This window comes from Panicum virgatum, chromosome 2N, assembly GCF_016808335.1.
Source record: "Panicum virgatum strain AP13 chromosome 2N, P.virgatum_v5, whole genome shotgun sequence".
NCBI lineage: Eukaryota > Viridiplantae > Streptophyta > Magnoliopsida > Poales > Poaceae > Panicum > Panicum virgatum.
This window is the reverse complement of record NC_053146.1, coordinates 66,663,228-66,785,123: the sequence shown is the minus strand read 5'-3', so window position 1 is coordinate 66,785,123 and position 121,896 is coordinate 66,663,228. Positions and strand designations below refer to the sequence as shown.

Here is a 121,896-nt window from a genome sequence, read left to right as displayed (position 1 = left end):
GCATAACGGAGCAACGTCCTGCCAGGAACTGGGCTTCTCTCCGTTGCCTAGCTACTGTTATGAGAGAAATCCTACAATTTTAGGAGTCATCAGCCACAAATGGATTCATCAGCTCCACCTTTTTTCTGAATCTAAAAGGTGGAGCTGATTTTATGAAGCGGAGCCCTTCCGCAAGCAAGTCCCATCTTCATCTCCATGCACGCGTCTATTTATACCTAGCTAGCTAGTATGGGGCTTATTAGCTAGATAGGATCGGATCGAGCTGGTAGGATTGGATCGGTCGGTCGGATGCATAGCATGTAGGATTTGCCACCGACCGCGACCCGGCAAGCCATGTGGATGTGGATGTTGGTGCACCTGCCCATCACTAGCTAGCTAGCTAGCTGTTCATCAACTAACACCTTGCTTACTACGGAGTAGTACACTAGTACTGATCAAGCTGTCTGTGAGAGCAATTCCAGCCGGCTGAACAAATATAAACCCCTATTTTGTATTTTTGGGTTGCCCCATAAAATTTAGAGTCTTAAAATCCTCTCCGGACTCCAGCCAGCCTGACCAAATGATGACCCCTAAATCAATTTAGGAGCCTTGCCTTTCGTTTTAATATCTTGGCACCATTCCTCTGCACTTTGCTAGACTTGGATTGGAAGAGAAGATATGCAGCATGTGGTTGTAAGGGCACCAGTAGTGTGTGCAGAAAGGGGGTCTTAAGAAAGCTTGAGGTCGACCTCGCACACTACAGAGCCGGCCTCAAGCAGGTCTTAAGCCAAAAAAGGTTGAGGACCGCCCTCAAACTTAAGGCTCGGTCCTAAGTAATAAAATACTATTATTTTGTTACGGCGGTGAGGAACGGAGCAGAGAAACTTTCACTCCTGACGCACGATCTGGGTGAGATAGGATTTGTTTTTGTTACAACGAGCCCACCACCAAAGGACTGGCCTCGACCTTAAACATAACAAGCTGCGACCTTATCCTTGGTGGGACCCAGCATAAGGGCGATGTGGTATTATACACTAAGATGCCCTAAGAAGATTATTGGGTAGCGAGGGAAGATTCTTTCCTGTGGAGGTCCACTGACCCTTTTGAAATCTTATCTATAGCATTCCAATCTGCTTGCTTTCTGTAATTGAGTTCCCTAGCTAAGGCCCCGGATAGTTCCCAAAAATTTTCACACCCTACAGTAACTTTGAATGTTTGACCACTAATTAGGAGTATTAAATGTGAATGACTGACAAAACTCATTCCATAACCCCCGGATGAAATCGTGTGACGAATCTAATGAACCTAATTATGCAACGATTAAACAATGTCGTGGTACAGTAAACAATCTCTAATGATGAATTAATTAGGCTTAATAGATTCACCCCGCGATTTTTCCGTCCATCCGTGTAATTAGTTTAATAACTAATATATATTTAATACTCATAATTAGTGTTGGAAAAGGTGCCAAAAATTTTTGCCCAAAAAATTTTCCTAACTAAACGGGGCCAGCACCATCTATATGAGGATGTAAAATGGAGGAAAGTAGTGGATAGCAAATATAGGACTTAAAAATCCCAACCTATTATGTTGTCCTGAGCAAGATACATCCCCTTCTTGGAAAGGAATGATGTGGGCTAGTAAATAAAGCAGCTCAACTTGGGTACTCCTGGAAAAGTGAAAATAGTAAGATGATAAGATTCTAGGAAGACTAATATAATGATTTGGCAATTCCAAGTTTGGCCACTACTTTAGAAAAAAAGTCTGAAAGTCTGACAGTGGCTGAAGCTTGTGATGGAAGTTTCAAAACTCTTCTAGTCTCTATTATGTGCAATCCCTATATGTTGTTGTCAGCTTCAGGCCCTGTTTAGTTCTCACCCCATAAACCCCGTAAACACAAAAAAAAAACATCACATCGAATGTTTCGACACATGCATAGAGTACTAAATGAAGTCTATTTATAAAGCTTTTTGCATGAATGGGCTGTAAATCGCGAGACGAATCTAATGAGCCTACTTAATCCATGATTTGCAACAGTAATGCTACAGTAACCATCCACTAATTATGAATTAATTAGCATCATTAGATTCGTCTCGCGATTTACAACCCATCTGTGCAAAAAGTTTTGTAAATAGACTTTATTTAGTACTTCAAATTAGCAAGATTCCGTTGCAAAAAAAATTGCGCTCTATCTAAACACGGCCTCAGCGGTGTTAAACCTATGCACTCTTCTGCTGTGTGGATGTTTGGTACCCCATGTGTGGTTGTCAGCTTCAGCGGTGTTAAACCTATGCACTCTCTACAAAACATGCTGATTTTTTGAGTGTGGCAAGATGGTGGTTGAGCAGGAAAAACATGCATGCATAAAATGTGGTTAATTCTGCAACTTTATGGAGTGTCCGGAAACTAAGGAACTCTCTATGATCTTTCGTAGTCTGGTCGATCGGATGGGAAGATGGTGCTGCGCAAGATGCTGAACATGTTGAGAAACTGGATATGTGCCAAGACAAATTAAGGAGCCACTGCTGATAGGATGGCCTTGGTTCAACTAACAATCAACAACAAACTCGAATGCAGGCCTAGCCTGGGAGATCCGATCCTTCGTCGAGGTCTGGCGCAAGCAACACCCCAGCAGTGATGTGAGCTCCGAGAGTGCTCTTGTCTTATGAGCGAGAACCAAAGTGTAATTAATGAACAGCGGGCACGCTCAGAACTTGTGACATTTTACTTCTTGGCAGTAAAACAGCGGGCGCATGTTGGTACGACGCCGAGCTACAATAATTGAGAAATGCGCACACATGACACCGAAATCATACCTAACACGCATATTTACGCAAAGTACCAAAATCAAACACTGATGTGACGGCACCAACCGTGCACATATATATTCGTCTAAAATTATGACTTTCCATCCATTAATTCCCAACACTTCACCTGAATGTTTCATCCAAAAAAAAAATAAACCCTCCACCTGAATATATATATATATATTATAGTGGGACCAACTTCACATCAGAGTACTCCCCATTCATTCTCAGGAACGTATCTAGTGCAAACCACAGTCTTCATGAAAACTCGTGCAAACCACAGCAAAAAAGTCGTATAAATTCACCAAAAAAATCACACATGTAGATGATATGATGATACACAATCTTGTAAAATATCTTGTCCAAACTCAACTTCGTTTTTGAGATATAAAAATAACAAATTTCTAACAAATCATTTGGACAGTTTTCTGGCTTGAAATTTGTTATTTTTATATCTCACAAACAAAGCCGAATTTGGACAAGATATTTTACAAGATTGTATAGCATCATATAATCTACATGTGTAATTTTTTTGTGAATTTATACGACTTTTTTGCCGTGGTTTGCACGGGTTTTCACAAAATTCTTATTTGCACCAGATATCTTCATTCTCTTCTATAAATAGGCGTAGGCGCATTCTCTTAAGAGTCAAGTCAACAAGAACACAAGAGCTAGCTAGCTGCGCTCAACGTGTAGCTCGATCAGCAGCTATACTAGCTAGCTCTTATCGACCAAAAGATCTAGTCGTCGTTGCATTATATTCATCGATCGATCGATCGATTGAGCTAACAATGCAGGGCCTCAGTATGAATCCATCTTCCAAGCAGCTCAGCAGCTTGTCGGTCGTCGTTGCTGCTGTCTTGCTGCTAGGGCTCGCCGGAGTCGCGCACGGCGGCAGGAGGCTCATCGTCTCCCGCAGCGAGGACGAGCCGTGCAAGAAGATGACGGTGTACTACCACGACATCCTGTACAGCGGCAACAACACCGCCAACGCGACGTCGGCGGCGGTGACCAAGCCGGCGGCGGCGCTGAGCACGTCGCACTGGGCGAACGGCACCTTCTTCGGCCTGCTGGTGGTGTTCGACGACCTGGTGACGGAGGAGCAGGCGCTGTCGTCGGAGCCGGTGGCGCGCGCGCAGGGCTTCTACTTCTACGACAAGAAGGAGCAGTACAACGCGTGGATGGCCTTCTCCCTCGTGTTCAACTCCACGGCGTACACGGGCACCCTCAACCTCATGGGTGCCGATCTCATGTACGAGAAGACGAGGGACATCTCCGTCGTCGGCGGCACCGGGGACTTCTTCATGTCGCGCGGCATCGCCACGCTAAGCCTCGTCGCCTACGAGGGTACCGTCTACTTCCGCCTCAAGATGGACATCAAGCTCTACGAGTGCTACGTCAAAGACCACTGACCACGCACACATACTGCCGCTTCACAATCACATGCATGCACGTCTCGATCGTATCTATATATTCTATATAGATGCAACTCACTAAGTGTCATACTTGTATTTCTCTCAATCCTCGTGCTGCCACGTCATCAATCCACTAAGTGCCGTGTTGCTATGTCATAAACCCACTAAGTGTCATAATTTCTATTTCTCTCAGTCATGTTTTTCAATATGTTGCGGTTCATCAAAAGTATAAATAAAGAAGAAGCCCAACAGCCAAATTTTTTATTTATCAATTAAATATTACTATATGCAACATACATATGTTAAATCCCCTCCCTTTATTTTCTTTTATTATTGTCTCATGAACATTATTTTCATTTATCAATTAAATATTAGTCTATCTAATATTAATAAATAAATCCACATTTGTTTCAAAAAGAAAAACAATTAGTCTCCTATGATATTTCTGTCTTCTAAAATTGATGCATCCCACTAGAAAACGTTAATAAAAAGAAAAACAATTAGTCTCCTATTGTATTTTTGTCTTCTAAGATTGATGCATCCCATTAGAAAATGTTAATTTATATTTCTCTCAATCCCCATTGAGCCACCAACAATGGAAGAAGCACTCTTGCATCCACCTTACTATGTCTTTTCATTTCTCTCATGTTTGTAACTTGATCATCCAAGTTGTCATTTCCTTAAGTCTCTCTATCTAACAATACACTACCACCACCACCCCTTCCACTTCTCATGATCTGTAGAACCCAACGCTCTATATATTTTGCTTAGTCGAAGCCATCGTAGCATTACACACACTCTCGACTCCATTATTCCATTCGGTTCTGGTAGCTCCTTGCCTTCCCCAGCTGTTTTGCTACTCTTAAATTTTGTTTTGCATCACTGTGGCATGCAGGAAGAGCACCGTGAAGGATTGTTCCAGGTCTCTTCTCTTCAATGTTACACATTCATTCATTATGTTCTGATATTGACACTACGTTTGGTTCCTCCTTAATATTTTACTGTTTGATACAACTATATTTGTACAACTATATTTCCAATTATCAACATTTCACACACAACTGCATTCCTCACATTTCATTTTAAAAAATATTTGCATAAATTTCGCTTAGCCAAAGAGTCGATACAAAGTCGAATCACTTCACAAAATAATGCAGACTTTTTCCATTTTCTCCTAGAATAAAATTAAAGCGATCTTACCATACCAATTACGATTCCTCTTTTTATCAGTTTCATCAACTTGAATTTTTTTATATGTACTTCAATTTTTTTTTATATCTACCCATACCACAGGTTAAATCTTCATGTTGAGAGGTTGCTTCCTCCCACCCCTCTTTACATTTTTGCAGTTCATACTTGCAATTTGTGTGTCTTTATTTTCTTAGAGTAGCTTCAAGTTAGGACTGGCTATAGGTTGCAATACTCTTTTGGGATGAGGTTTTAACACTAGAAAAACTATAGTTGCACATTTAGATAGCATATTTTAGTTTAAATATTATGCAAACTAGTTGGAGCCTTAGGTTAAGGCTACGAGCACATGATTTCTTTCACCAAGACTAGTTCTTAGCTCTAGTCTTTTTTTTTGTGCTTTGTTGCTAAAGTGAGAGATAGATAGGGGGAGCAGGGAGGTTTGTGGCATGTTTTCGCTCTTCCATAGCTTTTGTTGTATAGACATGTCATTTGGATCTTTTGTATACTCTTGCGTTGATATATATTTACATGTGCTCTCTTGATTAGGCTTATATCTTGATAGTGTGATCTTAATTAGGAAAAATGAGTATGTTAGTGTGGTTATCCATCTAGGATTTTATTGTTATCATGTTCTGGTTGTTAGATTTTTGAATTTTTAGATTGGACAACACTAGTGCTAGATTAAGGACTTGGTTGATCTAATTTATCCCCTCCTTTGTGTCACGATCCATTCAGAGAGCTTCTCCGGCAACCAGTCTTTTCTTCCCCAAGCAACACACGTCCCCATCACCCGAACGTGTGGACGATATCATGGCGCCATCGGGGCCGCGCTCCATGATGGTCTCTGCCTGATCGACACCATGGAGCCGACCACCAGCAGGGGATGCATGGGGGTCGGAGCTGTATCGAGCACACACCATGCTCGATCGTCATCAGTGATTGTAACTAAAACTACCACTTGTGAAGTACTCTTACTCTTATACGCCATGGAAAGGGAGGGCTAGGAGTGCCCGGACGTTGTGGGCGTGACACATGTCTTGGAGAGAGAGGAAGCCCGACGAGGAGCATGGATTTGGCCCATACGCAGCAATCAGCTCATTCGTGTCCTGAGAGAGGAAGCCCAACGCCGGATATGGATTTGGCCCATACGCAACAATCAACCAATTCCCGCCCTCCAGTGTACTTCTGTTTCTGCTCTATACGCATACTAACCATCAACACATCAACCATTTTACTTTATATTTTCAAGTAGGCGCAGCGTAGCGCGCAATTTACCTAGTATAAACAAATGCGCACTGCTAGTCTTTGCTTCCCCAAGCAAACACACGCTAGCTACAGTCATTCAGAAATGCCCACGCATGACACCGAGATCACACCTAACACGCATATACGCGCAAAGCAATCAAAACAAACACCATTGTCACGGCACCAACCGTGCTTATATTCGTCTAAAATAACGACTTTTTTGAATTAAAAAAATAATGACTTTCCATCCATCCATGTCCGAACCCTTTACCTGAATGTTTCCTAAAAAAAATTCACCTGAATATTCGGACAATTTCACATCAGGCTGTACTACTCTCCGTATCATTCTCTTCTATAAATAGGCATAGGCGGCGCATGCTGCTCTAAGTCAACAAGAACAGAAGATCGACCTACTAGCTGTTCAACGCGTGTAGCTCTCCAGCCAGCAGCTACTAGCTCAGTAGCTCCCATAAAAAAAACATCTACTAGCTGCTAGCTCTTATCGACTAAAAGAGTCGTTGTTGTATTATATAGATCGATCGATTTAATTAACTAACATTAATGCAGGGCCTCACTATTATTAAGCCATCTTCCAAGCAGCTCAGCAGCTTGTTGGTCGCCGTTGCTGCTGTCATGCTGGTATTGCTCGCCGGAGTCGCCCACGGCGGTAGGCGGCTCGTCGCCTCCGGCAGCGAGGACGAGCCGTGCAAGAAGATGACGGTCTACTACCACGACATCCTCTACAGCGGCAACAACACCGCCAACGCGACGTCGGCGGCGGTGACCAAGCCGGCGGCGGCGCTGAGCACGGCGCACTCGGCGAATGGCACCTTCTTCGGCATGCTGGTGGTGTTCGACGATCTGGTCACGGAGGAGCAGGCGCTGTCGTCGGAGCCGGTGGCGCGCGCGCAGGGCTTCTACTTCTACGACAAGAAGGAGCAGTACAACGCGTGGATGGCCTTCTCCCTCGTGTTCAACTCCACGGCGTACACGGGCACCCTCAACCTCATGGGCGCTGACCTCATCGCGGAGAGGACGAGGGACATCTCCGTCGTCGGCGGCACCGGGGACTTCTTTATGGCGCGTGGCGTCGCCACGCTGCGGACCGACTCCTTCGAGGGCCTCTACTACTTCAGGCTCCAGATGGACATCAAGCTCTACGAGTGCTACGTGTAATAAGCTAAGTGGATGTTTGGATTAGAAGTGTTAATTGGTGGGGTGCTCCTCCAACTTTTTTAGTTTTACTATCTTTTTAAAATAAAGGTCTCGTTTGGTTCGCGCGCTAGGATTCTAACGCGCCTCTTCTAGTCTCTGCATGAAAGACCAAATAAAGTCTATTTGCAAAACTTTTTCAGGGATGGGTGTAACTTTTCGCGACGAATCTAATGATAGTAATTAATCGATGATTTGCTACAATGATGCTACAGTAGCTATCTTCAAATCGCGCGGTCAAAGGCCTCGTTAGATTCTTCAGGGTCACTAGCGCGGTGGTTCTGAAGTTGGTTTTGTAAACTGATTTTGTTTGACACTGTAATTAGCTGTCAAAGTGTCACTATTCACTAGCACGCTGCAAACTAAATGGGGTAAAAATATCATATTGAAGAAATAGTACAAAATTTTTTAAACTAAAAAGAATTAGAGGTGCACCTAAGAGTTACTAATTGACACTCCTTGTTTGGATCCAATTGCTAATATATGAAAGTAAAACTAGTCTATCAAAATAAGAGTATTAACGGAGTGGGCTAAACTTTAGTCTAGATTTGAAAACTTTAGCAGAAGTATTGAGTGCAAATATATGCTAAAGATTAGCATTTAATTTTAGCTCATCCCATAAGCGAATGCAGCAAAAAAAATGGCCAAAAATGGAGACTTGTCTTTCCCATCGCATGATGGGATCTTTACCTTTAAAAAACAGTAACGAACAGTGACCCCGACGGTCATAAGAGCAACTCCAACGTATAATGCAGATTGATAAGCTATCCTTTGACACGTCAGGTGATGCTAGCTTTTCATATTTTACTCCAACGTTTAGCAAAATCTAGCACTGCTCTGAACCCATATTAGAAAATACTCCTCCAATGAATGATTTTTTAACGTTAGCACCGGTGCCAAGAATTTTTAGGACCAGCGTGTCAAGATGTCATAGCTTTCTCTCACCTGCTAGCACCTCCTTGGCCACGTTGGAGCTGCCCTAAGGCTGCCTGCACTGGACACTCTATCGCGTCCGCTGCGCTAGCATCCAGTACGCGATAGCGTGCCGATCCCCTGCAGCGGGTACTGAAAAGAAGAACGGCATCATCCCGGACGGCCGCTCGGACGGCATATCCAGCGCAGTATGCACAGGACGGTATCCTGACAAAGGCGGCCCCCTTCGTCGTTCCCGCGGCCGTCCCCAACCGCCGTGCGCGCTGCAGCTCCACTGGCCCTGCGCCTCCATGGGCGGCGAGGAGGAGGGAGGCGTGGGACCAGCGGCCGGCGCTCGCCCGCGGCGGCGCTGCTCACCCGCGGCGGCGCGGAGCTCGCACGCCCGCGGCGGCAAGGAGGGAGGCCGGAGGGAGGAGGCCAGGCAGTGGAGGGAGGCCGGAGGGAGGGAGGCCGAGCTCCCGCGGCGGAGCTCGAGGAGGCCCGCCATGGAGCGGAGGGCCATGGGAGGGGGAGGGGGAGAGGGCGGATGGCCATGGCGCCATGGCCTCCACCGCCGCGCGGGCCTTCGCACCGCCATGCCCTCAGCTAGCACCACCGCCATGGGAGGGGGAGGGACGGGGAGGTGGACGCCGTGGCGCGGACGGTGACCGTGGATGCCGTGCCCACCGTGGCCGCTCCCCGCGCGCGCCGCCGCAGCTTGAGGGAGGGCGCGGACGGCACGAGGAAGGCCGGAGAGGGAGGGGCCGGATGGGAGGGAGGAGCCGCCGTGCCCCACGCCAGCGCCCATGCTCCTCGGCCGCGCGCACGCCTTTGCCGCGCGCGCGCCATCGCCCTCTGCATCCGCATCCACACGCTCACTCTGCCAGCCGAGGCGGCCGGGCTCACGGGTGGCCACGAGAGCGCCGACAACCTCCCCAACTGCGAGCTCGCCGGGCGCTTGGCCACACGCCGTAGATGGGGGCCCGGACGGGGGCGGCGAGGACGACGGGCTTGGGGACGAGCGGCGGGGAGCCGTGGGCCAGATCCGCCACCACGCCGGCCCGTGGAGCCATGGAGGAGGAGCGCACGGCCCGCTCCGCCGCTGCCACCCGCCGCCCCTCGCCTCGCCGTCCATGCGCAGAGGGAGGGCTGCTACGCCGAAGAGCGCCGCCGGCCGAGGGGAGGAGCGGGAGGAAGAGGGGTGCGGGGTCAGCAGAGGAGAGCTCGCGTCGCCGCCCCGCCACGGCCGAACGCGCTTGCCCGCGCCGCGCGCCCGTGACGCCGCCCCGCCGTGGCCGCACTCCTGCCCGCGCCGCCGCTAGAGAGACAGAGGAGGAGGAGAGCCGCGCGGCCCACCGCTCACCGTCGAGCTCCAAGGGCGAGCGGCGAGGGCGGCGGCCGCGCGCACGCCGTCGATGGTGGCGAGCTGGCACGGGCGCGACCCCGCCGCGAGCTTGCTCGGGTCGCCGGTGAGGTCGCAGGAGCCGTTCCCGGCGAGGAGCGACCGCGACACGAGGCCGCCGGCGAGGAGCATGGAGGCAAAGGCGTCAAGCTCCAGGGGCGGCCGTCGCGCGAGAGGGAGGAGGCCTCCGCCGCGCGCAGGGGCCGGGGCCGAGGCGAGGCGTGCTAGGGCCAGGGCAAGGAGGTCAGTGGAGCTCGCCGGTGCCACCACTGCGGTCGTCCCTGCCGTGCCGCCATGGGAGGGAGCATGGAGCAGGGCCATCTTGGCCGACGAGGGAGGGAGCTTGGAGGAGGGCCGCCATGGCCGCCTTGGAGCAGCGGAGGACGGAGGAGCGGGGCCGCCATGGCAGAGGGGGCAGGGAAGGAAAGCCGCGGGTGGGGGTGGAGAGAGAGAGGAGGGAGGAGAGAGTGACGGGGTGGGAGGGTAGAAAAGAAAAAAAAATGACATGTGGGTCCCATAGTTTGTTAGTTGATATAGAGGATGAATATAGAGTATGAACGAGTGCAGAGAAACTGGACGTAGCGGAGAGAATATTGATGATCAGGATGGAATATTCTTTTTAGAGGATGGATTTAGAGTATGACGAGTGCCGATAGCCTAAGGCTATCCGCACTGGGGGACGGTAAACCGTCCTCCAGTGCGCGATAGCGTAAGAAACGCCTGCAGCGGGGCACGGTAACAAGCACGCTATCGTTCCGTAAAGCTTTGTGCACGGCAAATCAAAAGAGTAGGTAGCGGGGGACGGTATCGCACCGACGTGGCATGGGGTCCACGCACCCGCGCGTCATCCCAACGGCCGGCCGGCGAGCAGAGGGAAAGAGATGGCCGCGGCCTGGAGGAACATGGCAGCGCGCAGGCCCGGCGGTGCTGCCCCCTGCACGCACCCTCTGCCGGGGGAGAGGGAGGTTGGCCTCCACGGGGCGAGAGAGGAAGGAAGGAAAGGTGGCATGCCATTGGTCACCGGCGAAGAGGGAGAGCTCGGCGCCGCCCAGATCTCGTGGCGGAGCGAGAAGGGAGAGGTCGGCGCCGCCCAGATCTAGCCGGCCGCCTCGGGCCCGCAGCGCGTGCCGGCCGCCTCCACCCCGCCACGCGCTCGCCGGCGAGCAGAGGAGAGAGGAGGAGGCCCGCCCGCCCGCCGCGCCGCTGCCATGCGTTGCCGCCATGGCCTCCGCCGATGCCGTCGCGCGCCGGTCGCTTCTCCCATGCGCTGCTGGGCCGCCTCGCCGTGGCCAGCCTCGCGTGCGCACCACCACCGCTACGCTCCGCCTCCCCTGCCGCCGCCGCTACACCGCGCCGCCGTGTGCCTCCCTCCGCGCGCCACCGCTGCCATGCCCCGCCCGCGCGCGCGCCGCATCGCCCTCACGCGCATTGCCGCTGCCATGTCCCGCCCGCGCGCGCGCCACCGCGGCCGCCGCACACCGCCGATGCCAGGCCACATCAGCTGCAGAGGGGCGCGGCGAGGTCCCGCGCGGATTTGCGGCTAGGGGGCGGCGGCGTGCTCCAGGTCGAGGTGGCTGCTGCTGTCGGCGCGAGGAGGAGGCCCGCCGCCGGGTACAGGAAGGCCGGCGCGGGGAGGAGGCGAGCTCGCCGTTGCCGCGGACGAATCGAGCCATGGCGGAGGGAAGCGAGGACCGCGCAAAGCCCGCCGCAGAACTCTGACGCCCCCACCGCGGAGTTGGAGAGGGAGGTTGTGCACGGAGCGCCGGAGGTCGCGCACGACGCGGACGCGAGCCGGGCGGGAGGACGCGAGCCGCACCTCCGCACCGCCGCTAGTCCGAAGCCGCCGCCGCACCGCCACTCGCTGTAATTGCAAGGAGGCCGAGGGCGGCAGGAGCAGCGGTGAGCGCGCTAGAGCATGGCCGCAGGCGAGGGGCGACGCGGCTGGTAGAGAGAGAGAGAGGAGGGAGGAAGAGAGAGAGAGAGTGGGGAGGGAGTGGGGTAAAAAAAGGTTAAAATACTGTGACATGTGGGTCCCGTCTCTGGTAGTTGATATAGAGTAAAAATATAGAGGATAGATGAGTGTGGAGAAACTGAATGTAAAGTAGAGAATCTCGATGACTAGGCAGGAATATTCTTTTTAGAGGATGAATTTAGAGTACGACGAGTGCGGATAGCCTAAGGCTGCCTGCAGTGGCTCCTGTAAACTCATCGCTAAACGATTTTGCAGAATCGTTCCTCTGCACCGGGGCCCTGCAAGCGGTACGCTACGCTTGCGTAGTGCCGCTGCCCCGCTATTCTAAGCGAACAGTCAAGATGCACCCTATCCGCTTCCCAAGGCCAATAAATGTTAAAGAAGAGAGGAAAAAAGGTAAAGAAGAGGAGGGAAGAAGGAAAAAATGATGATAATTGGAGATGGTTGAATAAAATATAGGATAGTTGGTATAGAGTAGAGATATAGATGATGCATGGGTGCGGGAGAACTGGATATATATGAGAGAATATCGATGACTATGATAGAATAGTCCTTTTAGAGGATGAATTTAGAGTATGATGAGTGCGGATAGCCTAAGGCTGTGCGCACTAGATACTCCAAATGAAACGCTATGCTATCTTTCAGTTCCACTTTAACGGAAACAACCCCGCAGCGGTACTGCAAGTTCATCCGCTACCATTAAGGACGAGCCGCCGTCCGCCATTCCCAGAGTCGTACAGCACATCCGCTACCGCTCGCGCCGGTCCCTCCTCGCCTCTGCTCGTGTGTGCCGCAACTGCCTAGCCTCTGCCATCGCCATGCAAGTTCACCTCCGCATCGCTGCGCAGGTCCGCCGCAGGCCGTGCTCGAGCTCGCACAGATCGATGCCGGCGAAGCAGGGGAGGGCCGAGGAGCCACCGCCGTGAGGAGACGAAGCCTGGGAGGAGCGCGACGAGGGTGGGTCGAACCGCCGCCGCAGCCATGGTGGGAGGAGGGAGGAGCCAGGTTGCCCTGCAGGAGCGGCACCCCCGTGGGCCGGCTCGTGATGCTCGTTCCCATTGGCGGCGGTGCAGGCCAGGCCGCGGCATCGTTGAGGGTTGCGGCAGCGTGGACGAGGCCGAGCTTGGCGGCAACGGCCTGCACGAGGAGGGGCGTCGCATCGGAGGAGGGGCACCGGGGAGGTGCTCGGCTCTCTCGTCCTCAGCAGCGCCTGCGTCTCGGGTCCGGCCGCCGCAATGGCCAGTGTGCCGGCCTCCGGTGCGGTGCTGGCCACCGGCCAAAAGAGAAGGGGAGGGAAGCGCCGCTCATGGCCACCCGCAGGGGGCTGCGCGCCGGCGCCGCGAGGAGCCGTTACCGCCCTGCGCTGGCCGCCGCGCCGAGCTCATGCAGGCCAGCCGCGCGCAGGGCGTGCCTCCGCGCCGCGTGCTGGAGCCGCACCGGCCGCGCCGCGCGTAGGCGGACATGGCCAGAGCCGCTGCTCTTCACCCGGGAAGGGGAGGGAGGCGCCTGGGAGGGGAAAGGAGTAGAGGGAGGTGCCGCGATGGAGAATGCGCGTCGGTGAGGGAGGGGGAGGGAGGACGCGCGCGCCGCGCCGCGCCGACGAGCTGAGCAGAGCCGCCGCAGCCGGAGGGAGCAGGGGCCGTGGCCGGCCGGCCCCGCTGCCCCGCGGCCCCCCACCGCCACGCGCCGGCCAGCCCGTGCGGTGCTGAGGTCGCCCGTGCGGCCGCCATGGCCCCGCGGCGGAGCTCGAGGAGACCGCGCCGGCCAGGGAAGGGGGAGGGAGGAGAGTCGGCAGATCTCGGGGACCTCGAGCACTCGGAAGCGGACTGTGGAGAGGGGGAGTCGGCATGCGCGCGGGGGCTCCCGTAGGTGCGGCTCCGGCGCGGCCGCCGGCCGAGGGAGGTGGCATCGCCGCCGCGCCATGGCCATGGCACCGCCGGTGGAGGGGCGCAGGGAGGAGCGGCCGCGACCTGCTCCGTCCCAGCAAAGGGGCGGCGCCGGGGACCGCCGGTGGATGGGCGGCGAGTGCGCAGTAGCGGCGGGGAGGGGACATGGAGGTAAAAAAAAGAAGAAGAAATATTTGATGTGTAGGTCTCCCAATGGTAGTTGGTATAGAGGAAGATATAGGGTATGAATGGGTGTAGAGAAACTGAATTTAGATGAGAGAATTTCGATGACTAGATAGAAATATTTCTTTTAGAGGATAAATATAAAGTGTGAGAGGTGCAGACAGCCTAAATACCTCCGCCCTGCCCCCTGACTCTAAGATCACGTACTGCTACTTCACAAGTGCATGGGAATGCTTCGACTGGGACGTACGTCACGCCAATAAGAAATCGGACGCGAGTCCTACATGTACATGCGCCTTCTGGTGGCTTCTCCGTTAAGAAAGAAAATAGCCATATATATCTTATCTAATCCTCCCCACCGCTCATTCTTGACATATGAAAGCTGTCGCCGAAGCCCCGGCTCAGCGCCGCCCCTCCGTGTCCAGCTCTCCTAGGCGAGGCCCGCGGCGCATCAGCCCGTGGCCAGCGACGGCAAACCAGGCGCAACGCAGAACGCGGCGGGGGCGGAGACCAGGGAGGAGCTCTGTGGAGGCGGCGGGAGTTCGGGGGCGGCAGCGCACGAGGGCGCGGTGGGAGCTCCGGGGCGGCGGCACACGACTACACGAGGCTGGGGTGAGTCCCGCGCCAGGGCCGCCTCCTCGCCGACACATGCACGCTCGCCTTCACCACCGAGGAGCGCCCGCCTTAGCTTATGTGAGCGTCTGGACAAGTGGAAGTTGCTAGAGGACCGCTTAGTTAAAAAAGTGGAATATGAAATTAAAGAATAAAATAAAAAATAAATAATGGAAAAAATCATATTTAAAAATATATCAATTATTAGTACATTAACAATAAAGAAATAAAATAGATTATAAAATAAAATAAATGAGAAGAAAAGGAAGACAGGTTATATACTAGTGACGAAATATATACTGCAGTATTAAAAATAAGAAGAAAAGAAAATAGGAAGAAAGTTCATAAATAATAAAGCAAAGAGAAGATAAGGTATAGTATACCATAACTCAGGCTTTCTTTATAGGGCTCTCACACAAGTAGCTAGCTGGCTGGTATTGCCAAAGCCAAACACATTGCTGCATTCGGAAAAGCAAACCGCGCGGATCCGACTTCTTCCTTTTATTCTGATATTAGCCGCCAGGGAAAGAGCTCGGAGGAGTAAAAAAACAACTAGAAACTATTGGGCTATTACTGCTACAGCGCCTTGCAAGCATGCGGAAGAAAATGAATAAATAATAAAATAAAGAGAAAAATAAGAAACAACTAGAAGCGGACCGTGACAAAAAAAATTGAGGGCAAATTGCCAAAATGCATGTTTATCAAGAGGTAATCAACTGCAAAAATGCTAGATTTCTTATAACACATTGTTGATTGGCCATTAAACCTTCATAACTTGCATTAGGGAAGGGTGGGGGGGCGTCGAAACCCAGTTTGGCCTCCACTGGGTCCGCCCCCTCGTACAACCCTTTGTATGCACGCGGAAAAAATAATTAAATTATAGAATAAAGAGAAGATAAGAAATGAAAAGAAAGAGGAAAAAAATATTTTGTTACGAACCGAGCTAGTCTCGTCCCAATATTATTCGGCCAAATCCAGCCAGCAGTTGCAAATAGAAAAGACAAATTAGGCGAAATAGATCACGAAGCGCAGTGGTGGGCCGGTTTATATGTTCTGGTGTGCGTAGACGACAAAATTTATAGCTGCAGCGAAGCACCCACGGCCCATACCATAGCCAGGTGCCAGCCCACGCGGGACGGGAAGCGGCAGAAGCCACGGGCAGGAAATGAATGGTTTCCGGCCCACGTGCAGTGGCCTCAAAAAGTCCATTTTGCCTCATCAACTTTGGGCTGAATCTGTTTTCCTCCCTGAACAATAAAATCGTCCGTCTCCTCACACTCAAGAAACCATTCAAGTAACCTCTCTCGGCGGTTTGAGGCTAAGGTAACAGCGATTTTCCTCTCTTTTTTCACTAATCTATGAAAACTTATAGTAAATCACAAAAAAATCATAAAATATAAAATCCAATTTTATATTACTCATAGTGAAATTTTTATGGTGCACTAATCATTATGTGATTGAGCTGTAATAAAATTTTTATAATTATTGAATCATGTTTGACTGAGCTATAGATTTATCTATATAAACATAGATAAATCTATTGATAATCTAGACAAATCTATAGATAAACCTAGATAAAATAATAACGCAGTCATACGCGATCCACTAATTATAATTTTTTTACTACTCCCTCTGTCCCTCAATAAGAGCCGTTTTTGGTTTTCGTGCCACAAGTTTGACTAAATTTGTAGAAAATATGTGTAATATTTAAATCTCCAAATAAATTTTATAAAAAACTAGATTCAAATATCTATCTAATGATATTTAATTTGTACAATAAATATTAATATATTTATATATATATTTGGTCAAAGTTATTTCCCGGGAAGCGAAAGCGACAATTATTTAGGGACGGAGGGAGTACATCTCAATCCTGTAATGATTAGCTCATCATAAAATTTTCATCATAATTGGATGGTGGAGACTGTAGCTATAAATTAATTACAGAAAATATATATCTAAAGCTACAGCAAAATATTTGTACTAAAGTATATCATATAATATATTCACTGTGTAGATCTACTTATGTGGAGTTCAATAAAATTAGATTTTCTATTTTATGATTTTTTGGTAATTTATTGTGATTTTTCAAAGATATAGTCAAAATAAAAATAAAAGAAAAGGAGAAAAACCGCTGTCACCTCAGCCTCAAACCGCTCAGGGAGGTTATGTGAACGGTTTCATGAGTCTGAGGAGGCTGGACGGACGGTTTCGTTGTCCAGAAAGAAAAAAAAAAAGATTCAGCCCAAATTAAGGGAGGCAAAAAAAAAGACTTTTTCCGATTGAGAATGCCTCTTATTCCTGAAATTTTTCATGAGGCTTCGACCCGTTTAGTTTCCAAATTTTTCATGCGCTACAATAACTTCGAACATTTAATCACTAATTAAAAGTATTAAATATAAATAACTAACAAAATTCATTCCATAACCCCTAGGTGAAATCGCGAGACGAATCTAATAAACCTAATTAAGCAATGATTAGATAATGTTATGCTACAGTAAACAACCTCTAATGACGAATTAATTAGGCTTAATAGATTCATCTCGCGATTTCCCGTACATCCATATAATTAGTTTTATAATTAGTCTATATTTAATACTCTTAACTAGTATTGTAAAAGTGCCCTAAAATTTTCAGTAACTAAACGGAGCCTCCTTTTCTTTTCCTACTTGTGTTATCTTCAAAGGACCTCGTGCCACTCGTATAGACTTCGCTTGCAAGTTGGAAATGTATTTAAATGTATTTAATTCTCTTCTTTTCAAAAGTGAGCATGCCTTATCGTTGACGCTGAGCTTACTCTCGCCCCTACACAAAGCAGTGCATTTTCTCATCCGCACAGGAGATTAGTCCCACCGAAACTGTTTTGGTGCACGCACGCATATCACACCATGCATATTTTTCTGCAAAAAGTAAGGTGACGTCTTCGTTTTGTCAATTTTTCTTTTTTTAAAAAAAATATGCAAAACATAGGCAAAAGTAAGGTAACATCTCCAATCAATTCGTCAGTATTGTGTGTGGTTAATTATCCAAAGTTTCTCACCTGGCAACTGGCATTTTTAAGACTAAACTGTACATGCTGGTGAACAATGTAAGTGATATCTATCTACAGAAGATTAATTACTCCCGCCAAATTGGTTTTGGTGCATGAACGCATATCATAGTACCATGCATATTCGTTCTACGAAAGGATAAGAGACTGTTGTAGTTCGTCGAAAAATGGAAATGAAATGTGGAGCCGCCTTTGCTTGCTCCTCACTCAAATTATTTTTGCGCCTCACAATGTTATCCAGAGGTGCCTCACGACAGCTCCACGTCTGGTGCAGTACAGCATACTCTATGTAATCATTGTAGCAGTTTTTGTGAAGTGTTTAATGATAACAAATAAGAGCAACTCCAACAATAATAGCTTATAACTCAGATTCTCTAAATGCTAGATGGGTTGCCTCTATTTTCTAGTGGCTTATAAATTTCATTTAGCTCCAGCAATAGCCCTCAATTCTAACATATAATAGATGGCTCTCTAAAGACCCGCAGGGTGAAGGAGGGACTTTTGAGGCCTTCCTAAAGTAGAGGTTCTGTTCAAGTACATCTTTTTTGTTTAACCCTTCAAATTTGAGATAGAGAGTTGTTTAGAGGGTCTGCTAGAATTGCTCTAATATAACTAGTTGTTGTAGGGTGGTAAATTTGCACCAAGATTTATTCTGATATATAGCCATTATTGGTCTAAATAGTTGTTCAGCATGTTTGAACGCCTTTTTTATCCCTTTTAAACAAATTATTTTGTCAGTTTCATGTGTAATTTGAGCAGCATATAGCATATACAATAAACCTAGAAATAATGGATCGATCCATGGTCGTATATGTACGGAGTGGTTGTGTGGTTGGTATGACACCTTACACCTATCTAAAATAAGAAATGGACATTGAGATCATACCAAACATATCTAATCTAATTGGACGAAATGTGCCAAATGATACTGTGCACAGCGCCAACCATGCATATAATTTCACAACCTGAATCAAACTAACTCTAGGCTCTCTCTCTCTCTCTCTCTCTCTCTCTCTCTCTCTCTCTCTCTCTCGAGAGTAAAATGCACTAGAGGTCCATCAACTTATAGGTCCATCGATTTTAAAATTGCATTTTTGGACCCATAAATTTGTAATTTGTGTCATTTAGGTCCACAAACTGTGAAGTCTATTCCTATATTCATGAACTTGTAATCTGTGTCACCTAGGTTCATACCCCTCCACCTAGCCTTCATGACCTGACATCGCAACAACATGAATCTACAAAGTGCTTGTACGTTGCTAGAGTTTCGCCAGAAGGGTGCAATTTGAGCACCGATTGCGAATCTCTAGTGTATAGGCAGAGGTGAGAAGAGGGATGAAAGACTTAGTTTGGAAGTTATTAACATTAGGGTTCAAAGGGGGGCTTACGGACTGACATTGGTGAGTTCTAGAACTTAGATCTATATATGATCTCATAATATAGGCGGGGAGGAGGGGTGATGGCTTGGGAAGGATGGCGGAGGTCATAGAGGGACTCAACAATATGTGTATTGTGGTAGAGGATATTATCTCCTTTGTGGTTCCGGTGATCCGAAATGGTGGCGCCAAGTGTTGTGGCAAAAAATCTTGTGACGACGTTAGATTGGGGTCAATCCAGAGTGGCTCTCGATAAGGTGTTGAAAGATATTCATGGGCAGAGATATTGAGGTGACCTTTGCGATTCGTCTGTAGCCACAATTTATCATGAATGATGTTTATGGACCTAAAAAAATGCATTTTTGGAGTTTATGGTCTTGAGTGATATAAATTACAAGTTTATGGATCTAAAAATACACTTTTAAAATTTAAGGACCTATGTTTTCAAAACTTATGGACCTAACTGATACAAGTTACAAGTTGATGGACCTAAAATGTATTTTTGGAGTCCGTGAACCTAAATGACACGTCCTTGCATTTTTACTCCTCTCTCTATATATAGGCATGCACAACTCAGAGCGCTCTCAACACAACAAACTTTCAGTGCCCTATAGTAGCTGCTTAAGTTTAAGTATCTTTCAGTGATTAACAATGCAAGGCCTCGCTCCATATTCCAAGTTCATCAGCTTGATCACTGCGATGCTCCTGCTTGCGCTGGCTGGCGTCGCCAGTGGCGAGCGGCAGAGGAACGCGCCGTGCAAGGAGATGACCATGTACTACCACAACATCCTCTACGACGGCGCCAACACGGCGAACGCGACGGCGGCGTTCGCGACGCAGCCGACACTGTTGAGCCGGTCGGCGTCCGTCAACGACACCTACTTCGGCGAGATCGTGGTGTTCGACGACCTGGTGACGGCGGGGCCGGCACTGTCGTCGGAGCCGGTGGCGCGCGCGCAGGGCTTCTTCTTCTACGACAAGAAGGAGGCGCCCAACGCGTGGTTCGCCTTCTCCCTCGTCTTCAACTCGACGGCGTACAGGGGCACCCTCAACCTCATGGGCGCCGACCTCATCGCGGAGAAGACGCGGGACATCTCCGTCGTCGGCGGCACCGGCGACTTCCTCATGGCGCGCGGCGTCGCCACGCTGCGGACCGACTCCTTTGAGGGCCTCTACTACTTGAGGCTCCAGATGGACATCAAGCTCTACGAGTGCTACCACGTCTAAGACCATATACATACACATGCATCGTCGTAAGGATATACTACTACAGTACTATATATGAGATAAAATGCATGCTCCATTTTTACATGTCTTGCGTGTTGTGATGTTGTGTTAAACTGGCGTCTTGTTGTTGTACCTGTGGGAGTTTGGGCTGTGTGTACCACAATGTTGTAAGACGACATGGATAAGATGTGTCTGCATACGTTCAATATAACGAGTCGATTCTCTGAGTTTGTGATACGTACATATATATAATCTCCAACATCTGATTCGTCCAGCCAGCCTCATATGCATCTTTGTAAGGCATACACTACCAGAAAAATGACCTTTCGTTCCTGCATGTTAGCACCGGTTATCATTTGGTCCGGTACTAAAGTTGGCATGGAGCCATTTTAGTACCGTGTCTAAATTTGTAAGCCACCGGAGCCATTTTAGTACTAACTCATAACACCACCCAGTACTAAAAGTCACATTTTAGTACCGGTTGGTGTTTCGGCCCGGTACTAAAATGGCGCAACCATTTAGTACCGGTCAATGGCACCAACCGGTACTAAAGGGTGACATTTATTACCGGTCGGCATCTTTGGCCCGGTACTAAATAGACCTCTATGGTTACTTAAAAAAGAAAGCATCTCGTACCTAGTCATATGTGGTGCATAGGTGGGATGGTAAGAAATAAGCTGCACATGGGGTTGGAGGTTGTGGGTTCGAATCCTCACAACCACATGCATATTTTTCTTCTCTGATGGTGCATGATTCAACCGGTACTCTTCTCTGATGGCGCATTTAATACAGGTTCTGATAGTGCATTTAATACAGATTGATTCAACCGGTACTCTTGCATTTAATACAGATTGATTCAACCGGTACTCTTCTCTGATGGTGCATTTAATACAGGTTGATTCAACCGGTACTACCATGGCACTCATTTAGTACCAGATAGGCTGTACGGGTGTCAATTTAATACAAGTTGATTCAACCGATACTAACAAGACACTCATTTAGTACCGGAGATGCTGTATCGGTTGGGACACCCGGTACTAAAGAGGTCTCCCAACCGGTACTAAAGCCCCTTTTTCTAGTGGTGATAGTTTGATGCCCAATGCAAGTTTTGACACTTTGACGTACTGATGATTAGTCAAATAATATGCGATTTATGCATGTGAAATGAAATTGCTGTAACATGAGCTTCTAACAGGAGATGCGATGTCCTGTTGTTGCAGGCAAAAGACATGCCTCTCGGATCGGAGACCATGTGGGCTGGATTAGCTCGCCCTGCTGATGACTTCTCTTCCGACTGCATACTGCGCACTCTAATCATACCATCTGCTTCCAGCCCGGTGACTCCATCGCGCAGCAAGGTTGAAGAAGGCACCACGGAGCCCGAGTGCCTGACGTCGTGCGTGTGTGTTTTGTAACCAAACTCCTGTTCTCCGGAAAAAAATGATGTTCCTGCTATGCCCCTCGGCACTGATGCAATTCAGCGGTCAGTTAGCCAGTCATGCGTCGGCTTCTCCATCAGGGCTGGAGCTTCCGGATCAGGAGACGCGTCCAAGGAAAGAGATGCTTCTGCTTCGGAGTGCGGAGCGCGTGGGCGTTGCGTTTCGCCGCCGGCCGGCCGGCCGTGGGCGATGGTGGGCAGCGCCGCCCGGGCGCCCGGCAGGCAGTTGTTCCAGACGCGTCTTCCGCGTGGAGGAGCAAACCTCGACCCTGACCCGCGCCTCGCGCTCCCACCGCCGGCGGTGGAGCGGTCAGCGGAGGGAGCGGCGGTGATGACTGATGACTACGGCGACAAGGTGGTCGGTGGCGGTTCGTTCCCGACCAGGGGTGGACGGTATTTCATTTACCCGTCCACCCCTGGGGTCCGTCGGATGAGCAATAGGCGGCCAGATTCGAGTGGAGGAAGGCGAGCTGGTACGTCGTATGGGCTTCGAAAGCCCAACAACAAAGCAGCACAGTGAGCTTGGGCCCAGAAGAACGAGGTTCCTGCTCCTCTGATGACGGACAGCTCGCCCGGGATCGGTGATATGCTCTCCACGCTCTGCAGATGCATGATTACAGCTCGCTTCACTGGCATTTGATGATAAATGGATGCGTTATCTTGGGATCAAGTCCGGTGGTCATGGGGAACTCGTGGAGACGAACCTCATCTCGTGATGTGGCTCACTGATTGGCCGGCTTGCTGCCGATCCAAACGGAGGAACGCTGTAGAATGTATCAGACAAGACAGAACAGCATCGATTGTCCTCATCTCGTTTTGGGGGAAGCTTAGCTCTGTCTGGAATTTCCGGTAAACGTCGGTCTTCTTCACATAGCTCGATCAGGTTTCAGTCAGTCAGCGCAGAGCGTTCATCTGCGGGACGACGACGGCGGCGGCGGCTTGCGAACCAAACTTATTTCGAGAGATATTGGTGCAATGCCTGAAACCAGCTGATGATGGCATATCGGCATTTCTCTGATAATTAAACACTCAGCTGCTACTGTACCAAATGTGTTGCACACTTGCACTTCATATGTATTGTTCACTGGTTCGACCGACGACGTCCGTCCTGTTGACGCAGCTCGATCAGCGACTCAGCGGACCATCAGTCAGTGCACGCGTCGGCTTCACCCTCCACGTCTGGATCTTCCGGATCAGGAGACACGTCCGAGGAAACATGAGCTTCTGCTCAAGAGTCCGAAGCGCGCGCGTGGCCGGCCGTCGCGCACTCGCGCTCCACCGCCATGGCGCAGGCAGATGCGCGGCGCGATGATCCGCGGAGCGCCCGTCCGTGCGTGGGTGGGCGGCGCCGGGCGCAAGACAGGATGCCGTCCGCACGGCATCCTCCAACCCGCTTCGCGCTTCAACTCCAAACATCCGGCAAGCGGCAACAGGAGCGGCGGTGACCGCGGCGAGGGGGTGGTTGGTGCCTCGTTCCCCGACCTGCCCGACCAGGCGGGGTGGACGGTATTCCATTTACCGTCCGCCCTTAGGGTCGTGGCAGCCGTTGGATCGGCAACGAGCGGTAGGATTCGAGCGGAGGTCGAGCTGCGGCGTCGCATGGGCTTGAAAGGCCTAGTAGCAGCCCAATTGTCACCGTGGGCCGTGGCTGGTGAGCTCAATGATGCTTGCGGGCCGGGCAACGGGCGGCGCGCGGCTGCTGGACTGCCGGAGGACAAGGGCTAGGTTGTCGCCTCGCCCTCGCCGGCGGACTCCACCGTCGGCGGCCTCGACGACAACGGCAGCGGCGACAACAGCTTCAACTGGGTTCCTCTCCACCATCGAGGCCGCTGCGCCTCTCCGTTTCGTGTTCACGCTGCTGTTTATACTGGGACAAATCTTTAAGCCTCTGACGCCTGTTGCTGCTCTGCGTCCAGGCAGGCACGCGTGCTTGAACCCTGAAATAGATCAAACCAGGAGGTTAGGGAGTCATGCATGATGCATCACTGGCCTAATGCCATGCTTGTGTTAAGTATCCACCTCTCCATGTGTGGATAAATATTGTCACTGCATCTGATTTTCAGCAACATATCTGATTGCATGGCAATTGTGATGTAATCAACTGCAGGGGTCCACTGAAAAATGAAATGTTACAAACATATATCCAGGTTATGAAGATATCTTTTACATTGACAGGGCAATCATTCAATATTTTTAATTTATTACCATACTCATCAGTTATGACAGCATTGTGATCAGTTACATTTTTTCTGAATTCACTGATGCAGTAGGACCCAAGAAAGCACTTGGACTTGGGCAGCCATTTAAATCGCCGAGGCCAAGGAAAGGGAAAGTCATTGATTAGAGGTAAACGATTAAATGCCATGTGGTCACAAAATGTTGCACATCTGTTTATCATAGAAAACTTGCATCACATATCTGACAAGAAGTGCAGATTAGTTTTTTTTTTTTGAAAAAAAAAAGTATGAATCGGTTGATTTCAGAAAATACAGTACTGAGATGTGGATTTTCTATTTTTACATTAACATAACTCTATTACAGGGCAAACAACACTAGGCTCAACCTTTAACTGACGCTGTATCAGAAACAGTTATGGCGCATTGCTTAAAATTAAATTGACCTCTCTGCTGTCGTGCTATCGCCTGATAGTCAATAGTACGTACCGATGGATTGCTTAGTGCTTACCGATGGATTACTTAGTGCTTATTAGTACATAGTGATCAATTATAGTGAAAAAGACATTGGTTTACATCATCAGTGGTGGTGTCATTCTTGATAGCTCCTGCCAAGCAAGGCTGTGGTTGTGTGAGTTTCATGACTGCTTCGTTGTTGAGTTCTGATGGAGATTACGTTGTGGTGCTTGCAGATTTTTAGTGACGCCGAGGGTCTGTACCTTGCTAGCGATTCAGATGAGCCGCTGCTGATCTACATCCCCTTCATGCAGTCGCTGATCTTATCTTTTCTAATGCATTTGCTACATGCTAATTATTTCTCTTCTTATATACTCACTATATAGTTTTTTTTTATCAACTTGGTGTTATTTTATTTGAACATGATGTAAGCCCGTAGCAAAGCACGGGCACAAACCTGATCAACAACAATACTTGTGTTTTTTTAAAAAAAAAAAAACTAAACGACAGTACTGGTATAGCAGAGGCGGTTCATGTAAGGTAACTTTAATGTTTTAATGTGTGTTCCAAAGAGGTGCTTTAAGGAGAGAGAGAATGCGATGCACTGGTGCCAAACGTTGGAGCAGTGGTGCCAAGCTAGAAATTCATATAGCTAAATTTAGCACATTGAGCTAAGATTAGACAAATATTCCGTTCTCACATCGTAACTATAGATGGCCAAATGGACGACCCGACACGACCTGACATGGATCCACCAAGACACGGCCTATTTAAGCACAGTTATTAAACGGGGCGTGCCGTGCTCACCCATGGGCTGACCTGCCGGCCCAAGCACGTCACGATGGTGTTTTTTCGTGTAGGGCCGACCCATTTTGCCCGACGGTGTCGCTGCGCCTTACATCCCCGTCCGGCGCGTCTCGCTGCTACTTGCTCGGCGGCACTGCCACACCACGCCCCCGTCCGTGGGGTTTACCCGCATATTCCACGAGGCCCAGCTCGCCTGCCTACGCCGCTGTTCGTGCGGCGTCGCCTCGCTGCCGCGCGACCGGCTTGCGTGGCCGTCCGCCCAACCCCATCTCCCCGCTCCTTGCTCGCTCGTGCTGCCACGGCTCGGCACCATCCGCTCACTCACGCCGTCACGCCGTCGAGGAGAGAGGGAAGGGAGCAGCAGCCAATGTGGGAAAGGGATATGGTAGATTTTATACCTAGGGTTTGACAGGAATGGGTTGGTGAGGAGTGATGGGCTGCATTCTTAATGGGTTTTGTTTGGTGGAGCTAAAATCGTGCTGAGCCGAACTAACCCACGTGCCAAGGCGTCAGTCCAGCCTGATTAACCTCGTGCCGTTCGGGTTCATGGGCTTGCCCATGGATCTCGAGCTGGATGGCTATCTATAATAGTAACCTCCCAGTGGACAAAGCACGAGAAAAAGCTAGCTGACGCATGATTTTTCTTTGCGGTCTTAGTTCCACGGGAGGTGCTAGGCTTTGCTAAACGCTGGAGCAAAATAGACCAAGCTAGCACCATTTGATCTATGTAGCATAGTTCATCCTTCACGATTATATATACATTAAAGTTTCCCTAAGCAGCGGTGCCCTCATCCGAAGCACCAAAATATGTATGGCCTAATACCGGGCCCAAATATGGCGCGCGGGGACAAATATGAAGCACCAAAATCCTTTCTGTACTCGACATGACTATTAGTCGTAAGTACGGACGGACGGACGTGTCAAGCATATATATGATCCCATGGAAAATATGTCAATCATCATCGTCCATTCGTCCTAGCTAGCTTTTCTTTGGCGGGCAGATAGATAGAGATGTCCATCGATCGGTTCTGGTTGTTTGGATTACGAGCTCCGATCCACGTACGCACGCAGCATTAATTCGGTCCGTTTTGCGCGGGCCAGGGTACTTATTTTATCGCACCATACGACTCGTACAGGCTACATCCCCGCCGCCACCGCCGTCGTCGCTCTCCCTCTCCACCACATCTCTGCCCGCGCGCCGTCGTCACCATTAGTTTCGTCGTACGTGCAGCACCCACGATGGCCGTCAGGCTCCCTGCCATCCTCCTTTCATCGATCTACCTCCTCGTCTCGCTAAATGGTGATTTCTTCATCGTTTATCGTCTCCTGTTTCTACCGCCGACATTTGCTTTTGCAACAGCCTCTCACGTCGAGTCCGCTCGGACCTCGGGCAGCTTCCACTGGTACAATGGGTTGTTCGTGTTTGGAGATTCCTTCGCCGACACCGGAAACTTCCCCAAGGCAGATTTGAGCCAAGTTACTTGCCAGTGGTACAAACCCTACGGCTGCTCCCATGGGCTTCTCCAGGATCCAACCGGGCGCTTCTCCAACGGCTTCGTTCATTCGGATTTCATCGGTAATTAATTAATACAATGTACATTAATTATATTGTTGATAAGATCGATCAATCTCACTTGCATTTGGATTGTATTGTCGATCTATCCTATCCTAACTAGTGAGTGTTTGTATGACTGGATTCGCCGTCATAGTGTTGCAGCAAAGATTCTGGGGCGCACCATGGCCCCCGAGACGTACAGGGACACGAAAGAGAATAATGGCGACAAGTTCGGCGTGAACTTCGCCGTGGGTGGCGCCGGCGTGTTCGAGGTGCCGCGCAAGGCGCCGACCCTGGCCAAGCAGATCGACTCCTTCTAGAAGATTCTTGATGGCGGCGACATCGGGAAATGGCAGCTCCAGGAGTCGGTCGCGCTCGTGGCCATCTCCGGCAACAACTACGCGCGCGTCGCCAACATGAGCGGCGAGAGCGAGATCCTCGACTTCATCGGGAACGTGACGGACGAGATCGCCGGCGGCGTGGAGCGGCTGCGGAAGCTGGGCGTGACCAGGGTCCTCATCAACAACCTGCACCCGTTGGCCTGCACGCCGTGGCAGACCAGGCCGTCCAACTACACCGAATGCATGGGCCGCGGCAACGTGGCCGCATTGTTCCACAACGGCGACCTCGAGAAGAAGCTGAATGCTTCGAGCAGCGACAGTGTCTACCTCATTGACCTTCATCGGGCTTTCACCAACATCGTCGATCCATCCGATCCCCAGGACAGTACGTGCTGCAGTCATATGAAGATTTCATCCTTAATACTTATTAGCTGTATTTCAACACACAAGCAGTAGGCAGGCATCATATATATATAAATATGTATATGTTTGGTGTGCAGTCCCGCAGGTGGCAAAGCAGTTCATCAAGAACAAGCTGAAGCTGTGCTGCTACAGCTTTGACCCGAACGGCTATTGCGGGCAGGCGGACGAGGATGGAGGCGTCCTGTACAACATTTGTTCCCACCCTGAGAAGCACTTCTTCTGGGACGACGTGCACCCCACTCAGGCTGGATGGGAGGCCGTCATGGGGCAGCTGGAAAAGGACATCAAGGATTTCCTCCACATTACCTATTAGCTAGTTATGAAGGCATGCATGGGTTTGCCTCTTCCGGTGGTCTTCGAGTCTGTTCTAGGTTAAGGTATTTTATCAATTAGTTGTAATGTGTTAGCAAGGTAGTTTCTTTCCGTCGATAGTGAGTCATCTGTTGGATTGGATCGATCAGGTTGTTATATTGGAATGAATTGATAGACATCGTGTTCATCGGTTATTATTGAGTTTTCAATATGATGCATAGCCGAACCGGAGATCTCGGATTGCTTCCGTGCAACAAGGGTTCCGCGGGGTTAGTTCAAACCAGGGTCCATCAAATCCATATCAGCAATCATGTGGCAGTGGAAACAACTCCTAGTGTGTTTAGATATCAATAATTAAAATTAATTTTGAAGAAAACAAGTATTGAGATGATATTTAGGGAAAAAAACTGGTTTTAGGTTTTTAGGAAACAAGTATCAATAATTTAAAATTCAGTTGTAGGTTTGCTAGCTAGTCGGTTAGCATGTATATTGAGAAATCTCTGTGAGAATTGCTAAATGACACCGAGGTGTTTCTGCCCAACCCTATTTGCGCCCGCACGCAAACCAACTCCCGGTCAATTCCACCGCTCGCAGTCCGCAAAGGCGCACAGCTGATTGCACGTGGGTCAGCCTTTTCTTTTATCTGATTCCTTTCATCTCCCTCGCTCTCTATTCTCTTTGCTGCGGCCAACTTTATCCTTCTCTTTTATCCGATTCCTTTTCATCTCCCTCTCTCTTCTATTTGGTGTTGACTCCCAAGCTTCCAGCGACAATCCTTTTGCGGGGAGCGAGTAGGCGCAGAGCTCCGCAAGTATGAAGCACCAAAATCCTTTCTGTACTCGACATGACTATTAGTCGTAGCTACGGACGGACGTACGTGCCGTCCAATGCGTGCAACGACGCCTGATCGATAACACGGCGAACGCGACGGCGGCGATCGAGGCGTGCAGCCAGGGGCGAAGCCACGTTCAAGTAGCCTGGTGCCCATGCACCAGGGTAGCGGAAAACATTACCACTAATTTGACTTAAATTTATCATGGATTGCTGCAAAAGTTTACAGATTTCTTTAGAAGTGCACCACGGTAATCTTAGCGCTAGCTTCGCCACTGCGTGCAGCCGAAGCTGCTGAGCACGTCGGCGTCCGTCAACGACACCTTCTTCGGTGAGATCGTGGTGGTGGCAGAGGAGTTCAACGACGCGGAGTCGGCGTGGCAGAGGCGTTCAACGACGCGGAGACGGCGGGGGCTGGCAGTCGGCGCCGGTACGGTGGCGCGCGCCGAGGAGTTCTACTTCTACGGCAGGAAGGAGTGGGCGCCGACATCATCGCCGAGAGGACGCGCGGGGCATCTCCGTCGTCGGTGGCACCGGCGACTTCTGCATGGCGCGTGGCGTCGCCAGGCCACACGCTGCGCAACGACAGCTTCGACGAGGGCCTACACTACATTTCAGAGTTCAGGCTGCAGATGGACATCAAGCTCCACGTACGAGTGCTACCTAGCTCTAAGCCCATGCTTTTCTGCCTGCATGGGTTGGTGAAATGAAGAGATGCTTGGCGTGTTACACTATTGTTGCCAAAGCCTTGTTTTGGGATGGGTTAGTATACTTGTATGCATGAGCATCTGACATATATATGGTTGTACTCCTGTGTATTGTGCGTGTGAACACGCATGCCTAACCCTAAGTCCTCAAGTCCTCGCTACAAGGGCCAGTATTTCTGTTTCTCTCTTCTTATTCTGGCAATGATTAGTCAAGCCGTCAAAGTTGCGTATCTACAAGTCTTGTTCAAAGTGACATATTCTTGACATGTGTAATATCGAGTTCGAACTGATTGCTTGAATACTTCATGGGTGGTTCAACTTAAAACAGATGTTTGTGGATGAAGAAAAAAAGACAACTACAACAAAATGAACAGGTGCTGTGGTGTCTCAAACACATTAAACATTCAAACTTACAATTATGCCAGCATTACTTTCACATCATCTATTGTTGGTAACAGAGAAAAACATAGGCGACAATCCAAGATCAGATCACAATGGGAATGCTATGCACAAATATCTTTGCAATCCATTCAAACAGAGTTGTACGCCTATTCCCCTTGGGTATTGGTAGAAAGGGTTCTCCGAGTATCGGTGTAAGAAAATTGATCTTGCCACGATCTGGTAGAACCGTATACCCCCTTCTAAAGCTTCTTCTCTCTATGTCAGATGTTAACCCATCTCTCAGATGCTCTGGAACTGTTGCATGCCCAGGAGTTCAAACGTTTTTATCCATCATTTTGCTGCTCCCAGAGATAATTTTATGGTTCATTGCTTATTACAATCCAAGACCTCGTCGATAGTCTTGTTGACCACGCTGTCTCCAGCCTAACATTCATTTGAACACCAGTCTCATGAATACTTGCTAGACAGTAAAGCATATTGGAATCAATCAGAAAAGAAAACAAGCTGACCTTTACTCCAATGGCAAGTGCTGTTCTGATATTCACCACATGACCCAACCTCACTGAGCCTCCTTTGTTGTCCTTGATGCACAGTACGGGAACCTGCCTTGTAGATGCCAGGGTTGGTATATGTTTTGTTAACCACTTGGGATTGCAATCGGCAGCTACAAGGACAGCCTGCATTGTTGCATTATAAAATGAGACATATTTGTCAGATTCAGGGTTCCTCATTAAATCTTTGTCAAAGATGTATGTACACTTGAAATTGTCCATATCTTTGTACTTGACTGAATCACTGAACATGTTCACCAATATCCTTGACTCATTTAATTGTTGCCCACAGAGTGAAAGAGAATAAGCTAATGATGTAGAAATAAAACAGTACAGATGAAAATGTGTGCACTTCGCAGAAGACGGCATATATTTGATGCTATAATTTACTATTAAGGCTTAAAATCACAGTATGCAACAAAAAAAAAGTTCAAAGTGGCGAAAATCAAGGAAAATTTCCTAAGGAAGCAGAAAGGCACTGATGTCTTTGTCTTCACTAAAAGAACAGAGCAAAAAATAATGGTATTAGACACAAATATGCTGCAATTTCACATCTCTTTGCACCTAATATATAAGCATAAGAAATCAAGAGGCTCCAATTTCATAGGTAGGTTTCTTATGAAGGCAAAATACGAAATAAAACTAACCTGCAGTGGCACCAAAGGAGCTCTACGACGACCTGAGACAGTTTGTGCTTCAGTAGAACTATAAGTAGAATTAGTGGCAGTAGCTGGAGGCATTCGCTCAAGAACCCTTGTCACATCATTGACCCCGATAGCAAATTGTTTCTGCAGCAGCAAAATGGCATAAATGCAAAAGGAAAAACAGAATCTACCTACTGAGCTTGCTCAGGAGACAGGAGAACAGAACAGACTGCCATTAACGATGGCAAAATGTAGTGAAGCCAAGATAACAATACCTTCATCCATATCTTTTCTGGTAAACCTCCCCTAGAAGCCTTTGCAACCTCCACACTCCTAGAGAAGAATACCTTTTAGGCCTTTCTGAATCTAACTAGTGAAGCAGCAGGGAAGGTGGGAAAACAAGTGTTACCTACTTACCTGACAAGTTTCGACAGTAGGTCATCAAGAACGTCTCCTGCAATGTAATCTGAAGTTAGTCTGCATAATGAAAGTGCACAAGTGAATTAGCACCGTGAGAATCAGACGAAAGCATCACAGATCATAACCAAGAGAAAAGTTAATAATATGATGATGAGGCAAAGCGCGTACACTTCTTCAGCATCTCTCAACGATTTGGCTAGTTTCAGGGACTTCCTCTTCTTGCTCATCGCCACCAAACAGAGACTGCCAATAGCCCAATACCCAGAAGAGCGGAACGCTAGCGCTACTGCAAACGACAGAACAGGAACGCTAAAGAAACTGAACACTGAAAAACTGAGACTTGCAACATCGGAGTGCAATGACTAAAAATAAAATCAGGAAATCTTGGCGGCGCGGGCTCACAAGCTAAGGCCACGAAACTCGAACTGGGAACCTCAAATCCTCAGCGGTTTACCTGAGTAGAAGCCGCCGGCCGCCGGGTTGAGGATAGCCGTCGGTAGGTCGCCTAATGAAGTCCCCTCGAGCCGTCAAAGGGGCCGTCAGCGTCGAGGTCACCGCCCGATGTATTTGGTCGGCGGAAATCAGCAAGCGTAGGAAGGCGGCGCAAGTCCGGCGCGGGAGGCGGCGAGCGCGGCGTTGAGGGGAGTCGGCGTTGGTTGGAAAACCAGCAAGCAAACCTCTCGTGTTGCCTAGGTTTTCATTTTTTATGGGCCAAGATTTGAGAGGCCCTTTATCCATTAAAAGTTCAGGCCCATCATACGCCTCCATGAGCATCCATTCTCTCGACAGCAAAATGTTGCCGGCCCATTTATGACCCTGGTATCATCCGACAGGCCTCAGTACGCCCTCATGACTTGTCAGTTAAAACCTCGAGACTTTCTACGATTGAATCCGGACAGTAAAAATAGATACATGCAGATTACAAGCAAAGACACTGGATTTGAATCAACGGGCAGCAACTGACAAGTGGGTCAGCGATATGAACTCCCATCACAAATCCGAATTAGTAAGGATTTTACAACCAACCATGAGCCAAAATACAACGCTACCACCGTGGACCGATCCAGCTGGAGCGAGCTTCGACCAGGTCCATACAAAACCTGCAAACAATGCCATGAGGTTGGCAGGGATCTTGGTACTTCACAAAGACACCTTGATCAGCCGCTGTCACTCTGAAGTCAGAAGTCAGAACCGAGGGTGCTTAGTGCTGGGCTGACCCTCAGTGGAGGTGCTGCCCCGCTTCAGGAAGCCGTCGAGCGTCTTCTGCTGCTTGGAGGGGCTTGGTCTGCTGTCAATCTGGGAAACGTCCAGTGTCTTCTCCTGCCCGTCCAGCATCTGAGAACATAACAAAAGAAGAGGGTTGTTGATTTCTCAATCAGACTCGTGTGGGTCGCTGAGTTGTCATCGTGGAAAAAATGATTTAGGGGTAGCGAGATAGTACCTGTCCCAGATTCTCAAGTTTGCCTTGAACAGCGCCCCTGGGAAGCAAAACCAGGGTGAACAGGACAATGAGTACATGGAATAAATTACAACATGCTATAGGTAATCAAAGTCCAGGGCATACCAGATAAGGTCATCGATTGTGCCATGCGAGAGAAGGTAATATACATTTACTGATGAAACCTGGAGTTGTAAAGAAAATTATGGAGCTACTGTTAAAGGTGGAACAACAAATTATCAACTGAAAACATTGTGGTCCCATCAAATCAATGAATCGTACACTTTCACAGCAAAAAGAAAAGGACTCTGCTGCTCACAAAACAATGAGTGTCTCATGCTCACCTGGCCAATCCGGTGGGCGCGATCTTCAGCTTGAATAATGTCGCCAGGAGTCCATGATAACTCAGCAAAGATTACTGTACTCGCTGCTGTCAAAGTTAACCCGTAGCCCCCAGATTTGATAGACAACTACAGTATTACAATCTCATTAGGTTGTACGCGATAATACTACACTAAATTTGATCAAACCTGCCCAGAGTTTGAACATCACAATTGTGATTGCTAATTACAGATTTAAAAACAAACTAGACCAATCTAAGAGTAACTAAGCGGCTTAGAAAATATGTACCCAAAATCGCCTCGGCGAGAACTCAAAACTAGGGTAGTCGTACCACAGTTCCTTAACTACACATGTTCTCAAATCTTTAGGAGAACACTTCATTATCTAAGGAGTCAAATTTCCTATCATTGCGAAAAAATCGTGGCAAGTGCCCTCTTAGTTCAACCTTTCTGCCAGGGTTAAAGAAAGGTTATACTCAATGACAGTTTAGCCAACTATGCAAAAGCCAAGATCATTGAGTAGGGACGTGAGCAAATTTCAAAAATCAAAACACCAAGATAATTTCTGGATCTTGAAATATGAATGTCCCAGCTGATGTATTCAATACATGTTAATAGTGGTCAGCTTACATGCAGTTTCCTTTTTTTCTAATTTACATGCAAAAGGTAATTTCAGCGACTTTAAGCTGGATTTAAGAAAAATGCAAGATAGAATATGAAGCACTAAAGTAAAAACGTACCACTGCTGCCTTGATGTCATCCTTGTTTTGGAAATCTGCGACTAATGTTTGCCTTGTAGTCACAGGTGTCTGGCCATCAATTCTGATACACTTTACTTTCTTTTTCTGAAACATGGTTGTTAGAAGTAGGTTACTTTCATTTTCTGAAACGTGGTTGTTATAAGTAGGTCCAGATGCATCATAAACAAGTAACACTAAATACATTATTAGATTCTTACCACGAGATATTGTTCAATAGCATCAATCAAGGGTTGGTGATGAGCAAATATTAAGAACTTGCAATCTGCCTGGATATAGATTGGTAAAGCAAAGAATTTAGTTATTGCCTATGAGGACGAGGTACCTTTGTAAGCTTCATACCATAATTCAAATGAGAATAACGGGCTAACAGACCATTCTCACTAGATGGGATAAAAAGGGAATGAGAGAGCCAGTTCATAAAACGGGCCCATTCCTGGCAATACAACAACATTGTCGTAACCTCCCAAAACAGTTTTTATACCTAACTAAAGTTCAATCAAGCTGGTTTCAGTAAAACACAATTGAAAATGAGGAGGATTCCTTCCTTTTCCAGTTATACACTAATGTGGTCCCAAATGAAAGAAAATGGAATGGAAGAGAATTATAATTGGTGAAAACTCAACAGGATATCTGCTTCAGCAAGTGAAAGTGTAGAATCCTCAAATGGAATCATGAAATTGGCAGTGACTAGAAAGTTCCATCATGGGGGTAGAATAAAAGGAAAATCTAATAAATTTATAGAATCAAAATATCATGTGATCACCTCAATTACAGTGCCCAGGAAATCCAACACAGCTGGAGTTTTGGCCACTGCTGAATCGGTGTAGAGCTGTGATTACAAAAAACAGAATCATACTTTGAATACAAACAAATCATAATAAGCTAAATGGCAGATAAAAATGCAAAAATGATGCCAAATGCAGATAAAAAAATTGGATACAATTTTATAATATGGACAAGAAACATGCTCCTGAATTCAATACTAGCTTCCCCATGTAAAAGATTGGAAATGAAAGATGAAATTTATGTGGGTGTTCCAATGAACAGATAACCTATCCAAAGATTTCATAACTACAATTTGCAGCACTACCAAATTGGCCAATTCAGATGACATAATCCAACACGCAACAAAAGAACCTTGGAACAGCAATTTACAGAATTTGTAACTTTTAACTAAAAGTCACTATGCATGCCAACATACCTTGGAAATGGTAAAAAAAGGAAGAGACAATGAAGGCTTGAAGCTAAAACTAATCAAGCATTTATCTATGGTCCAATAATATTATCTTCAAGGGGACTTGGCTTGTTTCAAAAAAAAAATGATTCAAAAAGAAATGGTAAAAAAATAAATTTCAGCTTTAGCGGAGTTATATAGATTGGTTTGTACTAGCTAGAAAAGTAGGATACTTGCTAAGAAAATAATAGCGAACAACTTCATAAGAGCATAAAGGGGTGCACTTTCAGATTACCTTAGTGATAAGATTCTTTTGTGTAAATTTGAGGGAGTCAATCATCTCCTTGGAGTCAGCAGACTCGATTTTGATCTTCAGTGTCTCCAACTAGACATAAATACACACCACTTTAGCATTTTTTGAAGTAAAAATGTAACTTTAATGGTTGCACTGATGCAGAGACGGAATATGAAAACTAAGGGCAATGCATAATTTCCCTTTATTTCTGTGTTAAAATTTGAAGCCTAAATTGTTGTGCCAGCCTCCAGGTACTCCCTCCTCCCCCTCCCTCTAGCACAAGGTAGGAGAAGGGGAGAACAGGGAACACCACGAACTTGGCGCTTCTGAACTACAGCAGTAGCTGCTCCTATCTCTTCCTTATATCAAGAAATGCACAAGTCAAAAGTACAGTACATGATGTCACAACCAATTACTATTACTGCTGGGACAAACTCCCACTACTTGTTACTGTTGGGGGCATACTCCCAGAATTGTTGCCTACTACTTGCTATTGCCTGCTGCAGTCCAACATCAGCATGGCCAAAAGGAAGGGGAGCACTACCTACTCCTGAAGCATATGAGCTGCGAGAACATATCTATTATAGACATTTCAAAAGTGAAATACAACATGCAAAAAAAAATACAACAAGAACTTTACTTTCTAGAACTGATTTTGTGTTCTCGTATGCTACGATATATCATTTGCAGGTAAAGGATAGAAGCAAATAATACCTCTTGAAATATAGGACGGACATGTTTCACATCTTTCTCACTTAAATCAAGGAAGACCTGTTGATGAGACATGGAACCATTAAGCGTAAAACTTCATATAGTCAAGAAAAATACCGGCGTAATGGGAACTAAGATCACATAGAAGCTACATCCCTGAAAGGTTATCTTACTCGCTGTGTAAGGTCAACGTAAACTTCTTAACGTTAGTTTTGAGCATTGCAAAGAAATAAGAAGCGCCAACATAGAGAAAGGGCCAGAAATAATCAGGCAACGAGGCACATCCAAAAGGTTGTGCTAGAGATCAAAGGTCTGAGTAGCTGTCAATTCAGACGGATTTCACTTTTTTTCTTAAATGCACAGGATCGCTACGTATCATTTCATTACAGATGAAAATGGAATTTAGATTTAATACACAAAAATCTTGGATTTGAGTAAAATGGAATAACTTTCATTTACATATTACTCCATATTTCTTATGTTGATGAAAACCCTCCAAGAGGTTACCTGTTGCCTACGTTTAACAGGCAACTGCGAAAGGACATCTTTCTTCAACCTACGGATCATGACAGTTGCTTTCATCAAATTATGCAGCTCTTCATGATTGCTAGCACCTTGAAACATTCCAAAAAAGCCCTGAAAAATCATATGGTAATCAGTCACAGATTCACCATTGGTAACAGAAATTGAAGCAAATTGATAAGTCTAGTACTTACACCCTTGCAATATCTATTGCCATACTCATTAACACTCTTGTACACAGTAGGATACAACGCCTGGAGCTGGACACGCAGCAGAAGTAGCTGTCACTCTACTTTTAAGCATTAAACATGTGCATATAAATACAGAAACAACATTTACCTGAGGAAACAGCTCAATTGGGCGAGACAGAGCAGGAGTTCCACTAAGCAAAACAGCATATTTAGCTTTCTGCAATTGCAAGTCACAATTAGTGTTCTGGAAATTTTTGCATCAATTCAACAGAAAATCTTACAGGTCCCTTAATCAGGTAAAACAACATTTCCTAAAGCAAGAATAATGGATTAGAAAAGACTTTGGCGGAAGAATATATAAGAACCGGGCAAGTATCACTCTCAGGTGCTGTAGTATCACTCTCAGGTTAGTTGGTTATCGTTTATTGAACAGATAAGGTGCTACAGAAGTGTTTGTTAGGGATAAGAGATAAAGACACGATCTGGTTTAGAGATTTTGTTAGGCATCAACCATATCTACAAATGAGGGGTGATCATGTCTTATATACAAAGAATGAGTTAGTCTTTTCTCAACCTAAAGCTTCTACACCACCCCCATCTGGTATAATCCATCCTAAAGTCCATCTTCAATTGTCGCCACTCAGGTATTCAGCCCACTTCAGGTCAGTGTCTACACCTAATGATCGATCAGGACATTGTGATTGGTTGTGATGAAGTGTAGTGCATTACAAATATCCACTCGTCAAAATTAAGCCATATACATATTTTCCTCATAAGAAATAACAAACCTGCAGAACCGGAAGTGAAGCAATCGTTCTCTTCGCTTGGCCATTCTTCATAAAATGTGATTCATCAGCTATAACAATCTGGATGAAAACCATTTAAAAGAGGTTATAGATAAAGCATGCATAAAACTATTTATAGTTCAAATTGCAACCAGAGGACAATAGTGGCGCTAGTTCTACTGTTCTAGGCTTCTAGCTGTTACATGCATGCAAAATGGAAGGTGTCAACATCATAAAATCCAAATCCAGAAGTGTGCTTTGTACCTAGTTGTTACATACATGCATGGTACCTATGAAAAGATAGTTATTTGGGGTATATTTCATTCTGCTCAAATGAAATGAAGTATAAGACAAAAATTTATACCTTGAAATCCGAATCCAGAAGTGTGCTTTGTATCTTGGGAACTACATCATAAGATATCACATTGAATACCCCATCCAAACGAATATCTCCTTTAGTGTTTGAGTAAACTAGTCTGAATCCTGCCTTGTGTGATCCTCCAGTTTGTGGCAATACCACCTGAAAAGACAGTAATCCATACCCATCAGCATAATGAATGAAATAAACTTGTATATTATATGCTTAGGAGTTAGGACTTGTCAAACTATGCAGTTTACTTCATATCAAGTTTTCCTGTACACATAAGATAGTAACTGCTACATCAGATTCTATTCGAACAAAATTTATCCAGGTTAGGTCCATTGCAACATTTTCCAATGGCTTCGTTCTTTCTTCGTTATGTTGTATCTCACTATATGATCATCATTATAAATAAAAAATAAAAAAAAACTCAACCAGCATGAGAAAGACTGCCCCCACAGCATTGCATTGAGAGGAAGCTTCTCATGTGCATGCCGAGAAACACCCCAAAGGCCGACTGCCCTGGACATCCCACCGAGTGCTCAGGACACATGCCTGCAGCCACGTACATCTTGCTGAAAGCAACTCAGGCGGTTACACGTATACCTCAGGACCACAGCCGACGAGAGGTGCTTTTTAACCCAAGCCTATTTAAATTTACTCCCACAGGGAGTCGAACCCAGGACCTGGGGTGCTTGAGCTCTGCTAACCAGTCAGGTAGCATGCCCGTATACTATATGATCATGATACTAGTAAATAAAGGGATAATTTACTTCTGGGAAAAGACTTCACAGATATATGTGCTTTTAACTAGACTAGATCACTAGCAGAATGAAACTTTCTAAGGGAAAACTAGTGCACGAAAAAGTTTAGGCTATACCAATATATCTTCCATGGGGATGTTGAGCCAATTCTGAATCGTCTGTTATAAAAGTAAATTATCAAGTTTAGATCTCCCTTGTACATAAAGAAACTATTGCTAAAATAAAAAAAAAAATGGAAGGTAGAAGAAATAAGAGGTGCTCACAGATGCCCAATGTAATCGCAAGGAAGATGGAGAGATCACAAGAACTGGCCAGAAATCGTGAAGGCAAGAAGCAACAGCAATTGCCTGCATAGGCATTAGGAAACAAAATTAGTCCCTGAAAGAACTAATGGGCTCTACATCCATCAAATTAAATAAGTCGTCAACGATCAGTCTCAAGAATCATGATTTGAGTCGATTACACAAACCAATACCATTATGTGAGTCTGTTCAGCATTAAATGCTAAAGGTAAATCTATCAAACATATAATACTTGATTTTAGGTTGGTAGATCTGAAGCGTAAGAATTGGAATCAAGTGCATAGTTCCATTCCAATGCGGGGCAAGGATGTCATGAATCCAGGCAATATGGAAATTCATGATGATGGATTGATGGTTCAGAATATGATGCTTTACCTGTAATGTCTTTCCAAGACCCATTTCATCCGCAATTAGGGCTCTGCCACCATGCTGTAAAACAAACCTGCAACCATGCAAAACATACAGTTATTTATGGATCTACATCAATAAACAACAATCGAAGCACATACTTAGGCTACTGGCTTATGGTTACCATACTACAAAGCTCAAGATATGGTGAGTAGTTGGGTACCGATCCGAACAAGCAAGAATAACACAATGTTCATTTGCTTATAGTACGAGTACGAGTCAGCAAGTCATTCCTTAAGTACAGCACAGAAATGTAATGCATTGAACATAAGTTGAGCAGGAATGAGGATATTTGACCAACTGTGTTCTAACTTTTCATTGAAAAATGATCTCAGCATAATTAATCATTAAACTCAAAATTATGCACAAAATGCCAATCTTGGAATCAATTTTTCACCAACATGCACTAAATAGATTTAAAGAATGTTAAATCACCACACCTGATGCCTTCTCGCTGAAACGGCATAAGCTTCGACTCAACATCAGTGGGAATCCTGTCATACAAATCTTCCCCAAGAAAAATGAGGTCAGCCCTTGCAAAAAAATCACGTTTAAAATTTAAACGAAAAAAAAAACTATTCCAAATTGATCATTTTGATTTACATTCTGCAGCATACAGCTTTTTTGGATTTTCAACATTTTCATTGTATACTTCAAGCAAATAGTAAAGAAACAAAGAGAGTTTATATCTGAAAGCACCTTGGTAACAAGTAGGTTTGCAAAATTGGCCCTGTTTGGTTCCATTCTAGGAACCCTAGAATACGTCTTCTAGGATCTGCATGAAGGGCTAAATGAAGTCTATTTGCAAAACCTCTTCAGGGATGGGTGTAACTTTTCGCGACAAATCTAATGACGGTAATTAATCAATGATTATCTATAGTGATGCTACAGTAACCATCCTCTAATCACGCGGTCAACGGCTTCATTAGATTCGTCAGGGTTCTGAAGTTGGTTTTGTAAACTGCCTTTATTTAATACAGTAATTAGCGATCAAAATGTTACTATTCCTAGAATTCTAGGAAACCAAACAAGGCCATTATCTATGTATATCCAGTAACTAAACATCAGGTGAACATGGATTCTATAAGCGCACATGGTAAATTTAGATACCTCGAAGATCTTTGGTGCTTGAAGCCGCAAGTAAAGCACGATGAACTAGGGGATCCAATTTGTGAACCTGCTAGGGAAGAACACTGCGTGACCAAAATGAATATATGCTCAAAAGTCAAATTTCCTCTGTGCATGATATAAATTTCTAGATACGTTATGTTTGAATTCTTGAAAAAATTCATATGATATGAGGCGGCATAATGAAGCTTATACTGTGTCTCTTGAATTTTTGTTCCAAGATGAAAATAAAAGCTTTGCAACATCCGCACAAAAAAATAGAAAGAAAGAGAGAACCCCTACACACACATACATACACAAAAAATAAAAAACTGAACTATTCTTCCTCTTCATGCGTCCACGCTCATATATTTTAAGTGTTACATTGAATTTGTTTGAGTTCAACAAGCTAAATGATGCAGAATTCACTAATCGAGTAGGAACCGCATATAGGTTTAATCAACCAAGCAAGAAGGCAATAAAATAAAATGATCAAAAGAATGCTACTGCAATAAACAGCTTCTTTTTTTTTATTACAGATGATACCTCCACAGTTAATCCTGGTACGGAACAAAGAACCTCCTCTGCTGTTGATAAAGATGAGGGAGGGAACATCCATACCCTAAGGTTTTGGATTAAATAAAAAACAATCAGAATAAACAGTGAATTTTTCACAGGCACCAACTTTTTCCAGATCATAGAAAACATCTGATGAACCTGGAAATAAAACAAGTGGGGAAAGGATACCTTTCTTTCGCATTCCAGCCGGCTTTCGGGATCTTGTGAAATGCATCCACAAGTAACTGAGAAATAAACCGAAGCAAGCAAATTATAGTTTCATATAATTCTGAGACAGTTGAATTGTTGGGGAGAAAGTACCTGATTGTACGGAAACTTCGCTGCAATCACACCGCTAGAATGGAGGAAAAGATTTACAGATACCTTAGGTGAACTTCCCTGACTATTATTCACTTCAATGACAAGTGAAAAGAAGAGGGGGGTAAACTTAAGCAACAGTTCATATAGAACAAACAGGAAACATCAATTATGTCGTGTACCTGCATTTCTCGATGTGTTTGAGTCACATGGCCGCAAAGGAGAAACCGCTTCAACCTGAGAAACAGTTTATATGTGAAATTGAAAAGTATACGGATCACAATTATCAGCAATCGAAGCTAGGGAATATAAAAAACTAAGAATTGCAGAAATTAAATCCCTCTATCACTAACAGATTGACTTCTGCTAAAACAGTGATCCTCTCAACACCAAAGCTATCAATTATCCAGCTAGAACAATATATTTTGTTTCGACAAAGAAAAGTTCTTAATTTTGTGTTTCATTTTTGCACACTGCAACACAGAACAGATTTAAAAAAAACTCTAACACACATAAACAAAGAAAACGAATCAGAAACAATCCTAAATTCGTCACCGACACGATGGTACTTGAACTATAAACCTCCCAGCGTTCCATAAAATTGGCCATAACGAGAAATAGACCCGTTGCATTGATGCTGTGCACGAAACAATAAGCTTAGAAATCACATCAAGATTCACCATTTCTTCAAACAGAAAATCCCAGTTTCCCAAAGAACTCAATTACAGAGATGAGTCAATGAGGAGGCTGACAAGTTTACCATGGCATATATATGCATTGACTGAAACTCGTGTCTAATATCGAAAATCTATGAACCGACGAGTTCTTGGACAGGAAACCTTAAATTCTTGAAAACGGAAAAATCACTACAGAGTATAAAGACTGATAAAACGAACTTTTTCCGAAAGTAATAACCATCTTCAGAGCAAAGATACCATTCGATGTGACTAACCACTGGGATCTACTAATTGGACCATCGAGCCAATCCGCAATGCGCCAATAAGAAAACCCCCTAACCAGCAAAAGGGCGAAGAAACCCTAACCTTGCCGAAGCGGGCCTCCAAAGAGGCCCTAGCAGCGGGGTGGTTACCCCCGAGCGGCGACGAGGCGGCCACCGCCTGCGCGGTGGCGCGGGAGGGGAGCGGCGAGACGGCCCCGAGAGCGGGGGCAGGGACGGGAGCGGTGGAGGCCGCTGAGGAGGAGGCCTTCCGCTCGGCGAGCTGGCGGATGGCGTCCCGCTCTATCTGGTCCAGCTGTTCCGCGCTGAAGTCCCAATCGTCGTCGTTGTAGTAGCCGCCCCAGCCGCCGCCGCCGCCGCCGTCGAGGCCCGCCATTTTTTGCGGGCAGTTCGAGGCGAGTTTTTTTAGAGCGTTTTGGGTGAGGTGCTTTGCCGCGGCGGCGTTTCCGCGTTTTGTGTCAGCCTGTTAGCCGTTAGGCTAACGAGGAGAAACTGCAGGACTGATTGTGCACTGGTGCTGATTCATGTTTAATCATTCCCATAAAATTCTAGCGTTGCAAATATGTAACTTCCCGATGATAACTTTTCAGCATAACTTCCATGAGAATGTTGTTAGGAAAGATTCTTCAAACAACTTCTATGCAAAACTTCTCCGGATAATTTCTTAGGGCACGTTTAGTTGGCGAAATTTTTTGAGTTTGGGTACGGTATCACTTTCATTGTTATTTGATAACTAATGTAAAATCATAGACTAACTAAGTTTAAAAGATTCGTCTCATCATTTACCGTTGAACTGTACAGTTAGTTATTTTTTCAACTGCATTTAATGTTCCATACATATTTTTAGAACTAAACAGGACCTTAGTACAGCTTTTGAATGGTATTTTTTAGCATAACATTTACGATAATTTTTTTATTAGATAGCTTTGTCGATGGGAATTTTTTGTTAAACTTTTCTAGACGCTTTATACACACAAGTTTGTTGTAAATTTTGTTCGAAGTAAATCTGTAGATTAAGTTGGTCAGCAGTGTTTTCTATGAAAGGAACACTGAATCAACTTTTTTTGTGCAAAAACTTGCTAAGGGCGTGCCTAGCTCGCGATTTTTTTGGGTTTGGTTACTGTAGCATTTTCGTTTTTATTTGATAATTAGTGTCCAATCATGAACTAATTAGACTCAAAAGATTCATCTCATCATTTACAGCTAAACTGTGCAATTGGTTATTTTTTTAAAACTACATTTAATGCTCCATGCATGTGTCCAAAAATTCGATGTGATGGGAAATCTTAAAAAAAATTGGAAACTAAACATAGCCTAAAAAGATCTAGAAACAAGAGGCGAAGTTTGATAGAGAGATCCATATGAGTAGATCAATTTTTAGTACGCATGATGAGATACGTGGTATGCTTAGGGGTAGTAAAAAGCCTCAAAATTTAACCTAGATAATCTAAGGGATCGTCTTTTATCTTTATACAAGAGACCAGTAAAGCCACGTTGGATTGTAATAAAAAAGAAAGGAAAAAGAAAAGATAGAAGAAAAGAAAGGGAAGAGAGTGAGAGATGACGGGTGAATTATCAAATCAAACAACTTAACCAGGGTATTTGATGGTTCGATTTAGGCGAGGAGTATGCAAAAGTTATTTGTGAACTTACTAGTGGTGATGCACGTGCCATAAGCACGTGTTAAAAAATAATTATATTTAAAAATAGTATGTGTTTATAGAATAATTATATCTAAAAATAATTGGATTGCATCTAGACTACTAAACATTTAATTCATTTAGCAATCCAATATAATATAATATAATCTAATAGATAGTAAATATTTTATTTTATTCAACCAGCAACAAGTGCAAACCAAAACTATGCTCCGGATTAAAAAACTATTCTACTCTAGCTTAAGAACTAATAAATTGTAATGGAACAAATCCATATGCTGAGTTAAGTTGTTAGAAATGGATATCAAGATGCCCTGTATATATGCATCTTTATCACAAGAGTGATGCTTGCCTCGATGTGGAATGATACGATTGGAACCTCCTGAGGCAATGGATAAAGGAAAGCTTCAAATTCTTGCACGGACAGAATCAGACGGTACATGGAGAGATGAGTATTGCAAGAATTCATGAAAGATGGAAATATCTTGACAAACCATTCTGAGGGTCTCAAATAAATTAATTTTCCATGCACAATGCTCAGGCGGTAAAGAGAGCAAAGCAGCATGATAAACTGATAACGCTGGTGTCAAGCCAAACAAAAATCCCTTGGAAAAATAACTTATGCTACAAAAATGATTGGCAGCATAGAAGTAGCAGACTATCTTTGATAATGTTTGGCAGACGAATAACATGGTCGTCAGATTATTACAAGTGTGAAGCATCTATCGAGATACAAAATTAGGGTGCAGCTCTTTGAACTTCGAAAGAAACTAAAATGAATCAGTAGTCCGGCACAGACATATCTATATCATAAACACAGCATTCGCTGCGCGCACAGCAGCTCTGCACTTTGCAGGGTGCCATTTCCCTGTTTCCACCAGATCATCCAAAAAGTTGCTGAGCTAGCTCATCGTCATCAAAATTGATAATCATAGCTCATAATCTGCAAGTCGAGGCATAATCGGGTGCCCTCATTGGATCAGAAATTCTACCAGCAGTCAACAGACCTGGTTTATCCAAGCTCCAGCTGACTAATCAAATTTCTGGCAAATGCCCTCATGCCAGCATTGCACTTTAGTGCTCAGATCAGCACAAAATCATACATTATTCCTTTAGACAAATTACACAGTCAAGATTCAGGAGATCAGAGCCAAAGGAGCTTGGACAAATGCTAAAAAAAGAAAAGGAAATCACCATGTAGGAATTTTGAAGCATTTCCAGGAATGCTGTAGATAGATGGGTGAAGAAACAGAGTACCATAACGGGGAGTCAATGTGATGTAAAATACACTCACACCCTGTTCAAGCACTCCTTTTCACAACTCTAACTTGGAGAATTAGATGGACATTTCTCTTGAATATGGATCTCAATTCTTCATTGGCTTCAATACCAATTCTCTTGAAATATTTGTCCGAATTCAATGGTGCAAACACAGTAGTATCGATAATACGCACAAATCATTCAAATAATACATCTTATTGGACATGTTAATTGACAAAGCTCTTCTCACCAAATACACTATCAGCCATTCTAGCGTAGGACTATAGGAGCTAGTTTTCCATATGAGAATGGCTGAATGACATCTTTGAGCCATTTTTCCCAACAAGAATCTGACGTTGGCTTTGTTTTGGTGTCATGGAGTGCTGCTCCACCCTAAGAGAACCATCTTTTAGATCCTTCCAGTCCATCAAACGATGCTCAATTACATAGTGAATTTCCTGCAACAGGTCATACATGAGCAAACAAATTCCTTTTCAATTCAAATTTAATGGTAGAATTCCTGCAGAAAGTCATTCATTGGCAACAGGTTCCATCCAAATTAAAGAGTACCAAGATTCCAGTTGGAATGTAAAGGAATTACTCGGTGGATGTGATGCAGCATCTTCTCCCACAGAACCTCCAAAGATATGGTTTTCATTACTTCAGTCATTACAGTTGGTTCTTCATCCCAAAGGTTTTCTTACAGCCTACAAAAAATATATACATAAATAGAACATATAATTATGGATAGCACTGAATAATTAGTAAACAAGCTCGGAATTGTAAAGTATTCAGGGCTCAGTTTCAAAGGGAAATAAGAGTAAATTACTCCTTGGTGTCAAAATGACGATTTGTGTAGCTCGCCATCTGGGCAGTCGCTTCTCGTCGATATCCGGGCACCAACATTCCCTTTTGCTCCCCTCCTGTACCCATCCCAGCAGTGCAGGATCAACAGATAAGCCAGGCTTAGAAAAACAACACAAAAGGTGAAGATCAAAGGAATTGAATATTTAATATAATCCAAACATAGATAGAGGTGAGACAGGGATTTAGTCTGCATAATAAGGGGGTTGATCTCCTGGCGATGACACAGCAAAATTTATAAGATAAACTTCCAATTTTTAGTGGAGATGCACGTGCCTAGGCACGAATATTGATCCGGACTCAAATGGATCAATAAAGATCGAGGAGGTGGTAATAATTCGATAGGTTCAATTCAAAATGACTAAATCTCTTATTATATTAGATTCTCTCATAGCTGAATGGATTATTAAAGAAGCTGTGAAATAATTGATCGAAAGAGGATATATGTTTAGCAAAGCTTAACAAGTCTAGATAGCAAGATTATTAGATGAGCGAGAGCCTGGTTAATTAAAACCCAATAATTTCCAAGAAAACAGTTCATTTGTGTTGCAAAATATGCAACTTGCATTAAAATCAACTCTAAAAAATTTCGAAAATAGGGAATGAAAGACTATGAAACGATATTTGAAAAAAAAAATGACATCGTACGTGCTCCCGAAGATGGAGATCATGATAAGATGCAAGCTAGGATTACAGTCTAATAATCGGAGGAAGCAGTATCACATACGTGAGGCAGCAGTGATGATCGGTTGTTCATGAGATCAGGATGTTGATGCTAACGTGGGGGGTGCTGCGTGACCTGGAGAAGCTGTTGGTACAGCGTGCCATAGTTCCGGGTGAGCTCCTGCAGGATGCCCCGAAGCCGCCGGTTCTCGTCCACCACCCGCCTGAGCTCTGCATCCATCGCTGATGCCTCCATCTACGCACGGTATAGCAGCAGGAATGCAAGAGATCCAATAATCAAGCAGCAGCCAAATCAAGAACAATCAAGCAGCAGCCAAATCAAGAACCCATCAGCCGGGTGGAGCCATGGAAGAAAGCACCCCTCCAAGGGCCACACGGAGGAACCCTTACCCTGTAGGGGGAAGGCGAGGAGGAGGAGGTGGACAGTGATGGGCCAGGCGCCCACGCCACAGCTGCCGCCGTCTGCATCCCTGCGGCGCTTGACCCGTCCGGAGCGCGTCCGCGGAGGGGAGGAGGCGCTGGAAGTCGGGTAGGAGCCAGGCGGCGGGGAGGAAGGGGATCTCGCGCCATGACCTCCAGTTGTATGCATATAACTGTTTTGTTCATGGCAGTTATTAACAGAAATTTGTATACCATATCTGCATACAAATTTCATCCAGTTGTATGTAGATATGGTATACAAATTTCTGTTAATAAGTGTGGTGCCCTGCCACCAAATTTGAAGCACAAAAACCACTACTCTCTAGAATGGCAAAACACAATGTTGAGCAATAATAAGCATAACTCTATTCCTACAGCTTTGCCATATTCTCACGGTGGAAACACGAATGTAATCACATGGGTAACCATTTATTTCATGCAGAGATAACATGGCAAATCCACATCTTTACAAAACAGAGCCATAGCCATGACCACCAATTCAACATGAGTCAAAATTTTCACCCACTTGGTATACCCGAGCAGATCCTAAAACTCATGGTCATTTACTCTACACAAGTTCCATGACCTTTCCAAACATCCATCATCAATGTCACGAACCAGTTCAATCTCTCAAATATAATCTTATAACTTCATGATAACACACACAAAACAGAATAAGAAGCCAAGACACAATAGCAATAATCTGTAATCTTAATAAATTAATTGCAAACATTCATCTTTCTATAGGGTACTTTCTGTCCACTCAAAGGATACCACTACCTCAGTAAACAAAGGATAATGAACCTATGAAAATACCAGAAATGGCAGCTAATATCCCATGAACAATTAGAACCATAAAAAAACTATGGATCTACCAAAAATACCATAAATGGCAGCTAATATCACATGAATAATTAGAACCATAAACAAACTAGTTCCAAGCCCCAACCCAGTTAACAATATTCTTTTATGGACGTAAAATATGCAAAAAGACCTAAGCATCTACACTAAGAATCATAGCAAGAATCCTAAAACGAAAGAGATCTCATCTTATCATGGATCAAGTCCCGGGGGTTGAGGACTTGAGCTCCTCAAGTGTTGCCTTCGCCTGATCCTGCAGCAGCTCAATTCTCTTCAAGTACACCTCCAACTCCAAAATCCGCTGCTTCCTCCATTTCTCCCCTTCCATAGGTAAACCAAGGGGCGGCTCCGATAGTTTTGCACCGAAGGGATTAGTTCCGACATTTATCACTGCACGCATCATCTCCTTAAGTAGAGGAGTCAGGCAACTCTTCTCCGCATCCGAAACACCTGATTGAGGTGACATGACTGGCAACCTGAGAGGCTCTGAGCCATCCATGGTCACCGTCACTGGCATTGGATTCTGCGGCAGTGCTGGGAGGGAGTCTTCCATCTTGACAGGCACTGACACAGGCGATTGCACTGGCTGAGGGGGCTGCACCATGCCAGTGGTAGGGGCGGTGCCAGCGGCTGCAGCGAAATCCGTTGCGCGCCTGCGGCGTCGCTGTCGCCCCGAGGACGGGGACTTGACTTCCCCGTTGGGGCTTGTGTTCGCCGCGGCGTCTTCATCGTCAGAGTCAGCCGAGGGATCTCGGCCGTGTTTATTTGTGGGGCGCCAGATGTTGCGCGCGATCTCAAAGATGGCCTGCTCGTGCGGGGAGCGGAAGGAGAAGGTGGCGCCGGACTCGCGGAGGCGGGAGACGCAATTGCGGTACTTGCGCTTGAGGCGGCGGAGCTTCTCGACGAGCTGGCTCTTGGAGAAGTCGAGCTGCAGGCGGCGGCGCATGTCCTCGTAGAAAGGGTCGGTGTCGTACTGGTGCGACGCGAACGCCGTGCCGCGCGCGGCGGTGAACTCGGCGAAGCCGCGGAGGATAACAATCTCGTCCTCCTCGGTCCAGAGGCGCTGGAACAGGGGCCGCCGCTCCCCGCCGTTGCCGGAGGTGACCGGGCCGCCGCCGCTCCCGCCGGCCGGGACCGCGTGGGGCAGGCCGGTGGCGGAGGAGGTGGTGGGGTTGGGGAGGTCCGGATCGGTGGGGTCGAGGAGGTGAGCGCCGGTGAAGTCAGCGTCTTCAGAATCGCCGCCGCCGCCGCCGCCATCCACGCCAGGGAATGAGATACCGGCGGCAGACGACGGGTCGTCGCCGGTGGGAGGCATTGGATGGAAGATGGGGTTTGGAAGCGATTAGGGCTCCGGTTGCGGGATTTGAGGGAATTCAGATCGGCCGGGGTTTGGATTAGCTCGGGGTTTCCCCATTTTGGGGGTCGTCGCAAATCTCTCCCTCTCATCACAGTTCAGCGCTTGGAGCTGTTACGTCTTCATCCCCCTATATTTTTTGTTATTTCATGTTTGCCCCCAACATGCAAAAGGTCAACCCCTTTCCCCATTGTCGACACACACACATACACGAGGCCCAATAACAAAATTGTGTTCTACTGTACTTTGCAATGTGACTAGAACAGTTGACTGTTCCTGCTTTTTTTTGTTTTCCTGTTCGTTTAGCCTTCAAATTTCGTCCCACAAAGATTGTTCATCTAAATTATAGTAAAGTCCGTCTAATTAAAACAATGTCAAATACCAAAAAAAAATTGCATTGAGAAGGGCACTGAGCCAATCAAATGCTTAAGTAAATGTTATTTTTCAGGTTCCAATGCATTTGCATTTATCGAAAATCTAGGGAACCAAATAAACAACGCGGTTTCCAATCACAACCGCTATAGTTAATTAGGGATAATATGATCATTTTCTAGTACTAGTAACATGTCTAAAAATTTCTAAACGAACTGTCTTTCCGAGACGGAGGGAGTACATCTTTTACTACACATATAGCACGTGAATTTTGAATATTTGACATCTTCCATTTCATATGTTTAACTTTACACAAGTTTTTCAGGTCGGGGGGGGGAGACATTGCTTTATGAGCTGCACCTTACATAAAATTCACTGTTGAGGCTAGCATCTTGAATTGGGTAATCACACTTTTACAAATCCCCCCTCCCACCCTCCTGCGCCCTTTCCTTTGTATGTTGATCTAATGGTCCAGATTGGAGTTTCCATAGTTTACATACGAAGGTGGTTTACATAACCTACGTTGCCTTAAAAAAATAATATCACTGCTGCTGGTCCTGGAAAAATAAGAGGTCATTGGGCCAAATCAGCTTTGTTTCTCGTTTCCAACATGTAATCCGGCCTAGCCCATCGTCACGTGCTACGACTACGATCGGCCCATTCTCCACTCCCTAAACCCTGAACCCTCTTTCCCCTCCCTCGCCAAGACAACACAAGGTAACCCCAATCCCCGCCCCACCGCCATGTCGTCCACACCGGCGGCCGTCGCATCCCCTGCCTCCGAGCAAGCCAAGTCCAAGAAGAAGAAGCACAAGTCAAATGACGCCGTTGTCACCGACCCGCCACTGCTCGCCGAGGCCGAGGAGAAGACCGATGGCTACCTAATCAAGCCCCAGTCCCTGGTGCCGTCCCTCGACACCTCCACCTAGCCGCTCCTCCTCAAGAACTACGACCGCCCCAACGTCCACACCGGCCACTACACCCCGCTCCCCTCCGGCCACTCGCCGCTGAAGCGCCCCCTCGCCGAGCACCTCCGCTACGGCGTCATCAACCTCGACAAGCCATCCAACCCGTCCTCCCACGAGGTGGTGGCCTGGATCAAGCGCCTCCTCGAGAATACCGGCCACAGCGGCACGCTCGACCCCAAGGTCACCGGCAACCTCATCGTCTGCGTCGACCGCGCCACGCGCCTCGTCAAGTCACAGCAGGGCGCCGGGAAGGAGTACATCTGCGTCGTGCGCTTCCACGCCGCCGTTCCTGACACGGCCTGCGTGGCGCGCGCACTCAAGGCGCTCACGGGCGCCGTCTTCCAGCGCCCGCCGCTCATCTCCGCGGTCAAGCGCCAGCTTAGGGTGCGGACCATCTACGAGAGCAAGCTCCTGGAGCACGACCCCGAGCGCCACCTTGCGGTGTTCTGGATCTCCTGCGAGGCAGGTACCTATGTCTGGACTCTCTGTGTGCACCTTGGCCTGCTCCTTGGCGTCGGCGCGCATATGCAGGAGCTGCGCCGTGTCCGGTCGGGCATCCTGGGGGAGCAGGACAACATGGTGACCATGCACGATGTGATGGACGCGATGTGGTCGCTTGACAACTACAAGGACGAGACCTACTTGAGGCGCATCGTCATGCCACTGGAGGTACTGCTCACCAGCTACAAGAGGCTTGTTGTGAAGGACTCGCCGTGAATGCTACCTGCTATGGTGCTAAGCTTATGATCCCTGGGTTGCTCCGGTTTGAGAATGATATTGAGACTGGAGAGGAGGTTGTTCTGATGACTACAAAGGGAGAGGCGATTACTATAGGTATTGCTGAGATGACCACTGCTGTCATGGCGACTTGTGACCATGGTGTAGTCGCAAAGATCAAGAGGGTTGTGATGGACAGAGACACATACCCAAGGAAGTGGGGGCTTGGCCCAGTGGCCCTCAAGAAGAAAAAGCTGATTGCTAAGGGCCTCCTTTATAAGCACGGGAAGCCAAATTAGAAGGCCCTAGATGAGTGGCTTCGGAATGTGGTGCTTCCCGCTGGTGGTGATGTATCGATTGCTAGCATTGCAGCTGCTCCTGAACCAGAGAAGGTGAAGGTAGAACAAGATGTCGTGGGCGGTGAAGAGGTCAAGGAGAAGAAGAAGAGGAAGAAGGATGATGAAACCGATGGTGGTGATGCTTCTGTTCCTGTTAAGAAGATCAAGACTAAGGAGGCTGCTGAGACAGTGGAAGGGGAAAAGAGTGAGGAAAAGAAGAAGAAAATGAAAGATAAGGCTGAGTCAGGATCGGCGGAAGTGGAGGAGGAGGCTGATGTGGCTAACGACGAGGATGGAAGCAAGAAGAAGAAGAAGAAGAAGAAGAAGAAGAAGAAGAAGAAGAAGAAGATGATGATGATGAAGAAGAAGAAGAGCAAGGAAGGAAGCGATGCCCCGGTTCCAGAGATTGCTCAAACCGGAGATGGTGCAGAAGCTGAGAAGAGCAAGAAGAAAAAGGAGAAGAAAAAGAAGAAGAGTCGAGAAACAGAGTAGACGCAGTAGCCAGTAGGTACAACTATAATTTACACTTGCTGGTTGTCTACTGTTTTGGAGTTGTAGGGGGGCGGTGGCAATGTTTTCATTGGAACTCTTTGGACAACGATGGTTGTATTGTTGTGTCCGTTATCACAATGAAATGAGGTTTGTTATCATTCCGGCTTAGTGGTCCATTAGGTCGATAGCCTTTTTGAGCTTGCCAAACTGTGATAACTCTGCTGTGTCAAGTGGCAGTTCTTAGTCATATACTGAGTAGCAGTGTATCGATATACTGTTGCATTTTAACATTTACTCCCCACTAGGAGTTTGCTCTGAGTAGCAGTGTATCGATATATTGTTGGCATTGTCACTGGCTAGGAGCTGTATGCTTCTAATGTGCCTATGCTTTGAATGATATGATGATAACTTGGATCTCTAATTCTCTATCCTATATTCGCTGTTGTTTAGGGATGCTTAGTTCTTCAGTTAGGTGCTTAGGTCCAAAACATAAGGGATGCCTGCGGCGCAGATCGTGAATTGGGTTGCACATAGCCCATGGGCCATGGCTTCTGCCTGAATCCGTGGTTGGCATTGTTCTCTGCTGCACTTGTACCGTTGATTTGGCTGAGAAGCTCTTGTCGTCCTCGCTGCAGTGGGAAGTCACAGCAGCCAGTCAGCAGAGTTTACAACCATTTACGCTGTTGGGCCGGTCGGCTCTGATGGGCTCTCGTGCGGACAGCGCCCGCCGTTCCGTTGGCTGGCCCATAAGGATAGCGGAGCCCGACGGCGACAAGTTTCAGGCCCAGGCAATCAGGCTGCCTCGCGCTTGTCTGCGGATGGCGCGTGCCTACTTGCCTAGTAGACCCCAACGTCCCAGCATCTGCCTCCGCACCGTTGCGCTGGCCCCAGGCACATGCGGCGCCGGAGAAGAGACTCGTCGGCTCGGCGCTGTGGGGCGTTGCGCGGGGATGCGGATGGATGGATTCCCCTAGCCTGTTGTGCAATTTCAGCTGGGCAGGTTTTGGCACCCGACCGATCGGGCTCAGGCTCAGGCTCGACACGACACGACATTTTCGCCACCAGGCGGGCTGGCGCCGTCGTCGGCTGGCCGATGGACGGTCGCTCTCGACCGTGAGCTGGTCTTGTTTTGTGCGATCCGCTCCCACAATGCATGAAAGCGAGATCCAACCACGGGGAACCGAAACCGACCGTGCTCGTGGTACGTGACCGTCACCACGGCCCAGGTTGTGAACTAGCGGTGTTCCGTTCCCCCCGGGAATAGGATGCTGTGAATCGTGAGTTGGCGACTCGACGAGGCCATCGTTTTTAATTGATGAAAGAAAGCTGCTAGATGCCAGTATCTGCCCGCCCATCGCTGGCACCGGTTCCAAAAACAATGCCAGCATCTGACTTCTCAGAGCACTGACCGAAAACAATGCTAGCATCACATGCAAAAAAAAAAAAACAGAGAGAACAAAGTAAAAATACGGATGGCTAAGGTGATCGATATAGGACCAAACAAAGGCTCGACAGCGGACCACCACCCTCCCGCTGCAAACGCGACAAGGCATACAAGCGCCCACAATTCGACGCCATTATACTACCCTTTTTCCCTCCGTGATCCGTTCCATCGGACAGGTCCGTTCCGTTCGAAACGTGAAGAGGCTAGGCTAGCTCACCAAACAATATTAATGGCCGACTATTGAAAAACAAAGGGGGAAAACGGATAATGTCATTGCTCAAGTAGCCAGGGGATCGGATTTTCCACCGAAGAAAGGACGAAACAATTAATTAATCAAAGTACAGGGACGGAAATGTGCAGAGGAACTGGACGATACAGTGGAGGAGGTGCAGCCCGTACCCCAGGAACAGGGCCGCACCCAAAGGAAAAAAAACAAGAAAAACCAGAAGCTAGAAAAAAAAGAAATTACATCGTCTCAAAACAGCTGTAGCAGATTACACCAGAATATCAAGCGCACGAGGTCCCATTATCACCTGCCCAAAAGCCAAAAAAAAAAAAGATTGACTGTTAGTTACTGCTAGCAGCTGACACAAGATTAACCGAAATCCTGACCAACATGCTGCTGTGTGTTTGTTCTTCACTGCAAAATTCACTTGCATGCTTTGGAAGGTATATGTATGGTGCTTTTCTTTTGCAGCACTCTAGCTAATCGATCTCTAGATAATTCAATTCCTAGCTACTTCATCATCTACATGATTAACACTTTGTGTAACAAGCTAAGCTGTTGAAGAAGCTGGTGCGTGCCTGCATAATAGTACCTCGAAGGAGATGTCGTCTACTTGGTGATGGCCCAGACGGCGTAGATGATGCCGGGGAGGTAGCCGAAGAAGGTGAGGACGAGGCAGATCCAGAACTCAACCTGCCGGATATAGAGCATGCAAGAGTCATCAGCAGCCGCCACAACACAAATAAACCAGAGCACAGTGACATGCATGCGATGCGAGCGCAAAGGGAAGACGAAGAACCAGCGATCTAGCTGCCACTGACTTACCCCGCAGCCGAACTTGAAGAAGACCCCGAGCGGCGGCAGGATGATGGCGAGGATGATGTCGATGCAGGTCGCCGTGCCGTCCGACATCTTCTCGATCGATCTCTTTTATCTCTGCCGCCGATCGAGTAGGAGGAGGGGAGAAAATAGCAGAGCCGAGATCGCGAGCTTGCGAGCAAGTTAATTGTAGCTGAGCTTGAGTAAGTGCGATGAGCTGAGCTCTCCCGGCCGCCGGCTTATAAAGGCGGGGCGGCTGCCGGCACGTGGTGGCCTGCGTGTGCCAAGATGCCAAGAGGCTGGCCGGTAGGGGCGGGCGGGTATCGGATCCGAACCGTTCCCCAGCCACGTGCGCCGAGCTGTCCGGCAGCTACGGCCAGCGCGGACAGATCCGATCCATCGGACGGATCGGAGGCGCCCGCCGGCTGAATTTAGCTAGGGTTCGTTATTATTACTACGTTTCTGGCCTGGTTAGGTTTTGTGATGCTAGCTTGTTGACGTCCAAGGACACGAAGACCGGTCGAGCTCGTAGCACGCTACTAGTAGTAGCTTGCAGCTCCTAGCTAGTGAAATCAGGCATGCAGTGAAAAACGTACGCCTGCTAGCTGGACCCTGTAAGAAATTTTGAACTCGCAATGGACGGAAAAGGGTTCCTCTAACTTTGGTCCCTCTTCGTTTGGATCACTGAGGTGCGGGGCTGGAACCACATGTCAACGGCCGGGGGCAAAATCATGGAAGACTCGTCCCAATGGACACGGTGAACTTCAACTGCTGCCTGCCGTAACGGGTAGTTAGCGCTGGGTCTGTTCAAGAGTCTTTCTTTTAAATTAGGGAAGGAAACGAAGTGTTGAGTGCTACGTGGAAGCAGATCCGCAGAAACTTGAAGAACAACCAGCTGCGCTCCTCGGGGAGCATTAAGAAAACCCGCTTAAACAAAAACACTCATGTTTCACGGTCGGCCAGGCTGTGCCAGCTGCGAGCCAGAGGGAAGCGTATGTACACCTTGGTTTGCAGCAATTGCTTAACCATTCCTTTGATTCGAGTACTCTCTCCGAAGAAGTCGATCTACCACAGGTCCACAGCTCAACATTCTTTTTAAAGAAAAGCTGGTTATTACTCCATCGTGCTAATCCTACCAGTCAGCAGCAGATCTTTCTGATTTGCTTTCATCAGGGAACAACCTTTTGCTTTGACATGACATTGTTTACTAGCGTTTAGCTAGTGTGGATCATGTTGTACTCCCTTCGTTTCTAAATAACTGTCGTTTTCGTTTTCCGAGAAATAGCTTTGATTAATTTTATATAAAAAAATATTAATATTTATGATACATAATTAATATAATTATATAGATATTTTAATCTAGTTGTTTAACAAATTTATTTGAAAATACAAATATTGCATGTTTTTTCTATAAATTGAGTTAAATTTATAGCACACACATCAAGAACGACACTTAAAAAAAAAGGGACGGAGGGAGTAGGTAGGGACGGTCTCTAGGACGGCCCGCGCGCGTCGATCAATCATGCACGGCCTTTGATAATCTCTCTCCTGTACATCTGTCCGCCCCAGTCCTCTCTGCTAGCGAATCATGATTTTCATGACAAGGAACCTGCTTCCGTTGCTACCAGTCATGTTCGGCCCGAATCGTAACAGGCGGGCTTTTCAATATTCCATCCTAGAGTTTGCTCGGAGGCTTTCAGCATGTTCTTGTGGATCTTGACTCTGGACGGTTTGTGCCTGAATATGACCAGGACCAGGAAAAATAATTAAAGAGGGTAAGAATGTTATGCGTACCTGGAAAGAACTTTTGCTTTCATTTGTTTTTAAGCTTTTACATGCATGTTCTCGACCGAAAATGTAAGAAAGCTTTTATCAGTGTACCTTTAGAGAGTAGACTCCAATGTTCAACATTTGCAGATGTACTCCACTCCAGTGCGACTTGGCTTGGCCTGAAAATCATCCCGGAGTTTGCGATAGCAGGCGACCATAAAGCCAAGCTGTCCCTGAACCTGTGCGCAAAGACCACTCATTAACACGTAATTTTTTTTTTACCATACCAATCAGCTCGCCCAGTGAGCAGCGTGCGAGAGAGTTAAGGATAACGCAGCCTAATTTGAAACCACCAGTGTGACATAAATCTTCTTGAAAACCACAAATAATGCATAAATCTTGCTAGACAATAAAAATAACAGAATGGCCTGTGGACCGTGGACATGTCGGCACGTACCCACCGCCCACGCCATTGCCCATTCCATGATTCCAACGTCCATGAATGATGATGAATGGACCACGACCACGACCACCCCCGATCGACAAGCCGCTATCAAACACCACTGTGCTGCAATGGCAGGCCCTGCCGACGAATCATCAGACCAAGCAAGCACCCAAGCTCGTCTCATGTCTTGCTTGCATGCTGCAGCTGCTATACACGCTTCCTTCTGGGTGATGTAGGCTGATAGGTGATAGCGAAGCGAGCTATTGCTGCCTGTGAATTCAGAGGGTCGTCGGTGGCCGGTGGGAGCAGCATGACGGGACGGCGTGGGTCGGTACCCGGTTCTCAGGGGCGCCCTTATCTGCCCACATGGAGAGCAGCGCCGTTTAAGCTCCAGTTCCCAAAGACCAGCATGGATTAGGATATAAGCATTTGCCAGTTTTTCGTTGGGGTAGCTAATGAATGATTGACAAGTGGGTTCTAAATCTTGAAGAATTGTAGTATTAATCATGTTACTTAGGTCTTTTCGAAGGTTTCGGTAGGTAGTTATAATTTGTGGAGTTCTCCAGAACAGAGGCTCCACATGTGCAGCCTATCATTTCTTACTCCGGTATCTGCAGCCAGCCAGGAAACGGCTACTGGCTAGCTGAAGTCTACCACTCGGTTATAATTGAAGAACTGGACGGTTAGCAATACGCTCGTTACCTAATCGTAGTATGCAAGTCTATGAGGATTACTTTCCATCATGTATAGACGACTGGTTGCTAATGAACTTCTGATTCTGTTGCAGAAGATAATTACCGGTGTAGGATGGCAGGTGGTCCAAGTCATATCACACCGGCCATTGGAGCTCTTTTGATAAGAGTCGACAAATCGAGGTGACCTGGATCGGATAAGGATGCCCGTTGGCTTTGGGCTTTGCCTTCTTAAAGCTCGCAAGTTATTCTACTCCATCTACGCAGCAAGGAAATAAACAAGGTGAGAAACCAAAAGACATCCAAGGGCATAGTGTAATCGAAGACTCCACGGCTCTACTTCATGGCACGGCACAATAGTAGCACAAATCATCAAGTGATGGCATTTTCACTTTTTCAGAGCTCTGGAGTGAAATTGAAGAAATGTCAAATCATACAGAAGCAACTGAAGCATTGGGACTGCAAACATATCAAGAGGAAAAATTTGGAAGAAAGGAGCTCCTTACCCCATAGATTCAGCGAAGCAGAATTGGACAACGGCCGCAATATGTAGTTGGACCCCATAAGTGATTGTCCTCCGAACAATCTTCAGATAGCAGCAACGCTCGGTAGGACAAGAAGGCTATCCACTATCTGACGAAGACATGTAGTGAGCCCAGTCCATTGTGTTGGCCCAGAACCTTCATTAATTAACTGCCCTTGTGCATTGCATATGATGCATCACCAGTGAAATCCGGGTGCTTTACTGATTCTGCTTTTGGTACTCTTTCTGCTTTTGGCATCTGTTGGTGGAGACACCATTGTTGTATATGATAGCAACAGGTGAACTGATTCATGAGAAAGCAAAAGCTTTGTCATGCTGAAACCCAGTACAGAGAAAGACTGCACTGATATGTGCAGTCTAACTATCTGCTTAGCAAATAAGCCCCGCGAATCATGGCAAAAAAGTATATATTTCACGATCACTGAAAAACTTCAAACAGAACAGAACTGGAAATGTGGGTTACTTCTGTTTCTTCAGTGCAGTGTACAGCGACAGCCTACAGCAAGGATACGAAACCTAAGAAGTATGAGTGTGGCACATCTAAAAACATCTAAATTATCTTAGTGCATGAGTATCAATTTTCTTTGATGAACGGTTGGTCAATAATGAAATGATTGCAGACATATTCTTGATCATTGATAAGAAAAATTAGCATCAGAATATTAAGCTGCGTACAGAGCAATGAGAAGTTACATTCCAGAAAAAGGAGTTCTTAAAAAAAAGTTAAGTGATGCTGAGAAAATTGAATACATTAATCATTAAGATCCATATGAAGCATGGTGATAGTCAAACAGAACAAATATGCTGAGCTGTACATTCTGGATATCTTGTGACACCACAAAATACCATCTTTAGCTAACTACTAGCAGGAATGCAGATTGCATGCATGGTAAAGAAAAAAAATAGCATTTTAAAACCCTTCAACATGTAACACCAAGAAAATGCATAAACAGTACAATTTACTTTGTAGTCATGTACACTCACCTATGCCCACAAACACAAAAATTTCGCCAGAGAAGACCTCTGAAAAATGAGTTGATGCAGTAGCTGTTGCTCTGTTGTTCTTTATCAACAGTTTTACAATAATACAATTGACCTTGCCTTATGTATCCAGGATATGGTATTAAGTGACCATGCCTACTTTTGCGAGATCTGTATGTTGCCATTGAAAATGACAGTCATAGATTTTTTTTTATCTCCTTTACACTTATTTGGTTAAGAGAGACCTTAAGGATTGGAATATCTCTAAAGAGATAGCTTTGGATAGGAGCGCTTGGAGACTAGTTATCAATGTGCCTGAACCTTGAACTTTTTCTTTCGGGTTTCATCTCTAGCCTACCCCAACTTGCTTGGGAAAAAAGACTATGTTGTTGTTGTTGTTGTTGTACACTTATTTGTTCCATGCGCTTTTTTCTCATAAAATAGATACAAATATGTATGAGGAACCACAAGCTGATGGTCAAATCAAGCTATTTCCTGTTCTCTTCTTCAAGCTCCTATCTTCTATCATATTTCTTATCCTAGTCACATCAGACCACATTCCAGCATTCGCGTAGATGTTAGACAACAGAATATGATAGCCAGGATCATTGGGGTTTTGTTCAAATATTCTTTCCGCGACAAGCTCAGCAATGTCCATTCTATTATGCTCTCTGCACGCTGACAATAGACACCCAAGAACATCGATTTCTGGCACTTCTTGTAAATTTGCAATAAAACTCCAAGCATCATCAAGCTTCCCAGATCTGCTATAAAGGTCAACAATGCACGAAAAGTGCTCCTTATCTGGAGAGAGATTATAGTCCCGTAACATGGAATCGTAGAAGTGCAAGCCCTTATCAATAAGGCCTGCATGGCTACAACATGACAACAGAGCTACAAAAGTCACTTTATCTGGAACAACTCCATCTCTCTTCATTAGGTCAAAAAGAATGAATGCTTGATCATCATGACCATGCTTTCCAAGAGAAGAAATCAGAGTGTTATATGTAACAGCATTGCGCTCTGTCATTAGTAGAAGAATATTGCTGGCTATTTCTAGGCAACCACACTTGCAGTACATATCTATAAGTGCATTACTAACTGAGCAAACCAAACTTAGGTTATGCCTGATGGCATAAGCATGTAGTTCCTTACCCTGAAGGAGCCTGGAGTGTTGATTGCATAGCGGAAGAACTGAAACAACAGTCACATGATCAGGTCTTAGTCCCACTTTCTGTAGTGCCCTTAATGCATGCAATGCTGACTTAGAATCCTCATTCACAGCATATCCTCCAACCATTGAATTCCAAATGACTAAATCTTTCTTTGGTGTGAACTTAAATATAATTTCTGCTTCCCCAATGAGTCCTTGCTTACTGTAGAAGTCAATGAATGCACTCACCAGAAACTCACTGTGGTCAAGTCCATTTCTTACGGAGAAGCAATGAATTTCTTTTCCATACCTGGATAACTTAAGCTCTGAAAGACTAGGAAGTATGGTCGCCAGAGTAGTCGAGTTAGGCTTTACTCCTGAAGAAACCATTTCAGTAAACAAATTGATACCTGAGGCATACATTCTATTTTGTAAATGCCCTGCGATTATGGTGCTCCAAGAGACTACATCCTTGTAATCAATAGACCAAAACAGAGAAGCTGCCACATCCAGACAAGTACATTTGCAGTACATATCAACTAAAGCATTACGAACACAAATGTCATCGCCGGCTCCACATCTTACTGCACAGCCCTGCAATGCCATTCCAGTCCTAAGCTCTTTCACCCTACCACATGCTGGAATAACAGTGGCGAAAATCACAGAATCAGGCAGAAACCCTTCTGACCTCATGCGATTGAACAAATCCATCACCTCGAACCAGTCCCCTCCATGCACAGTCCCTCCGATCATCGCAGTCCATGCAGCCAAGTCCCTTACTCCCATGCTCTCAAACACGCTCCTTGCTTCGCCCAAGCACCTACACTTGGCAAACATGTCCACGAGTGCGCACTGCACAAACAAATTGGGCACCACACTGCCACGGGCAATTTCTGTCTCAATGTTCTTTCGAACCCTTCTCCCCTGCTGAACAGCTCCAAGCGCCGCGCACGCTTTTAGAACAGGAGGGTACATGAAACAGTCAGCAGCGATCGAACCATCACTGACCACGTCCCAGTAGCGCTCCAGCGCTTCTGAGAACCTGCCGGCGTCGACGAGGCCCTTAATAACGGCGTTCCACGCGAAGGAGTTCCTCCTAGGCATTCCGTCGAACACACCCAGAGCGTGGCCGAGCCCTGCACCCCCCAGCCTGGCGTACGCGCGCACCAGCTGCGCGGCGAGGGCAGTGCTGCGACGGTACCCGCGCACCAGTAGGGCGGCGTGCAGTCTCCGCACCTCCGCGAGCACTGGGCCCGACTCCAGCCGGAGGAGGAGCGACTTGTGCGAGACGGCGGCGCCGGGAGGGCCGCAGCTGCTGCGACAACCGCGGCGAGGAATCGTCGCTGGGGAGGCAAGGGAAGGGCGAGGCAGCCTCAATTTGATTCCCCTCTTCACGGCGGAGTAGAGCGTAGGCATCCCGTGCGCGCGGGGTTTCACTTTTGAGTTTTGAATGGCGAGGAGTTGTCTTAACCAGCCAGCTCAGGATTTCTCATGGATTAATGAGCCACATCCTGATGAGCCTCAGGGTGGTCAATCGCCACCGCTTTCCCCGACGACCGCCGCTCCACCACCGCCTGTTCTTCGGCCACAGCCATCATCCTCCTCATCGCCTCACCCCTCTCTTTCACATCCTCCCACTGCTCCGCGTCCTCCATGGCTCCATCTCGCATGGCACTGGTTCGCGACTTGGCGTCTGTGTAGGAAGCCCTAGCCCCTAGCTCTGGGCCTGCGTGGGCAGCCCAGCACAAAGCGGACCTGATGATTGATGAAGTAGGCTGCCCAGCGAGCTGAGGCCCAGTTCGCTCGCACTCGCCTGGGCTGGGTTTTGATTTTGAGGTACGAAACCCTATTGTGGCCCAGGTAATTTGATTTTGAAGTACGAAACCCGCCTGGGCTGCGTCAATGTTTCGCCGGCTTGCAAATGTGTGCAACTTGTGACTTGGTCGCTTTGATTTCTTGCTCGGGCTCGGAGAGTTGGAGGAGGACCTCGTCTCGTCCACGTCACTGGGCGACCGTTTGACCTTCTAGTCGCCGAGCTCGAGCTGCATGGTTGGCACTCGAGATTTGTCGGGCGTGGGTGAGATCAGCGGTGACGTAAGCGAGCTTTGTCCAGACGTACGCCAACTTTAGTGAGCGGTGGCAACAGCGCTTTCGCTGGACCAGCCGCTTGAGGCTTGAGCTTCACTTCACGTCCACATCCACATGCGACATGCGACAGGGATGGGAGAAGCGCGTCGCGCCTCCTGGTTTCTAGCCGTCTTACGCTGGATTGGATACTCGATTGCGTTCGTGCCTGAGGTTTCCAAATTGACCTCTCCATAGCTTCTCGAACACAGGGGAGCCTCTGCTTCTTGAGCGGAATGATGCTTCTAGTTCTAGAAAAACCAGCAGCGAAGTTGACAGAGCAGAGACTAGCAGGAGTCCAGGACGACGCGTACTGCCCTCGACCCTTAAGCTATCTAGAGGTGGCGCTCTTGCATTCTAAAGCCTCAATCAGGACGAGGCGTCAGCGTCAAGCCGTCAACTTCAGTACATGTTGTATACTTCCTCTGTCGAGGAAAGAATGCAACTTTAGCTTTTCTCACGCAAACCAATAAAATGATAAAATGATGTATATACCCTACTGTGATTCAAACGAGCTCTGGAATGTTCGCTGTGGCATGGAGCGGTAGCGAAAAAAGCTCCGGGTGCAGGCACTTTTTATTCCATGAGCTGCACTTGTTTTACAGTGGTGCCAGACCCACGTGCGTGGCTTAGATGCCATCAGCTCCGTGTCAGTGCTTTTTTTTTCAATTAGTGGGTCCCACACTGAGTGGTGTATTCTAAAATTGTATTCTTTCTTGGACAATTTTTGAATCTTATAATTGCATTCTTTCTCGGACGGAGGTAGTAGAACCTCAAGATTCCAGTCATTATTTGGACAATTATATTGCATACTGCACACACGCCTCAAATTAATAAATCCAGCGGCTGTACATGTTGGAAGATGAATCTATTCAGCATCTCTTTTTTGAGTGCCATGTGGCAAAAACTGTTTGGAATGTTGTTTTCTTTGCTTTCGGAATAAAGCCACCTACTAGTATTGCAAACATGTTGGGTTCTTGGTCGAGAGGTTCTAACGGAACTTTAGAAAACATATTTTGGCAGGGGTAGCGGCAATGTGCTGGGCAATTTGGCTAACCCGAAATGATGCAGCTTTCAATCGATCCTTTTACAACTCGTGTTTGCAGGTTATCTTCAGAGGGACATACTGGACCAGATTTTGCTCGCAGCTGTCTAAAGAGGAAGAGAAGAATCTTATAAAGAAGGAGTGCCAACACTTGGAAGGTTTGGCGTTGGAGGTGTTTTCCAGGAGTGGGTGGAATTTCAGGAGCTGGATAGAGGGCTAGATGTTCAAATCAGATTCACTGTGGCTTTCTATTGGTTGTCGTTCTGAAGGATGTTTTAGCTTCTCGTGTTCAGGTTTAGCCTTTGCTTGGCAGACTAAGCACTGCAGTTTCGTACTTGGCAGTGTACCTTTCCGGTAGAGGCCGGCTTTGTGAAAGTATCTAGGCCCGTAGATGCTAAATGGTAAGTTTCGGTGATTAGTGACGATGTTTGTGACTAACGTGTGTTTTGTAGCGATTATCATTTAACCATTAAAGTCGCAAATAAAAGGAGACCCCTCAAAATCAACATTCAAAGTCATGGACTCAAATTCACAAGACTAAGGATCTTTCTAGACTCAAGTGTCACAAGGAGATGAAGGATACTTGATTTAGTTTAGGTTTTATAGTTTTTAGTTCGTGACCGTACTATTAAGGGGGGTTCTAAGTGAGTAGCTTGATCATCCAAAGAGTTGGCCTTAGATTTCATGCACACTTGCTCAAGACCAGCTCAAGATAGCCAAATAAACTCAGAAAAACACTTAGAAGTAGAAAAGATCGACGTTCGAATCAACCCCAAGTCAGAAAATAGAAAACAGAAAAGGTTCAGTGGGGTCGGATTATCCGAATCTATTGGTTCGGATAAACACTCCAAAGAAGCCGGATTATCCGACCCTATAGAATTCACGTCGGATTTTGAGTTAGAGTATTCTGTAGAGAACATGTTTTGGGGGGCTGAAAAATGCTAGTGGGTTCGGATTATCCGACCTGGTCAAAAGAGCACGTCGGATGAATGGTCGGATAGTGTACCAGAGAGCATGTTTTCAGCTGGATTTTTTCTCTCTGTGGGACCGGATGATCCGACAGGTCTATGTCAGAGCATTGGACTAATGCTACGGGTAATTGATCAGTGAACGTTGGATGAAATTCAAATTCACAGTTTCACCGGATGATTCGACCTCTTGATCATACATGCGTCGGACAAACACACCGGATGAATGACATCAGCAAAGATTTAAACCCTAACGGCTAAACTGGAAATGCCAGTGGGTTCGGATGATCCGACCCTGTTATTTTTGCTAGGTCGGATTATCCGACATTACCAGCTTTTTGCAGAAAGTTAGCAACGGCCACTTGGTGATCTCTAGCCTATTTAAGGGGGTACCTCGGGTCTCTTCACTGCCTTTTGAACCCTTGAACACCTGAGGCCACCCCATGAGTTGAGAGAAGACATCCACACATTGAGATCAAGCAATTCAACAAGAAATCAATCCCTTGGAAGAGTGCAAGTGTGCTAGAACCTTAGGGCCAACTGAGTGATGGTCAAGTGAAGGCTTAGAGCTTGTTACTCTTGGTGTTTGATGACACCTAGGTCTTAGTGATCGGAGGCTCTTGGTGAGCTCTTGGAGTTTGTGGGAGCCCCAAGAAGAAGAAGTTGTACACAGTTTGAAGCCCGCCATTCCGGAGATAGAGAAGGGGTTTTCTTAGTGGATACTTGCTCTTCATGATGCAAGGGAGTGATACCCTTTGTGGGTGCTCCAACGTGGACTAGGGGGGAGCGTCAACTTCTCGATACCACGGGGAAAAAATCTTGTTGTCCCTTGTCCATTCTCATTTACATTCAAGCAATTTACTTAGTTATTTTTCAGTTCTTGCTCTTTGTTTGTTTGTTGAGACTAGAACTTGCACTTGATAGTTTGCTTCATTTTGGACTAGCCTTTGCATGATAGTGTGATCCATCTAAGGAAATGGCTTTGTTAGTGTGCTTACCTACTTAGATTTCTCATGTTAGTGTGCACTAGACTTTAGGTCTTTGAACTATAAGCTTGGGCACCACTAGAAGAAGGTTAAGGACTCGTAGAAATTTAAAAAGTCCCAATTGACCCCTCCCTCTTGCGCCACGATCCTTTTAATTGGTATCAGAGCGTAGACGCTCTTTTTAGGGTCTAACAACCTAGAGAAATGGCCCCAGGGAGTACTGGACCACCCAAGCTAGATGGGCGAAACTATAGCTATTGGAAAGCCCGCATGCGAGTTACCTTGAGGGTCTTAACCCTCTTGCTTGGGAGGTTACCGACAAAGCTTTTGGTGTTATGGATGAGGACCAAACAAAAAGGAATGCTAGAGCCAAAAATGCTTTATTTGATGCTATTGGTGAAGATATGTTTGCTCGTGTGCATAGCAAGAAAACCGCTCATGATGTGTGGAAAGAGCTTGAGACCATCCATGTTGGGTCTAAGAAGCTCCGTGAGGAGAAGTACCAAGTGCTTAAAGAAAAACTCAATGAATTCAAGATGCATCCTAGTGAACTAGTTGAACAAATATATGCTAGGTTAAATGTTCTTGTTGAAGACATTAATGCAATTGAAATTTCTCCTTTGTCTACTAGTGACATCATCCGGAAGATTCTTCACTCATTGCACAAGCCCAAGTACAACATTGTGACATCTTTGCTCTATGAGAAAGATCTTTCAACATTGCGAGTGAGTGAAGTGGTTGGCAAGATTCGGTCTCATGAGATGTTTCTCTTGGGCGAAATTGATCCTCCTCAAGCCAAAGGTGATCTTGCTCTCAAAGCTAAAGGCGAGAACAAGTCAAGAAAGAAGAGCAAGGGCAAGACACCTATATCAAGCTCAAGAGAAGCTAGTGATGACTCAAATGATGAGGATGGTGATGAAGACACCAAGCTTGCCCTCCTCATGAGGAAGACCACAAAATTCATGTCAAGGTTGAACAAGAAGGGGTACAACTTTGATCACAAGAAAAATAAGTTTCGTACAAGGAAGCCCAAAGACAATCTCAAGAAGATATGCTATGATTGTGGCAAGTACGGTCATCTCTCATATGATTGCCCTCAAGAGTCAAACAAGAAGCAAGATGAGGACAATCAACCAACACACAAGAAAGAGCACAAGAAGGACCATGACAAGAAAGAGTACAAGAAGAAGAGGTCCTTCAAGAACAAAGAGAAGATCAAGGCTTTTCTTGGGGAGTGGATCACCGACGGCGAGACCTCAAGCGACGACGATGATGATGATGACTCCAAGAATGTCATTGTAGGGATCGCCATCCATGATGATGAACCACCACTACCTCCACCACCCATGTGCCTCATGGCTAGAAGTAACCCCAAGGTGAATTCCGATGACTCATGCTCTAGTGATAATGATAGTGATAATGAGTTATCTCCTAGTGATTTTAAGTTGCTTCTAGATGAATATAATGACATGATCAAGAAGGTTAAGTCCAAACTCAAGTGTTTAAAAAATGTGCATATTGAGCTTAAGTCTTCACATGATGAGTTATTTGTTAGACACAATGAGGTAGTAGAGACTTATGAAAAATGTGTTGTATCTAGCAAGCAACTTAGAGAGGATCATGATAAGTTACTTGTTAAGCACAATGAACTAGTTGAAAAACATGATGAAGTAGTTGTGCTCAACAAGTCGCTTGAAGAGTCCAACAAGAAGCTTAAGCTTGATTATGCTAATTTAAATTCAAAATATCAAGAACTTGAGTTTGCTTTTGATGTTATTGATGATGAACTTGAAACTCTAAAAACTAAAAACATCAATGCATCAACTTCTTGTGAAACACATGTGGAATCTTCCAAATCTTTCACTAATCATGATGTCCCTAGTTCTTCCAAGACTAACCATGATAGGGAAAATGAACTTGAAGAGGAGCTCCAAAGCTTGACCAAGTGCATGTTCAATGTGACAAGAGGAGAATACTTGCACAAGGAGATTCTCTTCAACAATGCAAGACACTTTGGAACTAAGGGTCTTGGATCCTTCCCAAAGCCACCGGAGAATGTTCCAAGGTCTCCGGAGCTCAAGGATTGCTTCAACAAGGAAGTAGGCTCCTATTATCAACATTGCCAAGATGTTGGACATCACACAAGGGAGTGTCCTCTTCCTAATCGCCCTCTTCCTAGCTTGCCTTTCAACTATAAGTCTCAATTTGATAACCGTCACTTTTTGTTGAGCAAGCTTAAGAATGGAAAGGTGAATGCCAAGTTCATTGGCACACAAGAGAAGAAAAAGCTACCCCGACAACTATGGGTTCCCAAAGTTTTAGTTACTCATATCAAAGGACCCAAAGTTGCTTGGGTTCCCAAACCTCAAGAGTAATTCTTTGTGTGTAGGTGAACTACAAAGCCGGTGGAAAACATTGGGTGCTTGATAGCGGATGTACACAACACATGACCGGCTATGTAAAGATGTTCACCTCACTAGATGAAGAAGTGGGCGATCACGAGCATGTCACCTTTGGTGATAATTCTAAAGGGAAAGTGGTAGGTTTGGGTAAGGTTGCTATCTCCAAAGATCTCTCAATTTCAAATGTGTTGCTTGTGGAGTCGGTAAGCTTTAATTTGCTTTCAATAGCACAACTTTGTGATCTTGGTTTGATATGTACCTTTAGTGATAATAGTGTAGTTGTTACAAGCAAGGAGGACAAGAGTTTGATCTTCAAAGGCTTCCGGCACGGTAATATCTACCTTGTGGATTTTTCATCTAACGATGCTAGTTTGGCTACTTGTCTCTTTTCAAAGAACTCAATGGGATGGCTTTGGCATCGACAGATTGCTCACATTGGGATGAGTCAACTAAACAAGGCATTCAAACGAGGTATAGTGGTTGGTATTAAAGATATTATATTTGACAAAAATAAGTTGTGTAGTGCATGTCAAGTCAGGAAGCAATTTGCTTCACCACATCCTATGAAGGCGTACCTATCCACATCAAGATGCCTAGAGTTGCTACACATGGACTTATTTAGACCAACTACCTACAAGAGCCTTGGAGGTAATCTTTATTGCTTAGTCATTGTTGATGATTACTGTAGATATGCTTGGACATTTTTTCTAGAGGACAAGAGCAAAACCATCGGGATCTTCAAGATATTCATCAAGCAAGCCCAAAACGAGTTCGAGTCAAGTGTGGTCAATGTTAGAAGTGACAATGGTTCCGAATTTCAAAATACTCAAGTTGAAGAGCTATGCAATGAAATCGGGATCAAGCATGAATTCTCCGCAACCTATACACCTCAACAAAATGGGGTTGTGGAGAGGAAGAACAAGACTTTAATCACTCTTGCAAGAGCAATGCTTGATGACTATGGGATTTCACAAAGGTTTTAGGCAAAAGCTATCAACACCGCTTGGCATGCGGCAAATCGGGTGTATCTCCACAAGTTATTGAAGAAGACCCCGTATGAACTTCTTGTTGGGAGGAAGCCCAATATCTCCTACTTTCGAGTCTTTGGGTGCAAATGCTACATCTACAAGAAGAGGAAGCATCTAGGTAAGTTCGAGAGTAGGTGTGATGTTGGTTTCTTAGTTGGTTATTCATCAAACTCCAAAGCATATCGAGTATTCAATAATGCTTCCCGCATAATTGAAGAAACTTGTGATGTGGAGGTTGATGAGACTAATGGCTCCCAAGGGAAAGTTTTTGCTTGTGATGCTGTAGGTGATGAACCACTACGGGAAGTCATGAAGAATATTGCCATTGGACAAGTCAAGCCAAAGGAGGAGGAAGAGATCATCACACCATCTAGCCAAGATGGAGCCCCTTCCAAGGATGACTCCAAAGAAGAAGCTTCAACAACAATTCATCATGATGAGTCATCCGATGAAGATGATGAAGCTCCACAACCTCCTCCTCCTCCTCAAGATGCCTAAGATAAGCAAGTGGTTCAAGAACAACTCCACTTTGATGACACCCACATCACAAGTGAACAAGCCCAAGCTCAAGCACAAAATGTCGAACCACAAGAAGATTCATCATCTCAACCACAAGAGAGGCTTACAAGAACTTCAAGGAACCATCCCATTGACTTGGTAATGGGTGATCCTACGGGTGGTACAAGAACTCGTAGACGTCAATATGTCTCTTTTTGTGAACATTACTCATTTGTTTCTTGTTTGGAATCCTCTAATGTAGATGAAGCTCTTGAGGACCTGGATTGGGTGATGGCAATGCAAGAAGAGCTCAACAACTTCACTCGCAATGAAGTTTGGATTTTTGAAGAACGTCCTCAAGACAAGAACATCATCGGCACCAAGTGGGTCTTCTGCAACAAACAAGATGAACATGGAGTGGTGGTTCGAAGCAAGACAAGACTTGTGGCAAAGGGCTTCACTCAAGTTGAAGGATTGGACTTTGGAGAGACATTCACCCCCGTTGCAAGACTTGAAGCCATCCGTATCCTTTTAGCGTACGCTTCACATCACAACATGAAACTCTTTCAAATGGATGTGAAGAGTGCATTCTTAAATGGCTTCATTAATGAATTGGTTTATGTTAAACAACCTCCCGGATTTGAGGACCCTAGATATCTTAATCATGTTTATAGGTTGCACAAGGCGCTGTACGGGCTCAAGCAAGCACCTAGGGCTTGATATGAACGCCTTCATGACTTCCTCATCAACAAGGGCTTCAAGATCAGGAGGGTGGATACAACTCTCTTCACCAAGATCATCAACCACGAACTCTTCGTATGTCAAATCTATGTTGATGATATTATATTTGGTTCAACTAACCCTACTCTTTGCAAAGAATTTGGAGACATGATGGCTAGGGAATTCGAGATGTCTATGATCGGTGAGCTCAACTTCTTCCTTGGTTTTCAAGTCAAGCAATTGAAGGAATGAACCTTCATCCATTAAGAAAAGTATACAAGAGACAATCTCAAGAAGTTCAAGATGGATGATTGCAAGCCGATCAAGACCCCAATGCCAACCAATGGGCATCTCAACCTTGATGAGGGAGGTAAATCGGTAGGCCAAACTCTTTATTGTTCTATGATTGGATCACTTCTTTACCTTACCACATCTAGGCCCGATATCATGTTTAGTGTTTGTATGCGCGCTCATTTCCAAGTCAATCCCAAGGAGTCACACCTTAGTGCCGTGAAGCGTATCCTTAGATATCTCAAGCACACGCCTAGCATAGGTTTGTGGTACCCCAAAGGTGCTAGCTTTACTCTCTTAGGGAACTCAGATTCAGACTTTGCCGGATGTCGGGTTAACTATAAGAGTACTTCGGGTGGGTGCCACTTGCTAGGGCGTTCTTTGGTCTCTTGGTCCTCAAAGAAGCAAAATTCCGTGGACTTGTCCACAGCGGAGGCTGAATACATTACCGTCGGGGCTTGTTGTGCTCAAGTCCTCTACATGAAGCAAAGCCTCTTGGACTATGATGTGGAACTAGATAGGATCCCTCTCCTTTGTGATAACGAGAGTACCGTAAAAATTGCTAACAACCCGGTTCAACACTCTCGCACAAAGCACATAGATATTCGCCATCACTTCCTAAGAGATCATGTGACAAGGAATGACATTACACTTTGTGGTGTCCGTTTCGAAGATCATTTGGCAGATATCTTCACAAAACCCCTAGATGAGAGCACCTTTTGTAGGTTGTGAAGTGAGCTTAACATTTTAGATGCTTCTAATGTCATGTAATTGCCTTGTCATATAGTTGCATCTCATATGTACATATTAGGGGCTTGTCTAACCTTGTCAAGATAGTGATGAACATGGGTTTTGCATGAGCCGGTGGATCTCTTGTTTCGCTCATGGCATGGAGAAATGTTCATCATGAAGAAGCCTACCGAGGGTTCAAACTTGACAAGATAGATTTAAATTTCTTGCAATGCATTCTTCTTGTCATATAGATTGTGTTCATGTTTAATTCTTGTCTTGCATAGCATTGCATTGCGTTAGTGGCATCACAAGGGAGAAATCAAGCTTAGAGAATGTCATATATGCTCAATATGTGTTGACAACTCAACAAGAGTAATAAGATCAATGTTGTGCTTTCATGCCTATTGAGTCATGTCCTAGCGAACTTAAAGGTTCAATCTCTAAGTTCCTAGGCAAATGACTCATACATTCCCGTTTTTAAGCTCTTAATTGCTCGGATCTTCATTTGCCTACGTTATGTAAAAGCTCTTTGAGCATCTATAAGTATGAGTGTTTGAGGGGTGAGGCTGTCACTTGAAAATGGTCCAAATTGAGTGTTTATTGCTTTGGTTTTTCGAGATTTGGATCAGAAGTAGAGGCTTAGTTCAGCAGAAGAATTTCCTTAAGGTCAGATTATCCGAAGCTTGGCACTTTCCATAGTCAGATCATCTGATCCCTTCATCGGTTTTCTGATCTAAGTCTTCTGTCAGTAATTAGTCTGACCCTTCTGTTTCGATTCGTCGGATTATCCGACTCCTTTGGAGTGTTTATCCGATGCAGCTTAAGTTGGACTAATTTGTGGAGTGTTCAAATTAGGTCAACCCTTGTCCGACCCTTTGCTCCGACGCCCTCAACCGCAACTCGTCGGTTTATCCGATGCTTCTAAATCTCGCGGGCCCAGGCTGTCAGTTGCGGTTATCACTTATGTGGGTCCCGGGTGTCAGGTTTATCTTCTCCAACCATTCACTTCACCCATACACCGCCATCTCGCCCCAACTCCCGTACGCCGCCGACCGTACAGCCTCCACGCCTCGCCTCCATGCCACTGCCGCTCCACCGCCGCCACCGCCTAGCGCCGCCCTCGATCTACACCGCCACTCTGAGCCGCAGCAGCGACCCCGCGTGCTGCAGAGGCAGCCCTGTGTGCGAGCCCGAGCCATGTCCACAGCTCTTTCATTCCTACCTCGAGCACTGCCCACCAGGTGTTCGACAACTCACCTGAGGGGCAAATTCAGGCATTCTCGCTTCATTTTCTTCGTGAATCACAGTGGTATGACAAATTCAAGTTCTAGCATGTGTTATACTCGTGTTAGCCTATCTTACACACACATGCTCACATATCCATGCCACTTATTTGCTCTCACACATGTGTAAGGATCACCGGGGTGTCCGACCCTAGAGGGGGAGGTGGTGAATAGGGTCGCTAATCGCTTTTTAACCTAGGGCTCAAACTACTTGCATAAGATAAACCTAACATGTCCTATACATGCTAGTTATGACTAAGGTTTATCTTTGCTATTCTCTACTTACCCCAAAATACTTGCAGCCTATAGCCAATCCTAAACAAACTACCTAGGAAAGTAAAGGCACGCAAGATAAAGTAAATGCAGAAATGTAATATGATAAGTAAAGACGTAAGTGCAAGAGGGATGCAAACTCCCGAGTAGACACGGTCATGTAACGTGGTTCGGCACAAATGCCTACGTCCACGGGACACCGAGGCTCTTCCGATCACCGTCTTGCACTACACCACCAAGGCATTGCCGGCAAGTAAAGACAAGTGCCCACAAGACACCGAGTCTCGTGCACCGCCACCATCTCTCTCGGTCACCCGGCCGAAATCCACTACGGAGCTTCTCCACCGAGGAGGGGGTCGCCTCTCCCCCCGCACAAAGTGTCGTTGCCTCTCCACACCAAGTCGGAGGGTCACACGACGGATCACAAGATGCTTGCCGCAGCAAGACTTCTCTCAAGGGAGCTCTCACAAGAACTAGTCCCTATTACAAGCACTAAGCACTCTCACAAGTGTGCTTAAGCCTATATGATGTACAATGAAGCTCTTAGGTGGTTGGAGATGATCTTTGGCTCTTGCATACTTCCTTGGTCTCCAGCAACCTCAAATGAGCCGTGGGGTGGCATATATGTAGCCCACACACCCCAAACTAGCCGTTGGAACAAAAAGCACTATCACCGGTTAAACCGATGCTCTCGTTTTTGTCATCACCGGTTTAACCGGTGAGTGCATTTTCCAAATATCCGTTATACTTCAACGGCTACTTCAATGGACCGACGTAATCAACCGATGCAGCGTCGGTTTAACCGGTGAGTGTAGTTGCTGAAAAACTAACTCTCTGGACAACTGCACCGACGTTCACCAAGACCCAATCGTCGGTTTAACCGGTGTATAGAATTTCCTCTGTCTTCATCTGTCAATGCACCGATGTATGCAATTTCTTTAGCGTCGGTTCAACCGGTGTAAAACCCTAGCCTGGTGTACTCCAAGTCAATGCACCGACGAGTGTAAAACACCCAACGCCGGTTAATCCGGTGCCAAACCCTAGCCCGCAGGCCTTCTCTGCGATTGCACTGGTGCCAAACCCTAGCGGAACCCCCGTAGGGGCGGCCCTTCGGGCCTAGCTACGCTTATCTTCTCTTTGTCATCGCTTAAAGCTAAAAGCCTGGGAAAGTTCATCTTAACAATCATATTAGTCCAAGTGTTGTGTGTGTCATCAATCGCCAAAACATTATATTGAAATATGGCATGAGAGGCCATTTTCGCTACAACATGTTTCACATATACATCATTAGAGCACATATTTTGCTTAGGAGTTCACACCACACCTCTCACATCTAGTATCACTCCTAGCACTCCTACACTTGCACATTTTCATTGAAAATCATATGAAGCAAGTATCATCCACTAGAGATCATGTCTAGGCTCATATCACTCCATGCTTTGCTTAGGATCTTCTCGTCTCTAGAATATGGTCTTGTACTATTATATAGCCATGTCTTATTCTATTATCTTCCACCGTTCTCTTTGAAATAGATGGCGGGTGACAGAAAGGGCAAGGCAAAGATAGATGAGCAGCCTAAGAAGAAGAAGCGGTCTCGCGAGGAGCGAGAGTGGGAGCGAGCACAGGCAGCCGCCGATGCTGCAGACCGCCCTCAGAGGCCGTTTCAGATTAGAGAGTCCCGAGCAGCTACTCAGGGGGAGTCAGAGCTTGATGCAGAGGCACCGCCAGGCACTCTGACTTTGCGCCGTTCTGCACGCACTCGGACCACAGCCCAGACCATAGTTTAGACTTCACTTGCTCGAGGTGGTCCTCGCACCTGAGGTGGACGCCCTTCGAGGCCTGGAGCTCGCACTCAGCCTCAGACAGATGATCAGCCAGACAGTGAGCCAGAGGGTCAGTCTGGGGATAGGGACAGGTCCGTGTTTCTGATTGACGTCCGAGAGTTCACAGTGAACCGAGTCAGGAAGCTGAGATATGTAGATGAGCAGACTTGGTTTCCTGACCAGCGGGACAGGGACGCAGACCCGTACTTTTACACACTCCTCCAGGAGTCCTTTTACTTCAGGTACGTCCAGCTGGGGATCATGATGAGCAAGCTTGTTGACGCTCCTTAGCGCCCCAATTTATGTACCGCAAGCGCATGGATCATGGTAGCTTTTCTCTTAGAGTCCTCCCCCAAGATTTATCAATCCGTGGATCGACAAAGAACTACCTAAGGTTTTCCATCTAATCTAACGGATCTATCCTAACATGAAGCATGAATTGCACATATAGAGTAAACCTTTAATAGATATGAGTGTTGTGTAAAGGTTGATCTCATCCATGAACATAGGCGTAACCATAGCAAAACCAAAGACATGACTAGGCCTATCGTCATCTAGTTGTAGTTCAAGCTAACGAGCAAATAAATCAAGCATCTCAATCAATAGCATCTTTAAATCAAAACCTCCAATCCAACCCCTCGGGAACCCCCCTACTCAGGCCACGCCCTGTCACGACGCTCCCTTTGGACAAAAGCACCCGAAGCACGCTAGACGTGTTGAACCCCCTTGGGTAGATCCGGTATGAACTCCTAGCCACCATAGCTACAAGAACACCCCATGCAATCTATCTCGAGAATAGATCTAGGAATAAGCGCACCCAAGGCAAGAACGAAATAAAAAAGGAGAGAAATGATCGCTAATAGATTTGGAAGACATGATTATCATTACTCACATAATAGATGTGTTTGGATCATCACCGCCGTGTGCACACCATCGATGAATCCAACTAGCTCATGAACTCCGCCATGGCACAACCACTCAGGGAGGCCATGGCGGCTAGGGGTGGCCTAAGCCATCTCCTAGACAACTTCAAAGACTTGCGGCGGCCGTCGTCTCCCTCCAGTCATGGCCCTAGGTTTTCGTCGAGTTCTGGGTGGATGGATGCCGCGAGTTGAATAAGGTGTGAGATATTTATGAGCCGAGGAAGCCACCGGTCGAAGGGGAGGCCGAACCGCCTCGGAAACAGGCTAGGCCGGCCGGCTCATGGGCCTAGGCCGGCCGGCCTACCCTCTTTCGGGCCCATCTCGGTCTCATCTTTCGTGTGAATACTCCTCGCATATTCTAGAGTTTATGTCCTTCACGATTGCACCCCTTTGGACGTCGTTATCTTGGAGATATCTTCGAGGAAAGTATAGGATAGGGAATCATTCCTTAAATCTCCATTTGCTTTGTTTAATCCCGAAGTATCTTGATCTCATCTTCGTGGGCTTGGTCCTTTGGGCTCTCTTGGAGGATGGATGTGCATGAATGGGCTTCGAATCAACATGGGCTTTGGTCCTTCCTTTGGGCTTTAGGCTTTGGCCTTCGTCTTTCTCCGTGTTACCACTCGATCACGGGCCTCATCATTTCATGCTCCAAAATAGGCAAAAAAACCTGCAAAAACGAAGTTCCTCCAAAATATATGTGCAAATGTGAAAATGACCAATAATTAGGCCGGGGTTAGGACAGTTAGTGATTTTGATATTAAATTCATGCCATTATCAAGGATAAACAAGGGATAAAATGGGTACTTAAGGAGCGCCAACATTCCCCCCATGCTTAAACCTTGCTCGTCCTCGAGTAAGTCCAGGAGCTTTGCTTATAAAGAAATCAGCGTTGCCCCTCAATGTCCTCTCTGCACTTAGTCATACATAACAAGACATATTGCTCTCTCAAGTATTTAGCATTTAAGTTCATATTGTGACTGGCTACTTTTTCATTATGGAAGATAGACTAGCAATTAAAGAACAAGCCACAATAATAAATAAATGCAATGCTCTCAAACTTAAGCGAACTTCAAACCTTTACCTTGCTTCATCGTGAAGAGTTTTCAAAAGAATGCATATCAAACATAAGTGAGGTTCTCTTGCAAAAGATAATGGAAACACTCATCTCATCAAGTCGCTCAAGCCTACATTAGATTGTCTTCAGCCTATTCTACTCATATATAAAAGTGGAAGGCTTATGTGGAGCTTGGTAGGTAAAAACAATCCTAGCAAAACATTATACTTGAAATATTATCAAACAAAGAGAGAGATCTAATGGAATTACCGAGACTAGTCAAAAAGGCCATTGGAAAATAATGTCGGAGAGGGAGAAAGATGAAACACACACATTTAGATAGGTGGACATGTGCAAGTGGCAAATGGATGATCCCGAGATACAAATGAAGTTCTCGTTATCGGATTGCACATGGTTGGAAGAATTGAGTATGGAATAGTTCTTCAAAGTAACTTGGAAAATTAATGAAGCCAAAAAGAGCTAAAGAGCATTTTATTCTTTTGTTTTTCTTTCATTTTTCTTTTCTTTTCTCCCTTTTTTCATTTTTCTATTTTTCTCTTTCTTCCTTCTTTTTCTTTCTTTTTGCTCCTTAGAACTTTTGATAACACAGAATACTTACTCAGCCATCCCCCATGCTTGAACGAATGCTCGTCCTCGAGTATGAATAGTGGAAGAACCAACTAGCTAGGGTAAGTATCTCAAATTCACCTTCTTCTTCGTAGAACCTCTTGAATCTCCGGGGAGCCTTGTCCCCCAAAACTTTTCTTTATATGGTGCCCTTGATTCTTTTGATTCCGTCGAAATGATAATCCATACTCAAATTGGGTTGTGGTCAAGGAGGTAATCACAAAAAGATATTTTTGGTTTAGGGTGGATATCCAGTGAGGTTTGCAAAATTTCCGAAGTAGAAACTCACAATGCATGGATAAATAGGCTAGCAAAAAGAAGGTTACACAAAAAAACGGAATGACCAGCTTCTTAGTCTCATACCAAAGAAATCAATCTTAATCCAACTCATCAAAATATAAGTTTGCAATCTAAAGGTTTCATCATGAAAGAATATGTATGTATAGGCTTTCATTATTTTTCCATAAGCAAAATGCATTGCCAAAATGTATCAATGTGGTGAGCACAAATTATGGTGATCCTACACTTATTGAAAACAAAAACAAAAATAGGTTGTCCTCCTAGAAGCCATGTGATAGGTTGAGAGATATATACAAAGGTTGCATCTATGGTTGAAGGCATATATGTACAAGCATTTAGAAAAAGAGAGAGTTGAGGAAGAATTACCGTCCTTCTCGATGCTCGTAATGAAGTGTAGCGCGGCCTCCCCCATACTTAAGCATTGTGCTAAGCATGGAAGAAGAATCATGAGCATCTTGTGGCAACCGTGATTATCTTACTCCATGAGATCTTTCTTTCTTGTCCACGAAATCCTCCCCCATGCTTAGCATGATGCTAGACGTGGAAGGAGAAGATGGACCATCTTGCAATTCTTGAAGTCCTTCCCTCCTGTGTATGAATATCATCTTCAATGTGTCTTCACCGTTGTTGCCTTAATTTCCTTCAACTTCTTCTTGTACTAAGTCATGGTCCCAATCATTGCTTCACATCGTCGTCGCCTCCTTCAATTCCTCGTTGTTCCATTGCTGCCTCATCTTCATGAATTTTTCATTCAATTTCCAGAATAGAACATGTATTGAAACATTGCTCTATTGTGAAGTGCATGAATTTTCCTTTCCAACGAGTCCTTATTCGCCCAAAATTGATTTCGAACAAGAGAGTTATGTCCATTTCATCCCAGCGCTGCAATCTGTCCCGACGAATTTCAGAACGCGCAACGTCCAATGTTCTTTCCATATCTCCTTGTACGAGTCTTCAAATTCATTGATCTTGGATGCGTTGGAACGGGAATTTCATGGAGCTTCTGATTATCAACTTTTTCTTCCTTGTACGTCTCTGTCCATGTGCAAAATTTGATGAAAACTGCGGGGCTTGCTCTCGAACTTTGGAGATGTTGACGAATTTGATTTCTTCTTTGACCACGAATTCATGGGAATGCTTTGTCATGCCTGCAAAACAATCAAGTGCACACACTACCCCCAGGGTGACGGTCGGGAGTAGAGACAAATGCCAACAAACCAACCATCCCTAGAATCTCAACTTGTGGGATAGCTAGCTTAGCGAAATCTGATGAATGTACGTGTGTGCAAGTGTAAATGCAGATGAAAGGAAGATATATAAACAATGATAATATTTGCACCAAGTTCTAAACACCATATTTACAACTAGGTTGCTTAATTTTCTATATAGCCATAAAGATATAACCGAGGTCAAAACACCATGTTCATTTCAAGGTTAAAAATTCTTCACGACGCAAGAAAGGTAAAGCGCATTGCAAAGCTTATAAATCAACTGAAAGCAACATGAGAACAGAATGGATTGCTATCTTGGTCAAAAGAGCTTAAAGATGGAGGTCCGCAAACAAGTTTAAACACCACATTTACACAAGATTGCAAAAGGTAAATGCTATCATGATAAGCATTACATGGATAGGAAAGCATACATTAATAAGATTGAGACCAAGCTGGCAAAATGAGGGCATGAACAATGGAATGGGTGTAAAGTGCAAATGCAAAGTTAGCAAAAATAAGTGTTAGCAGGGTTGAAAGGACCTTTCGATGTTGTTCCGCAACTAGCTTATTCAAAAACAATTGCTAAAAGTGACAAAAAGCCTCCGCCACACTTCATAAGAAGTGAGGCTTTTGTCAATGAAAAGGTTATTTATCGAAAAGGACCAAGCAACTGAGCTAACAAGGTTTTAGAAGTAGGTTTATGGGTTTCCTATAATTTTGGCTTAAAACAAAAATTTTGAAGAGAGAGTGTTGGGTATAGAAATTCTATCTAAGGTGGTTTTTAAAAAAAAATAGAGAGAAACAAAAGTTAGATTTTTTTTTGACTGAAAAACATAACCTATGGTTTTAGGATTGCTCTATGAGTGGTTTTCCTAAGGATTTTAGGATCTCAAAAGCGAGACTAGTCAATATTTTTTAGAAAAAATTTTTTTAATGCAACATGCAATGCAATGCAAGGGTGAGACGAATAACATGGTATGCAATGCAACACGGGGTGGGTGAACAAAATGATATGACATGATGAGGTGGTCTAAAACAAAACAAAAAGTTAGCCTAAGTTAACTAGCCACAAGTTTAGAATCAAAGGGTGGTGCAATGCTTCATAAATCTCTCTAAAAAGACACAAAGAAAAAGACTCAAAACATTAATAGGCACACAAAATGGTCTACAAGTTTCCTAAGATCAAATAACAAAGTGCTCCCTCAGTAACATTTAGAATGAACAACATGAAGTTGTGGTTTTTGTTAGAGCAATGGTACAATGTTACTTGATATTCCGATTAAAGAGTGCAATGTAGACGGTCATATTAATATATATATAATAAAAGATTGGGTTGCCTCCCGCAAAGCGCTTCATTTAAAGTCATAGAGCTCGACTTTCTTACCTTCAAATTGATGCGAAGCCATGATCCTTCATGCAAGAGGTGAAGGTGTTCCATGCAGCTCTTATTCCACTTCCCATGTTGGACATGATCAATCACGCTTAATGGAAAACTTGTCCAATCGTCTCTCACATCATCGTCACCTTCTTCTTTGTTGTCCTTCGTTGCTACTTTTCCTTTCACGAATTTTCCTCTCTGTCCAGATTGGGAGTTGCACCAACCAATTGATCCAATGCAAGGTGCACGAAATCTTCTTTCCAACAAGTCTTCATTTGCCCAAAACACATTCCAATTGAGGGAGTTATGCCCCTTTTCCCCGTCACTGCAATCTGCCCCGTGCTGATTTCAGCACGTGCATCTCCGATGTTTGAGACATAGCTCCTCCCGTGGGTCTTCAATTGTATCGATCATGGATGCGTTGAACTAAGGACTTGATGGAGATCCTGAATATTCAACTTTCTTGCATTGTAAATCTCTGGACTGGTGCACAAAATTGATGAGGCTTAGCGACGTCTGTTCTTGAAACTTGAAGATGTTGATGATGGTGATAAAAATTTTGGGCACGGTTTCCCTCCTCATCATTTGAGTTTCATGTCCTTAGCCTTGGAGCTTTTTCATACTCATTGGAGTCGTGGTGTTTTATGCGAGATGTCATCTTGATGCACTCTTCGTGGTCCGTCGTGGTTTGCTTCTCACGTCTCCATGTGTTGAATGTTGCGCTCTTGTAATCCGTCGTGGTTTGTTTGCAACATCTTCGTTTGTCGACGGTCGACCGCTTGTGCCTTCATTTGACAATGTCATTGGGGTTCTTCCTCTACTCCAAGCCTCTAAATTTTATCATGTACGCTTGATGAAAGCATCGCCCAAGCTCCCCTTCATTGTTGTCATCGTCATCTTCTCTATCTTGTTCTCATCGCGTTGCTCCTGCCTCTTCTTTGTGGAATCTCTCCTGTATACTCAACAGAACATATACCAAAATATAAATCTATTGAAATGTTTATGAAATTACCTTTCTAACGAGTGGTCATTCATCTTAAACCGAGTCCAAACGGGGGAGTTATGCCCGTTTCACTTTTGGCACTGCGTGCTGTACAGAAATTTTCAGAGCGCACAACCTTCAATGTTTTGGCCATACCCGCTTGTAGGAATCTCCAATTGACTTGGTTCTTGATTCATTGGAACGGAAAATTCGTGGAGCTTTTGAATATCCAAAAATATGCTGCTATTTGCTTCTAAGGTCGAGCTGTACATTGATGAGAAAAATATCTTCTTGTGAATTCATCCGAAGATGTCAATGATCTCGATCATGTGGTCTTTGGAGCGTAGTGTCGTGCGTCCCTAGGCTTCAAGGTCATCACCATTGATTACTAGCATATCACGGCTTCAATGATGTGTCTTCTCCATTGTTCTTGCTTTACCCAAAGTGTCGGGATTGGAAGATGCTCCTGTGCTTTGTGTTGATGATCCGAACGGTTTCATTCCTTGATAGCATCACTCGATTAGAAGTATATCGAGCATCCCACTGGAGAAGATAGGTGGTGTCATGGTTCTTCTAATCTTGTTGCCTCCAGCTTTGGTCAACTTCAAATCATCATCTTTTGCGTACACAGCCTTCCAATCATCCTTTGACATCGTCATCACCTTCTTCGTCGGTTGCTACTGCCTATGTCCTCGTTGAATTCCCCTTCATCCAGTGCAGAACATGTACCAAACTTCTGCTCCATTGCAAGGTGCATCAAATTATCTTTCCAACAAGTGGTCTTCGCCCCAATTGGACTCCGGATAAAGAAGTTATGCTTGTTTTATTACGGCGTCGCATTCTGTCCAGAGGGATTTCAGAATGCGCATCGTTGAAAGATTTTACCATAACTCTTCACACCGATCTCTAAAGTTGACAGTTCTTGATCTGTTGGAAAGAAGACTTTATGGAGCTTCAAAATAATCTATTATTTGCTCATGGTACTTCTCTGATCTTGGACGAAAAACTTATCACAACAATAACACTTCCTAGATGATGATGATCGCACGATTTTCTTCGCAGACATGCTTCATACCTATTGCTCGAACAAACAAATCTTCCCAAAAGCATTAGTCTTTAAAATTAGTTGACACGGCGGCGTATCTTATTTATCATCTTTTGCTTTGGAGAGTGGGGACTTGATAGTGGATGCTGGGCCACTAACAAAAGTTAGCACCTACCACTAAAGAGCGAATCTTGATGTAGTTGCCGTCATGTCGATGTGGACGTTGTCGATGTTCTATGTCGAGGCTCCTCGATCATCTTGTTGCCGATTGTTGAAGTTTGTTGAAGTGAATTATGGACTTCTCGAAGTCCAAGTTTGGTGTCTAGCTTTTTCCACCTGCTTTCAAGGACACAAACGAGAAAACAAGGGTATATGCAATAATAAAAATTAGGGTTAGTCCAAAAAAATTAGATAGATCGCCCAAGGGTTCGAGTTGCCGATCCCCGGCAATGGCGCCAAAAAAGCTTGTTGACGCTCCTTAGCACCCCAATTTATGTACCGCAAGCGCACGGATCGTGGTAGCTTTTCCCTTAGAGTACTCCCCCAAGGTTTATCAATCCGCGGATCGACAAAGAACTACCTAAGGTTTTCCATCTAATCTAACGGATCTATCCTAACATGAAGCATGAATTGCACATATAGAGTAAACCTTTAATAGATATGAGTGTTGTGTAAAGGTTGATCTCATCCATGAACATAGGCGTAACCATAGCAAAACCAAAGACATGACTAGGCCTATCATCATCTAGTTGTAGTTCAAGCTAATGAGCAATTAAACCATGCATCTCAATCAATAGCATCTTTAAATCAAAACCTCCAATCCAACCCCTCGGGAACCCCCCTACTCAGGCCATGCCCTGTCACGACGTTCCCTTTGGACAAAAGCACCCCGAAGCATGCTAGACGTGTCGAACCCCCTTGGGTAGATCCGGTATGAACTCCTAGCCACCATAGCTACAAAAACACCCCATGCAATCTATCTCGAGTAGGAATAAGCGCACCCAAGGCAAGAATGAAATAAAAAAGGAGAGACATGCTCGCTAATAGATTCGGAAGACATGATTATCATTACTCACATAATAGATGTGTTTGGATCATCACCGCCGTGTGCACACCATCGATGAATCCAACTAGCTCATGAAGTCCGCCATGGCACAACCACGCAGGGAGGCCATGGCAGCTAGGGGCGGCCTAAGCCATCTCCTAGACAACTTCAAAGACTTGTGGCGGCCGTCGTCTCCCTCCGGTCTTGGTCCTAGGTTTTCGTCGAGTTCTGGGTGGATGGATGCCGCGAGTTGAATAAGGTGCGAGCTATTTATGAGCCGAGGAAGCCACCGATCGAAGGGGAGGCTGAACCGCCTCGGAAACGGGCTGGGCCGGCCGACTCATGGGCCTAGGCCGGCCGGCCTACCCTCTTTCGGGCCCGCCTCGGTCTCATCTTTCGCGCGTAGACTCCTCGCATCTTCTAGAGTTTATGTCCTTTACGATTACACCCCTTTGGACGTCGTTATCTTGGAGATATCTTCGAGGAAAAGATAGAATAGGGAATCATTCCTTAAATCTTCATTTGCTTTGCTTAATCCCGAAGTATCTTGATCTCATCTTCGTGGGCTTGGTCCTTTGGGCTCTCTTGGAGGATGGATGTGCATGAATGGGCTTCGAATTAACATGGTCTTTGGTCCTTCCTTTGGGCTTTGGGCTTCGTCTTTCTCTGTTTTAGCGCTCGATCACGGGCCTCGTCATTTCATGCTCCAAAATAGGCCAAGAACCTGCAAAAATGAAGTTCCTCCAAAATATATGTGCAAATATGAAAATGACTAATAATTAGGTCGGGGTTAGGATGGTTAGTGATTTTGATATTAAATTCATGCCATTATCAAGGATAAACAAGGGATAAAATGGGTACTTAAGGAGCTCCAACAGAGCACAGGATGTTGCACAGGGGAGCACTACGAGTTGCAGCTGGGGGTACACCTATTGAGCCTTTCTTTGAGAGATACCCCGGCCTGCCAGCACTCCTGTCAAAGAGACGTCAGTACGTCCAGGAGTGGGTCAGAGTGTTCTACGCCACCCTGTTCGTTGGTGAGGACAGGAAGTATATTGTCTTGATGTTCAACAAGAAGCAGTATCGGTTGAACAGGCAGAGCTTGGCGAGGTACCTAGGTGCGACACTTTCAGAGGAGGAGCCCTACTCTTTACACTTTCACACCTACGGTGACGCAGACCCACCACGTCGGTCGAAGGAGCCGATGTTTCCCTCCGACAAGGACGTGAGTGACCTGTTCCAGCCACCTTTCCTTCCTAGCACTCCCAGAGTTCCCAGCAGACTCACTTTGGTTGCTTAAGTGCTGCACTTTGCTTTGAAGAGGAGTCTATTGTTCCGGATTGGGTACAGTGAGGGGATCACAGCCCTTCAGCAGTGGCTTCTTGTTTACATCCTTGGAGGTTTGCCTTTTGATATCATTGATTTCTTTATCTGTGAGCTCGAGGATGTGATTATGGAGGGGCTCACATCGAGCAGAAGTCAGCCCTACACTCACTGGATCAGTTGGATCCTAGCTCAGCTTGACCAGGGTCGGATGATGCACAACCTAGAGAGCTCGACCACTTTGTTCAAGGACTACTCGCCTACTTCTGCGAACGATGGTCGCAGAGGAGCTCGAGGTCAGCGTAGAGCCGAGCAGAGACTCCGAGAGAGCTTAGACAGAGGCAGCAGCCGCTAAGGACCCTTTTGCAGCCGTTGACGCTTCACTTGCCGCTGTAGAGGCCCGGCTCCCTCAGTTTCTAGACACAGACTCAGAGGACTTCGAGGACAACGAGGACTTCACTTCTATAGTTCCCGTTCGACGAGCAGCTCACAACGACGAGGCCGGTACGTCCGGGGCAGGAGCACCACGCCACGACACTAGGCCCCCGACACCACCTCCAGTGACAGTGTCCCAGGTAGCAGTGCCGGACACGCTTGCACAGATCCTACAGACTCTCACAGAGTAGCAGCGTGCCTTTGCCGAGCAGCAGGACAGATAGGCAGCCGCTCAGGCTCGACTACAGGCTGAGCAGGCTTGTCAGCAGGAGGCTCAGGCACTGATGTTCCAGGAGATGAGGCAGCACCAGGAGACAGTCAAACTCCAGCTCTTCCAGCAGCAGCAGATGCTCCAGTACTTCTCGGGCTGCTTTGGAGCACTTTACAGCCACGTCGGACTCCCTGCACCTCCTCCAGCTCAGTTTCCTCCCTTGGACCCAGCAGCTCCTACCGGTCCAGCTGCCAGCCTACCTCAGACACCCTTGGCGTCGTTCCCGATGTCGCCACTTCTTTACCCAGGGGTGTTTGGGTACCCTTAGCGGACGCCGATGACACCGGAGCAGAGGAGACTGTTTCTTGAGCAGCAGAGACAGTTTCAGGACTTCCAGCAGCTCAGCACTGCCCAGTCCCGACCTCTAGCTACTGTCAGCTCCACTCTGCCGGTTGAGGCACTTCAGTTCGACAGCATGTCACCGCCACCGCTTCGACCTTCTCCTGTTCGTGCCTCGATGGAGTCCTCGCTTCTCATGTCTCTTGCGGCTTCGGTCGCTCCTCAGACGGACTCCACGGTCGTCACCACGGAGGCAGCCATTTCTTCAGCTCCCACTACTTCAGCTGCCCCGTTGCCCTCTCTGACTGAGCGTGCCAGTTCTACCTCTTCGGATGACGACGACGACGTCGGCCGCTACATTGCCGCTCCGAGCACGACGCCTCCGACTCAGTCTTCTCCGCCCCAGGATTAGTTTCAGCTCCAGCCTTCCTTTTGGTGCTTTGTCGCCAAAGGGGGAGATAGATAGGGGGAGTAGAGATAGGGGGTTCAGGGAGGTTTGTGGCGTGATTTGGTCTTTTCATGGATCTTGATGTATCAGACATGTCATTTGGTTCTTGTGTATGACTCTGTGTTGACATGGCTATACATGTGGCTTTCGTTTTAGTTTTTTGTTTGCGCTTTAAGTTCCTTTATTGCTATCTCTATCTTTGTGTTGTCACCAATCAACAAAAAGGGGGAGATTGAAAGCATCTAGGCCCGTAGATGCTAAATGGTAAGTTTTGGTGATTAGTGACGACGTTTGTGACTAACGTGTGTTTTGTAGCGATTATCATTTAACCGTTAAAGTCGCAAATGAAAGGAGACCCCTCAAAATCAACATTCGAAGTCATGGACTCAAATTCACAAGGCTAAGGACCTTTCTAGACTCAAGTGTCACAAGGAGGTGAATGACACTTGATTTAGTTTAGGTTTTATAGTTTTTAGTTCGTGACCGTACTATTAAGGGGGGTTCTAAGTGATTAGCTTGATCATCCAAAGAGTTGGCCTTAGATTTCATGCACACTTACTCAAGATCAGCTCAAGACAGCCAAATAAACTCAGAAAAACACTTGGAAGCAGAAAAGATCGATGTTCGTATCAACCCCAAGTCAGAAAATAGAAAACAGAAAAGGTTCAGTGGGGTCGGATTATCCGAATCTATTGGTTCGGATAAACACTACAAAGAAACCGGATTATCCGACCCTATAGAATTCACGTCGGATTTTGAGTCAGAGTATTCTGCAGAGAGCATGTCTTGGGGGGCTGAAAAATGCTAGTGGATTCAGATTATCCGACCTGGTCAAAAGAGCACGTCGGATGAATGGTCGGATAGTGTACTAAAGAGCATGTTTTCAGCTGGATTTTTTCTCTCTGTGGGACCGGATGATCCGACAGGTCTATGTCAGAGCGTCAGACTAATGCTACGGGTGATTGATCAGTGAACGTTGGATGGAATTCAAATTCACAGTTTCACCGGATGATCCGACCTCTTGATCATACATGCGTCGGACAAACACACCGGATGAATGACATCAGCAAAGATTTAAACCCTAACAGCTAAACTGAAAATACCAATGGGTTCGGATGATCCGACCCTGTTATTTTTGCTAGGTCAGATTATCCGACGTTACCAGCTTTTTGCAGAAAGTTGGCAATGGACACTTGGTGATCTCTAGCCTATTTAAGGGGGTACCTCGGGTCTCTTCACTGCCTTTGGAACCCTTGAACACCTGAGGCCACCCCATGAGCTGAGAGAAGACATCCACACATTGAGATCAAGCAATTCAACAAGAAATCAATCCCTTGGAAGAGTGCAAGTGTGCTAGAACATTAGGGCCAATTGAGTGATGGTCAAGTGAAGGCTTAGCGCTTGTTACTCTTGGTGTTTGACGACACCTAGACGGTTTTGGTGATCGGAGGCTCTTGGTGAGCTCTTGGAGTTTGTAGGAGCCCCAAGAAAAAGAAGTTGTACATGGTTTGAAGCCCGCCATTCCGGAGATGGGGAAGGGGTATTCTTAGTGGATACTTGCTCTTCGTGATGCAAGGGAGCGATATCCTTTGTGGGTGCTCCAACGTGAACTAGGGGGGAGCGTCAACTCCTCGATACCACGGGGAAAAAATCCGGTTGTCTCTTGTCCATTCTCATTTACATTCAAGCAATGTACTTAGTTGTTTTTCAGTTCTTGCTCTTTGCTTGTTTGTTGAGACTAGGACTTGCACTTGATAGTTTGCTTCATTTTGGGCTAGCCTTTGTGTGACACCCTAGGTGTCTGCACAGTAGAACTGTATTTATTTTATGCATCATGTGCTTAAATTGTGTGAGCAAGGGTCTTATTTTAAAAATATAAGGTTAATTGTGTAAATATGATTTGATGCAAGGTCCTTTCTATAATTTAATTTGAATAGGGTGTGCAATTGTTGCTTTTGTGGAGGGTTTGTTTGCAAAATTTATTGCAATCATTACATGGCAGAAAATCTTACAATTCAGTCTAAATTTAAGGTGAATTTGCTTTGGAAAAGACAAAAGTCCATTAAATTCAAAATCCTTCCTATGTTTTCAAAATAACTCTTTAACCTTTGGTCAAATAAATTTTTGCACAACACCAAAGTTGTAGATCTTGAAAAGTTGAACAACTTTCATGTTGGACAATTTTTCATTTGAGCCCTAGTTTAGGAGTTATTTTTGTTTTATAGTAGGACCCCTAAACTTTTCAGAAATTACAAAAAGGTCCAGCCTTCATCTTCCACCTCTCTCCCTCTCTGCTTCCTCTGACCGTCGGCGCAGAGCGGTACCACCACCACCCAGGGAGGCCGGGAGGCCACCTCCTGCTCCTCCACCGCCACACGCGGCACCCCCGCAAACTCCTGGCCCCACTCCACCCCGCGCTGGATCCCTCCTCCCCTTGCCACGCCGTCCAGTCGAGCTCCGCAGCCGCCACCTTGCCGCCGCCGTGACGAGCTCGGGGAAGAGCCCCGGCTCCCCATCTCTCGCGCGCTTCAGCACCAGTGGCAGCCCTGCAACCCAATCCCCTCGCTCTCTCACCAGTTCTCCGCCCCCAAACCCCAAAACACCGCCGCCATCCAACCGAACGCCGGCGAGCTCGAGCTCACCGTCGACCCGCCATTCCAGACCTCCTCCGCCCACGCAGACCCCGCCAATAGCTCTGCCTCGCTCTCGTGCAGCTCCCTGGCCACTTATTTTCCACCCCCGACTGCCGGACCAACCTCGCCGTCGACAACCCACACTGAACCGCCGCCATCCACGCCGGCGACCACCTTCCCGACCACCCCGACTTCAATCTCGGGCACCAAAAGGTGCGCGTCAACATCCTCTAGCTTTTCCCCTACCGATCCCCCACCTCCGGCGACCATCCTCGCCGGGAATAGCCGCGCCGTGCTTCCCCTGCTCCGGCCAGGGACCTCCATTGAAAAGAAAAGAAAAGTTCCAGGGGCTAGATCGAAAAATGGACATGAACTCTAGAATTCAAATCAGTGAACTTTGAAAATGCCTAGAAATTTGTAGAAAAATCAGAAAAATCTAAATCTAAATGTTTTGGAATCCTTGTTATAAGGCCTAAAATTTTGTTACATACACATCTTCAGTTTTGGTCTGCATCTTAATCCATGAAATAGAATAGAATAAATAGGCTTTAATTGTTCTAGGAGTTGTACTCAGTAATTTCATGTGATTTTTGGCTAGAATGTGTATTGTAGTGTTACTAGTGCTTGGTAAAAATTTGAACCCTTTTTGACATCATTAACTAGATCAAAGTTTCAAGATTCCTAGATCTACTAGTTTTACTATTCTATTTGTGCTGGTAGAAATATTATAGTTCTGAGGGTGAAACTTTTCCCATGCATGTATGCCACTAAATCCTTACTGTTGGACAATTTTGAGAAATTTTAAATCTGTTTAACTATATCTTTGATTTAATGTTTGTTAAGTAGGCTTTAATTATGGTAAATAGTTTCCTTACTTCAAAAAATCTGAGAATATTTGTGAAACTCTATTTTGGTCGTATGTTTCTGTCGGTAAAATTTAGGATCCATAAATGTTATTGAAATTTCTGTACTAATTAGTTTTGCCATATTTGGTTTAATTTTTCAAAATTATTACATCTATTTTATGCCTGTATAAATTCTGAAAAATTTATAGGACGTTCATAAGCATATGAAGCCTATTCTGAGAAATTTTGAGCTCCATAAGTGTTATATTTTGTTTTGTAGAATTTAATCTATTTCTAGGTTCTGTTTGAGTAAATGTATTATTCTGAATAATTGGCTGCATGAAATGGTATGAAATTTACAAGATAGATTGCTCTCTCTCTCTCTACTTACTATTTGAAGTAATTTTTCTGAATTTAAATATTGTTTGTGTGATGAGTTATTTATTTCTTAGCAAACCATGATTTATTTGCTATATGAACTAACTAAAATTTACTTTGTGAGATTAATCATGTTGTTTTGTGTAATACGACATGTTAAATAACTACTCTATAAACGATTGCCCATATGCTAAGTTTGATTGCTATTGTTAGACTACAACTTTATCGTGAAGTGTATGTGTATGTAATATCGTTTCTTGCATCACATATAGATACGACTGTTTTAGCGGACGGGACATACGATCTGATCCCGGAATCCGAAGGAGCTGATCAAGAAGCCTAGGTGAACGTCGCTATACTGACTGAAGACCCGGATCAAAGTCCGGAAGAGCCCTAGGCTGATCTAGCTAGTGGCTACCGCGAAGGCAAGCCCCGGACATAAACCCAGTATTTCAAATTATGCACTTTATATACTACTTACTTGTGCATTTACAGTTCTTAGGATTTGAATTGAAACCCTAGATGCATGATCCTAGGAACCTATGTATTGAACACTAGATTTGAGTTCGAGTAATTGCTATGCTTATAGGACCGGTAAAAGTCGAGTGATTGCCTGTCACTCGCGAGCTTAATAGGAGTTGCTTGTTTACTTTCTGCAATCACTATAAGGACGTCGGACGGGGTCATGTTCGATATCATGACCTCGGGTGAGACCCCGTCTGTGTTGATGAATTCTGCTAAGGTCGCGGTGTGTGATAGCGGTGGTTAAGTGTTTGAACGTACTAGCCACATGTCGTAAATATGGTACGCGGTAAGCCTAGTAGCTGATCGGACCGGTGAGTGGATATACCTTTCACTCTCTCTTAGAGATAGGTTTTTATTTATGTTTATGTTGCGCAACACCACGGGTGCAGTGAGGAAGTTGGTGCCCTGTAGTCGGGGAGAGTGACCCTATCCACAGGCCGGAATGAAAGGTCAACGGTTGTTTGGGAACGACCCGACGGTATTCCAAATGTGTGTTAGGTTTACCTTGCAAGGTTGGAAATCCGATTCGAATCGTATGTCTCTCGCGGATATTGAGACTGTTTGATCCCTTTGCCACACAGAGTAATAAGAGTAATATTATTATGATCAATCTTGATGTTTGACTAAAGTTCTACCATGGTTGATTAGAAGTAGTTGCTTACATAGAATGGTTAATCAACTAGAATGTGGAAAGCTAAAATGAGAAATTAAGGACATACTCTTTATTGCTTTTCAGCAAAAGGAAAACCAGAGCCTTACAGAACCCTGCATAGTCTAGCTAAGTGGACTAACTATATCTGTTGACGGTTAAGTCTTGCTGAGTATTAGTATACTCAGCCTTGCTGTTGAATCCTGTTTCAGGTATGAGTTTTGAGGACCAGACCGCTAGTCTGACCTGGCCCTGCTCCTTGCCCCTTGGCTGGTCCGTAGAGTGGGATCCGTCTCCGGCCGGCAATAACCCCGACGAGTGATACCTTGCTTGGGCTAGCTTGGTATACTTTTGTGACGTGTTGTAGCCGTCGTGTTTTCTTTCCACTGCTTAACTCTGAACTTTAAACTTATGTTTTGTATATTGTTTTACTGAGTTTGTATTTGTAATAATACTTTGAACTTGTTGTAATAACTGCTATGCCTGTGTTGTAAAAAATATGGTTGTGATATCTCTGGACTCGCCTTCATGCGGGGTATGCTTGTTCGATCCGAGATCCGGTGGTTGTATCGGGACGTTACTCGACAAACCAAGAATTGTTCCGTTTGAAGTGCGTTTGAGTCGGTGTTGCCTTTATGGTGATGGCCAGTGCACTTGAGCCGGGATAATTCAAGTGGTTCTGCCACACTTTGCATGATAGTGTGATCCATCTAAGTAAATGGCTTTGTTAGTGTGCTTACCTACTTAGATTTCTCATGTTAGTGTGCACTAGACTTTAGGTCTTTGAACTATAGGCTTGGGCACCACTAGAAGAAAGTTAAGGACTCGGTAGATATTTAAAAAGTCTCAATTCATCTCCCTTCTTGGGCCACGATCCTTTCACTTTGCCTCAATCTAAAAAAAAAGTACATGTTTGAAAAGATGAATTCCTTCAGCAACAAGAAGTTACCCAATAACACCTTTAGTTCACAAGTTGATAAAACTCGTATGTCTCCAATGCAGTACCCAAACAAGTTTTTAACTATATATATTGAAACTACCCTACACGAGTACTTATATATATATCTCCAATTCTTCATGTGCTCTGAAGCTCCGACTATACTTTAAAAGTGATGAAAATAGTCATGATATTTCTAAGAAAGAAGAAAAATTTGGTGCAAACTTAATATGCAATGCCACAAAAAAATGAACCACAGAAATGATTAATATGTATTATAAGAAACAAATTAAAAGGGAGAAATTCTGCTAAAAATGTGAAATGGGGGGGGTGAAAAATGCAATTTTTACTACCATTTGTGTCTTTTACTCTCCTAAAATAGATTATATCTTGGAATTAAAATTTTGGTGATATTGTGTATAATCGAACAACTGTCTTACAAAATTTTGTTTAAATTTTCAGGCCCATTTTACCAGTTCTGATGTGTAAGAGCAGCTTAAACAGTAAATTGTGTGATGCAAGAGAAATCTCAAAACTTTTATAAATAACATAACAATCTAAAACTTACATATACTGGCTGTAGTTCTATATATTTTACATGTCAAATGAAAATTTTACACTAGGGGTCATGCCCAAATTTCATTACTTATGAATCCAACAAAATTACAACACATCAAATGAAAATGAATTAAAAATATATTTTTTCGAACTGACAGATACTACTCCGTCTGCAGCATGCATGTGCAGAGCGCGACTCTTACGCCTCCAGACGCTTGAGGATCATGGGAAGCCCATGCCTGGGCCGCAGTGTGAGCACATCCATGGGCGCGTGCACGTACTTGGGTGACAGCTCGAGCTTGAACTTCTTCAGGATCATGGCGACCACAGCCTTGGCCTCGATCATGGCGAAGTTCTGCCCGATGCACGACCTCGGCCCGCTGGAGAAGGATAGCAGCGCGTTCGGGTGCTTGGCCGCCCTTGTCACCCCATTCTCAAATCTCTCGGGTTTGAACTCGCCAGCATCCTGGCCCCAGACCTCCTTGTCACGGTGGATCGTCGCAATTGGGATCGTCACGATGGCGCCCTCGGGCACCCGGATGCCACCAAGGTCGAGGTCCGAGCTCGCCTTCCTCTGGATCATGGACACGGGGCCGTATAGCCGCAGGGTCTCCAGGAGGAACATGTTCACTAGCTTGAGCTTGTTGAGCATGTCGCCGTTGGGCTCCTGGTCGCCGCACTCCCGCCGCACCTCCTCCCGGAGCTTGTCCTGCCAGTCCGGGTGCGTGCTCAGCAGGAACGAGGCCCAGGTGAGGAGGTGCGAGGTGGTGTCGTGCCCCGCGAAGAAGAAGGTCTTGCACTCGTCGATAATCTCGTCCATGCTCAGCACCGGGCTCTCGCCGCCGTGCTCCGGCGCGCACGCCTCCAGCATCAGCCCGAGCAGGTCGTTCCCGTAGCCGGCGGTGTCCTTGGCGGCGAGCCGGCTCTCGATGATGCCCATGAGGATGGTCCTCACCTGCTTGTCCAGCTTCCATACCCTCAGGTTCTTCTCCGTTGGGAGGTACCTGAACGCCGGGATCTGGACATTGAAGGCCGTGGAGAAGGCGATAAACTGGAGCTCCCTCTGTCCCAGGAAGACCTGCCGCCCCTCCCTGTAGCTGCTCCCGAACGCCGTGTGCGAGATCACGTCGGCGGTGAGCTCCTCGAACCGGCTGCTCATCTCGATCTCCACGCCGCCGGGCGCCTTGGCCAGCTGCGCCTCCCACTCGGACATCATAGACCGAGCGCAGTTGGACATGGTCGCCGTCATCATCTGCCATTGTCAAACAATGAAAGTGGCTCAATCAACAGCTGGTCCCAATTAAGCACGCCACACCACCGAGTACTATGTTTGATGATGGTGACCTGTCGCCGTTGAGCTAGTTCGTTCCCAGGTAAGATATATACGCACCTTGAGCTTGTCCATGTTGAAGGCCGGGTACACGACCTTGCGGTGGCGCTTCCAGTCGTCGCCGTCGGCGAAGACGAGCCCCTTGCCGAGCAGGCGGCTAATGTGCGGGTTCGTGAGGTTCTTGGGGTAGAGCCCGGTGCGGTCGGAGAGCACCTGCCTGACGACGTTCACGTCCGCCACGCACACGTTCGGCGTCGCCCCGTTCCAGTACAAGAACAACCGGCCTGCAGATTATCCATGGATTCGAGCCATCAGTTCATTCACCGTGCAGCGAAATCGAACCAAGTGATACATGTCGGCGGCCCGTGTCACGTACCGTAGAGCGACATCCACTTGCGGTGGTAGGGCTTCACCAGGGGGACCAAGTCGTGGTCGCCGACGGCGAGCGTGGCGCCCGCGGCCTCGGCGCGGAGGCGCCTCATCTCGCCGAGGTTCCCGAAGAAGAACCTGTAGGCCGGCCCGCGCACGCCCTGCGCGGCCATCCTCCGGGTGACGGCGTAGGGGCGCCAGACGAGGTGCAGCAGCAGCGCGTTGAACGCCCACGACGCCGCCACCGCGGCGGCGGCCGCGGCCACCATCCATGCCAGACCGCCCATGGCGCGCCGCGCGGGAGGTCACTCACTCGATCACTTTGCACGGCCGGCGAGGAGGAAGTCGATCTTCTCTGTGGCTGGCTGCTGGATCTGTCCGGTTCGTAGGGGACTCTTCAGAGAGACTGCGCGTGTTTGCTTGTGTGTGGATTGTGGAATGTGAGAGGCTCGGAGCGGGAGGGAGGAGACATTTATAGGGCGTTCCTCCGTGGCCGGTATCCATGGAGTCGTTGGGCTGGAGCTGCTCTGCAGACGGCTCGTGCTCGGTGGGCACGCGTGGGTGACAGACAGCGCCCCGCCCCGGTGTCGAGGTTGCCATCAGCGATGATGCATGCACGCGCGTTTCCCTCTCGGCCGGCGCGTGCAACTTGCCACGGGAACGCGGCTCCGTCCCCCTGGGGGGGGGGGGTCTTGTTTGCTTGAATGCTTGGACTGAATGCTAATAATTTAGCAAGTTACGAGCTATATGTTATTACTATATCATCTTAAACCAATATAATAGCCAATCTATATAATATTTAGCTATATAAGTGGACTGCACTATTAATACTTGATTCATCATTTTTCTCTCATTCTCTCACGAAATTTATTGGAGTCAGTGTTACAGCCGGCTAAAAGCAGGCTGTGAACTTGTAGCTCATTTCTCTTCTATCCTTTTCTCTCCCCTCCAACTCAGCACATATGATGTGGCATTCCATTTAGCCTCCTTACGGTACGTTATAATACTTGCTCTAAATTAAATGATTCATCACGCGAGGTTTCTCGCGACTGGCCACTCCCCTCGACTCTATGCATCGTGTTATGCCTTCTCCTTATTCCTTTGCGATGTAATTACTTGACATTGATTAGCAACCGCATTAGAGATTACACAATCCACATCCACGCGGCCACACTAGAGGCTCCACACCTCTAATGTTTCATGCAAGAATTATACCGCCACAGCTGCTATGGCTTCACAATAGTATTGTGGACTGTGCATGACTCCCTCTAGCAACCGCAGCGTCACAACGACTCTCGAACGACTCTCGAACACATGAAGCTAGACAACTCTCGCCCGCACTAGATTTCAAGTTTCAATTGTTAGTTGTTTTAAAAATTTTCGAGCTTCAAAAAATATATAGGTGATACTGATTTATATCTTTGTTAACAACTTTACATATAGGATTACTAAAATATATTTACGATAACATCATATAATACTAATATATATAATTTTTTTTACATGATGTACCTAGTTTATTGGTAAAATTTCTATATAATTGTTATCAATATTACTATTATCACTATTCTTTAGAGGGCTCCAACTCTAATCGTCATCTCAGTTCTCTAAATTTTTAGAACCGGTCCTGATTTTTAGTTTATACTTATATACAGATATACTATACCTGTACTAGCCGTGGTGTCCTTGGATTCTGGGGCCCGGGGCAGCGGCACTGGTCACGCAGTGGTCAATCTCCTGGGATCGCCGAGACGGAATCCGTTCCTTGTAAAAGAGGGCGCTTTTCTTTTCCTTTTCAGATGGGGAGAAATAGGATTAGTACTCGTCGAACGGATAAATTCTTCTAGAACTTTATTTTAAAAAATGCTTCTAGAAGGAGGAGGCACCAATAATGGAGAGCACTGCTGGGGGTGGCAGCAGACGGCGCTTGGCCGCTTGTAAAAGCTGATGGCCTGGATCCCGATGGTGACTGGAGCGAGGAGCAGAGGACACGGATGAGTCCCGTCTCGAGACGTCTGGGTCCGACCGTCCGAGTGTGCCGTACGGTAGAGGAACTTCTTCCAGAGGACACACAGCGTCCACGGAGTCGTCGTGGCATCGTATGGATGGGTGGCAACGCCGGGGACCCCTGCGTTTCTTCCGGTTCACCGTCGCGTCGTGGTCTTGTTGGGTCCTGGCTGGCTTCTAGAAGCGTGAATTTAATCTTTTAGATTAAAGATAAAATCCGGCCCTCTATATTTAACTCGTGGATGTATACAGCTAATAATTACAAAGTATTATTAGACTCTAAACCTCAACAATGAGGAGCTCAAAAATATAAGAAGAAAAATTCTAAGGTAAAGAAAAAGTAGACAACTAAGCTTTGTTCTCCTTCTTCATCCATACATCGATCTTGCGTTCTTTTGATTCGTCTTCAGTCCTTTTCATATTCCGTCTGCTTAGAAACTTGATGTCGAACTTGATATACTTGTATTCTATCTCTCAAACAACAGATTCTATCTTGGATGACATACGAGCCAAAAGAATTCAAGGCGACTTCTTTAAGAAGTACACGATGTCAAATTGCCGCCCATCCGATGAGCTGTAATAGAGTTTTCACCTAGAAGATCCTTGCCGACCTTGCAGAAAGCAACACAACCAATACATCAAGGAAGGAAAATAACACCTAACGGCGACTTCGCTGCTGATGCCGGTATAGATAGCCAAGTAAAACTTTTGCCCGTTATCCAAGAAACATGAGAGCGCCAAACATGTCTACCTCCCGCCTCAGAGCGCGAAGTGAATATCAAGGCATCAGCCTCCCAACCCCTCCTGCCGGCATCGCCTGGAGCTAAGCAAACACCAACATGTCCAACAGTACTAGCGGAAGTTGGGTCGCCGCGTTTGCAACGGCAATGAGCTCCAGATTCGGTTCGGTGGCCGTTTGTGGACTACAGCAGAGCGGATCCAGCAATCAATAAAAACTCTGTCTAAAATTATGGATTACATTATATGCTTTCTCTATGTATAGATAGCTTAAACTGTATAATTATGGATCTAAACTAACTATGATAGTAGATGTTAACGAGACACGATGGCTCTAGTGGCAGGCCCGCCACTCCTGAGTTCGTTCGTTCAGACCTTTTCATGGACTTCCGGCAGGCCGACTACGACCAAACAACAACCAACGGCCGAACAGAGGAATATTTGAGCCCTACTAAGGCCCAACAGAGGAATAAGCACTTCTCCTCAACATTTTGAACGGGCCACTTTTCACATGAACGAGTCCTCCCTAAAAAATAATAGGAAACGTTATTGCACAGGCAATTAATTAATCATTTAATTCTCCCCCAGGACGTTAGTGAAGTTCTTTTTTTCCACCATGGAGGACGTTAGAAGTTCTGAGCTCCTTCTTTTAAAAAAAAGGTTTTGACCTCCAGCTTTCCCGGACACCCGTTCCTCTGCTACGGTGGATGCAGCAGCATCGCGATCGTAACGGACTTGCACCCGCACCGCACCACCATCCGATCCCTGTACCCCGTTCCGTTCCGTTCCGCTTCGGCGCGCCCCGCCTATATCTAGTTAGCGTGCCTGCAGCCACCACGTACTTCCCCAACCGGCCCAACGACATCCCGCTTCGTATCGTAACGTATCGTATCGTATCGCCTCCGATTCCAAGCAGATCAATCGCGCCGGCCGTGGCCACGCATAGGGCTCCCCAACGAGCCGCGCTGCGTCGTCGGCGAGGAGGCCGTTCCCGCCGTCGGGTGCCGGACGCCGCCGAGGAGGCAGGATGGGGTGGCGGGCGCGGCCGCGGCGAGGACTTTATTTGGTCTAGTTGTGCTTATCTAAAATTTACCAAATTTTTTATATAGCTCTTACAAAATAAAATAATGGTACTGTAAAAGTTATGGCTTCTAAAACTCAGTATAGCAGCATGGACAAATAACCAATTTAAACTAGACATATTGCAAGATCTAATTTAAAAACTTATCCTAGAAATGTTTGCTGGGCCTACCAATTTTGCATAAGCCTATGCTCACCATATGCAACACTCTGGCCAAAGATGACATGCATCCAAAGGATGGATCTTGAGATTTAAATAAAAATGCATTAAACTGGTATTTAAAATAGAGCAAGATACATTGATCAAATGAAAAACTTTATGTAACAAAAATTGTATATATTGTTACATAGAATCCAGAACAGTTTAGTTTGTATTTTTCCGATTTTTTTTACAATTTTATATCAATTTTACAAGTTCACTATTTAATGCGCCCTAGGCGTCAGGACCTAAATGTAAAATACATTTAGGTTCTGTCGCCCATCGCCAACTAGATGGGCGATAGGGGGCGACAGGCACTCATTTTTTAAAATTTCTCTGTTCGGCATATATTTTTGAAATTTTGTTTTTTTTAAATATAAAAATGAAAAAAGCCCCGGTACAAGCTGGAGCAGCTCGTTTAGATTGTGTCAAGCTTTCTTGGTCCTAGGTTTTTTCTTTTTCCTGGTGGTCCACGTTGGGAGATTTTCACCCGACTAGCAACCGGCTCTGCGTTGTGTACTCAATTATTTTTCTCCTCTTAAATGATCATGCGCGGAGACGACTTGATCAAGCAGACAATCGAGTTCAATAATTTTGACGGGCGCATGGTCCCAAGAGCTTCTCCAAATTACACTAATTAAATAGTGATTTAGCAAGTTATTTAGCCAGCCATTTAGCTTTTCGGGGGTGGAGGAACCAACAGACTAATCATTCATTTAGCCATTTAGCCCATGCGCAGGTGCTCCAAGGACGGGAGGCGCTCCATGGCAACCCACTGCAGCGCCTCCTTGTCGTTCACCTCGTCAGCATTACGACGACATTCTCGAGTGGTTCCTTTCCACCGCGCTCGGCCCTCTCCCCCCGTGGTGATGCGCGCAGCTTCTCTGACGCCGACAACTTCTCCGACACAGCATGTTGGCGGGCGCCACCACGACATCTTCCACCCTTCTGCCCGAGGCCCGGGTCCGCCCGGCGCACCTTGGCGGCGTCTTCCGAGGTCCGCGGCGCTCGACGGCTCGGGTCCGCGCGCGGCCGGAGGGAGCTAGCAGGCGGACGGCGGTGGCCAGAGGAGGCGCGTGCGGAGGCAGAGGAGCCCTATGGTGTGAGGATCTACTGTGTGCAGCACCAGGACCGCCGGACCGGCCGGACCGCCGGAGGGCGAGCGGAGGGCGCGCGGCCGGAGGCGGCAGAGGCCCATGGCGCGAGGGTCTGCTACGCAGCGCTGGGATAGCCAGAGGGCGAGCGGAGGGCGCGCAGCCGGAGCGGAGGCGGCGGAGCTTCATGGGCAAGGGGATGGTTTTGAAGAGACTGTTGGATGCAATTTTTATCCCAATTTAACTACTTTTAGCTAGTCCACTTATTTTACATAGACTCTTGGAGATGCTTATTAGCTACCTAGCTATACGAGTCATTTTCGATCTCGAACTCTCTCTTAATTTGATGTATGCCGTGATGAGGGTACGTTTAACTACTCACCTCGCTGGCTCCTCGCTATCAAGAAGCAGCTTATTGGGGCCATGATGCAATGCATGCATGCCCATGGCCGCGTACGTGCTTCTGATGGAGCAGCATATATGCACACTTGATCCACACGTACAGTGACGGCCTCGATCGTTCAACGTCCATGTACACGAGCTTAGCTAGCTAATAACCAACAACTGCTGCACCCTCATGACGCCACGCTCCACATCAGTTGCAGCCATAGCTAGAGAACTGTCCTTTAATACCGGTCATCAATTCTCCTTTAATACTGGACGGCTAATACCGGTCATCAATTCTCCTTTAATACTGGACGGCTGACGATTAGTACTAAACGGCTTTACCCAGAAATAAAGGAAAAAGAATCAAATTAGTACAAACTGCTTTACCCAGAAAATAAAGAAAAAAATTAAGAAACAGGCATTATCACAAAGTCAAGCGAATTTATAGTTGCATGGTTCGTGGAATTCGAAATCACAACCTCAAGCCTCGCGCATACTTCCCTTCCTATCTCACATACACAATAAATGTGATGGATTTAGATATACTTTTATTTTGAAGTAACCTGCAGGGAGATATTGTTACTACAAAATGTCACCCCACAGAGTACTTGGAGTTGTTGCCTGATACTAAATGGATGAGGCCATTTAGAACCCGTCAATAACACCAACCGGTATTAAATATGATCATTTATTACTGGTTAGTCTTATTAATTGGTACTACATGGTCTCCGATGATCTGAAATTTCTACCTGATACTAATTTCACGTATTTGTACCGGACATAGATGAATGCTTAGTATTTTTAGCAACGGGTCAAATTTTGATCCGGCCCTAGAAAAAAACTGAGACGTTATTGTTTTTGTAGTAGTGCCGGTGGTGAGCGATCCACGAATCGCGCAGTGCAGTATTATTATATATCACTACTGGAAATCCCAAGATTGCCGAGTGTTCACACGTTTGCCGAGTGTTTTATTTCGGACACTCGGCAAACAATCTATTTGCCAAGTGTCAACAAAAAAACACTCGGCAAATAAGGTTGTTTGCCGAGTGCTTAGGGGTTAGCACTCGACAAAGAGATGTTTGCCGAGTTTCAACGGATGGGCACTCGGCAAACAACCCATTTTTGAATTTTTTAAAAAATTTAAAAATAAGAAACAAAGTCTAAAAATTTTGAGATTTGGCAAGATATCATAATATCATATGTGTAGGTTGTGGAAAAAATTGAGGAGGTTTCGCACACTTTGTCACGTATGTGCTTACAAACCAATACATCTCCGAAGAAGAATCATAGAGTTGAGAAGGATCCAATATGATTTGGAGTCAAATTGATGGTCGAATTTTTGTTTGAGTTCAAAATTTTTTGTATAGGCAATAGACAACATAGATTGCTTAACATGAAATTTTGGTGATTTTTCATGTCCATTTGGTATTTTAAAATTTTTTTTGCTTAATTTTTTTGACGAGTGTATTTTATTTGGCACTCGGCAAAGCCTCTCTTTGCCGAGTGCCATAAAAATACACTCGGCAAAACCTCTCGGATGAATTTTGAATTAGAATTTTTGGAGTGTTTCAAATGACCTCGGATGAAGAAACTCACAAACATCAAAGTTGTAGATCTAGAAAAGTTAAGAAACTTTATAGTTTTATTTGAATTCATTTAGGATTTCGAATATGTGTTTGAATTTCTCAAATTTGAAATTCAAATTTTATAAATGACCTCGGATCAAAAACTTACAACATCAAAGTTGCAGATCTCGAAAAGTTATGAAACTTTGTAGTTCAAAATTTGTTTAGAGCCTCAAACAAGCAATTTAATCTCAGGTTAGTATAATACGTGGGGAATCAAAATGGTATCTAGACACAGGTGATGCAGGGATAGAGTGGTAGAGGAGGCTACGCGCGAAGCAAGAGGTCACGGGTTTGAATCACGACATTTAATGCGAAATAACACCGCGACTTGCAACTTGCGACGGTGGATGATTGATGTGGTTACCGGGTAAAAATAAATTTTTTTTGCTATTTTAAACATTGTTTTTTGTTTTTCAGATCCGGTTTTGAAAAGTTTGCCGAGTGCCTTATGACACTAGGCAAAGACTTTGTCGAGGGCCTGAAAAAAGACACTCGGCAAAGTCGTCTTCGCCGTCACTACCTTTGCCGAGTGACCTTTGCCAAGTGTTACACTCGGTAAAATCTTTACCGATTGCAAAACGGCCTTTGCCGAGTGTTTCTGACACTTGGCAAAGCACTCGGCTCGGGTAGTGTATGTAAATAAATAAATAATCTTCACACGATGATACATACAATATATACTATACTAGCTACGTGCTCAATTGTGGTTTAGTTATTATTGCATTAATTCCATTGGTCCTCTGGGTCCTGGCGCGTCCTCCTCCGCGCATTCATGGACCGTGCATTGGATGCTGGACAGACGATGATCGATCGATCGGGCGATGAGGATGCATGTAACGTCCCGTGCATCCCGTTTGTCAATCGGAGCCACATACTCCAGCTTAGCATCTCCAAGAGATTAACTAAAAAGACTAGCCAAATTTACTGATTTAGCTACCCTCTAAAATAGATTTGAGAAAAAAAATACTAGACTAGTCCAACAGACTCAAACCAAAAGGTTGGATGGCTAGTGAGATAGACTATCTAAAAATAGAGAGCAAATGAGACGGGATGGAGAGCCACTAAATTTGTAAATTTGAAGAGTCATTTGCAAAGCCTGTTGGGGATGTTTTTTCCTTAATAATAGCTAAATTTATCTTTACAATGATTTGACTAGTCTCTTGATGCTCTTATACGTGTATATGTGGGCCAGCTCTGCTGGTTTATCATTATCATCCCTGCTTTTGCCGCCACCGCCGGCCGGGCAGTGGAAGAGAGAGGAGAGGAGATGAGAGAAGAGAGATGAGGCTGTACTATAAACTTATAGCCGGTTTCGATATAGAAACCTAATAACTTTATTAGAAAGATAAGTTGGCCATGTATTAACGGTGAAAAGCTAACTACTATACTAGTAGTTTGAGAGATAAACGGCAAAGATTCTTATAGCCAGCAGCAAGTTGTATTATTAATCTTGCTCTTAGTAGCGATGTCTACTCTAATTGCACCCTAATTATAAATATTCATAAACTTGGTAATACTAGTTTTATTTATAAAATGTTGACAGGCTTATACTTGTCGAAATTGCTTAGGGTTTACCGGTTTATATATGGTCCCCTTCTTAAATAGCATCTAATAAATTAAAATTGACATGTCCAAATAAAACAAAAACTCATGAGCTGAAACTTATTTAGGTCATATCAATAGCGTTCTTCATTACGTACATTGAAAGTTGGGACTCTGTCACAACTATGTCAGCCACACTTTTCCTTAGCACTCATTTTCAAGCTAACCAACAACTACAACAATTGTTGTCCACAACTATGCAGCACGGATACGGATACGCGTATCGGTATCGGAAGGATACGGATATATGGATACGTCAAATTTCTGCAAAAGTTAAAGGCACAAAGGTGTATCGAAGTATCGGATACGGATACATATCAGATACGTGATACGGGTCATGTTGAAGTATCGGGGTTATATAGGTCCACAACATAATGAACCTTCTGGCACTCCATACTTGCTACACTTTTATGGCAAAACTTTGACTTAATAATAATCAGGTAGGCCCACTTAGTCTAGTTGGGCAACCATGGTAAAATCAAACATGTCAAATCTTTCGAGACTTGCCATGTAGTTATCTCTAGACTCTCAAACCACAACCTTTGATCTATATATATGAAATTGCAATGTTTTCAAGTATGTATTGCAATTTTTGAACGATTAAGTTTCCATAATTTTTGTGTTTTAAATAATATTTGTTTGCATTGCATTAGCTACACGACAAAAGTTGTGCAGGAGAGAAAAAAACTGATTTCAATACAACTCAATATAATGAGAACCAAATTGAAGCACGGGCGATGCTGGGACCAGCGCCAACAGCGTCACGAAAAGAAAAAAAATGGAGGACCCCATGACAAAGCCAACGCTGAAGCAGAGAGATTACTGACCAGTCACCAATCTTTTTATTAAACTAGCCACATAATTCAATTAAACACCTCCCATTTATATATATGTATCTCTATATAATCCTTTGTCCCGTCACCAACAATGCACCATCACCATATGATCTTTACATGTGGATTGCACCGGAAAATTAACACGCAACGCAAGCCCGGTAATCCAAACGAGGAAGAAATTTACAAACCAGAAGCTCACCAAACAACAAACATTAGCTATCAGCAATCGTAGGCACGCGTATAAGTGTTGGGTTGAGTAGTCGATCGATTAATTGCTCGCCGCCGAGTGCGTTGGCTCGAGATCAATTCAGGCACCAACTGCTGCCGAGCCCGCTGGCGTCGACGAACTGCACGGCGTCCTTGCTGTCGCCGTAGATGCACTGTCCCTGTTGGTACTGCGCGCCGCCGCCGTAGCCGTCGAACACGTAGTCGGACCACTTGAGCTCGTCCAGCGCCGCGCCGTAGTGGTCCACGGCGGCGGTGGCGCCGTTCGCGTAGCCGCTCGTGCCCAGCTCCAGCCACGGCAGGTGGCTGGCGCTGCAGCTCTGCTGCGTCGACAGCTCGTCTGTTCCCGTGGTGGCGGTGGTGGCCGCGGGGCTTAGGCCGCCCATCGAGTTCAGCGTGCTGGAGCTCGACGCCGACGGCAGAACGACCGCCGGGACACCGGAGGGGCCGCACGGCTGCAGCGCGTCAGGGTCCTGCAGGTAGGCCTCCGCGAAGTCCCCAGTCTGGTTGTACCCCGACAGCGACTGCAGGGAGCCGTCGCTCGCGCCGCCGTCGGCGCTGATGCTGCGGCTGTACACGTAGCTCTCCGCCGTCACTGGCGGCGGCGGCATGTGCTTGCCCGCCGATGACGACTGCAGGATGAGCTCGGCGTCGCTGAACACAGCCGTGCGCGCGCGGCTGGCTGCGGCGGCGCCCCCGCGGCCGCTGCTGGCGGCCTCGGCCAGCGGCTTGTGCGTGGCCGGGTCGATGCCGCGCTGGCGGAGCTTCTTCTTGATGTACGAGTTCCAGAAGTTCTTGACCTCGTTGTCCGTCCGCCCCGGCAGCTGCGCTGCAATCTGAGACCACCTGTGTCATTCACGCACGGACAAGCAAACAAATTCCCAATTTGATCAGCTAAAATTGGCAAAGATTCAGACTGAATCAGCTGACAGAATGCATGGATTGATGGGTAGTCAAACTATGGACGTACTTGTTGCCCAGCATGGAGTGGAGATGGATGATGAGGTCTTCCTCTTCCTGCGAGAATGCGCCCCTCTTGAGGTCCGGCCTGAGGTAGTTGATCCACCTCAGCCTGCAGCTCTTCCCACACCTCTCAAGACCTAGTGCAGAAAACACCACGAATTCCATCAATTTAACTTCAAAGTTTGTTGGGACGCCGATCCTTTCTCCTTAAGCACAGTCTTATACTACAATAATAATCGTAAAGCTATATATCTTAAAGAAATATATAGTAACCATGCTGCGGCATTGAGCCGAATTGACAGATTCTAAGGTGTCTGAATAATATATGGTACATATATAGTGCTACAGTAGTACCTGCTAGCTTGGGGACGGAACTCCAGCTGCCATGGCCATACTTGGCAATGTGGTTCATCAGCTTCTCATCCTCCTCCGGCGACCAGAGGCCCCTCCTCAGCTTCTTCTTGGGGCCGCTCGTCCGCCTCGCCATGCCACCCCCAAGAGATGGGCTACAGCGCAGCAAACGAGAGCTGCTGCGGGCGTTGCTGCCAGCAGATAGAACGCCGAAGCCGGGAAGACGACGACGACGACGACGACACAATGAGCTAGGAGAGGGAGGGAGGATGGGGACGAAGAAGGTGAGATATAAAAGAGAGAGAGAGCCCGGGCGGGGAGGGCGGGAGGTCTCTCTCAAGTTGGTGCAGGCCACTGTACTGTAGAGCGAGTGTGTAGACTGCAGAGAGTGTGATCAGTGTACTCTCGCTTCCTCCTCGATCGACCCCCTTCGCTTTTCAGCTCGATCTATCGATCTCCTTTAATTCCTTTCTCCTAGCTCGACCCCGCCTTCCTCCACAGTCCACACCATTTGCATGCTCCGAGCAACAAAGGTTGTCGTGAATCATGCACGAGAAAGGCTAAAAAGTTTTCTAGAAATAACTGAAAACTAATAATTAGGGCTATAATATAATATCAATGTTTTAAATAGCCGACTAAGATATTTAGCGATCTATGTCTAAAAGCAGACTATAACCGATTATAACGGGCTATAACGGCAGCTAAGAGCTAAGTTGTACATGAAAAATTTTAACTAAATCTCTCTCAAACAGCTATAGCGGGAGATAGCGGAAGCTATAGCTGGAGATTTAAAACCTTGTATAATATATAATGGCCTCGTTTGGTTCCTAGAACGAGTATTCTAGTGCACGCATGGCAGGTTAAATGAAATCTATTTGCAAAACTTTTTCAGAGATGAGTGTAACTTTTTGCGACGAATCTAATGACGGTAATTAATTGATGATTATCTGTAGTGGTGATACAATAATCATCCTTTAATCACGCGGTCAAAGGCCTCGTCAGATTTTTCAGAGTTCCTAACGCGGGGTTGTGAAGTTGGTTTTGTATTGTTTGATACTGTAATTAGCGGTCAAAATCTGTTCTAGGCACTTGTGGAGAGTAACCAAATGGGGCCAATAATCTTGGATGCCCGTGTGCGCTGCTAGCTGATCGATTAGGTATTATCTCTTAACTGTCCACCGAGCTGTGCCCTCTCGTTGGTAGGGCAGGACTGCCTCCCACTACTCGCTCTCGGCCCTGCACTTTCTCCAGCCGAATGATTTCCTTCCATGCACCTTGACACTGCAGGGTGCAAGTGCAGATGCATGGCCCTGTTGGACTTTGCTCCGCTTTGCACAGCCAGCAGAGCAGCAGCAGCTCCATCTATCCGCTGCTTTGCGTTAACATCACTTCATGATCTCACCTGTTATTTGCAACGCAAGCAAAACACACATGCATGCCCATTATCGGACGGCATCACCCCACGACGATGCTGGTGAACGTATAAAGCCGCCGTTGCTTGTCCGGGGGATTAATTAGGGCATGCAGCAGAATCTAGCCAATAATTATAGCCATGACGGGCTAGGCAGCTATTGAAAAGGTGAACGTACTGTCCGGGGGATTAATTAGGCACGATTAGGGTTTTGAAAAGGCAGCGATGATATGCGGCCCATACGCGCACGGATTCATTTTGGAGACATCACAGCGCAGCGCTGCGGGCGTGGAAGAGATTAGGCGATCGACAAACCAATGGTAACCACACGTTGATGCTGTGAGCCTTTTCAATGCATGTATAGAATGCCCTTTTCGAGCCCAGTGGCTGGTTGGAGTGTCCATGCAGCAATCTAATAATATGTTTTTTTTCTAATAATTTCTATTATATTAGTGATTCTTAATGTGTACGGAGTGTGTGATCACTCCTTGGCCACATACACGCACCAAGGAGCTGCCTTTTTTTCTTGCTGGTTTTGGAACAGATCATTTTCACTGGCAGGATTCGGGTCGCCACCAGATTGTTCCCTCAAGACAGGGTAGCATAATCGTCGCACGTGTTTTTTCTTTAAAAAATTGTTTCCTCCCTCGCACCGACAAACTGTGTCCTGCGATCACTGTAGTAAGCATCAACCATCAAGTGGTGTATATTTTTTTCAAGATATAAACACTGCACACACCAAAAAATTGACAATTCAAACACGCTTCCTTGCGCAAGCAAGAATCTATCTCAGTAGGAATTAATAGGCTGTATATAGAGAGCTTGAGAATTTTACAATGATTGAAAAAATAAAAGCCGTCCATCTAACAGAATCGTACAGTGATTAAGGTACAAAGTACCTGGAAGTACCTAGACTAAAGTAATTGATTGCGGAACCAAGTACCAAAAAATGGGACCGAATACTAATTTAATTTAATTTTGTAAATACCTTTCATTGATCAACAATTAGAAAAAAAATTCAAGGTAATAGTACCTGAAAGTACTTATCGGTACTTTACAATCATTGTAACAAAGCTCGAGGTACAATTGAAGGTATTTATAAAAATTAAATTAAAATAGTATTCGATCTCATTTTTTGGTACTTGGTTTCACATTTTTGTACCACCAGGTACTTAGGTACTTTCAGGTACCACCGTATGATTCTGTCAAATGAACGGCTTCTATTTTTTCAATTATTGTAAAAATTCTCAAATATAAATACTAGTATAATGGAAAATCACTTTCCTACTGTATCCGCTGCAGCTATCGTCTTTTCCCAATTTATGCTTGTTTCTTTCACCTTATATTTTAAGTACATCAGAATTGTATATAACAAAAATATATAGTGCCACTCTGTTCAGCTGGCTGGTGGCTGATGCTGATTTGGTGTGAAAGCAAAACACTGCTGGCTGGCTGGCTGGTTGGCTGACAAGCCAGCGGATACAGAGAAGCGTACCATCCATTTCAGGCCTTGTTTAGATCCAAAGTTCAAACTTTCAAAAGTGTCACATCGAATATTGCGGCATCTGCATGACGAATTAAATATAGATAAAATAAAAAATTAATTTCACAGTTTGCTTATAAATTGTGAGACGAATCTAATGAGACAAATTAGACTGTGATTAGATACTAAATTGCTAAAGTAACACATGCTCTAATGATGGATTAATTAGGTTTAATAAATTCATCTCGTAGTTTACATACAGATTATGTAATTTATTTTATAATTAATTCATGTTTAATACTTTAAATGTTTGCCGGAATCTCCGATGTGACACTTTACATCAAAACTTTACACCATCTAAACTAAGCGATGAATATATATATACTAGTCCCGCTTGCTTCATGAAATTCATTTAACTCAATTATCTGACAAAATAGATTGACAACAATAATCATTGGGTTGTATATTGTTATCTTGCTTTTTTTTGTAGGTATAGCTTCTGGGTACCAATTCAATAATTATTCGATGCAAAGTTCTCTAGGAAACTTGTTTTTCAAGAAACGATGGTTATGCATGCATATAGAGTGTTGTTTTTTCTCCATTACTCCCTCCGTCCCAAATTATTAATTATTTTAGCTTGTCTAGGTTCATAGCAAAATCTGTGTATCTAGAAAAGCTAAAACAACTAATAATTTGGGACGGAGAGAACGTTTAACACACATGCATTATTCACAATTATTATGAACATGTCAATCGTCACAAGTAGCGTAATTGTACAGGCCTAGGCACTATTATTGGAGGTTAGGAATTCCGTCCTTGGTTCGACCGGAGTTTCTTTTTTTAGAACAGAGCGATTTGTTCTAATCAAATCGGAGCTGGCAGCCGGGATAAAGATATAACGCATGTTAGGTGCTCAATTATGCATATATTATTGAGAGAGAGAGAGAGAGCTGTAACTGTGAATAATGGAGACGTAGATAAAATTTCCAGCGAGAAAGAGAAATCATCCCTGTTACTATTACTAATAATAAGTAATTAATAACAGCTGGGTGGATGATGCATACTAATTACCGATGGATATATATAGCAATCTGACATGGAAGAAATGGTTAGTTGCCTAGCTAGTTGGTGCTTCCGCATGTACCCGTCTAGTGATGAGTAGCTACGACTTCTGAAATTTAATTTGATGGATTAGGATGTATACATCCATGCACCTTCCACCAATGACCAATCCACAAATGCAATACGCCCTCCGTTCAGCATATTTTATTTGACCGGGGGCGGTCTTCACTACAACATGCATGTTCAACATTTCTAGTTTGTTTTCTCAGAAAAACCTTAGGTATTTGAGAAAAATCATAAAAAAGACCAATAACCGTCGGCCACTTGCAAAAAACACTCCGATAATATTTTAAATCTAGTAGTGCTTTATAGCTAAATATACATAGCCTGTGAGCATTTTCAAATACGAACCTGATTGTATACCACTGCTAGAAAAAGAGTCATTCGTCCACCTCCAATTAGTACCGGTTGCTTTAAACCCGGTACTAATGCCGATTTGTCCACACTCCACAACATAATGAACCTTCTGGCACTCCATACTTGCTACACTTTTATGGCAAAACTTTGACTTAATAATAATCAGGTAGGCCCACTTAGTCTAGTTGGGCAACCATGGTAAAATCAAACATGTCAAATCTTTCGAGACTTGCCATGTAGTTATCTCTAGACTCTCAAACCACAACCTTTGATCTATATATATATATGAAATTGCAATGTTTTCAAGTATGTATTGCAATTTTTGAACGATTAAGTTTCCATAATTTTTGTGTTTTAAATAATATTTGTTTGCATTGCATTAGCTACACGACAAAAGTTGTGCAGGAGAGAAAAAAACTGATTTCAATACAACTCAATATAATGAGAACCAAATTGAAGCACGGGCGATGCTGGGACCAGCGCCAACACCGTCACGAAAAGAAAAAAATGGAGGACCCCATGACAAAGCCAACGCTGAAGCAGAGAGATTACTGACCAGTCACCATGACAAAGACAACGGCGACCATTAATTGTGGGGCTCTGGGGCTTTGCCAGTTAGGCTTGCCCCAAGGGGGCACGGTAAACCGCCCCCCAGCCTAGCCTACGTAGTAGGGGGGCTTTGGGGGGGGGGGGAGCGAGCCTCCAACGGCTCCCCCCACAGCTCCCCCTACGTAAGGGGAGAGATGAATCTCCCCCCATATATGAAGAGAGTTCACAGCTCCCTCTATACTTTAATCACATTATTTTTTCATAATATTAATCTCGTTTAAGTCCCGTAACATGATGATAATGCGTATTATGATAGTACAAATATTATATGATTTTTTTAAAATTCAAAAACGATAAATAAATAGTTAGTTAATAAGTGATAGTATGTAGAGAGAATAGATATGAGGGGAATGGTTGGAGAGAATGAATTATAAGGGGAGGAATCTTTTGGACGGAGGTAGTAAAATATAGTAAATAGTACGTTTGGGGGGAGTTGGATGGGGGGAATGGTTGGAGATAGCCAAGGGGACAAGCGAGGGCCCCAAGAAACAATCTTGATAGACTGCTAGCCAACGCGTTCACTACCAGAATCTGTTAAACTCCTTAGTGTTTAAAGCATGCAATGCAACTCGATCGATCGATTCTCAGGTAACCTACCGCCGTTGGTGTACGTATACTACTGAAGAGACCCCTCAGCCAACACGGCATGGAAATCCTTCCAAGCGCGGTAGATGACCTGACCTCCAGGCATCATCTTGTCGGCGGTATCCAGAGCCGATACTCTGATCTCTCCAAGCACGTACGACGACAGCCACGGCGAGACATCCAGCAGGAACCACCCGAACCCGTGGATGTTTGGATGTATACTCCGGCCGGCCACCGAACACACGGGCGTGTTTAGCTATCTATCCCCTGCACACATCACACCCCACATATATTGACACATAGTAAACACGAGTACACGACACGACACACCCAGGCAGGCCCAACATGATGCACACCTGTCCCCGCTTGGCGCGCGCGAGCTAGACGTGCTACGTGCAAGATTGATTATTCCAGGCCACTCAAGTTGTCACGCCGATAGGCACGGCTGATCGTGCATCCGTGCGTTAATAATAATACCCACCCGTGTGATGGGATTTGTCAATGCACGCACGGCGCAATGCCCGACCGAGCCGCAGCGGCCACGTCATCGATCAATGTGCGGCGGCGGCGGCGGCGGCCGGCACCTAGCAGTACGAATTAATCTGGCGATGGCTGACAGCGGCCGGCCGGGCAGTTCCGATCCCGTCGAGCAACAGGGGCCATGCACCGCACGCAGCCGGCTGCGCGTACGCGTACGCCGGCCGGCCGCGGCGGCGTCCCCACGGCGGACGCGCACGTCCCACACCAGCCCAGATCGACCGCGGGTCTGGCTGGCCGTGGGCGCGCGGGCAGGGACGTCGCTGTAGCCAACCTTGCGTCGCCGGCGACCGGTGGCACAGGCCGCACAGAGAAGCTGCTACTTTTATTGGTGCCCGTGCGGATGCTGTAGCGGATTCCACGTCGATGGACGGAATCGAGAGATGTGTGGTCGACTGGTCAGGATCAGGGACATGTTCTGCTTCTACCCCCGACTGTCAGTGTCAGATCGAAATTCGTCCACGGCATCGGAGCTAAGAGCACATTTACAGTCCAGCAAATTATTGTATCTCATCGCAATAGCCATATCAAAAAATTATTCTTACATTTTAATACTAAGAGGTGCTCCAGCAATGCCGATTATATTCTCAATATCAAGATATTTTTGGTGACTACTAAAACACACATTTCGGTTTACTAAAGTGTATGGGATTCTTCTCTCTACCCTATCCATTGAATAATCTACTACTTCCTCCATCCAGAAAACAAGTCATTCTAAATTTAAAATTTATCTAAAAATACGTATTTAGAAAGTGCATGTGAATGCAAGAATTAATTAGTACCAAATATAGGTAATAAATAGGGGTAAATACTGTTATTTTACGTTTTTGTTAATTTGTTCTTGAATTATAGGATGATTTGTTATTGTGGGATAGAAGGAGTCATCGCTAGCTATTTAAAATACAAAAATATTATTAATGATGGAGAGAGAAATGTATAGAAAATATGAAAGATAGGTAATATGCCGAAGATGCTTTGAGGGCCATTGATCGAAAGTTTTAAGACCTTTGCGTGTTGGACCACAGATGCCACACAAATTAAACGCGGTGCCAGGTGCTGGAGAACGCAGTGTGTCTTGAACGAGGTTATCATTCGCTGAAATGCAGAGCAATAATCATACAAAGCTTGAAAATGGAAGGTTGGTAAAAACTACCGAATTATTTGTGATCTGATATCGCTCCCCCTTTGTGTATTCGGTTCAGAATTTTTAGTAACATCCGTGGTCATCCTGATACCAGTGGCAGAATGACGAAAGGATGGGATGAGCTTCTGTCAGGATTACAGAGTATCAACTTCTGCAAACTTCATTATACTCGATCATCCATCCTCCTGGGCTCTTCCTTTTGAGAGGAATAGAGGATGCTGGGCGTGTTGACGCTGCAAACCCGGACGGAGATGATGATGATGACAGGCCGAATCCGCCTCCAACCGGGATTTAGGGGGACGCGCGCATCCGGCCCGGCGGCTGTCCCTATCATACTGGGCTAGTTGCTGGACTTCCCTCCCGCTCCCGGTGGTGGCTGCTCAGCCCAACCCCTCCCTTGGCACTGCCGATCTGCCGCTGCCGCCCACTCCGCCAGCGGGCACCGCGGCAGTCAGACTGCCGTGTCGCCGACGCCCGAACCATGGAAGGGTCGCATGGGATTACCCTAATACTTCTCCACGGAAAGGCCGACCCGACCCGACCTGACGCCGATCGCAGGTTACCCGGCAGCGAGCCCATGGCATGGACCAGAATCGTTGCCGGAACCACCGCACAAACGACACATTACACAAGGATACCAAGTACAACTGACACCGCAAATTGGAGGTAATTAAACTCCTCGCACAATCTTCCTTTCCTTCATACTGTAATCACGTTTCGTACATGAATATATAGCGTCACTCAGTACAATGGTAGGGTCTAAATGTTCAGGCACATGATGAATGGTGTGTTCAATGAAAAAAGAATCGATATCATGGTATGTGAAGCTAACGCAGGGACCTCCTCGCATTTGCGGGCGAGGCCCCTGCCCTATCAATCATATCTTTGTGACCAAGTGACGAACAAAGGGCAAGCCAGGACGCCTGCACCCTCTCTATATCTGTACCCTTTTTTTTCATCTTTTGATTCTATACCCGTTGGGGGTATGCTCCTCTCGCCATCCGAATCGAGGCCGGCAAAGAATAATTAGTGTTAATGGTCTCCCCTGAACACAAGATGATGACAAGTGTTATCGCAAGGGTACGCGCAGTCGGTGTACTTTGCGTCTCCCCTCCCGAAGAACCAGTCCCCGACAGCTTCAGCAATTCTCTGCGAGTGGTAAGGAAAGGAAAAGGTTTCATAAGAATTGGGAGAACGCTAGATTCAAGCAGGAATTTTACAGTGTAATTGGGACAAAGATGGTTTCTTGTTTGCAACTGCCAACTGCTGCACGCGTACCTTGTTACCGAGACGTGGTGAGTTGTTTGTGTACCATGTATCCTGCCTCTCGCTCTGACAGTGAGCAAAACATGAGTTGATGAACACACCATTTTGCCTTGACGCAGAGAAACCCCTCACGGAATCAAGCATTTGGTTCCTGAAACCTGCATCGCACATAGTAAGATCAGCCTACCATCCTTTAGTTAATAAAATTATTACAATCAAAAGATATTGGAAAGCAATGAAATACCTTGTAAAAACTGAAGTTGGTTGCTATTACAATAGGCATGGTTCGTCCTACATTTTGACCATAGACCTTGGGGATCAGCGGTTTTGGGGGCCACACTTTGTTGAAGCTGTAAAGCACAGGATACTGAATTACTCCACTGAACAGTGTTGCCATTACCCTTTCAGGTTAAATTCCGGATCAGTTACAACATGAAGTTATAACAAGTACCTGCCACACATCATAGGCAGTGTTCAAAATGAAAGTTGGGGTCTGAATGTTTGGCACCACGTTCTGCGGGAAAAAGCACTGTAGGAAGCACCAAATCTCTGGTCAGAAAACTGAAAAATTTCCACATGTTTCAATTTTTGATGGATAACCTTGATGTTTGTATTACCGAGGTTTTGTCCATGCGGGAGGTGCAAGACCTAGGCAAACTTCTTCCAGAACCCTGAAAATTTTAGGTGAATTTTTATTAGAGCATTGTCCGAAAAATGAAATTACTGATATTGGCACAAAATTATTCTGATATAAACTAGTAGGGGCACCATAGGTACAAGTAGGATTTGTAGCAAGAAAAAACAAAAACAAAACTATATGCCCTCCAAAGTGACACATACCTGCAATCTCACAATGCCATTGAAGAAGGATCTCATTTCCCGACGACCGGAAACATCAACACTGCAAATGGTAAAGGATCAATTTGCATTAGTATACAATTGAGGAATACACCTTCTTGATAGGAAACAAATATTTAATTGAGTAACAAAGATTATAGGAAAGCAAGTTTCATTTATGTGCATGAACGTACGTGTCAAGAAACATTCCAGCATCAGCAAGGCATTTGACTTTGGTATTTGATGGAAACAATCCACGAAATTCATCACAGTGAAGTATGGTAGAAACACCACCAGCAGAGCATCCAGCAAGAAGAGCCTGGTACGATAAATTGTGTCAGGAGATGATTATGAATCCGCAAAAGCTGAAGAAAAATGTGCATAAGTGGAAGGAATGAAGGATAAATACCTGATTAGCATAACGCATTCCTTGGGCCATCAGGTCATCCATAGCAGCCTGCCAAATGCGCTGACCTCGGAAATAAAGGCCTGCAGCCTAAAAAATAAGGAAAACACTGACAATGAATTGCTGTGATTCCGTAACAAAAAAGAAAAGGCAACATGGATTGTTGGATGAATATCCTCAAAGCACATATTTAGTATTTAGTAAAACTAAGGAAATAAAACTCCAAGAATTGAGACAGAATTTCACTAACCGCATTAGAACTGTCACCAGTGAAGGATCCGCCATCACAGTACCGGACCTTCACTCTGTTCCAGTTGTAGAAATCTAAGAGAGAAAAACATCGTTACAATAACACTACTATAAATAACAACTACGTAATCAACAGCAATATTCTTTTTCTGTGGTCAGCAAAGGTGCAGTATGAAGTTTGAGAACAATACCAGGATTCTCTTCAGGTCTGTTACTCATTATCCCAGTAAACTGGAGTTGCCTCTCCATATGATTTGATGACCCACGACGACTGCTTTTGCGGAACACACAGCTGCTAACATCATTGCACCAGCCTCCACCCTGAATACCATACCAAACACAAGCAGATGTTAAGCCTAAATGGCACATTGAAACATCTAATAGTACAACTGCCATTTGCTTAACTTTATCCGTGACTTGACATCTATGTGAATTGTGATGTATTCCTCACCTCCAGGTTGACAAGCCAACTGTTTGCTCCTGATCCAAATCCTCGGTGCAGGTGGTAACCCGGTAAGCTTCCATCCAAGCACACTGTCAAATAGTATAGCAGGGAGTAAGCATCAACTTTTACCAGCCTACCCTCTGCTGCAGGCTCGAATAAATTTTCATGCGCATTCAAATTCTGATATAACATATAAGTTGAACTAATTTCTCGTGAACTATATCATCGCTCTATTGTTTGTTAAAATCAAAAAGAAATAGCTAATCAGAAGGCTTTCTTTGATCAAGTTTACACAAACAAGATCGTCATATGCAGCACCTTGCAATAGACTAAAATCTTTAGCAATTTACAGCTTCTAAACAGATAGGAACCCTAGTTGCAAAATTGTTTGATACCTACCAAAAGTAGATACTAGTCACAGGGCAATCACTCATAACTACATGCAAATCACATGGTGGCTGATGGTATTGAGCCCCTTTTCCCCAATCAGGTAGCAATAATTCAATGTGACGGCTCTAAAGAACAACAATTCATCATGGCAACCACCAACAGTGCCAAGGCTAGATCCACACCCATACAAGTATCAGGATCCACACACGCTGCATGATCACGCAATCTGTATAAAGGGATATGCAAGAGGGAAAAGAAAACGAACAACCACAACCAATCTAATAATATAGATGCGCTGACCAACCAGGGTCAACACAGGCGAGGAACATGCTTTGCACAACACAATGAGTCAATCTAGGCACTCGCTCGCTCACACTCGAGTCTCGACCCACTGAGTGAACCAGAGAAGAACTCGCGTGACTGCTAATAAAATACTAATCTTTTTTGCAGCAAAACAGAATAAAGAAAGGAGCAATTCTGCTGCTGAGGCAAGAAAATCTCACCGGCTCCCTTGGCGGCCGCCGACTGGATGAGTGTCAGGCCAACGAAGACGCCGGTGCTGCGGCCGGAGTTGGCGTTGGTGCCGTACACCTGCGTCTCGTTCCACCACGGCTCCGAGCCATGGGCGGCGCTTGCTCCCACAAGGACGGCAACAAGAATCACGGCAACAACACGAGAAGCCATGGTTCTTTGCCCTCCCCGGCTCAGCCTCTCCCGGCTCTGTCTCGCCTCGCCGCAGGGGAGGCGTGAGCACGGGGAAGAATGGATCTGGGAGGGAGGGGGAGGAGACGGCGAAGGGAGGAGAAGAGCGGCGAGCGCAGAAGCGTCCAAGGGAGGAAGGAACTTATACGCAGAGCAGAGCAGGGCCAAGCGCGGCGCAGCTGGCTGGCAATGGCCAATGGAGATTCTGTAGCGTAGCGTAGCGCGAGCCGAAACGTGCAGCGCGGCGTGCCGCGGCCTGGTGCGGCGTTACAGGTGTGAGGAAGTAAAGCATCTCCCCCGCATCGCGGGTGAGCAGGGAAGGGAAGGACGGGTGAGGACGTGAGGTAACGGAATTACAGCACAGGAAGGGAGAAGGGGGGTGGCCAGGTGGGAGAGCTGTGTGACCGCATTGATGCTTTCGGAGCTTCTGCCGCCGTTGCATTACAGCTGTGTGCTCTGGCAGCTTTTTCAAATTTTTTTGAGATTAGCACAGCTTTTTCATTGGGAGGCGCAAAATAATTAGTGGTGTCGGCTCCTAGTACTGTGACATGAGTTTGTTTAGGGTGTGTTTAGTTCCACCAAAAACCCCCACAAAAACATCCCTTTCCATCACATCCCCATCACATCTCCATCACATCGAAACATTAAATGTAGCAAATAATCCATGCATGGAGTACTAAATGTAGGTAAATAAAAAAACTAATTGCATAGTTTTGATGTACGTTGCGAGACGAATCTTTTGAGCCTAGTTAGGTCATAGTAGGACAATATCTACCACAAACAAACGAAACGTGCTACAGTTCGCTACAGTGTTTTTCACCCCGCGCTACAGTGTATTTCGTGGGATCTAAACACAGCCTTAGTTGCGTAAACTTTAGGATGTACTTTCGTTTGTATTTCGTAATTATTATCCGATCATGGGTTAACTAGACTCAAAAGATTCGTCTCGCAAATTACAGATAAACTGTGTAATTAGTTATTTTGTTTAGCTACATTTAATACTTCATGCATGTGTTCAAAGATTCGATGTGATGGGAAATCTTATAAAGTTTTGGAATTTTGAAAACAACTAAACAAGGGCATGAACTGAATGAATATCTGTGTAGTACAAGAAACTGAAAATACTACAAAGGACCAAAGGTTGCTGCACCATTGTACTCCGAGGCTGTTCGGCTGATAGAATGAATAGTGATCGGCTGGTAGATTGAATAGTATTGTGTGAGAGGAAATAAATCGTAATAAGCCAAGCCGAGCCAAGACCAGCCGAACTAGACCTGGGCATGGGCTGCCCGACCCGACGGACCCGACCCAACCCACCCGAAAATAGCCCGACCCGATCCGACCCGAAGAGTTTGATGGGCGGGCTCGGGTCAAATTTTTTGACCCGGTATGACTGACGGGCCGGGCACGGGCTAAAAATTTTGACCCGAAAAATCCGAAGGAACCCGACATTTTACATAGACCCAGCCCGACCCGACCCGAACCCGACCCGACCCGACTGGCTGTCGGGTCGGGTGCGGGCTCAATTTTACGGCCCGGCCACCGGGTCGGGTCGGGCACGGGCCGCTAGAAAAAACACCGGGCTTTTTTTTGCCCGACCCGGCCCGGAGGATGCCCAGGTCTAAGCCGAACAGACTGTCCACCATACTGTAATACTACTTGGAACAGAGAAAAGGGGCGATAATCCTTTGGAACTTTATGACACAACCCGAAACGGTGGTTTCATGTCCTGGTTCCCATAGGGGAAATACAAATACAAGCTGTATTGAACGGTCTACGAGCTCTCATACCGGATCACTACCACGTCTTGTTCCGCTTGTTCGATCTACGACCACTCACTATCCACCTTGGACAAAGAGTCGTGATCCTACACAGACTATAGTCAGAGACAGCGGCAGTAATTAACGGCCGCTAACCACACTTTGATGACCAGTTTAATACTACTACAGTACGGAGGCGCCGAGGATCAATTGCGGCGGCGGCCATGCGGACTCCGCCGCAAGAGCTGCTGAGGAGGCTTTTGTGGTGTGGTGTTGCGTGTGGGCGTAATCCGTCAGCGGATGAGACGAGATGGACCGCCGGTCTGCATGTCCGTGCAAGGTTGCGATGCTGTAGCTGCACGCTGCATGCATCCACGTACTGTACGTCGCTGGGACAACGAAACCTGACCGAACTTTGCAACCGACCGGCATGTGCAGCGTGCGTGGACCATGGTGTGTCCTGGGCTCCTCCAGGGTCCTGGCACTATCCCGATTAAGGGGAGTGTTCAAATATACAATGCAAACTTCTATAAGATTTTATAAAAATAAAGATAAATCATGGCATAATTTTGTTCACCATGACAAAGTTCTAGAATGCTCCACAAGAATCATAAGAAGACATGAAGCTTGGATATTTTCTTGTCATGGTAAAATTTAGAATTTTCTAGAAATAGATATTTGTAGGAACTTCCTAAAGTGTGACATGTGTGTAACATCCCGAAAATTACCTAAAATAAATCGTGCGCTAAAATGTTGCTCGTCGTTGAGCTCGAGATCCCTCCTTGAAACCCTAACCCCAGTTGTCCGGAATCCTCCCTGTTCCGCCGGACCTCCCGATTCCCCAAAGACCCGACACCCGTATCCAGCACCCTGTTTTCCCTCGACCTGCGCGTCGCGCTCACGCGCGCCCAGACGCCGTGAGTGGCCGACCGGGCGCCGCGATCGCGGCGCGGATCTCTCCTTTCCTCCCTGGCGCGCTCCCGACCCGAGGACGCCGCCCGCTGGCCGCGTGCCCCGCGATTGTCGCCGGCGCGTGTCCGCCTTTCTCCCTCCCTTCTTCCCTCTTTCCCCTTTTTCTTTCTCTCCTTCCCATTTCTTTTCCTTTTCTTTTCCTTCTCTCTCCCTCTGCCGCGCGCACCCGGGGCCGCCCTCCCCTTCCCTCTCTCCTTCCCCGCGCACTGGCTCGCCCGCGGTCGCACCCACCCCTGGCCACACCCCACCGCGCCTCGGCCGCCTGCGCGCACACGCCGCTCCGCAGCTGCTCGGTGCGCACCAGCCCGAGCGCCACACCGCTCGCCACCTCGCTTGCCCAAGCCGCGCGCGCCGCCCTCGGCCCACCAGTGCACGCAGCACGCGCACACGGCGCGCCGGGCCGCGCCACCTCTCCCTGCTCCCGGCCGCGCTGCTCCGCATGCTCGCGCGCGCGCTCGCTCCACTCGGCCACCGCCGCACCGGCCCACGCGAACGCGCGCAAGCGCGCCCAGTCGGCCGCCTGCTGCCTCCCTTGTTCCCGCGTGCGCGCACACGGCACGCCGCGACGTGACGCCGCGACACGAAGCGACTGCCGTTGACACTGCACAGCGGCGGCGACTTCGGCACAGCGCCGCCTGCGCCGGCCGCGGCCGCAGCGTCGTGTCCCATCGCCGTACACGCCCGCCCCGTTGACGCCCGCACAGATCCTCGCCGCCCCCACGCCATTAATGGCCGTTCTCGGAGCTTCCCCGCCGGCCACCTACACCGGCGTCGCCACCGCCTTTCTCGCCCTATAAAAAGGCCACTCACGCCGCCCATTCGCTCTACGACTGCCTACTGCCACCTCCCGCCCTTCTCTTCCATTCCGCAGCACCGCCGCCGCACGCTCTGCAGGCCACCGCCGCCGCTTCCGTCGCCCCGCCTCCTCGCGTCGCCTCGGCCCAAGGTAGGGGGCGCGCGGAGTTCCTCCCTTCCCCCTATTCCTCTACCCCCGCCAACCCATCCCGAGCCGCCCTGCTCGCGCCGCCCAGGGCCGCAGAGCGCCCGCCGCGGCCATTGCCGCCGCTTCCCCCCCCTGCAGGCCCCTTCTCCGAAATTGGAAAAGGGAATCGAGCCTCCAGGGCCCCATTACCCTTTTCCCCATGTTCCCGGCCGCCCTCGAGCCCCCGGACCGCCGGCCCGGGACCGCCGCCGGCGTACCCCCGCCTCCCCTGCTTTCCAGCGTGGAGGGAGGAGGAAGAAGGGGCTTTTTAGCCCAAAACCCCTCCCCTTTCTTATATTTCCTTAAGAGCCCTCCACCTCTTTATACTTTTGCAATTAAAACCCCCCTCTTTGCTATATTTCCAAAACAAACCCCCCACCATATAAACTTAATTACAAATAAAACCCTGACACTTTTAAATTAACCCAAGTAACTTCTAAAATATAAACCAAGCCCCTGCCTACTTAATCTTAATTACAATTAGGTCCCTGGACCCCTGTTTAGGGCCTAAACGCTCCCCTGACCTATCATTTTATGTGCCTAACGACCCCAGCTTAACCTAAAATTTTACCCCGCCTCTCCTAACTTAGTTCTGGCCATACTATTCAGAAACCGCCCAAAAATAATACTCTATGCTCTATATTTCATGTGTTCCCGTTTCGAGCTCGACGACAAAACCTTGTTCTGATTGTGTGTTTGTTTGTGTGCGCTGTAGACCACGGAGTGAACGAAGGAGAACCCGTTGACGAGCAGTACTGTGAGCAGGTGAACGAGGACCCGATCCGCGACCCCGAGCCCGAAGGACAGGACTTCCCCGAAGGCTTTGAAGACGGCAAGTTCAATCCCATCCTTTGATGCATGTTTCTGTCCTAGTTTTTATAAACACAACCCAATGGCCTGTTTTATAAAGTCGCATATGTTTTACTTGCATGAAAACACGGTTGGATAGCCACCCCTTGATTTGTGACGACCATTCCTTGACCACCTAGATTAATGTCTGATTTTGCTTGGAAGTTAATCGATATTAGAACGCTTAGGACTTTACTCTTAATATGTTTTATTTGATAAAGGAAATGTGTGCGTATGGGAAGGGATAAAATGTGGATTTTCGAAAGATGAGTATGGGCGAGATGGACGGCATTTCCGTGTGGATTGCCGATTGGTGTGCTTATGCCTGTGTGGCAAGGCAATGAAGGGAGATATCCATCTTGTCGCATGTAAGG

At 46.1% G+C, this 121,896-nt stretch overlaps 14 protein-coding genes and 1 pseudogene across 20 annotated transcripts; 7 read left to right on the top strand and 8 right to left on the bottom strand.

The window, feature by feature from the left end:
- Positions 1-3,423: 3,423 nt before the first annotated feature.
- LOC120661956 (dirigent protein 5-like) lies at positions 3,424-4,473 on the top strand. The gene has a single exon (XM_039940990.1). The coding sequence runs from the start codon at positions 3,578-3,580 to the stop codon at positions 4,196-4,198; it is 621 nt and encodes a 206-aa protein (XP_039796924.1). The 5' UTR covers positions 3,424-3,577; the 3' UTR covers positions 4,199-4,473.
- A 139-nt stretch (positions 4,474-4,612) lies between these two features.
- On the top strand, positions 4,613-7,991 carry LOC120661955 (dirigent protein 5-like). The gene is made up of 2 exons (XM_039940989.1): positions 4,613-6,333; positions 7,205-7,991. Exons 1-2 carry the CDS (start codon positions 6,253-6,255, stop codon positions 7,811-7,813), a joined length of 690 nt encoding a protein of 229 aa, XP_039796923.1. The 5' UTR covers positions 4,613-6,252; the 3' UTR covers positions 7,814-7,991.
- Positions 7,992-19,845: 11,854 nt separating this feature from the next.
- LOC120659016 (dirigent protein 5-like) lies at positions 19,846-20,695 on the top strand. The gene has a single exon (XM_039937098.1). It carries the CDS (start codon positions 19,893-19,895, stop codon positions 20,466-20,468), a length of 576 nt encoding a protein of 191 aa, XP_039793032.1. The 5' UTR covers positions 19,846-19,892; the 3' UTR covers positions 20,469-20,695.
- A 5,887-nt stretch (positions 20,696-26,582) lies between these two features.
- Positions 26,583-27,218, top strand: LOC120662945 (GDSL esterase/lipase At5g03610-like). The gene is made up of 2 exons (XM_039941988.1): positions 26,583-26,919; positions 27,061-27,218. The coding sequence occupies exons 1-2, from the start codon at positions 26,583-26,585 to the stop codon at positions 27,216-27,218; spliced, it is 495 nt and encodes a 164-aa protein (XP_039797922.1).
- Positions 27,052-28,168, top strand: LOC120659014 (GDSL esterase/lipase At3g09930-like). Its single transcript, XM_039937097.1, has 2 exons — positions 27,052-27,624; positions 27,740-28,168. Exons 1-2 carry the CDS (start codon positions 27,315-27,317, stop codon positions 27,973-27,975), a joined length of 546 nt encoding a protein of 181 aa, XP_039793031.1. The 5' UTR covers positions 27,052-27,314; the 3' UTR covers positions 27,976-28,168.
- A 1,690-nt stretch (positions 28,169-29,858) lies between these two features.
- Positions 29,859-32,312, bottom strand: LOC120661954. Of its 2 annotated transcripts, XM_039940988.1 has the most exons (7): positions 31,984-32,187; positions 31,698-31,815; positions 31,527-31,586; positions 31,385-31,442; positions 31,113-31,253; positions 30,424-30,591; positions 29,859-30,337 (listed from the first exon to the last, which is right to left on the bottom strand). In XM_039940988.1, the coding sequence occupies exons 2-7, from the start codon at positions 31,754-31,756 to the stop codon at positions 30,278-30,280; spliced, it is 546 nt and encodes a 181-aa protein (XP_039796922.1). In that variant the 5' UTR covers positions 31,757-31,815; positions 31,984-32,187; the 3' UTR covers positions 29,859-30,277. The 2 variants fall into 2 exon arrangements, with proteins under 2 accessions (XP_039796922.1, XP_039796921.1); XM_039940987.1 differs by lacking the exon at positions 31,698-31,815 and having other exon boundaries at positions 31,984-32,312.
- Positions 32,313-32,390: 78 nt separating this feature from the next.
- On the bottom strand, positions 32,391-42,960 carry LOC120661953 (DNA annealing helicase and endonuclease ZRANB3-like). 2 transcript variants are annotated; one of them, XM_039940984.1, is made up of 24 exons: positions 42,609-42,960; positions 41,748-41,802; positions 41,569-41,660; positions 41,437-41,492; positions 41,236-41,311; positions 40,693-40,759; positions 40,023-40,089; positions 39,550-39,616; positions 39,136-39,219; positions 38,989-39,030; positions 38,112-38,267; positions 37,751-37,828; positions 37,111-37,179; positions 36,966-37,031; positions 36,757-36,885; positions 36,253-36,309; positions 35,539-35,628; positions 34,833-34,898; positions 34,267-34,374; positions 34,049-34,153; positions 33,312-33,437; positions 33,094-33,152; positions 32,971-33,007; positions 32,391-32,864 (listed from the first exon to the last, which is right to left on the bottom strand). In XM_039940984.1, the coding sequence occupies exons 1-24, from the start codon at positions 42,897-42,899 to the stop codon at positions 32,715-32,717; spliced, it is 2,193 nt and encodes a 730-aa protein (XP_039796918.1). In that variant the 5' UTR covers positions 42,900-42,960; the 3' UTR covers positions 32,391-32,714. The 2 variants fall into 2 exon arrangements, with proteins under 2 accessions (XP_039796918.1, XP_039796920.1); XM_039940986.1 differs by having other exon boundaries at positions 32,449-32,864; positions 34,267-34,335; positions 42,609-42,943.
- Positions 42,961-45,528: 2,568 nt separating this feature from the next.
- On the bottom strand, positions 45,529-49,735 carry LOC120661952 (probable transcription factor At3g04930). 2 transcript variants are annotated; one of them, XM_039940983.1, is made up of 5 exons: positions 47,380-49,735; positions 47,033-47,224; positions 46,271-46,406; positions 46,043-46,148; positions 45,529-45,899 (listed from the first exon to the last, which is right to left on the bottom strand). In XM_039940983.1, exon 1 carries the CDS (start codon positions 49,583-49,585, stop codon positions 48,470-48,472), a length of 1,116 nt encoding a protein of 371 aa, XP_039796917.1. In that variant the 5' UTR covers positions 49,586-49,735; the 3' UTR covers positions 45,529-45,899; positions 46,043-46,148; positions 46,271-46,406; positions 47,033-47,224; positions 47,380-48,469. The 2 variants fall into 2 exon arrangements, with proteins under 2 accessions (XP_039796917.1, XP_039796916.1); XM_039940982.1 differs by having other exon boundaries at positions 46,271-46,364.
- Positions 49,736-50,739: 1,004 nt separating this feature from the next.
- LOC120661950 lies at positions 50,740-52,730 on the top strand (annotated as a pseudogene).
- A 1,477-nt stretch (positions 52,731-54,207) lies between these two features.
- On the bottom strand, positions 54,208-55,253 carry LOC120661951 (hydrophobic protein LTI6A). 2 transcript variants are annotated; one of them, XM_039940981.1, is made up of 3 exons: positions 55,007-55,253; positions 54,760-54,874; positions 54,208-54,488 (listed from the first exon to the last, which is right to left on the bottom strand). In XM_039940981.1, the coding sequence occupies exons 1-2, from the start codon at positions 55,091-55,093 to the stop codon at positions 54,791-54,793; spliced, it is 171 nt and encodes a 56-aa protein (XP_039796915.1). In that variant the 5' UTR covers positions 55,094-55,253; the 3' UTR covers positions 54,208-54,488; positions 54,760-54,790. The 2 variants fall into 2 exon arrangements, with proteins under 2 accessions (XP_039796915.1, XP_039796914.1); XM_039940980.1 differs by having other exon boundaries at positions 54,209-54,488; positions 54,774-54,874.
- Positions 55,254-56,350: 1,097 nt separating this feature from the next.
- On the bottom strand, positions 56,351-62,293 carry LOC120661949 (pentatricopeptide repeat-containing protein At4g33990-like). Of its 3 annotated transcripts, XM_039940978.1 has the most exons (6): positions 59,846-62,293; positions 59,436-59,662; positions 58,414-58,947; positions 58,014-58,166; positions 56,882-57,009; positions 56,351-56,737 (listed from the first exon to the last, which is right to left on the bottom strand). In XM_039940978.1, exon 1 carries the CDS (start codon positions 61,999-62,001, stop codon positions 59,911-59,913), a length of 2,091 nt encoding a protein of 696 aa, XP_039796912.1. In that variant the 5' UTR covers positions 62,002-62,293; the 3' UTR covers positions 56,351-56,737; positions 56,882-57,009; positions 58,014-58,166; positions 58,414-58,947; positions 59,436-59,662; positions 59,846-59,910. The 3 variants fall into 3 exon arrangements, with proteins under 3 accessions (XP_039796912.1, XP_039796910.1, XP_039796913.1); XM_039940976.1 differs by having other exon boundaries at positions 59,436-62,293; XM_039940979.1 differs by having other exon boundaries at positions 58,414-58,734; positions 59,436-62,293.
- A 3,750-nt stretch (positions 62,294-66,043) lies between these two features.
- LOC120662944 lies at positions 66,044-68,101 on the top strand. The gene is made up of 2 exons (XM_039941987.1): positions 66,044-67,653; positions 68,098-68,101. The coding sequence occupies exons 1-2, from the start codon at positions 66,044-66,046 to the stop codon at positions 68,099-68,101; spliced, it is 1,614 nt and encodes a 537-aa protein (XP_039797921.1).
- Positions 68,102-92,562: 24,461 nt separating this feature from the next.
- On the bottom strand, positions 92,563-94,765 carry LOC120661948 (cytochrome P450 709B2-like). The gene is made up of 3 exons (XM_039940975.1): positions 94,314-94,765; positions 93,998-94,221; positions 92,563-93,859 (listed from the first exon to the last, which is right to left on the bottom strand). The coding sequence occupies exons 1-3, from the start codon at positions 94,591-94,593 to the stop codon at positions 92,807-92,809; spliced, it is 1,557 nt and encodes a 518-aa protein (XP_039796909.1). The 5' UTR covers positions 94,594-94,765; the 3' UTR covers positions 92,563-92,806.
- Positions 94,766-103,903: 9,138 nt separating this feature from the next.
- LOC120661947 (transcription factor MYB4-like) lies at positions 103,904-105,685 on the bottom strand. Its single transcript, XM_039940974.1, has 3 exons — positions 105,420-105,685; positions 105,073-105,202; positions 103,904-104,948 (listed from the first exon to the last, which is right to left on the bottom strand). Exons 1-3 carry the CDS (start codon positions 105,550-105,552, stop codon positions 104,180-104,182), a joined length of 1,032 nt encoding a protein of 343 aa, XP_039796908.1. The 5' UTR covers positions 105,553-105,685; the 3' UTR covers positions 103,904-104,179.
- A 7,639-nt stretch (positions 105,686-113,324) lies between these two features.
- On the bottom strand, positions 113,325-117,355 carry LOC120661946 (pectin acetylesterase 12-like). Its single transcript, XM_039940973.1, has 12 exons — positions 116,761-117,355; positions 115,874-115,956; positions 115,614-115,743; positions 115,424-115,497; positions 115,177-115,263; positions 114,962-115,086; positions 114,771-114,831; positions 114,548-114,601; positions 114,382-114,459; positions 114,175-114,280; positions 113,943-114,088; positions 113,325-113,813 (listed from the first exon to the last, which is right to left on the bottom strand). The coding sequence occupies exons 1-12, from the start codon at positions 116,939-116,941 to the stop codon at positions 113,697-113,699; spliced, it is 1,242 nt and encodes a 413-aa protein (XP_039796907.1). The 5' UTR covers positions 116,942-117,355; the 3' UTR covers positions 113,325-113,696.
- Between the last annotated feature and the right edge of the window lie 4,541 nt (positions 117,356-121,896).

What these genes read in the sequence shown, in the direction of transcription:
- LOC120659014 (XM_039937097.1), top strand. Translation starts at nt 27,315, where the DNA reads ATGAGCGGCGAGAGCGAGATCCTCGACTTCATCGGGAACGTGACGGAC. An exon ending in TCCATCCGATCCCCAGGACA is followed by an intron (nt 27,625 to 27,739) that starts GTACGTGCTGCA and finishes TTTGGTGTGCAG; the next exon opens with TCCCGCAGGTGGCAAAGCAG.
- LOC120661953 (XM_039940984.1), bottom strand. Translation starts at nt 42,899, where the DNA reads ATGGCGGGCCTCGACGGCGGCGGCGGCGGCGGCTGGGGCGGCTACTAC. An exon ending in GTCTTGGAAAGACATTACAG is followed by an intron (nt 39,220 to 39,549) that starts GTAAAGCATCAT and finishes ATGCCTATGCAG; the next exon opens with GCAATTGCTGTTGCTTCTTG. An exon ending in TTCTGGATTCGGATTTCAAG is followed by an intron (nt 37,829 to 38,111) that starts GTATAAATTTTT and finishes GTTTTCATCCAG; the next exon opens with ATTGTTATAGCTGATGAATC.
- LOC120659016 (XM_039937098.1), top strand. Translation starts at nt 19,893, where the DNA reads ATGCAAGGCCTCGCTCCATATTCCAAGTTCATCAGCTTGATCACTGCG.
- LOC120661952 (XM_039940983.1), bottom strand. Translation starts at nt 49,585, where the DNA reads ATGCCTCCCACCGGCGACGACCCGTCGTCTGCCGCCGGTATCTCATTC.
- LOC120661949 (XM_039940976.1), bottom strand. Translation starts at nt 62,001, where the DNA reads ATGCCTACGCTCTACTCCGCCGTGAAGAGGGGAATCAAATTGAGGCTG.
- LOC120661948 (XM_039940975.1), bottom strand. Translation starts at nt 94,593, where the DNA reads ATGGGCGGTCTGGCATGGATGGTGGCCGCGGCCGCCGCCGCGGTGGCG. An exon ending in CAAGTGGATGTCGCTCTACG is followed by an intron (nt 94,222 to 94,313) that starts GTACGTGACACG and finishes GATAATCTGCAG; the next exon opens with GCCGGTTGTTCTTGTACTGG. An exon ending in TCAACATGGACAAGCTCAAG is followed by an intron (nt 93,860 to 93,997) that starts GTGCGTATATAT and finishes TGACAATGGCAG; the next exon opens with ATGATGACGGCGACCATGTC.
- LOC120662945 (XM_039941988.1), top strand. Translation starts at nt 26,583, where the DNA reads ATGGCCGTCAGGCTCCCTGCCATCCTCCTTTCATCGATCTACCTCCTC. An exon ending in CGTTCATTCGGATTTCATCG is followed by an intron (nt 26,920 to 27,060) that starts GTAATTAATTAA and finishes ATAGTGTTGCAG; the next exon opens with CAAAGATTCTGGGGCGCACC.
- LOC120661954 (XM_039940987.1), bottom strand. Translation starts at nt 32,303, where the DNA reads ATGCTCATGGAGGCGTATGATGGGCCTGAACTTTTAATGGATAAAGGG. An exon ending in CTACTGTCGAAACTTGTCAG is followed by an intron (nt 31,443 to 31,526) that starts GTAAGTAGGTAA and finishes ATTCTTCTCTAG; the next exon opens with GAGTGTGGAGGTTGCAAAGG. An exon ending in CACTTGCCATTGGAGTAAAG is followed by an intron (nt 30,338 to 30,423) that starts GTCAGCTTGTTT and finishes AATGAATGTTAG; the next exon opens with GCTGGAGACAGCGTGGTCAA.
- LOC120661947 (XM_039940974.1), bottom strand. Translation starts at nt 105,552, where the DNA reads ATGGCGAGGCGGACGAGCGGCCCCAAGAAGAAGCTGAGGAGGGGCCTC. An exon ending in TTCCGTCCCCAAGCTAGCAG is followed by an intron (nt 105,203 to 105,419) that starts GTACTACTGTAG and finishes TTTCTGCACTAG; the next exon opens with GTCTTGAGAGGTGTGGGAAG. An exon ending in CACTCCATGCTGGGCAACAA is followed by an intron (nt 104,949 to 105,072) that starts GTACGTCCATAG and finishes TGAATGACACAG; the next exon opens with GTGGTCTCAGATTGCAGCGC.
- LOC120662944 (XM_039941987.1), top strand. Translation starts at nt 66,044, where the DNA reads ATGGATGAGGACCAAACAAAAAGGAATGCTAGAGCCAAAAATGCTTTA.
- LOC120661955 (XM_039940989.1), top strand. Translation starts at nt 6,253, where the DNA reads ATGGAGCCGACCACCAGCAGGGGATGCATGGGGGTCGGAGCTGTATCG. An exon ending in CTCGATCGTCATCAGTGATT is followed by an intron (nt 6,334 to 7,204) that starts GTAACTAAAACT and finishes ACATTAATGCAG; the next exon opens with GGCCTCACTATTATTAAGCC.
- LOC120661951 (XM_039940981.1), bottom strand. Translation starts at nt 55,093, where the DNA reads ATGTCGGACGGCACGGCGACCTGCATCGACATCATCCTCGCCATCATC. An exon ending in TCTTCAAGTTCGGCTGCGGG is followed by an intron (nt 54,875 to 55,006) that starts GTAAGTCAGTGG and finishes TATATCCGGCAG; the next exon opens with GTTGAGTTCTGGATCTGCCT.
- LOC120661956 (XM_039940990.1), top strand. Translation starts at nt 3,578, where the DNA reads ATGCAGGGCCTCAGTATGAATCCATCTTCCAAGCAGCTCAGCAGCTTG.
- LOC120661946 (XM_039940973.1), bottom strand. Translation starts at nt 116,941, where the DNA reads ATGGCTTCTCGTGTTGTTGCCGTGATTCTTGTTGCCGTCCTTGTGGGA. An exon ending in CTGGTGACAGTTCTAATGCG is followed by an intron (nt 115,264 to 115,423) that starts GTTAGTGAAATT and finishes CTTATTTTTTAG; the next exon opens with GCTGCAGGCCTTTATTTCCG. An exon ending in ATGGCATTGTGAGATTGCAG is followed by an intron (nt 114,602 to 114,770) that starts GTATGTGTCACT and finishes TAAAATTTTCAG; the next exon opens with GGTTCTGGAAGAAGTTTGCC.